At 37.4% G+C, this 111862-nt stretch overlaps 5 protein-coding genes across 5 annotated transcripts; 2 read left to right on the top strand and 3 right to left on the bottom strand.

The window, feature by feature from the left end:
* Positions 1-24045: 24045 nt before the first annotated feature.
* Positions 24046-40559, bottom strand: LOC132558863 (solute carrier family 23 member 2-like). The gene is made up of 12 exons (XM_060223481.1): positions 40460-40559; positions 34405-34610; positions 33740-33897; positions 33196-33272; positions 32104-32222; positions 29050-29231; positions 28335-28455; positions 27384-27540; positions 26121-26374; positions 25424-25697; positions 24883-24978; positions 24046-24269 (listed from the first exon to the last, which is right to left on the bottom strand). Exons 1-12 carry the CDS (start codon positions 40557-40559, stop codon positions 24046-24048), a joined length of 1968 nt encoding a protein of 655 aa, XP_060079464.1.
* A 2422-nt stretch (positions 40560-42981) lies between these two features.
* On the top strand, positions 42982-50125 carry LOC132558862 (equilibrative nucleobase transporter 1-like). Its single transcript, XM_060223479.1, has 10 exons — positions 42982-43301; positions 44354-44400; positions 44575-44654; positions 45231-45323; positions 46380-46548; positions 47099-47284; positions 47524-47625; positions 48191-48356; positions 49127-49247; positions 50021-50125. The coding sequence occupies exons 1-10, from the start codon at positions 42982-42984 to the stop codon at positions 50123-50125; spliced, it is 1389 nt and encodes a 462-aa protein (XP_060079462.1).
* A 23706-nt stretch (positions 50126-73831) lies between these two features.
* Positions 73832-86191, top strand: LOC132558861 (L-tyrosine decarboxylase-like). Its single transcript, XM_060223478.1, has 9 exons — positions 73832-74146; positions 74878-75338; positions 77066-77250; positions 78574-78713; positions 80720-80934; positions 83226-83361; positions 84912-85133; positions 85378-85626; positions 86045-86191. The coding sequence occupies exons 1-9, from the start codon at positions 73832-73834 to the stop codon at positions 86189-86191; spliced, it is 2070 nt and encodes a 689-aa protein (XP_060079461.1).
* A 765-nt stretch (positions 86192-86956) lies between these two features.
* LOC132558860 (medium-chain acyl-CoA ligase ACSF2, mitochondrial-like) lies at positions 86957-88660 on the bottom strand. Its single transcript, XM_060223477.1, has one exon. It carries the CDS (start codon positions 88658-88660, stop codon positions 86957-86959), a length of 1704 nt encoding a protein of 567 aa, XP_060079460.1.
* A 7184-nt stretch (positions 88661-95844) lies between these two features.
* LOC132558864 (equilibrative nucleobase transporter 1-like) lies at positions 95845-110330 on the bottom strand. Its single transcript, XM_060223482.1, has 10 exons — positions 110020-110330; positions 109767-109813; positions 101915-101994; positions 100119-100211; positions 99511-99679; positions 98963-99148; positions 98720-98821; positions 97894-98059; positions 97193-97313; positions 95845-95943 (listed from the first exon to the last, which is right to left on the bottom strand). Exons 1-10 carry the CDS (start codon positions 110328-110330, stop codon positions 95845-95847), a joined length of 1374 nt encoding a protein of 457 aa, XP_060079465.1.
* Positions 110331-111862: the final 1532 nt, after the last annotated feature.

Here is a 111862-nt window from a genome sequence, read left to right as displayed (position 1 = left end):
TAACACGAGGAACTGTTATGACATCAGATAGGAGTACGTCCTTGGTAACACGAGGGACTGTTATGACATCAGATAGTAGTATTATGTTGGTAACACGAGGGACTGTTATGACATCAGATAGGAGAAAGAGCTTGGTAACACGAGGGACTGTTATGACAGAAGAGAGGAGTATTATGTTGGTAACACGAGGGACTGTTATGACATCAGATAGGAGAAAGAGCTTGGTAACACGAGGGACTGTTATGACAGAAGAGAGGAGTACGTCCTTGGTAACACGAGGGACTGTTATGACAGAAGAGAGGAGTATTATGTTGGTAACACGAGGGACTGTTATGACATCAGATAGGAGAAAGAGCTTGGTAACACGAGGGACTGTTATGACATCAGATAGGAGTACGTCCTTGGTAACACGAGGAACTGTTATGACATCAGATAGGAGTATGAGCTTGGTAACAGGAGTACTTGGTAACACGAGCTTGGAGAGGAGTAACAAAAGGAACTGTTATGATATCAGATAGGAGTACGTCCTTGGTAACACGAGGGATTGTTATGACATCAGATAGGAGTATGTTCTTGGTAACACGAGCGACTGTTATGACATCAGATAGGAGAAAGAGCTTGGTAACACGAGGGACTGTTATGACATCAGATAGGAGTACGAGGTTGGTAACACGAGGACCTGTTATGACATCAGATAGGAGTACTAGCTTGGTAACACGAGGAACTGTTATGATATCAGATAGGAGTACGTCCTTGGTAACACGAGGGACTGTTATGACAGAAGAGAGGAGTACGTCCTTGGTAACACGAGGGACTGTTATGACAGAAGAGAGGAGTATTATGTTGGTAACACGAGGGACTGTTATGACATCAGAAAGGAGAAAGAGCTTGGTAACACGAGGGACTGTTATGACATCAGATAGGAGTACGTCCTTGGTAACACGAGGGACTGTTATGACATCAGATAGTAGTATTATGTTGGTAACACGAGGGACTGTTATGACATCAGATAGGAGAAAGAGCTTGGTAACACGAGGGACTGTTATGACAGAAGAGAGGAGTATTATGTTGGTAACACGAGGGACTGTTATGACATCAGATAGGAGAAAGAGCTTGGTAACACGAGGGACTGTTATGACAGAAGAGAGGAGTACGTCCTTGGTAACACGAGGGACTGTTATGACAGAAGAGAGGAGTATTATGTTGGTAACACGAGGGACTGTTATGACATCAGATAGGAGAAAGAGCTTGGTAACACGAGGGACTGTTATGACATCAGATAGGAGTACGTCCTTGGTAACACGAGGAACTGTTATGACATCAGATAGGAGTATGAGCTTGGTAACAGGAGTACGAGCTTGGTAACAAAAGGAACTGTTATGATATCAGATAGGAGTACGTCCTTGGTAACACGAGGGATTGTTATGACATCAGATAGGAGTATGTTCTTGGTAACACGAGCGACTGTTATGACATCAGATAGGAGAAAGAGCTTGGTAACACGAGGGACTGTTATGACATCAGATAGGAGTACGAGGTTGGTAACACGAGGAACTGTTATGACATCAGATAGGAGTACGAGCTTGGTAACACGAGGAACTGTTATGATATCAGATAGGAGTACGTCCTTGGTAACACGAGGGACTGTTATGACAGAAGAGAGGAGTACGTCCTTGGTAACACGAGGGACTGTTATGACAGAAGAGAGGAGTATTATGTTGGTAACACGAGGGACTGTTATGACATCAGAAAGGAGAAAGAGCTTGGTAACACGAGGGACTGTTATGACATCAGATAGGAGTACGTCCTTGGTAACACGAGGGACTGTTATGACATCAGATAGTAGTAGTGTTATGACATCAGCTTGGTAACACGAGGGACTGTTATGACAGAAGAGAGGAGTATTATGTTGGTAACACGAGGGACTGTTATGACATCAGATAGGAGAAAGAGCTTGGTAACACGAGGGACTGTTATGACAGAAGAGAGGAGTACGTCCTTGGTAACACGAGGGACTGTTATGACAGAAGAGAGGAGTATTATGTTGGTAACACGAGGGACTGTTATGACATCAGATAGGAGAAAGAGCTTGGTAACACGAGGGACTGTTATGACATCAGATAGGAGTACGTCCTTGGTAACACGAGGGACTGTTATGACATCAGATAGTAGTATTATGTTGGTAACACGAGGGACTGTTATGACATCAGATAGGAGAAAGAGCTTGGTAACACGAGGGACTGTTATGACAGAAGAGAGGAGTATTATGTTGGTAACACGAGGGACTGTTATGACATCAGATAGGAGAAAGAGCTTGGTAACACGAGGGACTGTTATGACAGAAGAGAGGAGTACGTCCTTGGTAACTGTTAACGTGGGACGAGCGACGGTTGGTGATCCGGGAAAAGAAAGCTGGAAGAACCGATCACAGTATAACAATGATGTTTATTTACAATGAAACAAATAAACTATATATTTAAAGATGTCACACTCGCTAACTCACACACTCATAAACCAAATAATGATAAGTGTCCCTGTAGCTTCTAGCTCACGAAACAGAACAGTGTTCCTGTCAAACTCAATAGAGTTCCATAGTCTGAATCACCGTGACTCAATCCAGAGTCACCGTCCTCAAGCAGTTCCACGCTTGTATCACCATAATAGGCAACGCACTTATGTCAATGACATGACAGCTGATTAAGTGCTGAATTCAAGTCGCCGACCCTGGCAGTGTAACTTCTAAGTATGCTCCCTCGCTGACCTTGACCCTGAATGAAAGTCGTTACTTCTGGTCGGTCCTGACGCTTGGGTCGCAATGTAAAGGAGAGGCCTGCCTGGTCCTGACTCAATAAATGTTCCAACCCGTCATGTGAAGCTATAATGATTAACACAAATAGTTATAATTTCCACTCACACTTCCATACTATACTAACAAAACACATGGTACAAAATACTTATTATTTACCATAATTATTCAACTTTAGAATGAACCATAATTAGAAAATACTGAAATACGTTCATATTAGCGTCGAAATAATGTGCGGCTCCAAATTACAAACAAAATAAAACAAAATTACGAAATACACCAACTGACACCTCAAGGCTTCCATACTTTTCCCACTCGTTCGCGTACGCACTACGCTCGGCACTAATAAATTGATCAGGGCTTCCATAGATTTTAAAATCGACCCGAAACATGACATAGACTATGCAGTTTCATGTACAACACTCCAATATGTTTATATCATGTGCATATTTAGGAAAACAAACATAATATATTCAATTATAGTACGAAAACAACAAAAATGAAAGTTATCAACATACAAACAATAAACAATGGTCACGGCTGACTGGAGCGCACAGATACTTAGATTGTTTGACCCGATATATGGACTGGTACAAAACAACAATACCAACTAATGTAGAAAAGAAAAAGAGATAAAGATTACTTACCACAGTGAGTCCCCTGTGCCTGTCTCACATGACGCTAAATGCCGATAAATCCATATCGGGTGCACGGTAACAATGACACAATACCTGTCATGAGAATCTCACCCCGTGCACACCTACCCGTGACGCAATTCCGCCTAGCGGTACCCTACCATTAAGGTGACTTACCCCAAGTGTATACAAAATATACATGCTTACGTGACACATCCCCCGGCAACCGAAGAAAGTGGTACACTTTCTCAACAATCACGGAGCATGTATTTCCTACAGTCTACTAAGGTAGTCCGCTCCGACGTTCTCGGAACCCTTGATTGCACGAATCTTCAGTCTGTACGGTTGAAGCAATAGAGCCCACCGCATAAGCCTTGCGTTCGCTGTCTTCGATCTATGCAGGTACGTCAGTGGTTGATGGTCTGTCTCAAGGATGAACTCCTGACCGTAAATATAAGGTTCAAATTTCTGGACAGCCCACACAATCGCCATGCACTCCTTTTCTATGATTGCGTAGTTCTTCTCTCTTGGAAGAAGTTTCCTACTGGCGTATGCAATTGGCATCTTCTCTCCATTCTCCTCCTGCAACAGCACAGCACCTAATCCGGTTTTCGAAGCGTCTGTTCTGAGAATAAACTCCTGTTGTAGATTTGGCAGTCTGAGAACTGGCTTGCCTGTCAACATCGTCTTGAGCGTAGAAAAGGCTCTGTCGTGTTCATCGTTCCATACCACTTTATTTGGGCTTCCCTTCTTGGTAAGATCTGTAAGAGGGACAGCGATTGCAGCAAAGTTCGGTAGGAATCTTCGGTAGAAACCAGCAAGCCCTAGAAAAGACCTCACCTGTTTCTTCGTTTCTGGTCTTCTTGCATTTTCTATCGCCTTTATCTTGGTATCATCGGGCTGCAGCTTTCCGCCTCCGACAGTGTGTCCAAGACATGATAAACTGGAAAATCCGATTGCGCATTTGGTTGGTCTAGCTGTAAGTACCGCCTCTCGAAGTCTCGCAAATAATTCTTTGAGCACAATCATGTGTTCCTCCCAGGTGTCTGTGTATATCAAGATGTCATCGATAAAGTTGTCGATATGTTCCATTCCATTTAACAGTTTCCGCATCAGCCGGCTGAATGTTGCTGGGGCGTTCACTAAACCGAACGGCATCAACTTGAATTGAAATAGGCCTTGTGGTATTGAAAAGGCAGTCATCGGTTTCGCTTCTGTCGATAAAGGCACCTGCCAATAGCCCTTGCTCAAATCAAGCTTGGAGAAGTACTTCGCTCCAGCTATTCTCGAGAAAATGTCATCCGTGTTCGGCATTGGCTCGGCATCGAAAATCGTGACACGATTCAGTCTCCTGAAGTCTATGCAAAACCGATTCGACCCATCTTTCTTTCTTACCATTACTACAGGGGCTGAATATGGTGACGAAGATGGCTCGACAACATCCATCTCGATCATCTTGTCCACCTCTCCTCTGATCACCTCTTTAGTTGTGTAAGGCAACGGATACGGCTTGACATGAACAGGAATATCCGTAGTCGTGTTGATCACATGCTGTGCAAGATTTGTCCTTCCGGGTAGATCCGTCACCACATCTTTAAAACTGTTCATGAGTTCCTTAACCTCGGTTGCCTGTGACTCCGTAAGGCCGGAAGAAATCTCCACGTCTTCTACGTGTTCTTTTCCCCTATCGCTTGGAAGTGACTCCAGTCTGCTAGGAAAATCCATTTCCTCATGTGAATCTTCCTCGTCAGAAACAACAGTTGACATTGCACAAGCAAGTAATCCTTCATCATCCTTTGTGTCGTTTCTCTCTGCCTCTACATATTTCTTTAACAGGTTGATGTGTAAGGTCTTGATTTTCCCGTCTCTGTTCACGCGGTAATCATACGGTCCTACTTTCTCAACCACTTCGTAGGGGCCTCGCCACTGCATAAGCAATTTGTTTGCTTTAGTTGGCAGAAGCACAAGGACTTTATCACCTGACCGCAACTCTCTTGACTTCGTCTTCCTGTTGAAGTTCCTCACCTGGGCAACTTTACCCCCCCCCTTCAAGTTGTCCATGGCAACCCGGCAAGTGTTTTCCAACCTCTCTCTTAGGTCCATCACATACTGGTAGGTTGTTTTGATGTCCTCGTCTGGGAACTCCTTGGTGAGCAATTCTTTCAGGATCATCATTGGACCTCGTACCTGTCTGCCATACAATAATTCGAAGGGTGAAAAACCCAAGCTTTCTTGTGGCACTTCCCGGTACGCAAATAGAAGGGCGTTGAGGTATCTATCCCAATCCTTAGGCTTCTCTACCGTCATCTTCCTCAACATCTGTTTCAATGTGCCGTTGAAACGCTCCACAAGACCGTTACATTGGGGATGGTATGGGGTCGTAGTCAGTTGACGAATAGACAATAACCTGCTCACCTCCTTCATCAGTCCAGAAGTAAACTGGGTTCCTTGATCTGTTAACATTTCCCTAGGGACCCCAACACGGCTAAAGATGTCCACTAGCGCCTCTGCAACTCGCTCGGTTTCAATCCCCTTCAGTGCCACTGCCTCTGGATATCTTGTTGAGTAGTCTACCACCGTTAAGATGAATCGATTTCCTCGGTCCGTCGCCGGTTCAAGAGGACCAACTAAATCTACCGCTATCCTCTTGAAAGGCGTATCGATTAGAGGCAAACTTCCCAGCGGCGACTTCGGTACTCTCCCTCTTGGAAAAACACGTTGGCATACATCACAAGAGCGGCAGAATCTGGTAATGTCTGCTTGGATCCCAGGCCAAAAGAATTCCGCCAGAATCCTGCTAGAGGTTCGTTTTGCTGCAAGGTGACCAGACATTATCGACTCGTGCGCAAGTTTCATGATCATCTGACGGTACTTCACTGGAACGATAAGCTGACGAAACACTTTTCCTGTAGCGATCCCTGGGCTCTGGAATTCCCTATATAGCAACCCCTTACGGTAAAAGAGCACCGACTTCCCTCCATCCTTACGTGCATACGTATCCTTATCCATCGCTAGCTTCCGGAACTTCTCTAATGTAGCATCTCTCTGCTGTTCCTCTTTCAAGTCTTGTACATCTCCGATATCGGTCATGAATTCAGCAACCCGTAATGGCTTATATGGCTTCGCTGTCTTTTTCGCTTCTGCCCTCGTCTGTACAGCATTGAGCGAGTCTAACTGCCACTGTTCTTCCGGTTTATCTACAGGAAGAGCATTCTTGACATTTCCAACTATCACGTCGTATAATGGGGACTCCAGTAAAAACGCTTCTGTATCGCCTCTAAAGTATGGTGTGTCAATCTGGACGTTGGCGATCTGGCACTTGAGGCGAGAACCATCAGCTAAGATATAAGTCTTAGTCTTCTTGGTAATCTTCTTGGGATCCACTAGACTCCGCCTCACTCCGACCTCATCACATCCTGAATCCCGAAGTACTGTGACCACCTTACTGCCTACCCGACCAAATACAACTGGCATAGAAGTAGATCCCGTCAACTTCGTGTTACAAGCCAGACTCATCTTCGGTGTGGAATTTTCGGCTTTAGAGCTTCCCACATCTTGCACAATGGATGCTGCGTTTCCCTCTTTCGTCTTGTCCCACTTCTTCTTGCAACACTCCGATGCAATATGACCGACCTTCTTGCAGTAAAAGCAGGTCCTGTCCTTTGACACGTCAGCTGTCGTGGAGGTAGACTTACCTGCAGTAGAATTGGACGTTGAATGTCCAGATGCGGCTGGCCTATGCCCCCCGGGTTTGGCTCCCTTGGAAGTCGTCAGGGTTGCTGCTTTCGTTCTTCTGGCTTCTGCATACTGATCTGCCAATGTAGACATTTCTCCAATTGATGTGGGAATCCGTTCTTTTAAGAACAACATCAAATCTTGGTTACAACCTTGAAGAAACTGGTCCCTCATAATTAGATCTTTCAAACCATTGTAAGTCTTGACAGTCTGGGTGAGTTCAATCCATCTCTCCAGATAGTTGTCTAGACGAATAGAAAACTGGGAAAATGTTTCTCCTCCCTCAGGCCTAGATGTACGGAAACTTCTCCTGAAACCTTCCTCTGTCATGTCAAATCTCTTTAGCAGAGCTTTCTTCAACTCGTCGAAGTTAAGAGCCTGCTGAACTGGTAGTCTAGAAAATACTGCTAGGGCATTTCCCGTCAATAGTGCACTCAAGTTGGCTCCCCATCCGTCCCGGTTCCAGTTCTGTACAGTAGCATATCTTTCGAACCGTTGGATGTATGCATCAATGTTGTCTTTTTCTTCATTGAATGCTGGCAACTTAGGACCTTTCTTCACCAATGCATCGCCCCTCTGGGTTGATTCCGCTTGCGAAATTTGGCCTGCATGTATCAGTTCCAGCTTACGCTTATGTTCTTCTTCAGCCCTCCGATCAGCCCTAGCCTCTCTCTTTTCCTCAATCTCAATAAGCTGTCTGCGTTCTTCCCTTTCTCTTTCGCGATCTTCCCTTTCCTTTGCTTGCTGCTCTTGAACAAATAACCGAAGTGCCTCACCTTCTAATCCAAAGTTCTTCCCAAATTCCATTAACTCGGCGAGGGAAGACATCCTGAAAACAAAACAATCTCACGTTGCTACAAACAAAAGCAAAATTACAAACAAAAACCGAATAATACAGCGGGGTAAAAGTACTCACCTTAGATCCGGCATGTTTGTTCAAACCTGTTGTCTTACCTGTTAAAATGCACACAGAGTATCTCAAACCACCCCAAGGAACAACCAGATCCTAGCCGGTATCCGTCAAGCAATCTAGCCTAACGTAATCAATTCAATCAGAAATCTATTCCCGAAAACTAACGTTGGCTATCCCACCGCTGCCACCAAATTGTTAACGTGGGACGAGCGACGGTTGGTGATCCGGGAAAAGAAAGCTGGAAGAACCGATCACAGTATAACAATGATGTTTATTTACAATGAAACAAATAAACTATATATTTAAAGATGTCACACTCGCTAACTCACACACTCATAAACCAAATAATGATAAGTGTCCCTGTAGCTTCTAGCTCACGAAACAGAACAGTGTTCCTGTCAAACTCAATAGAGTTCCATAGTCTGAATCACCGTGACTCAATCCAGAGTCACCGTCCTCAAGCAGTTCCACGCTTGTATCACCATTATAGGCAACGCACTTATGTCAATGACATGACAGCTGATTAAGTGCTGAATTCAAGTCGCCGACCCTGGCAGTGTAAGTAGTTATTGTTTCTATCCGCCTAATGGACATCCCCTATATATCCTTAATTATTGTTCCTATCCGTCTAATCGACATCCCCTAAATATCCTTAGTTATTGTTCCTAACCGCCTAATGGACATCACCTATATATCCTCAGTTATTGTCTCTATCCGTGTAATGGACATCCCCTAAATATCCTTAGTTATTGTTCCTATCCTCCTAATGGACATCCACTATATATCCTTAGTTATTGTTCCTATCCGCCTAATGGACATCCCCTATCTATCCTTAGTTATTGTTCCTATCTGCCTAATGGACATCCCCTAAATATCCTTAGTTATTGTTCCTATCCGCCTAATGGACATCCCCTATATATCCTTAGTTATTGTTCCTATCCGCCTAATGGACATCCCCTATATATCCTTACCAATTGTTCATATCCGCCTAATCGACATCCCCTATATATCCTTAGTTAAGGTTCCAATCCGCCTAATGGACATTGCCCATATATCCTTAGTTATTGTTCCTATCCGACTAATGGACATCCCCTATATATCCTTAGTTATTGTTGCTATCCGCCTAATGGACATCCCCTATATATCCTTAATTATTGTTCCTATCCGTCTAATCGACATCCCCTAAATATCCTTAGTTATTGTTCCTAACCGCCTAATGGACATCCCCTAAATATCCTTAGTTATTGTTCCTATCCGCTAATGGACATCTCCTATATATCCTTAGTTATTGTTCCTATCCGCCTAATGGACATCCCCTATATATCCTTAATTATTGTTCCTATCCGTCTAATAGACATCCCCTAAATATACTTAGTTATTGTTCCTATCCGCCTAATGGACATCCCCTATATATCCTTAGTTATTGTTCCTATCCGCCTAATGGACATCCCCTATATATCCTTAGTTATTGTTCCTATCCGCCTAATGGACATCCCCTATATATCCTTAGTTATTGTTCCTATCCGCCAAATGGACATCCCCTATATATCCTTAGTTATTGTTCCTATCCGCCTAATGGACATCCCCTATATATCCTTAGTTATTGTTCCTATCCGCCTAATGGACATCTCCTATATAAACTTAGTTATTGTTCCTATCTGCCTAATGCACATATCCCATATATCCTTAGTTATTGTTTCTAATCATCTAATGGACATCCACTATATATCCTTAGTTATTGTTCCTATCCGCCTAATGGACATCCCCTATATATCCTTAGCAATTGTTCCTATCCACCTAAAGGACATCCCCTATATATCCTTAGTTATTGTTCCTATACGTCTAATGGACATCCCCAAAATATCCTTAGTTATTGTTCCTATCCACCTAATGGACATCTCCTATATATCCTTAGTTATTGTTCCTAATCGTCTAATGGACATCCCCTAAATATCCTTAGTTATTGTTCCTATCCGCCTAATGGACATCCCCTATATATCCTTAGTTATTGTTCCTATCCGCCTAATGGACATCTCCTATATATCCTTAATTATTGTTCCTATCCGCCTAATGGACATCCCCTATATATCCTTAGTTATTGTTCCTATCCGCCTAATGGACATCCCCTATATATCCTTAGTTATTGTTCCTATCCGCCAAATGGACATCCCCTATATATCCTCAGTTATTGTTCCTATCCGCCTAATGGACATCCCCTATATATCCTCAGTTATTGTTCCTATCCACCTAATGGACATCCCCTAAATATCCTTAGTTATTGTTCCTATCCGCCTAATGGATATCCCCTAATATCCTTAGTTATTGTTCCTATCCGCCTAATGGACATCCCCTATATATCCTTAGTTATTGTTCCTATCCGCCAAATGGACATCCCCTATATATCCTCAGTTATTGTTCCTATCCGCCTAATGGACATCCCCTATCTATCCTTAGTTATTGTTCCTATCCGCCTAATGGACATCCCCTAAATATCCTTAGTTATTGTTCCTATCCGCCTAATGGACATCCCCTATATATCCTTAGTTATTGTTCCTATCCGTCTAATGGACATCCCTTATATATGCTCGGTTATTGTTCCTATTCGTCTATTGGACATCCCCTATATATCCTTAGTTATTGTTTCTATCTGCCTAATTGACATCTCCCATATATCCTCAGTTATTGTTCACATCCGCCTAATGGACATCTCCTATATATCCTTAGTTATTGTTCCTATCCGCCTAATGGACATCCCCTATATATCCTTAGTTATTGTTCCTATCTGCCTAATGGACATCCCCTATATATCCTTAGTTATTGTTCCTATCCGCCTAATGGACATCCCCTATATATCCTCAGTTATTGTTCCTATCCGCCTAATGGACATCCCCTATATATCCTTAGATATTGTTCCTATCGGTCTAATGAACATCCCCTAAATATCCTTAGTTATTGTTCCTATCCGCCAAATGGACATCCCCTATATATCCTTAGTTATTGTTCCTATAGGCCTAATGGACATCCCCTATAAATGATTAGCAAATGTTCCTATCCGTCTAATGGACATCCCCTATATATCCTTAGTTATTGTTCCTATCGGTCTAATGAACATCCCTTAATTATCTTTAGTTATTGTTCCTATCCGCCTGATGGACATCCCCTATATATCTTTAATTATTGTTCCTATCCGCCTAATGGACATCCCCTATTCCTATCCGCCTAATGGACATCCCCTAAATATACTTAGTTATTGTTCCTATCCGCCTTATGGACAATCCCTATATATCCTTTAGCAATTCTTCCTATCCGCCTAATGGACATCCCCAATATATCCTTAGTTATTGTTCCTATCCGTCTAATGGATATCCCCCCAATATCCTTAGTAATTGTTCCTATCCGCCTAATGGACATCCCCTATATCTCCTTAGCAATTGTTCCTATCTGCGTAATGGACATCCCCTATATATACTTAGTTATTGTTCCTATCCGTCTAATGGACATCCCCTTTATATCCTTAGTTATTGTTCCTATCCGCCTAATGGACATCCCCTATATATCCTTAGTTATTGTTCCTATCCGCCTAATGGACATCCCATAAATATCCGTAGTTATTGTTCCTCTCCGCCAAATGGACATCTCCTATATATCCTTAGTTATTGTTCCTATCCACCTAATGGACATCCCCTATATATCCTTTGTTATTGTTCCTCTCCGCCAAATGGACATCCCCCATATATCCTCAGTTATTGTTCCTATCCGCCTAATGGACATCCCCTATATATCCTTAGTTATTGTTCCTATCCGCCTAATGGACATCCCCTATATATCCTTAGCAATTGTTCCTATCCGCCTAATGGACATCCCCTATATATCCTTAGTTATTGTTCCTATACGTCTAATGGACATCCCCTATATATCCTTAGTTATTGTTCCTATCCGCCTAATGGACATCCCCTATATATCCTCAGTTATTGTTCCTATCCGCCTAATGGACATCCCCTATATAAACTTAGTTATTGTTCCTATCTGCCTAATGGACATATCCCATATATCCTTAGTTATTGTTTCTAATCGTCTAATGGACATCCCCTATATATCCTTAGTTATTGTTCCTGTCCGTCTATTTGACATATCCTATATATCCTTAGTTATTGTTCCTATCCACCTAATGGACATCTGCTAAATATCCTTAGTTATTGTTCCTATCCGCCTAATGGACATCTCCTATATACACTTAGTTTTTGTTCCTATCTTCCTAATAGACATATGCCATATATCCTTAGTTATTGTTTCTAATCGTCTAATGGACATCCCCTATATATCCTTAGTTATTGTTCCTATCCGACATCCCCTATATATCCTTAGTAATTGTTCCTATCCGCCTAATGGACATCCCCTATATATCCTCAGTTATTGTCTCTATCCGCCTAATGTACATCCCCTATATCTCCTTAGCAGTTGTTCCTATCTGCCTAATGGACATCCCCTATATATCCTTAGTTATTGTTCCTATCCGCCTAATGGACATCCCCTATATATCCTTAGTTATTGTTCCTATCCGCCTAATGGACATCCACTATCGCCTAATGGACATCCCCTATATATCCTTAGTTATTGTTCCTATCCGCCTAATGGACATCCCCTATTTATCTTCAGTTATTATCTCTATCCGCCTAATGGACATCCCCTATATATCCTTAATTATTGTTCCTATTTGCTTAATGGACATCCCCTATATATCCTTAGATATTGTTCCTATCCACCTAATGGACATCCCCTATCTATCCTTAGTTATTGTTCCTATCCACTTAATGGACATCCCCTATATATCCTTAGTTATTGTTCCTATCTTCCTAATGGACATATCCCATATATCCTTAGTTATTGTTCCTATCCACCTAATGGACATCCCCTATGTATCCTTAGTAATTGTTCCTATCCACCTAATGGACATCCCCTATATATCCTTAGTTATTGTTACTATCCGGCTAATGTACATCCCCTATATATCCTTAGTTTTCGTTCCTTCCGCTTAATGGACATCCCCTATCTATCCTTAGTTATTGTTGCTATCCGCCTAATGGACATCCTCTATATATCCTTAGTTATTGTTCCTATCCGCCTAATGGACATCTCCTATATATCCTTAGTTATTGTTCCTATCCACCTAATGGACATCCCCTATATATCCTCAGTTATTGTTACTATCCCCGTAATGGACATCCCTTATATATCCTCAGTTATTGTTCCTATCCGCCTAATGGACATCCCCTATATATCCTTAGTTATTGTTCCTATCCGTCTAATGGACATCCCCTATATATCCTTAGTTATTGTTCCTATCCGCCTAATGGACATCCCCTATATATCCTTAGTAATTGTTCCTATCCGCCTAATGGACATCCTCTATATATTCTTAGTTATTGTTCCTCTCCGCTAATGGACATCCCCTATATATCCTTAGTTATTGTTCCTATCCGGCTAATGGACAACCCCTATATATCCTTAGTTATTGTTCCTATCCGCCTAATGGACATCCCCTATATATCCTTAGTAATTGTTCCTATCCGCCTAATGGACATCCCCTATATATCCTTAGTTATTGTTCCTATCCGCCTAATGGACATCCCCTATATATTCTTAGTTATTGTTCCAATTAGCCTAATGGACATCTCCTATATATACTTAGTAATTATTCCTATCCGCCAAATGGACATCCCAGGTATAATCTTAGTTATTGTTCCTAACCGCCTAATCGACATCCCCTATATATCCTTAGTTATTGTTCCTATCCGCCTAATGGACATCCCCTAAATATTCTTAGTTATTGTTCCTATCCGCCTAATGGACATCCCCTATATATCCTCATTTATTGTTCCTATCCGTCTAATGGACATCCCCTAAATATCCTTAGTTATTGTTCCTATCCGCCTAATGGATATCCCCTCAATATCCTTAGTAGTTGTTCCTATCCGCCTAATGGACATCTCCTTTATAAACTTAGTTATTGTTCCTATCGTCTAATGAACATCCCTTAATTATCTTTAGTTATTGTTCCTATCCGCCTAATGGACATCCCCTATATTTTGTTAGTTATTGTTCCTATCCGCCAAATGGACATCCCCTACATATCCTTAGATATTGTTCCTATCCGCCTAATGTATTGTTAACAATTGTTCCTATCCGCCTAATGGACATCCCCAATATATCCTTAGTTATTGTTCCTATCCGTCTAATGGATATCCCCTCAATATCCTTAGTAATTGTTCCTATCCGCCTAATTTACAATCCCTATATATCCATAGCAATTGTTCCTATCCGGCTAATGGACATCCCCTATATATCCATAATTATTGTTCCTATCCGTCTAATGGATATACCCTATATATCCTTAGTTATTGTTCCTATCCGCCAAATGGACTTCCCCTATATACCCTTAGTTATTGTTCCTATCCGCCTAATGGACATCCCCTAAATATCCTTAGTTATTGTTCCTATCCGCCTAATGGACATCTCCTATATAAACTTAGTTATTGTTCCTATCTTCCTAATGGACATATCCCATATATCCTTAGTTATTGTTTCTAATCATCTAATGTACATCCACTATATATCCTTAATTATTGTTCCTATCGGTCTATTGGACATCTCCTATATATCCTTAGTAATTGTTCCTATACGCCTAATGGATATCCCCTATATATCCTCAGTTATTGTCTCTATCCGCCTAATCGATCCTTAATTATTCTTCCTATCCGTCTAATCGACATCCCCTAAATATTCTTAGTTATTGTTCCTATCCGCCTAATGGACATCCCCTATATATCTTTAATTATTGTTCCTATCCGTCTAATGGATATCCCCTCAATATCCTTAGTAGTTCTTCCTATCCGCCTAATGGACAAATCCCTATATATCCTTAGCAATTGTTCCTATCAGCCTAATGGACATCCCCTTTATATCCTTAGTTATTGTTCCTATCCTTCAAATGGACATCCCCCTCAATATCCTTAGTTATTGTTCCTATCCGCCTAATGGACATCCCCCATATATCCTCAGTTATTGTTCCTATCCGCCTAATGGACATCCCCTATCTATCCTTAGTTATTGTTCCTATCCGTCTATTGGACATCCCCTATATATCCTTAGTTATTGTTCCTGTCCTTCTATTTGACGAGCGACGGTTGGTGATCCGGGAAAAGAAAGCTGGAAGAACCGATCACAGTATAACAATGATGTTTATTTACAATGAAACAAATAAACTATATATTTAAAGATGTCACACTCGCTAACTCACACACTCATAAACCAAATAATGATAAGTGTCCCTGTAGCTTCTAGCTCACGAAACAGAACAGTGTTCCTGTCAAACCCAATAGAGTTCCATACTCTGAATCACCGTGACTCAATCCAGAGTCACCGTCCCCAAGCAGTTCCACGCTTGTATCACCATAATAGGCAACGCACTTATGTCAATGACATGACAGCTGATTAAGTGCTGAATTCAAGTCGCCGACCCTGGCAGTGTAACTTCTAAGTATGCTCCCTCGCTGACCTTGACCCTGAATGAAAGTCGTTACTTCTGGTCGGTCCTGACGCTTGGGTCGCAATGTAAAGGAGAGGCCTGCCTGGTCCTGACTCAATAAATGTTCCAACCCGTCATGTGAAGCTATAATGATTAACACAAATAGTTATAATTTCCACTCACACTTCCATACTATACTAACAAAACACATGGTACAAAATACTTATTATTTACCATAATTATTCAACTTTAGAATGAACCATAATTAGAAAATACTGAAATACGTTCATATTAGCGTCGAAATAATGTGCGGCTCCAAATTACAAACAAAATAAAACAAAATTACGAAATACACCAACTGACACCTCAAGGCTTCCATACTTTTTCCACTCGTTCGCGTACGCACTACGCTCGGCACTAATAAATTGATCAGGGCTTCCATAGATTTTAAAATCGACCCGAAACATGACATAGACTATGCAGTTTCATGTACAACACTCCAATATGTTTATATCATGTGCATATTTAGGAAAACAAACATAATATATTCAATTATAGTACGAAAACAACAAAAATGAAAGTTATCAACATACAAACAATAAACAATGGTCACGGCTGACTGGAGCGCACAGATACTTAGATTGTTTGACCCGATATATGGACTGGTACAAAACAACAATACCAACTAATATAGAAAAGAAAAAGAGATAAAGATTACTTACCACAGTGAGTCCCCTGTGCCTGTCTCACATGACGCTAAATGCCGATAAATCCATATCGGGTGCACGGTAACAATGACACAATACCTGTCATGAGAATCTCCCCCCGTGCACACCTACCCGTGACGCAATTCCGCCTAGCGGTACCCTACCATTAAGGTGACTTACCCCAAGTGTATACAAAATATACATGCTTACGTGACACATCCCCCGGCAACCGAAGAAAGTGGTACACTTTCTCAACAATCACGGAGCATGTATTTCCTACAGTCTACTAAGGTAGTCCGCTCCGACGTTCTCGGAACCCTTGATTGCACGAATCTTCAGTCTGTACGGTTGAAGCAATAGAGCCCACCGCATAAGCCTTGCGTTCGCTGTCTTCGATCTATGCAGGTACGTCAGTGGTTGATGGTCTGTCTCAAGGATGAACTCCTGACCGTAAATATAAGGTTCAAATTTCTGGACAGCCCACACAATCGCCATGCACTCCTTTTCTATGATTGCGTAGTTCTTCTCTCTTGGAAGAAGTTTCCTACTGGCGTATGCAATTGGCATCTTCTCTCCATTCTCCTCCTGCAACAGCACAGCACCTAATCCGGTTTCCGAAGCGTCTGTTCTGAGAATAAACTCCTGTTGTAGATTTGGCAGTCTGAGAACTGGCTTGCCTGTCAACATCGTCTTGAGCGTAGAAAAGGCTCTGTCGTGTTCATCGTTCCATACCACTTTATTTGGGCTTCCCTTCTTGGTAAGATCTGTAAGAGGGACAGCGATTGCAGCAAAGTTCGGTAGGAATCTTCGGTAGAAACCAGCAAGCCCTAGAAAAGACCTCACCTGTTTCTTCGTTTCTGGTCTTCTTGCATTTTCTATCGCCTTTATCTTGGTATCATCGGGCTGCAGCTTTCCGCCTCCGACAGTGTGTCCAAGACATGATAAACTGGAAAATCCGATTGCGCATTTGGTTGGTCTAGCTGTAAGTACCGCCTCTCGAAGTCTCGCAAATAATTCTTTGAGCACAACCATGTGTTCCTCCCAGGTGTCTGTGTATATCAAGATGTCATCGATAAAGTTGTCGATATGTTCCATTCCATTCAACAGTTTCCGCATCAGCCGGCTGAATGTTGCTGGGGCGTTCACTAAACCGAACGGCATCACCTTGAATTGAAATAGGCCTTGTGGTGTTGAAAAGGCAGTCATCGGTTTCGCTTCTGTCGATAAAGGCACCTGCCAATAGCCCTTGCTCAAATCAAGCTTGGAGAAGTACTTCGCTCCAGCTATTCTCGAGAAAATGTCATCCGTGTTCGGCATTGGCTCGGCATCGAAAATCGTGACACGATTCAGTCTCCTGAAGTCTATGCAAAACCGATTCGACCCATCTTTCTTTCTTACCATTACTACAGGGGCTGAATATGGTGACGAAGATGGCTCGACAACATCCATCTCGATCATCTTGTCCACCTCTCCTCTGATCACCTCTTTAGTTGTGTAAGGCAACGGATACGGCTTGACATGAACAGGAATATCCGTAGTCGTGTTGATCACATGCTGTGCAAGATTTGTCCTTCCGGGTAGATCCGTCACCACATCTTTAAAACTGTTCATGAGTTCCTTAACCTCGGTTGCCTGTGACTCCGTAAGGCCGGAAGAAATCTCCACGTCTTCTACGTGTTCTTTTCCCCTATCGCTTGGAAGTGACTCCAGTCTGCTAGGAAAATCCATTTCCTCATGTGAATCTTCCTCGTCAGAAACAACAGTTGACATTGCACAAGCAAGTAATCCTTCATCATCCTTTGTGTCGTTTCTCTCTGCCTCTACATATTTCTTTAACAGGTTGATGTGTAAGGTCTTGATTTTCCCGTCTCTGTTCACGCGGTAATCATACGGTCCTACTTTCTCAACCACTTCGTAGGGGCCTCGCCACTGCATAAGCAATTTGTTTGCTTTAGTTGGCAGAAGCACAAGGACTTTATCACCTGACCGCAACTCTCTTGACTTCGTCTTCCTGTTGAAGTTCCTCACCTGGGCAACTTTAGCCCCCTTCAAGTTGTCCATGGCAACCCGGCAAGTGTTTTCCAACCTCTCTCTTAGGTCCATCACATACTGGTAGGTTGTTTTGATGTCCTCGTCTGGGAACTCCTTGGTGAGCAATTCTTTCAGGATCATCATTGGACCTCGTACCTGTCTGCCATACAATAATTCGAAGGGTGAAAAACCCAAGCTTTCTTGTGGCACTTCCCGGTACGCAAATAGAAGGGCGTTGAGGTATCTATCCCAATCCTTAGGCTTCTCTACCGTCATCTTCCTCAACATCTGTTTCAATGTGCCGTTGAAACGCTCCACAAGACCGTTACATTGGGGATGGTATGGGGTCGTAGTCAGTTGACGAATAGACAATAACCTGCTCACCTCCTTCATCAGTCCAGAAGTAAACTGAGTTCCTTGATCTGTTAACATTTCCCTAGGGACCCCAACACGGCTAAAGATGTCCACTAGCGCCTCTGCAACTCGCTCGGTTTCAATCCCCTTCAGTGCCACTGCCTCTGGATATCTTGTTGCGTAGTCGACCACCGTTAAGATGAATCGATTTCCTCGGTCCGTCGCCGGTTCAAGAGGACCAACTAAATCTACCGCTATCCTCTTGAAAGGCGTATCGATTAGAGGCAAACTTCCCAGCGGCGACTTCGGTACTCTCCCTCTTGGAAAAACACGTTGGCATACATCACAAGAGCGGCAGAATCTGGTAATGTCTGCTTGGATCCCAGGCCAAAAGAATTCCGCCAGAATCCTGCTAGAGGTTCGTTTTGCTGCAAGGTGACCAGACATTATCGACTCGTGCGCAAGTTTCATGATCATCTGACGGTACTTCACTGGAACGATAAGCTGACGAAACACTTTTCCTGTAGCGATCCCTGGGCTCTGGAATTCCCTATATAGCAACCCCTTACGGTAAAAGAGCACCGACTTCCCTCCATCCTTACGTGCATACGTATCCTTATCCATCGCTAGCTTCCGGAACTTCTCTAATGTAGCATCTCTCTGCTGTTCCTCTTTCAAGTCTTGTACATCTCCGATATCGGTCATGAATTCAGCAACCCGTAATGGCTTATATGGCTTCGCTGTCTTTTTCGCTTCTGCCCTCGTCTGTACAGCATTGAGCGAGTCTAACTGCCACTGTTCTTCCGGTTTATCTACAGGAAGAGCATTCTTGACATTTCCAACTATCACGTCGTATAATGGGGACTCCAGTAAAAACGCTTCTGTATCGCCTCTAAAGTATGGTGTGTCAATCTGGACGTTGGCGATCTGGCACTTGAGGCGAGAACCATCAGCTAAGATATAAGTCTTAGTCTTCTTGGTAATCTTCTTAGGATCCACTAGACTCCGCCTCACTCCGACCTCATCACATCCTGAATCCCGAAGTACTGTGACCACCTTACTGCCTACCCGACCAAATACAACTGGCATAGAAGTAGATCCCGTCAACTTCGTGTTACAAGCCAGACTCATCTTCGGTGTGGAATTTTCGGCTTTAGAGCTTCCCACATCTTGCAAAATGGATGCTGCGTTTCCCTCTTTCGTCTTGTCCGACTTCTTCTTGCGACACTCCGATGCAATATGACCGACCTTCTTGCAGTAAAAGCAGGTCCTGTCCTTTGACACGTCAGCTGTCGTGGAGGTAGACTTACCTGCAGTAGAATTGGACGTTGAATGTCCAGATGCGGCTGGCCTATGCCCCCCGGGTTTGGCTCCCTTGGAAGTCGTCAGGGTTGCTGCTTTCGTTCTTCTGGCTTCTGCATACTGATCTGCCAATGTAGACATTTCTCCAATTGATGTGGGAATCCGTTCTTTTAAGAACAACATCAAATCCTGGTTACAACATTGAAGAAACTGGTCCCTCATAATTAGATCTTTCAAACCATTGTAAGTCTTGACAGTCTGGGTGAGTTCAATCCATCTCTCCAGATAGTTGTCTAGACGAATAGAAAACTGGGAAAATGTTTCTCCTCCCTCAGGCCTAGATGTACGGAAACTTCTCCTGAAACCTTCCTCTGTCATGTCAAATCTCTTTAGCAGAGCTTTCTTCAACTCGTCGAAGTTAAGAGCCTGCTGAACTGGTAGTCTAGAAAATACTGCTAGGGCATTTCCCGTCAATAGTGCACTCAAGTTGGCTCCCCATCCGTCCCGGTTCCAGTTCTGTACAGTAGCATATCTTTCGAACCGTTGGATGTATGCATCAATGTTGTCTTTTTCTTCATTGAATGCTGGCAACTTAGGACCTTTCTTCACCAATGCATCGCCCCTCTGGGTTGATTCCGCTTGCGAAATTTGGCCTGCATGTATCAGTTCCAGCTTACGCTTATGTTCTTCTTCAGCCCTCCGATCAGCCCTAGCCTCTCTCTTTTCCTCAATCTCAATAAGCTGTCTGCGTTCTTCCCTTTCTCTTTCGCGATCTTCCCTTTCCTTTGCTTGCTGCTCTTGAACAAATAACCGAAGTGCCTCACCTTCTAATCCAAAGTTCTTCCCAAATTCCATTAACTCGGCGAGGGAAGACATCCTGAAAACAAAACAATCTCACGTTGCTACAAACAAAAGCAAAATTACAAACAAAAACCGAATAATACAGCGGGGTAAAAGTACTCACCTTAGATCCGGCATGTTTGTTCAAACCTGTTGTCTTACCTGTTAAAATGCACACAGAGTATCTCAAACCACCCCAAGGAACAACCAGATCCTAGCCGGTATCCGTCAAGCAATCTAGCCTAACGTAATCAATTCAATCAGAAATCTATTCCCGAAAACTAACGTTGGCTATCCCACCGCTGCCACCAAATTGTTAACGTGGGACGAGCGACGGTTGGTGATCCGGGAAAAGAAAGCTGGAAGAACCGATCACAGTATAACAATGATGTTTATTTACAATGAAACAAATAAACTATATATTTAAAGATGTCACACTCGCTAACTCACACACTCATAAACCAAATAATGATAAGTGTCCCTGTAGCTTCTAGCTCACGAAACAGAACAGTGTTCCTGTCAAACCCAATAGAGTTCCATACTCTGAATCACCGTGACTCAATCCAGAGTCACCGTCCTCAAGCAGTTCCACGCTTGTATCACCATAATAGGCAACGCACTTATGTCAATGACATGACAGCTGATTAAGTGCTGAATTCAAGTCGCCGACCCTGGCAGTGTAACTTCTAAGTATGCTCCCTCGCTGACCTTGACCCTGAATGAAAGTCGTTACTTCTGGTCGGTCCTGACGCTTGGGTCGCAATGTAAAGGAGAGGCCTGCCTGGTCCTGACTCAATAAATGTTCCAACCCGTCATGTGAAGCTATAATGATTAACACAAATAGTTATAATTTCCACTCACACTTCCATACTATACTAACAAAACACATGGTACAAAATACTTATTATTTACCATAATTATTCAACTTTAGAATGAACCATAATTAGAAAATACTGAAATACGTTCATATTAGCGTCGAAATAATGTGCGGCTCCAAATTACAAACAAAATAAAACAAAATTACGAAATACACCAACTGACACCTCAAGGCTTCCATACTTTTTCCACTCGTTCGCGTACGCACTACGCTCGGCACTAATAAATTGATCAGGGCTTCCATAGATTTTAAAATCGACCCGAAACATGACATAGACTATGCAGTTTCATGTACAACACTCCAATATGTTTATATCATGTGCATATTTAGGAAAACAAACATAATATATTCAATTATAGTACGAAAACAACAAAAATGAAAGTTATCAACATACAAACAATAAACAATGGTCACGGCTGACTGGAGCGCACAGATACTTAGATTGTTTGACCCGATATATGGACTGGTACAAAACAACAATACCAACTAATATAGAAAAGAAAAAGAGATAAAGATTACTTACCACAGTGAGTCCCCTGTGCCTGTCTCACATGACGCTAAATGCCGATAAATCCATATCGGGTGCACGGTAACAATGACACAATACCTGTCATGAGAATCTCACCCCGTGCACACCTACCCGTGACGCAATTCCGCCTAGCGGTACCCTACCATTAAGGTGACTTACCCCAAGTGTATACAAAATATACATGCTTACGTGACATTAAGTCTAAAAAATGTAACTGAGAGAATGCTGCCGGTACACGAGTGCCAAGGATACACAGGTAGTATACTCGAAAGAATATAACTCTCTCGAATGACCCCTGCGCCAGCGACTTCTGGGATACAACTGTAAACTAAAAGCTACAAAAAGGTTTGAGGGCCGCAATGATCCTCTGTCTTATTCAGATAGAGGCCAAAGTCATGTATACTTGGAAATCCATGCGAGATTGCTTGAGAATAAAGCAGAAACCACATAGCCGCCCCTCAACAACCAGGATTTTTCTTTCTGTACTAACGGCACGCAACCCACAACAGACAGGTTTTAACACATGCAGTAGGACACAGTGGTATATTCTAATCCCTATCGGCAGGGAAAGGGTATGTTCTATTTCTTTGTGTGATATTTGAAGTTGGATAATTTGCCTGTTGATTTCGTTGTTGTACACCTTATTTTCATTTTAGAACGTGGCATTACTTACTTGAATTGAATAAGACTTGCATGGGAGTGGTCGTCGATGAAGCAGAAGACGCTTACCCTTCCGTATTACCTGGTCGTATTTTCCTTGTAATGTTTCATAAAGCTCCTTGTAAATATTTCATGTGATCATAGTTTGCCGAAGTTTTATTGAATTTGAGTTTGGATAATAATTATGTGTGCATGTTGGTAGTTTTTTTTTATATGACCACGTGCTTACTGATTTAACGCCGAAAGACAAGCTAAAATCAGTTTTCATGGAATTGACAAATTGAAAATATTTACGTTTTATTCAATTCTGTCGGTTTCAATAAGATACACAATAATTTGTTACAGTTTAATTACCGACTAATATACATGCAGACACTGCTTTAGGTGGCAAACACACTTTTTGGTTAGAGTACCAGGTTATCCGGGTTGTCTTTAAGTAGGGTGTATCTCTTAGTGGCGAAAATCAGCTACAATAAAAAAAATCATACTGAAATTGATGGTCCCTTACTGAATGTATAGTGTATATAAAGAAAAGGAACGTTAATACGAGAGTCACTGACATGTACAAGGAGAATGGGAATCGGATCATTATACCAAGGAGTTGGTCAGTGTGTTTGGTAATTCCGTTCTGTAGTATTGAGTTGGACATGTTTGCTGTTCGCCAGTATGTTTGGTGGTTTACTTGATGTTAACACTGTTTTCTATCACTCTCTACGAATGTACTATTTGAAATATATGGCCACTTTTTAAAGAAGTCAAAATCACTGCCATGAGATTCTGGTCCCGGGAGATTTTAGATCGTTACATCTGACAGAGATATCATGGGAAATACTTTCACATTTCTAAAATTTGTTGACATTATAAAATAACATTGCTGGGACATATACAGTACTCTATATATACTAATTAACACACATTTCTTCTATTTTTGTTTTGTTTTTTGTTTATTTTTTGTTGGAAGGGGGAAAGGGGGAGGAATTTCGTCACAGTAGGTTCATACAGCGGTAACATGACTTGTACCATGAAAAAGTATCGGGGTATCGCACCTGCGTTCTTGTTTATTTACATTCCTTTTTAGTCGACGTTTTATCCTTCATTATATTTACATGTGCTTTTACCATACATGCTTCACTAGAATGAGGTAGACTCCAACGGTGAGTTTAATATATCGCCATTTCGGTTACCCGCCTGCGTCGGTCTGTACACACAGATCGGTATGTACTTCATGAACTTCCATGTCATCCATTTTTTGGGTACGAGGGGGTTGTATACATCTATTCCCTCGCTATACTTCATTATGCTGTCACCCTTGCTAGATTCCTGCCATGCCGTAATGCCCCGCTCATCCAGTGTACCTTAATCATTAAAAAATATATATATAAATTGTGTAATAGGTCTTGTTTGGTTTTGTAATGCGATCTACACTGTTAATGAAAATTACAGGAGGGCTACATGCATTATACGCGGTGAAGACGTCTTTTAAGATATATTCGAAATTGTTGTACAAGTCTCCTTGGAACAGTGCATATTATATAGTGTTACCACATTTTAGTGTTCTGTCAAAGGCACTCTACAGGGCATCATAACCGGTCACATTATACAGACAATGAACAAAATCATTATATCAATAAGCAGTGTGCGGTAACTGCCGACCTTCCTCCGTCAAGGCTTAAAATGCAAAGTCTTGGTCACATGGGCCAGCGCTCTAATACAGGCCTAAAATCAGGCAATGGGAAGACATTAGGAAATAGATAGTGGCTTAGAAAGATTATATCCACGATTTAGTAAATCTAAGAACTAGTAATTTGTTGTCAAGTTTGCACAAGTAGGTAAGGTGGTAACTTTTAAATAATATTGCAGGCCTACCTAGTACGATATTTATTAGCTTTTATGTGACAATGTTGAGTGAGAGCCTACCAGGTACTACCAACTGTTTTAGCGCATGATCGCTGTAGTAGCATAACTTACCTGGAACTGTGTTGTCCAGAAGACAGGCAGTGACACCTCCGCACAAGTTTGGGTTGATAAGGAGGGTTTTCACAATATTGTCATAGTAGGAACTTCCTGCAAAGCAAACGAAATGGCAGACAAATGGGTTAACCAGTCATTCTGCATTATAGCTAGTGTTGAATAACAAACGGGAATATACAGTACGCGTTTTTATGTTTAAAGGCATAGCCGTCGATGCAGATTTTGTATACGCGGAGAGGCCATATCTAAATGGCCATAGACATCAATAGGACTTTACACAATCTAAAGCAAAAAAGAGTATAACGTTTCTCATTGGCAGACAGCATAACATTATAGCATATCCACACTTTTTCCTGTTTTTGTCTTCCTATGCTTCCGCAATAAGACGTTCAGGTGTGTGTCCTTGTAAGCGATTTGTTTTGTTTTTCTTGTTGTAGTTTGTGATATATGAATTCTACCTTAATTTCAAGACAGTGCTTCAAAGTAATATTATTCCCGATATCTATAGACACTAGGACGTGTAAACATTTGAACGTACCTGTGGAAAGGTCATCCGGATATGTCTCGATCCAATAAGGTACCATCAGACCCACAAGTATTCCTGTCCCGATGATCGCTAGATTCCGCGTCGAAGAGAGCGAAACCACTTGTAGATTAGAGAGGATAATGCCGTTTAACATTCCAAACATGATGATCATGGCACCACCAAGAACAGGCACCGGGATGCTTATAAAGACCGCTGAGACCTTCCCAACGAGGCCAAAGACCATGTATATAATTGACACCCACCAAAACACATCTCTGCTCGCTACCTGCAATATTAGAGGGTTCTCAATTGTTTTTTCGATGATATAATAAGCAAGAAAAAAATGTCCTCGTAACAGATAATATTATATGAAAACGGTGCCGATGAAAGATTGATATGTCGTACTCTGGAAACGAAAGTATAACAGCCAACCGATATTGCAATCTTATTGCTTCCAACTCAATGCTGAGCGTCAACAACGGCATAGTAAACACTATCGTAATGCAATTGCATGATGCCGTTTAATTATGCCTTGTTGTGTTGTATATTGTTCTTAATCTATATTGAAGAGTGCATTCCACTTGTGTGTCTTTAGTGCAATCATTTGATAGACTAAGTCTTGAGGTCATTTTCATTTTTTGCGAGCGTTCCGGTCAGATTAACATAATTACTATCTATCATGTAATACAGAATAAATTGAAAAGTATACCTTTGTGACGCCCAATGCCCCGATATTTCCGCCGGATGTGGTTGTCGCGTGCCCAGAACCAAACAGACCGGACAGTATGCTACCAAAACCCTCTACAGCAATTCCTCTGTTTACGGCATGCCGCGGAGGAGGTGGTACGTTACAAACTCTTGCACATGCGTAGTAATCTCCAATGGAGTCCAGTATTGAGGTTACCGTGGCGATGAGGAATGCAATGAAGATGCCAGCATTAAAAGATGGTGGCCCAAACTGATCTGAAATCATAGATACTTAATTATTCATCTGACTATGCTTCCTGATATTCTATGAATTCAAAACAAACAACATCAGAGTCACTTCTTTCAAAGGCGTGTCTTTCTGTAGCATGAAAGAGGATTGTATAGAATATATCAATTTATGGCACTTTTCAATGCAAACCTCATCCTACGACTGCCACTGAGACTAAATTGTTGAAATATAACAGACTGAAAAGAATCAAAGCTGGACGGTATCAACGAATTGTAACATGTCTTGTGACTCTACTTTCACGGCCTAATGATTCCGTATACAACATGAGTGGTTGTCATTATGTCTGAGCACAAACCATCAAATCGTGATTAGAAAAAATAATATCCTTGTATATATATAGTAAATGGCTTCAGCAAGCTTTGCATTTCATTGTTAATTTGGTTGACTTTTTTTCTATATGAGGCTGGATGTATCGAAGAGCTTATCAAAACAGATCACAAAAACCTTGCAAAGTCGTTTTATTGCACTTTCAGTAATATTATGATTTCCGGGTTTCAAGCAAGAAGTCGTCATCTGGCGGACAAACACAGGGTTTCAGAAAACGCAGGTTGATGGAAACTATGGGGAAGTTTATATGGTCGTCGTAGGGTTCTCATTAAGAAATTGTATATATATCCAAAGCTGGCTGTAGCTAATGCTGGTCAGTTTGTCTTTTGGTTCCACTGCTGTTTATCTTGATCTCCTTCGAAGCCGTGTTACTACATACTTTGATTGACCAAGATTTACATTGCGGATGTCGTCAATGAAACAGAAATATGTTTACTTTTCCGGTACACCTGGTTTTAATCTCTTTTTAATTTTTCTATAGTCTGAGTAAACTTTTCTTTTGTTCATAATTTGTCCTGGTTTTATTGAATTTGAGATGTTGACATGTTAGTACTTTAATGTTGTATACTTGACGATTTTCTTACGTGTAACTAATTGGAAGCAAGTGCATATAACGGAAGTTGGAATATACTTTCTAAAGATACAAACTTGGGTAAGGCATTTTGAACCAGGTAGCGTTCTCAATGATCCCTGCCCGAGCATCAACTCTTGCCATGTACTGATAATGATCTGGATTGTCTGTCAATGCTCCTGTCATCGTCATGATGGCTGAGACACACCAGCCGACACATATACCGATCAAAATCTGAAAGAAAATCGACCTTAAATATCACATTTTTTTTTTTTTTTTTTTTTTCAAATTTGGGCTTGCAGCTCAAAACTAATACGATCAATCTTAATTCAATACTGCATGTTGAATATACACTGTTAACCTGATAGATTGCCGAAACACACCACTCGCCACTCTCGGAGGAGTGAAATTAAACGATAGTAATACCAATTAATGTAAGAACAACGGCTACTTTGAACACTTGAATTAATGATGACTTTTATAATCATCGGTCAATTTTGATACGCTTGTGATTAAGTGCTTGATTTTGTATCGTGCGTGTGTGCAGGCGATGCATGCACGATGTAAGCATTAAGTTTTTGATGAATTGTGCGTTACCACAACTGTAATGTAAAATTACTAGAAAGCAAGTTGTCGATAAATGTGGCGCGTCATCCTATGTGTCTGGGCTATGAAACTGCAATGTGATGGTAAATCGTTGGGATACTGCTTTATTGATGGATACCATTTTCATATGGTCCAGACTGCTTTTTAAATTAAATCATCTATTTATTCATTTTAATTCAAATTCTTCCAATTGTGACACTGACGAATGTAATGACATAAAAGATAACAAAACGTTTTAAAAGAGATATGAACGTGTGTAACAAGAAAACCGGCATATTGAAACACAATGGGATTTTGTATAAAAAAAAGCGTGATTGTATACATCACGATGTGTTGTAAACGGTTGAAAAGTGAAAGCGCAAGTTAATACCAGCCGATAGACTCATGCTTTGTCGAACTGAAACTTCACAGAAAACTCTTACCGAGAAGACCTGATGGAACGGATACCAATACACATAGAAACCTCTTCTTCTGGACCAAGACAGACAAGGCATCTCCTTGTGCCCGAGGAAGAGTGATAAGATTATAGATGTTCCGGCCGTTCTACAAAAGAAAATAAGAATCACTAAATAGGAGCCGCCAGCAATGCGAAGTACCTAAATTATTAGAGGCAGCTGCAGCAAATCGATATATATCGGAGTAAATATGACAAATGCTGAGAGATATGCTTATTTCCATAAATTAGAGATGGAGTTGATAGCAATAATACACAACTTGTTTTCTTTCATTCTGGAGGTGGAACTTATGATATGTAGATTTACGATCCCCATATACATCTATATAAACTTTTCGTCGTTTATCTCATTCATAACAAATAACACCATGAACTATTTTTCATGGGAAACAATGTAACTGATTCCTCCGTTCATACTCTGCCGGACACCTGGTCTTATTTGATAGTAATTTTTCAGGAGTCGTCGTGTAAATCTCATAATTTTTATTGAATCTGAGTTTGGAACATGATTATGTGGACATGTTGGTATTTTCATGTTTTTTCCTATTTTTCCCTCGATTCACCAATCTTAAGTGTGAAGAGTGTTCTTGTTGACGTTTTCTTTTTCTATTCACCAATGACAACAATAAACAAAAAACTTAAACAGCTAGATACACACAACTAGACAATATTATTTTACTTACAGACTTGATATACCCCAGTGAACCTTTGAAAATTTTGCTGTCGCCTTGGATAGAAATATTCCGCTTAGCAATATAGTCGGTACTACGGTGATCGGGCCAACAAATCGTAGAAGGAAGCCTACTGCACCTGTCATACCGATCAGAAAGTGGATTACACCCACAAGGATCAGACAGCCCTGAAACTGTAATACATGTCATTTTTTGTTAATTTCTGAAGATTAAACATTAAATTACTCGCCAAATGGACATGAATATTTATGTGAATCTGGTTCTTTACAGAAATATCAACTGGGCGGATTTCTAATTGATAAAGTAGCTTTATTTAGTAATTAGGAACACTTTTCCATGTTTTAAAACAGAAAAACAGTGGACAAAACAACAATTACCTCCTACTTATCAATAACACTGCTGTTTGATTTATTTCAATCGCATGTCATATTGCTTAACAGCGAGACCGTACTCTGTGGTAGCGCAGACTGATGGAAATTTACTGATCAAAGTTTTTATGGAGTTTCTCATTTTTGTGAACACATTCGAGTCATTTAGTAACAACGGGGAGCTCTCTTGTGTTGCTTTTCCTCCTCTAATTTGTTATTCTCGGCTTTAGATCAGATAAGAGACAGTTAAACTCTGGATGTAGGATATGCGTTTAGCAGCTTGTTCAATTTGTGCTAACTCTGACTAGACAGGCAATTCCCTTTAGGATCACGAAGCAACACAACGAAATAACATGTACGCGGAAAACGTTTCTCTAAAGGAGATAATTACATTTAGATTTAAAACTTTTTAAAATAATGTTTATTCCGAGCAAAATTGATTGCAATTGCTTCTGTTGAGAACATAGATTCAACATTGATGAAAAGGCAAAACACGATGTTTAGAGTAAACAAACTCGAGGCAATTTTCTTCACCACGTTTGAAACGTCTGTATATACTGTTGTATGTAAAGGTGCGAGATGCGCTGCGACAAATTATTCAGAAGAGTTTTATTAATCGTTTTAAGATGTCGTAATTCCTTTCTTTTTGATGTTGATACCGTTTTTATTCATAAATACTTTTTATCTCGCTTGTTTCTCAGTCATATCCACAAGATATATATAATGTTTGTTTAAGGTTGGTAAATACTTTTGAAAAATTGTTCCTTTGTGTAGCAAGTTGCTACTTCGGATTTCGTTACTTTACATCCCACTAACACTTAAAAGAACATCAGAAATATCTAATGACCATCTTTAGAGGTTTCAAATTGAGGACAGTTTATAATAAAATGATTTATTACTAATTCGAAGAACAGAGGTTTTGGTTCACATCCGAAGCGGCGGTCCGTTACACTGACAGCAATGGTTGAATTAGGTCGTCATATGCTCGTATTTACTATCGGTAATCAATTGATTGCAACCGATCACTGGTTTAGGTGATGCACATTCACAACGCAAACGGACTCATATTAACGTTATGGCGATGACAGCAAGCTGTTAGCCAACCACGTGAGAGTTTGGCGCACAAAATTGAGCTAGTTAGCTATTTTGGGACGAGTTCTTTAGAAATGTTGTTAGTTGTCATCTGCATAAATGTAAATAGGTTATCAGTCTCGATGGGATATAAATAAATGTAATGGTAAAACTTAAGATTAAACGACACCTTACTAGTCTAGGCGAAATGGAATATCCGCTTAGTGAAGCGGTTGTGTACATGATGTTCACGAGGAAAGAACTCTTGCAAGTCTCCTTGTGTTATTGTAAAAAAATAAAACAAATTATACATCACACCGTTTCTACCATACTTACATGTACTGCCACAGACACCCAGCAGGATACCCAACCTAGTTTCATTACTCTTTCTAACTACAAACTACTCATCATGCCACCATCAACTTAAGCGTTAAAGGGGTTTAGACATGATTCCGGTTTTTGTTAAATTCAGTTATAAAACAACCATAGATAGCACTACCATCTAAATTAAGCCACTCAAGTATATCCCGATTCTTGTTTTCTAGGCAGTCGAAAGTGATCGTTGATCATAAGCGAGGAATTTAATTAGGTAAACCGGTCACGTGGTACATTGTGACTTCAAAGTATTACGTCTACTGTAAACAGTAGTATAGAAGGCAGTCAGTTATCATATGATCGCGCGATAACCCTATTTAACACTGCATATATATATACAAACTGTACATATATGTAGAAAATCCCTATTTAAGGATCGATATTATGGTAAATATATATACGTACATATTTGATCATATGATCGTGTTAAGAACAGCTGTCACTGATTTCTATTTTGGTCGTCAATTTCGGTGGTATAAAGAGTTATTTACGAACGTACAAATGGCATGCATTTCCATACATGTACACTTTGTCAAAAATCTTAATATAAACAAGAGAGTTATGTGGAAATTCAGAACTAATTGATATATTAATTTCAGCGACAATTCAGCAGTAAAAAGCATAAAAATTGAGCGATGAGATTCTTGTATATATTTTTCAATACGAATGCCAATATCAACTTTACTAGTTTGCACTATATTTTCATATATTATTACATAATTTACAAAGAGGACGACTGATTTATATGTATATATTCACGATGTGTGGTTGGTGTCAACAGGGGAAGCAAGCTCTACATGTTGTACATGTTAAATCAGTGGTCCCCGAACACGTTTGGTTTTACTTAACGTTTTTCGCATTCAAATATGAATATTCATCACACTAAGGTAAAAAGGACCGGATCAGTTGCAAGAGACCTGTCCTGTGAATGGATGATAATAATTATGACATTTCAGGCTGAAATAAGGCATCATGAAAAATCGTGGCAAAAACCCTTTAAGCATGGAGCAGTATGTACCATTAAAAAACTGTAGTCCGTCTCGACCATACTATAGAAACAAACTCTTTATTTACAACGGCAAACTCTTTCCTAAAGATCAAATACTGAACAGTGCCAATGTCGACAAATGCATTAAAAAGAACGTTATTACAACCGAATGGAAATGTGGAAATTCAAAAATAAATCGAGTTTTACGAGCATGCGAAAAACCATAGTGCAAATTGACCTCACCTCTTGCAACTTAGAATATGCAAGTTCCCTCCTCAGATCAATATTTCCCGACGTTTCAATACTTTGAAAAGAACTGTCGTTCGATAAGGTAAAGTTCGTCGTCGTATTTATCAGCGAGCCTAGAAAGGAAAACAGATAGTAATTACTAATACTTTCACCAGATACATCATATATGTATGAAATACCAATAATAAAAGGCATGTTTTTTCCTGGAATTCGATTTGTTTTATATTTGATAATAAGATTTGAAATTATTAAAATAATGTTAAATTTTGTTTTGAATATAGATGTACAGGAGAATTTGGTTGGTTAGGCTTTTATTGCTTAACGTCGACAAAAAACACAGAAGAGCCAAGTACAGCTTATTCGACCTTTCGAAAGTAATGCCAAAGCCTACATTCCATAGCAATGTTATTTGTTCATTAGAAGCTGCATACAATATATAATATGTATGGTTACCTCAAATTTTAAACAATCCACTACAGAGCTTATCTATCTATTTATTCTTTATAATATATTCTTCGTACAATGAATATTCTCTGAAATGATAAATAACAGCGATTTCTTTAATAGTTAGATAGTTCGCAAGAAATCGTGTAAATAGGTTTTCTATGTCAAAACCCAGATGGCCACTTGTGGGCCATTTTGTTTTTTCTTATTAATACCAACATCAAACAGGCCCAAGTAGGGACCAAGGAAAGCACACACATGGAATTTATGAACGATGCATCCCGTATTTGTCAAAGATTTTCACCTGTCGTCCATTTTGTATTTCTGATCAGTCCCAAAAATAGATGGACACAACTAGGGACCAAAATAAACTATATATCAATTTTGAAACAATTCTATACAGAAGCTCGAAAGATATAAGTATAACAAATTCACAAAGTCAAAACCATAGATGGCCCCCTTTTTGCCAGTTTTTTCTTTCTTTTTTCTGTTCAGTCTCCAAATAAACGAGCCTAAGAAAAGACCAAAGGGAACCTATGATGAATTGTAAGAGATATCCATTCAGTACTTAAATTTGGATCCACCAACCGGGATGATCACACATATTTTGGCAAATTTTAATCCACTTACCTGGAAGGTCACATACATTTTTGTTCAGCAAGCGAATAGCCATTAACGGTATGACATAGTCGGCACAAGAACCTTGGAACACGGGAAGTCTGGAGAACGGAAAAATAAGTGTTTATAAGCAAAGATGAAGAACTATGGAAATTTTAATAGTAAAAACGAAACTTCAAACAAAGCTATTTCAATTATTTTTATATTTTCAATCGACCATTAACACGAAGATGAAAATCAAGACCACGAAATAAAGAACTCAATAGAAATGTTATCTTGGCAATTTTAACAAGTCACCACACAAAGAGAACGGAAAAGAGAACTGGCATTCATCACAAAAATGAGACAAAAATGTACACGTGTGGTTACTAATAAGTAGGTGGAAAAAAGGAATGAAAATGGAGAGGGTTTTGGCAGTGATTTAAAATTTCACTGTAAACTACTAAATGTACATAACAATACTGGTTTAACGGTCATTCGGTATTCAAGAAAGATACAAAAATATTTATCTGTGAGTTTACCATATTTTGTATTTGTTTTACGTCATTACTGTTAATGCATTCCTCACCTGAAGCCAAGTACTACCATCAGAAGAGTTGTGAGGCCACTCATAAACATGGCGGTGCTCAGAAGGTCGGTTTTGATGTCCGGAAAATCCTCAGCACATGCAGCGTCCGCAACGAAGGATGATATAGCCAGAGATGCCGACAACACTATGAGAACTTGCTTTAATTGAAAACAAATTTGAAATAAAGTTAATAGAGGACAGGAGACTAGTTCTTTTCTCTCCACTCGTTCGTCTTTGATATGAACGTACGAGGTACCATCAGAAAAAAAGCCTTACGGCTTAAAGCAACAAAATATAATGAACATGTATTAGTTTCAGGGTTGCTGGGTCAAGTTTGAGGTCACTTGCAGTTTTCAGAAAATCGTCGGCATTCTTGCGGCTTCATTCCTTACCGAATTTTTGTCAAGCCTCACACACTTACAACCAACTACAATATCTGGGACAAGCTGTTGTTGGGAAAAGGTCAAGGTAATTGTTACTTTTTTAGGAAAAGCATTATCAGCGGTTTCATTACTTTATAACGTTTCATCAAACTTCATACACCTGTTAAATGTATAAGCTTGCTGTGGCCTGTAGAAGAAATGTTGCTTTATCAATAATAGATATGCATGTTGAAAAGAATTGATTTAATCGATTGTGAAATTAAAGAATTGGAAGATATTTACCTGGAAGGCACAGAAGATTGCCATCTTAACCGGTGTTCGATCTGATACATTGTAGAGAAGTTGTTTAGGTGTATTTTCATACTCAAATGTGATTTTGTCCGATGGAAAGCCATTTTCGATCGTTTTTTCATCCTCTCTGTCAGCCTTCTTAAGGTCAGTACGAGATTCATCCATATTGAATTCGTCCATAGCAGTGAATTGAAATCCTGCAAAATTGAAAACAAATCCTTGAAGGACAACCACAAGATTGACGGAGATATAAATCGATGACAGTCACACTCGTGAACCAGTTTGAAAAACTCATGAAAGAGAAACATGTCTTAAAAACAATTTTCTTTATACGTTCAATTTTAATATTCGATATGCACATGCATGAATAAATGGGCCTTTTTAAAGTTAACTCATTAACACACATATATCGATACGACAGGCTTCTTCCAGGAAACATTTGAAAAGAAACAGAAAAAGGAAACTATATAGATTTAAAGGTTATTTACACGTACGTTTAGTTTACATCAGATATTCTATTGTGATACAAGCACAGGATATAAAATTATGATATCCAAACAGTTATGACAAAGAAGAAGTTCTCCTTTGTGCATGACGATTTGTTTAGCAGTTTGCAAAACATAGACAAATCATTAATCATCTTAGTGCTTACTTATATCAATTGGATAATAATTGACAAATACCATTGCACATTTGCATGCAATTTCAATTAAATTCTTTTTAATTACGTACTTGTGTTAGTCCATGGCACTAACAGCTAGCTCCGCCTTACAGAGTTCGCGATTATTCAATCAAAACTTTCCTATTTTGAACACTGACATGCAATTGTGAGTTTGTTATGAGTAGAGTATGAGAAAAGGTAGGAGTACAGAGGAAAAGACATACACATACTTCAGAGACTATGCGGATGGGACTGAGTTAGGAACATATCGACTGTAATACAAATTATGAAGATGACATATACCGAACAAAGGGACGACAGTTACATCAGGGGAGATAATTCACTGTAATCAAACCATTGTTTCTGGTTACTTGTACAAAGCTTATAAACCTTGCTAGGATCGTGGTTACAGCGTTCCGTGTATCGCCATATTATTTCTGTTGGATTTATGCCCATAACATGGCATTTAAAATTCTAGACGAAGCTAACCACTTTTCAATACCACAAGCATAAGCATACATGTATAATGATTTAATATATGTGAATATAGAATACCCGATCATGTACGCCTGTACATAAAACAATCATCTAGCACAAACAGATGATTTCAACGTGATGTTTCAATGAATAAACTTCATCAGACAAATGACTACTGCCACCATGGCAGAAAATAGAGCAACGAGATGATAAACGATTACAAAAGAAACTAGCACAAGAGATGGTAATATGTATTGTCAATTCCACTACGCTTTGACAGTTCGTGATATATGTGCTAAAGGCTATGGTCCCCTACTCCCTGGCCACCTTAACCTTATCTTAGCTTGAAAGGGTTGTTTTTCTCTGTCGGAATTTCCCTACTCAATCGTTTGGTTTCTATTTCTTAACTTCCTATCAACAGCTTTAGTCATTTAACGACGGCATCTCAATGTACAAGAGATAATGAAAGTGTTTTTGAGAGGGTGCAATATGTTTGTGTAAGCGTTCTGTATCAGCCAATGATATGATTTTCAAACTGACATAGAGGCCGTCGAAACGTCACACTTAAATTTTCTGTTGGTTGTGTTATACGGACTTCTATGCTACTGTTATTACAAACCTGGGATAAATGTTCCGAAATAGTCCTTACATAGTTGTGCACAATGCATCATAGAGGTAATGTAAAGATATTAATTAATTAGCTAATTTAAATCAAATTAAATTATTTTTTTCAGAAATACTAGACAATATGAAGGATAACCTGAAGGAATCAGTTATAAAAAGTAATCTATATAGTAATACATGCCCTTTACTAAAGCAACCGTCTCTTCTTCACCGTTGATGCCGTTTCCCTTGGTATCCTATAAGTAAATGATATATAAGTATTTATTTATATCACGTGATTACATCAATACATGACTTGAATTAGTATAAAGCAATTATGAGTATATTGTTAATACATCATTACATGACATGATTTTTTTCTGTGCTGGTGAATGAACGAAGTTTACATAATGACTTTTAATGTCATCAGTACTTGTGTATGCATAAATATCTTCTGCATATAATTGACAGAAGGGTCGCTTATAAGTGACTACCCTGTCAACTGCCAAAATATTCTTAGTTTAACCCCAGTCCTTTCAAGGATGGCAAACCTTTAACTTCCAAATACACTTTTATAATCAAGAGGTTGCTTTAATGATCAAAAGCGGTTTAGACTGTTGCCATTTATTTATTTCGTCTGGTTTATAATCTTAACGTCTAAGCAATGAAAATAAAAAGGGTGCCTTCCAGTGTATGATAGACGACTGCATGCGTTGAATGCGTTTTTGTTCATTTTTTTTTTCAAAAGCTGAAAAAGAAAGTGAAGCTGATAGATAAATAAAACATGTACACATAAGCATCATCACACCTGCAAATAAAGATGTCTTGAAAATTATTATTATAATTATTATTATTACAGCCCGTCAAAACATAAAAGTTCACTCGGGCCATCAACCGGTGAACCATACAGCGATCCAAAAAAGAAAACACATCAAACAAAATAAAAGTAAAAGACAAATGTTAAAACTCTTAAATTTATTGTAACAACAGATTAAAATGGTAAGTCATAGTCTATAATATAGACCAACATCCTTCAGATAACCTATAATTTTATTACTCTCAACAGTTTCAAAAAGGGTCTTTAGATATTAAAAATAAAAATAAAAGAATTCTCGAGTAGACAGAAGGTCAATGCAGTCCAATGAAAATGATTAACTGTGAATGGCTCATCACATGCTATGCACCGAGGGTTATCTTCGCCTTTCAACATATAGAAATGCGTAAGCTAGGTATGGCCCATCCGAAGAGGGGATAGGCCAACTTCGTCTCGGTGGTTGTCTCTGTAGCATAGAGACCATTCTCCGATGATATATTTTACGGAGTGCAATTGATTGTAAGTATATTCCAATCCTTCTGCCACTGAGCTGTTAAGAATTGTTTGATAAATGGTTATAAATCAGTAAAATGAAGTTTAAAACCAACAGGTGGCAGCGATAAAGCGTCCTTTGTGGCACGATCTGCTTTTGTCATTGCCTGGTATTACCATTTTCCAAGGAACCCGGCAAAACTGAATACGAAAGTTAAAGGCACGTTCATAATATAGTATTGATGTATTACGAATGAAAATATTTTCAATATATCAATTTCAAAAGAGTTTGTAGTACAGATAGAGTCTGGATAGATAACAGTTCTCATTACTTTGAAACAGCTTTTTATTAAACAAAGACAGATGTCGTTTTATTAAGAAAGTTGTTCAACCTTATTAAACTTCTGATATAGGCTTAAACACTGTAAAACACAAGTTAATTCATTGCAAAATAAAAATAAAATGACTTCCTCTTTAAAAATGCTCATCAATATACGCTGTCTATTCCGTCTTATTCTAATTTATGAATTGACACGTTGTGACACGTTGTTTAGAGTGACCGTGCATTTAATTTTTCTCATCTATAATATACTTGTATGTATATCATACATTTTGAACTTGTAACAGGTGGATTTGTTAACAGAAATATGACAAATTAAAATTACTCGATAAGACATCGTTAACAAAATACAACTCGATGTGCGACATAATATTGTTTGATTTGAATGAACTGCGATAGGTATTGTCTGCATGCAGTTGACGTTCAAATCTATTTTAAAGAAAATGAAAGAAAAATTTATTACAAATCAGTCAATAAAACAGCGATCAAAAAAGGAAAATACAAACGAAAAGGTAAAAGACAATTGCTTTAACCTTTAATGAATTGTTATTAATATAAAATAATAATTAAAATGATTCGATCTATTATCCTTGTTCGTTTAAATGACAAGATAATCAAAAACTAAATCTAAAGTACAAAATTGAGATGATTATTTCAACGACCGTAATCATTATCACAAGAGTCTATCAAAGCATCACAATTTTGCTTCACTGTAATTTGACAAATTGTGGCATTGACCTCGCCTTGTATATGTACATGTCTTGATATGTTTCTTTCATTTACATAAGGTGAACGGCCATTCTCAAGTGAGCCTGCTGAACTGACTGTTCAAACTAAGTTGAGTTTTGCCATTAAATCAGTATCGCAAAGCTCGCGACGCCGAAACTCATTTTATTCACCTTTAGCTCAGCTGAATGATGCCGATGCTGTCGTCCACGTGACCGTCAGTGTATGAATCTGTCGAGCGAGTAAAAAGAGCAGGTATGGAAAGAAGCTAACAATGCAATCAAAAGCCAATCTAAACGGCATATTAAACAGAGGTCACGCTTTCGACATTTTCACATTATGTAACTTTTATGAAATCCTTGACAAAATTCAGGCAGTTTACGTAAAACGTTCCTGTGAATATTCATTGTCAGCTTTTGGCCTAAAACGTTCTTTTTTGCTGCCTTTGAGTAGTGCTTACCATTGTATAGAAAAAAAAGATATTCAAATGAATTGATTATTTTATATATATATATCTAATCTAATGCACTAAATATATTTGTTTACTATACAATAATATTTATGATGAAATATGTTTCTGTACCAAACCAATATACAGTATATACATGTTGTATATGTTATGTTTCCAATTATATTGACCATGGTCATTTAGCTTCATCAATTAAGATATATATGTGTTTCCTATACCTGTGGAGAGAAGGTTCTGTGATGCCTGACAGATGCCTGTCAATAACGTCTTAAGTGTTTGAAGTCAAAAGGAAAATTACATGTTCAGCAATTTTTTAGTTTTCATTTTTTTTATTTCAAGCTAAAGCCTCACTTGAAGTTTAAATTGATTCGTTGATTTATTTATTTTACGGATGGTTCTACCCATTATAGCTCTGATATATTCAGGACTAATTAGATGGAGTTTTCCTTCAATGGCTCTACAAGCATGTCAGATAAGTATATACTACATACAGCACATACTATACTTTAATTTACAGTGTAAATAATATATAATTGTGAGTGAAAAAATAAGTGTTAGAAGTTATCTTGTTTTAGTCTTCAAAAGAAATCGGAATTAGTAAGTTCTAAAACAGTGTATTGTTTGTTTTTGATATATAACCATTGAAATGAATTTTGAAAGGTCATCCGGAAAACCACGACCGCTAAACGTATTTCTATGTTTACTTGATACATGAATTCGAGTTATTATTACAGTCTTAACGGTCCGTCAACACATAAAGGTCATTAGGTCATACACCGGTAAATCACAGCGATCCAAAATGGGGAAGAAAAAACCCCAGCAAACTAAAAGGGAAAGGACATATGCTAAAAATCTTAAATGGTCATATCAGCACAAAAGATTAAAGTCATATTCTATAACATATTATAAATGTCAACAGTTTCAAAAGGTCTTTAGATTCTTAACGTCTTCGGATGGGCCATGCATACCTCATGCATTCATATATGTTGAAAGGCGAAGATAATCCTTGGTGCATAGGATGTGATGAGCCATAAACCGTTAAACATTTTAGTGGACTGCATGAAATTCTGTCTACTTGAGACTCTAAAGACCGTTTTTGAAACTTTTGAGATTTATAAAATTCTAGGTTATCTTAAAGATGTTGGTCTATATTACAGACTATGGCTTACCATTTTAATCTTTTGTTGTAATATAACAATTTAAGATTTTAAGCATTTGTCTTTTACCTTTTAGTTTGTTAAATGTTTTTTTCTTCTTTTTGGATCGCTGTATGTTTCTCCGGTTGATGGCCCTAATGACCTTTTCTTGTGTTGGCGGGCCGTTAAGACTGTAATAATAATAATAATATTGAAGGTCACTTTTTTATTGCAGTATTCTTTTAATTTTTTTTTCTATATCTGCTGGTTTCGTTTTATCTTCGTTATATCCTTTAATTTCTTGCTCTTTGCCTATCACCTCACTTACTCTCGAGAAAATTTTCTGCTAGGATACCTGTAAGTTGTAAGCTGGGAGGTGGTTTTAGACGCTCCATGGTCTGAAATTGACTGACACCATGTAACGACATTTTTTAAGGCAAGATGGATATTATCAACGAACACACTTTATTTACCATAATGCATCAATTTTGCAAGAATACAGGTAAAGGTAATAACTGTGTCAGCCTGATACGATATGTCTTTGTAACACTGCAACGAAGTACACGTGTACCAACGAGCAGGATCGGTGGTATCCACAATAGAATATTGAAGTATTTGTGTGGATTTACCAATCGAAGAAACACATTTACTTAGATTGAAACAACTAAACCCAGGTGGTAAGTTTTCTTGATATTAACATTAAATTCTGTAACGAGAAGTTGCTAATGACGAAACATACGTTTTTGCACTATTTCACCTTCATTTCTATTCAGGATCATTTTCGTTTTCATGGCCGATTTTTGCTCAAAATAAGATAATTCGATATTCTAGGGCCTATTCCAGTTATCGCGATTTTTGTACAAGAGGTCGTCAAGTGACAAACTCGAAACATTTACATGTCAGTGTTTTGGAGTAAACGACAAGTGAAACTGAATCATACAAATGTTTATCCTATCAGGAAAAGAACATGTACTTAAAGTATCTATCCATTAATCTCCAACATATGTGATTAAGTGGAACATCAAATATTTTATACATGTAATTATCTTCGAAAACGCTGTCTTCATCAGACATAGCTAAAGCATGTTCTGAAGCGACCCTGCACCCCTGGAACGTGTCATTGCAAAATTGAAGGTTGCATATGGGTCACTTTGTGGATATGACTCTAGTTTGATTCACCGATGTATATCAATGGACTCTTCCACATAACTTTATTTTGTTATAACTTGAAGTTTGATGTCGCTCCTGCAGACCACTCTAGCCCAATTAAATTACTTCGATGGTGCCTTTGACCTGGGGAGTATCGAGGAGGAAGCCTAAGTGATATGCGATACTTCAAAATCGAAACATGAAATTGACCCTCGCTGGAATCAAGTTTGAACAGCTCTTGTTAGTGGCCCTTACGCTAAATGACACGATTTATTCTAAGCAGATACATTTTTCCTCTATAACTTTTCGCCTTTCTGGAAACTATAGGTAACTTGCATGTTACTATATGTTTGTGTGTTTGTTTTTATGATAAGTTATTATAATACTGTTGGAGAGGAATCGTCAAAGATGTGTGTCTATTGTAGAATTAAAAGTAAAGCTACAATTTCTGTTTGGTACCTGGCAAGCTAACCTTCAACCGTCATTTTATTAAGACTCGACCCTTTCACAACAAACCACATTACTTTCTTGAAACGTTTTTAGCTGAAATGAGAAAGAAGGTATATTTCATATATATGTGTGTGTGTGTGTGTGTGTGTGTGTGTGTGTGTGTGTGTGTGTGTGTGTGTGTGTGTGTGTGTGTGTGAGTGCGCGCGCGCGCGTTCGTTTTTGTTGAAAAATCATGAAAAATCATCATGATAAATAACCACATGAGTCTGAACGGTCATATGGTTGTAAAGACATATGCAAGAGGCCAAATAGGACTAAACAAAATTCCCCAACTACTCTACAGCTTAAGAAGAAGCAGTTGATTGTTCATACATTTCTGTAAGCATGATATCATATTCTTGATATACACACATGCTACTACTTTAAGATATAAATTCATTTTGACCCAAGATAATGTGAATCAAAGTCAGTTATTTGAATTAATTCGGAACCCCTTTATCCACCTATGTAAAAGAACTAATATCAACAACCTTAACCATTTTATTATTGAGAAGTCGTTTGAAGATTTTAACACGTTTGACCCATTTGAACTTTAAAAACGGAAAGGTCAACCAAATGAACAGAAGTGGTAATAAGTTTTACAAATTTGGTAATCCGTCATCTCTGCATGCTACAGGCCAAATATAAGCAACCGGGGCCTTTTGGTTATTGAGTAGAAGTCGTTTGATCATTTTAATACATTTGACCTTAAAATGGGTCAAGGTCATTGAATTTAACAAAGTTAGCAGTCCTTTATCCTGTTATACTACAATCCCAATATCATCAACCTGGACCTTGCAGAGAATATTGCAGAATGAACTGGCAAGTTTTGATTTTTTTACAGCCCTACATGAGAACCGGATATATTTTGGCTTGACGCTGGTTTCCCGTTTCCCGTCACTGTGCCTCCTCTTTGTTTTAATGTTATAAACACTTCATTTCTGTATTGCACAAAATGCGTATATTGAAGGCTTGGATTGGACTCTTTTTTCTGGAATATTTTAGAAATAAATATGGTTATTGATCTGTTTTGATTCATCAACAGCTGTGATTGGAGTGGAATACTATTACTGAAAGAGGTGAAAGCTTACGAGATCTCTCTTTATCTAAGCTGCACATACAGCGAAAGCATATACGCTTGGTGACTTCATTTACAGGCATTCACTTAATTGATGTTAAGAACACAGGAAACAATATTCTGTGCCAGAGACCATGGCTTTTAAACTGAATAACGCCAAGCTTGTAGCTTTGCTTTTTACAAGCCTTTTAGAAATATTTTTTTTCGGAGGAATGCAGTTTGGTTGGGTCGCCCTTGTCTTCATTCTTAAACTAGAAGGCGTGTTCAAAAACTTGTGTATTTCGGAATCTCCCAGTAATACAACATTGGTAACTTCTGAGGACAGCTGTGTTCCCCAGGATGAACAATTTAATCTAATATTCAGCATTGGAATAGCGGTATCCACCATAGGAACAATTGTTCACGGTCAACTATACATGTCGTTCGAGATTAAACGGATACGTACTATCTCCATGTATGTATACGTATATGTTTTAGTTTACATAACGTAACGTTCTGTTATAAAATCATTTCGAAGTGAGATTAGATTTAATTTATCATCAATTTACAGAATTTTCCAGCAAATGTAGTACCACAATATCTTGGGATAATTGAGTTCGTCGTATTGCTTAATTTTGGCATTAGTGATAAGTTTGGGTTTAGTTATATCGTTTATCGTCCATTCAACAGCTTTGCCAATTCATGGACGGCCTCCCGATGTGTACAAGGCGATTGTATGTGATTTTGGAAATTTAGTTCCTAGTAGGCTGTCGAAAGCCCTAAACTGGACACTCCATTCGTTCATGTTACACTGTCAGAGGCAAACCGGTCATTACTCTATTTTTATATGAAGGAAAAATCAACCGGATGTCCGTGCCCACAAGTGTAGACCATAGACAGTCTCTGAAAATGTAGTATTACTCAAGTAAACCCAAAGTTATTTACATGTCACAGGTGTATTGTTATCAAAATATTTTTTTAAAAATGCCAAATCCGGAAAGGTCTCGTAGATTGTGCAATAGGCGCACAATAGCACTCGTGTGTAACTCAGACACCCGAGGACTCCCGAACAAAACGACCTATAACTAATACTTTAAGTCATTCGTAAAGGGGCAAAGGCTAAAATAAAGACCACAAGTGAGACGATGTAAACGGAGACATTAGAATGAATATAGAGAAAATGTAAAATATCCCAAGTTCTGTCTCCACTTATCGTCATGCAATGGTGAAACCAGATACAATTATTACCCCTTAACTGCAAGGCCACAGTTATCTGAACATATCTCTTTAGGTCATTATCATCGATATCTCCGCCAGGAAATTTGGTGTCAAAGTGTACACCATATCAAACCGTTCCCGGGTGTCAACGCCATGCATTAAAAGGAAATAAGGTCGCCATGTTTTGGCTAGCGTCATAGTCAAAGATGATGATTCAGGAATGTAGCGGTGGTTATATTAAGAAAATTATACAATCAAAGCATGCCTTATGCTACCATCAATTTAAAGTACTTTTTTATTCATATACAGGCCACTTGGTGTCGCTGGAATTTTACTCTTAGCTTTCACATCACCAGGTAATACAGACATTTTCTCTATAGATACTCAGACAAACTTTGTGGTTCTAAACATAGATCGAGACTCTATGCTGTTAAAATACTGAACAAAGAAATGGAGGTATTTTTATTAATTGTTTAATCGTAAGAGGACAGAGAAATGAATGTTTAAAATCTTTTATTGGTCACTGATAGAAATTCCTTGGCTTCTACTACCTGGAATAACAGCTGTGAGCGTGGCTGGTACGTCTTTACTGGTGTCCAATTTCAAACAGGTAAGTGAAACTCTATATGTATGTGATTTTATCTTGCGTTGAAATATTTCTAATGTTGATATAAGATACATGTAATGTCTGTTTTAATCACATTTGCTGATTTTATCGAATATTGAATTTTAATTACTTACTGTACGACAGGTATTTTTGTGCGTATAATTCTCGCTATATTCCAAACAAATTCGGAACGCGAACATAGCAAAACGCGAAATTAAATAATTTTCTATGTTCTTAACCCGTATATAACACAACGTTATACCTGTAAATATGACACCAACGACAATTTAATTCATCACAGACAAATTCGTTGTTTCCTGTTGCCATGTAAATGGATGTTTGTTGTCCCCGACCTACGTATTACTCTTTTACATCGTATATATTGCATTTGACTGAAAACACTTCAGTGTTCTCCTGTTACCGATCAAAGATTAGTGAATAATTGTTATAGCAAAATCATACTGTATCATGCAAAATCGAGTAATTAAGGTTGTAGTTATGTTACCCACGTGTATTACACTAAGCATATGACCACAACTGTGATAGAATTAATATGAGTTTGTTTCACTTTGAAAACAGGTGCCGTTTTTACTCTCTAGGGGTTCTTCTATATATATTGGATTATTGAACGGGTGTTACGATTCCTCCGTACTGACGTTCATGCTGGTAAAGGTAAAACATAAGCTCATGTATACAAAACAAAAAGTTATTTAATTAATTACTTCAATTACTGATTTCCTTATAATATGAGCACCAAGTTAAAGCTACACATTTGAGCGAAAAAAGAAAATATCTGTCGGATATAATGAACTTTAGGTTTAGAATATGCGATATAACTGTCACGTTTTCGTTTATTTGAACCAGTCAATAACACGAGTATAGACATTATTGTGTGCTCCCTACCGATGGAGTCGTGCGAGTAGGGTAATTGGACTACGGATTTCAATGCAATTTGGTATGTTGATTTATGTTAAGAAGCATATCATGTTTAAGATTTAGTTCCTTACCGCATTTATAGCCTACCATCATTAAATGATAGAATATTCAAATTGTCGTTTGCCATCCATCATTAGCTATTTTTGTTATCGCTTTTCTTCAACGAACTGGAGTGGGTTCCCCCTTGATTCGACTGTTCGATTTTAGAAGTGATCAGAAACAAATAAATGTTCTGCAGACGGCCATCTTGGAATTTTACGATGCAGTTTGTTATAGCTATTTCTTAAGAACAAGATGGATCTCTCAGATATTTAAGGTGTTGGTTCCCCTTTGTCCCTGGCTGTGCCCGTTTGATTTTGGGACTGATCAGATAAACGAAATGGCCGAAAGGCGGCCATCTTGGATTTCAAAAAAGAAAGGTTTGTTATTGCTGTTTTTACGAATGATTGGATAGGTCTTTCTCAAACATTCAAATGCAGTTTCCATTTGGTTCCTATTTTTGAACTGATCATAACAATGGATGGGCGCCAAGATCCGCCTGTGATCTGTTTGATGCCAGTTAAGACGCTTTGTACAAATCCACTGAAATAAAGCAAAATAACATCATAGGACATGGATAACCACTCTGAATCAGGTTATATGAAAAATATGTTTCAGTAGCGGAATTGCTTTATATGGCAGAACTTCAAATTTTCAGAATTGAATTTCTAGTTTTTTTTAAATTCCGTTGCTTCTGAATGAAATGTGCGTCTGAAAAGTTACCAGTTCTGTAGTCTCTATCGTTTTTTGCAGAAACTCTATGAAGACGGAACTGATCAAAAGTTATCATTTGTTGGTGTCGCCATTTCCTTTATCGTCATTTCCGGTGTGTGCACAATACTACATCCGTCACCAAATGACAAGAACGGAACTAATGAAAACAGTCCTTTAAACAGAGATTATGCTATTTCGAAGAAAGAAGGTAATTTTGTTTGTAATATATGATTATGTAGTCTAAACTACATGGAGTTTCCTCCAATGGAAAGTAGCTGCAATCATTGATAAACTGAAGTAATTTTAAGACTACACTATAACTAAGATATGGCATTTATATCGGCATTAGACAAATAAAAACATTTGATCTTTACAATGATATGAAACCTAAAATTCAATTGGAGTCATCTTTGATGGCACTGTCATGGAGTAGCAAATTTGCTGAAAATCAGATTTCAAATGTGCCTTTTCGCCATCATGTCACTTGATTATTATTTCGAACTAATACGTGAGGACCATCGTGTCTTCGTAGGAATCCAGCGCAAATATTTCGTAACAGAAGTGTTGTATATGCAATGTGTAAACAGTAGTCTATTGAACCCTAACAAAAGAAAAATGTCATGCGTTACTGACAGTATTTCCATAATTTTTCCCTTTCCCTGGTCCGTGTTTATTACTGTTGTCAAATCATTCTCATGTACATTTTTATCAAAGTTGTACTTTATTATCAATTGATATCAAATTAATTGAATGTATAGTTGAAGAAGCCAGAAGGCAGTCAACATCCGATTTGGCGTCAGATAGCTGGTCTATAGTGGACATCATAAGTCACCCTCTGTTCATATCTCACGTTCTGTGGGTAACGGCAGTGTTGTTGAAGTACTACTACTTCATAGGATCGGCAAATGAAGCAATGAAACAACTCCTTCATACAGAAAATATGGGTATGTATCAACCAGAATGAATGTGTGATATCATGTAATGTAAATGATCTTCAAATTAGAAAGGATAAACTCGTGAAAAATAACTCTGCATGTGTATTACACAGAAATGTAATTATTCTTTTAATTTTATGTTTTACAAGACTTTATTCCCTATAAATGGTCTGGACAACCGCGAAGTAAAACAGTAAAAACTTATATATATATATATAGTATATTTAAAACTATCTTGGCTTTTGCAGTGAGTTATTTTTCTGATGTGATGACCATTACAATGGTCGGCAGTTTGGTGCCATCTTTCATCGCCGGCTGTACTATCAATATTATGGATAAAATGTTTACGGGTAAGACTTCTTTACACGTATTCAGCCGATGTCAATATGAATGATTATTAATAGAATAATGTATATTCTATAACTAGAGAAATAGTTAATGACCGGTATCTGTTTCAATCCTATTCTGTAACATACCGATGGAACGCGGAGCGTCAATAACTATGGTGAAACAGACCTGCTTGGATAAAACTAGAAGAAACCGTTTGATGACGTAACTGGTCAAATAGCATATCTATTACAATGCTAATTTAGTGATATATTATTATTAATTATAATAGAACTTTGAAAAATGACATGAAATAAGCTTCGTGTTCTAAAAAGTGCACAATGCTTGTTATTAATATCATCATCCTTGTAAATATGCATTACAGCACCCAGGAACCTAATATAAAGATGATACCATGTACTTTTTTCACAGTCAAAGTTGTTGCAAAGATCTCACCCTAACTAAAATTAGCTCTGTCCAAAAATTAATAACAATTACACAGAATTGGCGCATTACAAAATAAAGGAAAGATGTGGAGGGACAAAATTTGAGCTTTATCATTCTGTTTTCTCTTAATTGCTCGTCTAGGAAATATGAGGATGGTAGTTCCACTAGCATTGACATCTGGTTTCGTCATCATACTGTCCGCCCTGGCATTCATACCGACAGCGACAGTCCTGTATGTTGATTTCGTAGTTGTGACTTTTCTCCGGGCATTCGTGTACACTACAAATATGGAATTCATTAGAAGCGCGTAAGTTGTGATCCAGTTATCTGTTATTTTGTCTGTATAGGCAAGTTATTTTGAAGAATGCAACCGTTGATATGAAACCTACAGGAGTAGATACGATAGGAAATGTTCCATGAGGACTCCTGTTAAAAAATATAGCAGATACAACAATTAAAAGCGACACACGAAGAAAGGGTGCAACGATAAGCGAGTAGGTGACTTTCCAACACCTTTTACCTCCGAGGTTTATAACTTAATCATTACCTAGAACGATTTATTTTCCTCATTATGCTGAGATTATTTTGTCCTTGCAAAAGAATGAGGTGACTTTATTCTAATTGCTCAATTATAATTTGTATGACATCGGGGCTCCAGTATGTATATTGAGGTAGACGCCAGTTATACAAGGAGGCCCTGCTCCGTGTCAATAAACCAAGCAAATTAATTCACATGAAGAGAAAACATAATTGATCAGCACCTTTTCAAAACTGTCTAAACTTTTTTTCTTTTCATGCTTTATTCTCTGTTCATATTCCTATTCATATTCATCGTTAGTTGCAAAGCCAAACGATGTTTCCAGAGTTACTGAGGAAAACATCCTGTTCCGATGACAACCAAATACCAAGAAATGTAATCAAAACTCCAATTAAAACCATAGTAGAAAATATGGAGCAGAACCAAATGAAAAATAATCCCCTAAAAACTGGACAGTTACGGTACGACATGACGTGATGCTAACCATGATAAGGCACCTGTTCAGCTTGTGACCCCTTTAAGATACTTTTATTTTACAGGTTCTCTGTCAAGTATTTAAGTCTGATATACGGACTTATTACATCCGTTTGTGGCATTTTCACTATGACACAATATGGTCTGTTCGCATGGAGGGCGTCATCTGATACAGCCATCACCCAAGTGAGTACTACTTTGCAAAGAGCGAGATCAACATAGAATCAAAAGCATTGTATTTCTAATTAAAATGTTTTACCTGAAAATAATAAATTCAAAAAGGTGAATGGTACATTATTGAAATAGCGATGACTTCTTGCTCAATGGATAATTTTTTGGTACTAAAACAGTGCCTTACGAATAATTCATTTTCATGTAGAATCATGCCAGTGTAACGTATTTATTTCACCACAGAGAGTTTAGACTGTAAACGGGTAGGCTTATGTCATGGCAAGGTTTCCGCACGTCAACGTTTTCTATGGTAGGAATATTGTGATTTTCGCCCAATTTTTGTGTAAAGTATCCTTGGATGAAGGGGATAAATGTTTTAACTGTGGGTTTCAGATCAACATAGAGAATAAAGATCGATTTCTGTAAAATCCTTCTGTTTGGATCGAAGTTTTGTCGGAAGCATTCTACGGCGAAGGGGAACAAATTTGGTATTAATGATGGTCTTGGCCCCATGAAGCCGGAAGGGCAGGATCAAACGGAATAAACAGCAAATCCTTTAAGTCTCACTTTTGTAGAAATAATTCAATTTTTGCCCTTTTTTTATTTTGTTTGGTGAGTGCATCTGACACTTACTGAGGCAGAGGGCGGGCCCAATATGGGAAATAGATATAAATCTTTAAAATACTTTTTCTTAGTTTTGATGAAGTAATTTTAGTTGATAGAGAGTAATTTCAGTGAACTCGTCCGGATGAGCGCTATAGGCGCCAAGGGTTTTTTATTCATTGTAGGTGAATGTGTTCCTGTTGTGTCTTTCCACTGCCTCACTGTGTCATCCAATCCTCGTGGTCTACCGTCACAAACGGCAAAAAAACAAAATAGATATCACATTTTAACATGATATCTGAAGTTCTTACAATTTTCGGAAAACCAAAATTTATGTGAAGTTTTATCTAAAAAAGTAAATAAAACATTTCCAATTTAATAGGGATGCACAGAACTCGCAACTGTTTTCAATTTGACGGTCTTTATTACGATATACGACATGTATAATGATGCGGGAAGGAACATCGCGATTGAGCGATGACGAGCTACAGATATTTTCTGGCAACCTTTCATTCATCTTATCAACTGTCTTCAACTTTAGAAACGTTCGTGATATTGAATATACTATACATAAATCTAAATAAGCCTAATCACAGTACAATTTATAGTCGGATTGAAGAAGTTTTAACTAAATGCTGTCCAGCTCGAGCTAGTGTATTCGAATTAGAAAACACACTTCAAATCTATATTTGAATCCTATATTGTATCTCGTGCTTAGTATATGACTGAATAATTATTATACAAATACATCGAAATCGACATGGAACTCTCTTCAGTTTAATCCATGGTCCTATATGCTAGCAAAAGAGGTGACATCTGAAATTAAGCGTTTGATATAAGGTGGTGATCAACACAAAACTCACCTTTATGAACAGGAAGATTATCAAGATTTACTATGTTAAGTCATAGAGGGACTGTCCCCGGCCAGGTGTATTTACATAATCAAACAATGTATTATTTCTGGTTGTTCTCGTTCAAAACTAAATGTTATTGGTAAGCAAATATAGTTTAATTGTAGCTAACAACGTTACACGTAATTTATTATTTATTTGTATTATCATTTAATTCAATTTAGATACATGTGTGGTAAAAGCTTTGGCAGATCGGGTGAGGAAAACCAGATATCTAAAAACTATGATTGGGGAATAAAAACTTGAGAAACTATGTTGTAAGCTTAATCTTATTCAAACTTAATCAAATGTGTACACTTCCATTGCGTTTACACTTGACATCAAAAGTGACATAACACACTGCCATACGTCTCTGACATTGATATCATGGCTATGGCTTCAGAATAATTTTGATAAAGGTGAAAATCGATTAAATGTAGCCAAGCGGAAACCACGGACACAGATTGGAAATTTGCTTCGAATATGAGAGTTATATAAAGGCATAGTTACAAATGTATACACTTGTTATCATCAAGCTAATGTGGATGGCACTATGTTGTATACATTTTAAGAGGTGGGTTGCTTATTTCGACCTCTGACCCCGGGGTTGAAATAGGCGTTAGGTCAGAATGTCATACCAATACGTTATTATGTATGTCATTCTATGAAATACATAAGGAAGGGGAGGTAACTGTAATTCTACTTTCACTTTCACTTTTGTTTCTAACTCTCCTAAATAGGAGGCGGAATTTAAAAAAGTTGAATAAAATAATAAAAATGGAAGACGTGCTTTGTTCTTCTGAAGCTTTCCAGATCGGTACTCTATGATCCTGGAACATGGTGGAGAATTCTAATCGTGTTGTGGTACATTGACGGTTTGTACAATGTTTTCGCTGAATGATGATTACAGTTTTATGAAAGACTGGGATATTTCTGACAGATCTTCTACTCCCCGTGGTCAATCGCGCACCAATAACCCAACCAATATGGCCGCCCCAAACGGCGGGAACTTTTCATTTTTCACCCCCAGACCCTTACAAACTTTTCATGGCTATGCTCATGAGGATCCGTGTAAATTTTTGCAAGAATTCACTTCCTATGTTGTATTGCAAGGACTAGAAGGAAGGGATGCCCAAATTATTGCAGGTTTTTACCTACATTTAGGGGGTCCAGCACTCACGTGGTTTAGCCAGCTTTCTACCACAACGTTAGTGGCTTGGCGCAGAGTGAAACAAGCATTTGAGCAACAATTTATGTCAACAGATCCAAGTCAGAACCCACAGTTGATAGCTGATAATGAACTGTTTAACACTGTCATTTTGAAAGTGGGACAGCCAATAGAAGACTTTCATTCTGTATTAGTCCAGTAAGGGCGGAGATTAGGAAAGGCAGAAATTGATATCATGAACAGGTTCATCGATGGTCTTCCAGATCAGCTAAAACTCTATGTGCGTACAGGCAGACCCACATCTTTACACGAGGCTTTGTCACAAGCGAAAATGGGGGAAGCTTACAAGTTGAGGTATTCTCCATCTCCCTTTTCTCCAACTGCAGTTCAATCAGTGCCAGCACAGGTCCCACATGTGGTACCAGCACCACAACCTCATCAGCAACCAGCACTGGTCCAGTCAGTACCAGTACAGGTCCAGCATGTGGTACAAGCACCACAACCTCATCAGCAACCAGCACTTGTCCAGTCAGTACCAGTACAGGCCCCACATGTGGTACCAGCACCCCCTATGGTCCAGGCTGCCACGATTCAACAAGACAATGGTAATGCTGCAGCTTGTCAATCTTTGGCACGACGGATGGAGGTGATTGAGTCAAAACTGTCCAATCTTGTGTTAAATTCACAGACCCAGCAGCAAAATTGCCAAGGTACAAGTTCTACACGGCGGACATGTTACAAGTGTAAGGGACAGGGCCATACTAAAGCTTACTGTAAATGGAATGGCAAAAGATCCAGCACTCCTGAGATACAGTGTCAAATATGTGAACAATTTGGACATACGGCCACAGTGTGTTTGGGAAACTAGCCAGTCCCAGGCGGTTACAGGAGCCATCGTCTGGGGAGAGACTCAAATGTAATAACTTTTAGCGCCAAGTGTTAACGGACCAAGACAATGAAAATTTTTCTTCGGACACTGATATTGATTGTGATCAAGACAATTTTTCTCATTTTTTGTTTATGCCTATTCATATTGGTGTCATGAAAGTGTCAGCATTGTTAGATTCTGGTAGTTCAATTAATTTGATCTCTAAATATTTGTTTGACAAAATACCAAATCATTGTAAAGGAGCAATAAGTAGCTCAGGTCAAGAAAGTATGAGACTGGCCAATAATCAGGTTGTTAGTGTTGAAGGTCAGTCAAAGATCAAGGTCAAAATGCATAACAAAGGTACATGTACAATTACAGTGTATATTATTGACCAGGTATCACACCCACTTATTTTGGGTACAGGTTATTTGAAGTCAAACAGTATTGTTCTAGATTTTTCTGACAGATGTGTGAAATCTTCAAAGTTTAATGTGAAATGTAAACAAACAACAGAAATATTGCCCAATAGTGAGGCTATTATTTGGGGAAAGGTACCTGATGGACTTGCATTTGGTACTCAGGGTGTGTGTACTATTGGTGCTCATGTGTCTAGAGCAGGTCTGTTGGTAGCTAAAGCTGTAGTTACTGTTACCTTAAACCATATGGTTCCTGTGAAAATACTTAACCCAACAGACTCTACTGTTACTGTGTTTAGGGGTAACAATTTAGCAAAATTAACACTACTTGATAGTAATGATGGTGTTTTAGTGTGTAGTAGTCCAAATCAAGTATCAGATGATAACAAAATGTGTGCTAATGTACAGACATCTAAGGTTACTCAGGACCATACTGGTATGTCTGAGGGTACATGTAAGCAAAACAGTGACAACACAAACTATGAGGAAGAATTTCATGAATTTATTGAGAATTTTGACATGTGTAATGACAATTTGAACAATGCACAGAAAGAAAAGTTAATAAGATGTCTGTATGAAAGTAAAGACTTGTTTGTTACCAAAGATAATCCAGCCTTAGGCTTTACTACTCTTGTTCAACATAACATTCGCTTAAAGCCGGATGCGAAAACCTTTCATCAGAGGGCGTATTGCTTGTCGCCAGAGAAGCGCGAGGTGTTACGACATCAGTTGGAGGAACTAGTCAAGCAGGGTATTATTTCCCCTGTGAGTGATGGTGAGGATTTACCCATAACAAGTCCTGTCGTACTTGTATCTAAGACAAATCAACGAGCAAAGGGGAATAACTCCTCCATGACTAAGGAAGAGGCACTTCGGTCATATCGTTTCTGCTGTGACTTCAGATTTCTCAACTCTCAGATGGAAGAATTCCGTTACACCATTCCAGACTTGGAGGAATTAACTGAATCATTCACTGCACGTATACCAAACTTTTTAACGTCAATTGATTTATCTTCTGGCTTTTTCCAGATGAGTATTTCTCCAGAGTCGACAAAGTACACTGCTTTTAATACGTGTTTCGGAACATACAAATTTCTTAGGCTTCCTATGGGATTGCGGACATCTCCAAATTCGTTTCAATGTTTGATGGATAAAGTCTTGCATGGACTCACATTTCAAGCAGCTTTATGCTACTTGGACGATGTTTTAATTTGTTCAGAGACTTTCGAACAACATTTATCTGACTTAGCTGAGGTATTTGACAGATTCCGTGCAGCAGGACTAAAGCTAGGTCCTCGGAAATGTAAATTTGCCCAGTCAGAGATTGTGTTTTTAGGCCATTTGATAACTCGGTCAGGTATATCACCACCACCCAAACAAGTTGCTGCTATTAAGGAGTACCCCCGCCCACCAATGTCAAATCATTGCGACGGTTCTTGGGAATGATCGGATGGTTTCGGAAATATATCGCTAACTTCAGTCCGATAGCCTCTCCTCTACATCGGCTACTCAGGAAGGATGTGGCATTTGTATGGTCATTCGAACACCAATCCGCTTTTGAGGAGTTGAAGAACAGCTTGCTCAATTCTCCAGTACTCGCTTTTCCTCGTTTTGATAAACAGTTCAGATTAGCAGTGGACACATCAAGCCATGGTATTGGGTACATGTTGTACCAATATCACAGTGATACCGACACAGAATCCAAGATTCCGCATGTAGTACGGTTTGGATCTAAAGCCCTCTCTAAGTGGCAACATTCCTATGGTCCGACAAAACTAGAACTATTAGGTATGACAACAGCCATCCTGGATTGTGCTTCATACTTACGAGGAAACAAGTTTATTGTCGAATGTGATCATCAAGCACTCCGTCCGCTGTTTCAGCAGAAACTCAAAGGAGCCATTTATGAACGTTGGTTGACAATTCTACAACAGTTCAATTTCGACATTGAATACAAACCTGCAGCACAGATGGTAGTTGCGGACGCATTATCTCGTTGTATGCCACATACAAATAAGGTCGATTTCCAAAGCCCAGATGAGGAAGATCCACATTTTCCCTATGTACCGGAATCTACAGGACATATAAGGCTACCAAATGGACGACACATTGAAGAGTTGCTAGGCAACAGAGACAGTGACAGAGCTAATGATACTGAAAATGACAATTCTTGTGGTAATACAAACAGTGGTACAGTGAACATGGACAAAAATGTTGTGAATTCTGTTGCCATACCGTTACCCATAGTACCCATGAACACTGACATTGATTTGGGGTATGACGGAGATACTGATGAGTATACAGTCCAAGGTAAAAGGTCAGGTGTCAAACGTCACCGTCATGTTAAGCGTCAACGATCTATTGACAGTAAGGAGGTCAAGCTAGATGACGGTCATAAAGCTGATCTTAGTCAAGTCAAGGAACCAAAATCTCGGAAAAAGCAACCCAGATTTATGGGGAGTGCGTGGGAACGCAGACTCCAAAGTGTTACTGAATCTGAACGCGAGTGTATGATATCTGGATGTCATTCCGACACTGATTGTGTTAAGACGACCCCTACTATCTCTACACTTCCTACTTGTTACTCTACGGTAGACGACAACTCAGACAAGGCTAGCACAGTTACTGAAAACCCAGTTACTCAAACATCTAAGGACTCTTTGGAAAACACAAATGTTTCTGATGTTACAACAGACATTGACCAAAGGGTAGATGTATCACAGAGTTATATCAGTACAGAGGTTGACACAGATGTGAAGTCGTGGTTTGATAAAACTACAGAGATAGACACTACAAGTACTTTGAAAAGTGATTCAGGGGACATAACTCTAGAACCTACTGATTCGGATAATCAGGAGCGTTTACAAAAGAGGCTAGATTCGGTTTCTCGGATTAACTTGACAGACCAACAAATCAGGGAGTTTCAGAAACTAGATTCAGGTTTAAAGCCACTTATTGAATATTTACAACATGGAAATCTACCAAATTCTCAAAAATTGTCTCGTCAAATTCTGTTGGAGTCCAGTGACTATCTTCTAGTGAACAATATTTTGTTTCATTCTCGAGTGCCTAAGTCAAAGCGAGCTCAACATCTAAACCCATATCAACTTGTGGTACCTGAAGTGTTACAAACGACAATCCTTGATTTGTACCACAATTCACCGCTTGCTTGTCATGGTGGTATCCAGGATACATTGGATAAAGTCAAAGAACATTATTTCTTTAAACGTATGCACACTGTCATACCAAACTATGTACGGTCATGTAATGAATGTCAGCGTAGGAAAATGACACAACGGCACACAAAGAATGGTATGACAGCGTTCCCTTCCCCTCATGCACCATTTCAAGTGTGGGAAGCAGATTTATTTGGACCTTTACCAGTAAGTTACAGAAGCAATTCATACGTTTTACAGCAGTAGATATGTACAGTAAAATGTTGGTGGCTACACCAATCGCAGGAAAGGATGCGTTATCAGTGGCTACATCAATATACAACATGTTCACACAGTATGGTGTGTGTGACACTCTCATCACTGACAATGGTTCAGAGTTTACAGCACAAGTTACAAAGATAGTATGTAAATTGTTGGGACTCAAGCAGGAATTTACTCCACCTTATGCACATCACTGCTTAGGGGCTTGTGAGAGAACTCATGCTTCATTAGCTGTACGTGTGACGACAGTACTGGAAAAAGATACTCGATCTTGTGATGAACACGTGGCAGGTCGGTTTTTGCTATAAACTCTGCAGTTAACGCCAGTACAGGATACTCACCTTTTGAAATTGTGTTTGGAACACGTCCTCGTTTCCCATTGGCACCTTGTCATACTCAGCTAGGAGGTGTTCCTGATGATCTTCAAACTTACCTGAAACACTTCATGGAACGGTTGGAAACCATACGTACAAACATGTTGGAAACGGTTGAGAAATCTAAGGCAACCATGATTTATAGAATGAACAAAGGTGTGAAACAATTACAACTTCAGCCAGGTGACTATGTTTATCGTTTACATGACCCCACAGGTCCAGGGCAGAAACTGCAGGACAAATATGATGGTCCCTTTGTTGTTAAGGAAATCTGTTCCGAACATACCGTGAAACTGCGACATCCGAATTCTCAAACAAAACTGGATTCTCTTGTTCATATCGAACGACTTAAAATGGCATATGTGCGAGAACCCCATCCATCTCCTTACTTTCTGGGTAAGGTAGGTACCAATGAGCAAAGCCGTACTCGTGTACATGTTTCAACGCAGACCTTAGAACTTGTGAACAGCCAAGAGTCTCAAGGTTCATCGGTTGGTTCAAGATCAGAGGAACTTTCCTCGGAGGACACTAATTTGGACGTTCCTTTGGGAAGACAACAGCAACTTTCTCGTAAACGTCGACAACTGCCTGCTTTGCCTCAGCAAGTTGAATCTGAAGCTGCAGATTTGCCTTCACTAACCAGACCTCGTCGTAATGCGCCGAAACCAAAGCGATATTGCAGTGATGATAATGTGAACACTTTCTCTTCTGAGGTCGCAATGGACACAAATGATGTGTATTATAAAGTTAAGAAAGTGATAGGGCAGAGAAAGCACAATGGTGTTATTGAATATCTGGTACATTTTGTAGGAGAATCTACTCAAAATGCCATGTGGGTACCATTTTCTGACTTGAACGCAAATGTTAGAAAGGCTGTACAGAAAAATCCGCCACCCACTCTGCACTGAACTGGTATATTAATAATGTACATTTATAGAGACAGTTCAAATTTGATACATGTTAATGTGATGACAAAAATGTGTTTTCGTTTAATCAGTTGTTTCTTGAACTTTCTGAGTTGCATGTAGTTTTTGCATTTCAAACTCAAAGTGTTTGGTTTTTTAATTAGGGATATCCTAAAATGTTTGAAAATGTTGTATAACAATGGTAACACTGATATTTGGTGTTTGATATAATTGACATTTTCTATTCACCATATTGTATTTGAGTGAATTTCACATAATCAAAGCATATAGTTTTCAATGATTTATGAACTGTTGTTTTCCACAGCATACAGTAACAATGTTCATTTATTTACACCATGAGAATAGTATCCAATTTTTAAAAAATTTTTTCATTTTTGGGAGTTCAATACATGTTATGAAGTTACTGAGTTTTATGATAATCAACTCACAAGATAATTGTATTTTGGATGGATTTCATAATGGTGAACACTGAACAATGACCAATTCTAGTAATGATCATAATTCTGCAGTTTTTCCAGTGACTCATCTACAAATTTCATTTTGTTCAATACAATATATGATGTAATAAGATAATGTAATGTGACTTAATTCCTATATGCATGGTCATAAGTTGATAATACTTTGATATTGTTGCATATGCAATTTTTTTTTTTTAATATCTTGATTTTGAATATGTCAATCTTACTTTCTGATGTTTCTTTTGAATGCAATAATGGAAATTGTGGTATTATGCTGTTCAGCAAATTTGGACTATATATTTGGTCAAATGTACATGTATTAAGAAATATTCATTAAATGAATCAATTACAATGTGCTTGAATATAAGTCTTCAGATTTATGTACTGCAAGAGTAGATAAAGGATACTAAGTACTTGAGAAATCTTAGTTAATGTTCATCACAATTTTGTCCAAATTGTTTGCATATAATTTTTGTCCTTGTATATTTTCAGACACCAAAAGTAGTTCAGTTATGAAAATATTGCTTATTATCACAGAAGCTCTGAGACTATATTGTGTTAATTCAAATGATAGTGAATTATCTTCCTTGTTTCTAAGTGAGCTTGCTAGTATTTGCTAATATATGTCAATGCTTTTGCCATATTTTCTCTTACAATTCATGTTATCTCCATACCCATCGAAAATTTGGTTGCAAAATTTTGTTTTGTGGGGGGATATTATGTATGTCATTCTATGAAATACATAAGGAAGGTAACTGTAATTCTACTTTCACTTTCACTTTTGTTTCTAACTCTCCTAAATAGGAGGCGGAATTAAAAAAAGTTGAATAAAATAATAAAAATGGAAGACGTGCTTTGTTCTTCTGAAGCTTTCCAGATCGGTACTCTATGATCCTGGAACAACGTTCAACACTCAATCATTATATATTTGAATTGCAATTTACAGTTACACACATTTCACTACGAAAAGGTGTGAAAAAACTGCTGACACCTATGGTGTTCTTATGGTTAAGTTAAATGACATAATATCGGAGATAGCGTTGTCCAGAGACCAGATATACACCTGTTCCAATATATTCTATAGTAAGTCATGAAGACAACAATTATAGCGTATGGTTATACCTTTCTGTTTAATTGTAGGTTTGCACTGAGCTTCAGGAAAACGCGACAAATATAACTTTATGCAAAATTGTACTTTTAGCAAACGAGTTCAACATTTTAGTCACTAAGAAATATAAAACTTTGTAAGCAGACTCATAATTTCACAGGTTTGGATTTGCATACCATAAAGTTCAGAAAATAAATCTCTGTCTTTTTCCGATATTGGCAATGATAATCAGTATTGGATGTCCTATCAATTACTAATGTCAATATTTCAATTGATTTCTTCATTTTTTTTTTTTTTTTTCAATAAGATGTTAACCACCCATAAGCATATTCATCTGTCACAACATACCGGTGGCAATACTGGTATTATCACAAATAACGGAAGAATAAATCATTTTGCGATCCATTTATTTAGACTCGCAAAACACTCAAACGAAACATTCAAATGAAACATCTCGTTTAATATTGATTACTTAAAGAACAATCCGCTTTTTTTTAATTTGACCTATTCCGGAATGGAACTCGAGATTCGTGCTGCATATGATGGAAGACATATATTGATGTATTAACCTGTTTTATAACAATTGGCTTTCTACCTTAAAGGCTATGTTGCAGGTAAATGACCGTACTTTCATTCCTTTCGACAATGTTTAAGAAAATACTCTCACCTATTTATTAACAGTAGAAGCATGTAAAGCAAAAGATATGTTCCCTTCGATCTACATCCATTTTCCTAGCGTTAAGGCTGATATGTCTGCGTTTTTGTTTGTAAGCCTGTCCTTACCTGCGGATCGCCGCATAATTTGATGTACTCGGACAATAAGTCTATCTACATAATTTGATAGGCCTTTTAATACAGATAATATGCAAGATGTTCATTGGTCCGTGTACCTGTGCTGGCAAAAGAATCATAAACTGCCGCCACGATGCATTGCCCTTTATTAACAGTTCTGACCAATCATAGGTGTATGTGTAATGATTTTCGTCACGTCTTGCGGCATCGATTTTGTATCATTGATATGACGAGTAAATGTCAACATATTTGAATTACCAGTCCGTGCTTAAAACCTGATTTTGATATGCCTTAGTCCGTGCTTAAACATTTTTTTAAACTACAAGAATAGAGAGGGGATGGGGTTAGGGGTGGGGTTGACGTAAGGTGGCTACCAGGGTTTTTTAATGCACACTATTTTAATCTCAGTGCCTGTTGAATATAGAAATCATCCTCTCTTACCTATATATGTATATCACAACGAATGAATTGACATCATACATCAATATAACATTCCAAAAATGTGGCGATCGGTACATGTAAATATACTGACACGCAAAAAAAATGCAACCTATATGAAATGTCAACATTTTAAAAATATGGATAAACTGTTGCTAGTCTTTTTGACTAAAACGATACCACGCACATTTCCGATCGATTCACGGTTGACTGAACTCGGTCACACTACCTGTTGTCGTACGCGCGAGACACGACCATTTACCCCGATTTGCACGTGCACGCGTACACGTGGCAGCACTTCGTGAGTATCAAACCTGTTTGTTATACTTCAGGTATTTGGTAAGAATTATCCACTATCGATTAACTTTTTTGTTGTGCAAACAAGATGCCTCGGCTAACCAATGATGAACGTAACAGAGCAGTGCAGATACTATTGGGTGGAAACACCCAAAATGCTGTGGCAAGGGTACTGAATGTCCATAAAAGCACTATTAGTCGACTATACGCCCGCCTTAGAACTACTGGTACAATTGCTGACCTCTCTAGAACTGGCTGACCGAAGGTTACGACACCACGCCAGGACCGTTTCATGAGGTTGCAGCATCTGCGCAACCGCTTCCGAACTGCACAGAAAACCGCAAACGAGACACCAGGGACATATCATCCGAGAATAAGCCGTGATACCGTGCCGAGGCGTTTCCGATCATACGGTATAAAACCTCAACGCGTTGCAGTGGGAATGCCACTTAACCGTCGACGACGTGACGTCAGACTTCAGTGGTTGCGACAACACCGCTCTGATGGACGTCGACGTGTTTTCAGACGTCGTGGTGAACGATACACCGACAACTGCATGTTGGAACGTGACAGATTTGGTGGTGGTAGCGTAATGGTATGGGGCGGTATTTGCGGTGGTCGCAAAACCCCTTTAGTAGTCATTGAAGGCAATTTGACCGCTCAGCGGTACATAGACACTGTCCTGCAACCTGTCGATGTCCCTTTTGTTCGCCAGGATAACGTCATTTTTCAACATGACACTGCCAGATGTCACGTAGCGCGACTTGCAATGAATTTTCTACGCCAAAACAATGTGCAAACACTACCTTGGCCCCCTTACACTCCCGATTCGAACGCGCCCAAATACACCAGAGACTATACCCGCTTTGCGTCAAGCACTTCTAGAAGAGTGGCAGAACATTCCTGTGGCACAAATAAACCGCTTAGTAAATTCTATGCATCGCAGGATTCGAGCTGCAACAAATGCAAATGCCGGGCATACTCGTTATTGAATTTGGAAATTTTCAGTGGCTACCCCACCTTGAGCCTTGACGTTTATTACAGAATGGATGAAGGCAAAATGAGAAATCGACAGTGTTATTCCAAAGAATACATTAAAATCTTGTATCAGGTGTTAAATTTAAACGACAAATTTCAATGAAGTAAGAAAATTCTTGCATAAAATCACATGTTGCGTTTCTTTTGCGTGTCAGTATATAATTTTAATTTTAATTTGCATGATTGTAAAGTAAGAACTAATAGTTTATTTATATACACGAGATCCCAGAGGAGTCTTGGCGCCCATCATTGTTTGATCTTTATATGCTCTTTAAAAGTTGGATCTTTTCCCTTCTTTTCTCTTCTCTGTTTTTGCTCTTATTTATTAGAAATTTGAACATTCCTTTGCAGAAATAGCGATGATAATCGTTTAAGCCAAATTCAAAATGATCACCTTGAAGTCCTTTTGGTTCCTCTGATCAGTCTCAAAAGCAAACGTGCACAAGGAGAGACCAAAGGGAAAATACGTATAGAATTTAAGACATTTCCATTCATTTCAAGGCAATAACAAACTTTCAAACTCAAAATCCAAGAAGGCCGCCTTACGGCCATTGTGATTTTATTTATCAGGCACACAACTAGGGAACAAAAAGAACATATATACGAAATTGGAGAAAGATCTATACAGCAGTTATCAAGAAATAGCTATAACAATCTTGTAAAGTCAAAATCCAAGATGGCAGCCTTTCGGAAAATTCGTTTTTCTAATCAGTCCAAAAGTCACATTGGCACAACTAGAGACCAGGGGGACTTACATATGAGATTTGAGAGAAATCCATCTCTTACCTTTCAAGAAAAAGCGATAACGAACATTGTTTAAAAATCTAAGATGACTGCCTGTCGGCAATTTTGTTTTTCTGATCAGTATCAATTTCAAACAGACACAACTAGGAACCAAGGAAACCCTACATATGCAATTTGAGAAAGATCCGTGCATACCTCTCAATAAATAGCGATAACAAAAATTGCTTGCGGATGAACGGACAGACCACGGACGCAGAGCGATTTGAATAGCCCAACATCTGATGATGGTGGGATAAAAACTGAAATAAGAATAGTAGAAATTTCGTTAATCATATTCAAAATGCAGTTAATTATACATGTAGATGAACATACATCTTGTCAGTGGAAGCGATTACAATTATAAGATGAAATGTATTGACCAAATGTGTAAAACGTAAACATTTCTTATCCCATTAAAAATTATAAACATGTGCATCTGCACACATATATAAATACATGTACAAAACCATTTTGTTGACATCATATTTTACTTTGAAAATATACAATGCAATACCTCAAATTGGCTACTTTCTGTATTCAAATACATAATAATATCAGTAAATAATAATCAAAATATTTCTAATTCTGTTCACGTAACCCCAAAATCTGAATGAAAAACTACAATCTTCCTTTATTTTCAAAGACTGCACAAATACTGGAAAGATTATGTTAAAGTCCTTAATACGTTTGGTAAAGATCGTATATTATAATACTATAGTCTAAATGCACGTACATTTACTCCAAGACAAAAAACACACTTTTAAACTATTAATTTCGATAGTTTTTATACATTGAAAATGGATTTTTATGTCTTTACGTCTCATTTGAATAGCCTAGTATTAAAGTAAAAACACAATTAAACATCAATGTATAGAGCAGCTTGATCTGCAATATCAGATGTACATTGTACTGTATAGAAACACGAACCTACTGTAAAGGTAGACGCCAGTAGTATAGACAAAGGATGCACAATTCACGATGAAAAACATACCTATGGAAAGAAATGAAGTATGTAACATCAGACACACAAATATATGTATTCAGGCCTTTTTGAAAGTTCTGCATTGTGTTTGGACATTCTCCTGAACTAGATAACTAATGTGACTAGACTATCTGGCGTTGTACGAAATGTTACTCCACAAAGAAAAAAACATTGTTGTAAAATTTAAGCTAAATCATGACATACATTTTCACATGTCTTGGCTAATTACATGAATTCTCAGGGTATGGTGATGGACAGCGACATTTTATCAAAGAAGTGCAAACTTCAAATCGGCAAAGACAATCATACATGCGTAACCTTGTCTTATTATTTGGTATTAATGACAAGGCCAGTTAGAATTTACGATTAGAATCTACACTTCATTTAAGCTTTTTAGGCTTCTGAATTATATTTTTATACTATTTCTTTTAACGAAAACCAAGAGATTATAGTTTTGAAACTTAGTAGGAAACCACGCACTAAGGTGACGATAGAAATGATAATAGGTTGGTGATTGGAGGCGTGGCTTACTGGGAGTAACTAAATCCGCATATTTGTTTGAAGGAATTGTGCAAATAAATCCTCCAATGAGCAACTAGGACTCTTTTTTTACCTAGTTAATGTCCCTATCAAAAACTGAGATTTGGTAAATGATTTTGGCCTCTGGAGGATTAAATTGATGATTTATTATATATGGAATAAATCTGCATTAATTTGACTTCCTGAAAATGTAAAGTTTTAACACATTTGAGTTGATCTGGGGCGGATGTAGACCGGAGTAAAATGTCGGTTTCTTTCTTAAATGGACAGTATAATTCACTTATAAACATCTGGTCGTTGACATCCGAAGACGATGAGTCCTAGATTCCATTCAATCTACTAAAGCCATTTGTAGCCTTTATCAGGTAAGTTTCTATGAATCTAGACTATTTTTCTTTTGTTGAACTTTAAACATTTAATATTATATCTTTAATTCTAAGGAATAAGATATATTGATTGATTTGGTTGCGCGTGTCCTTTCAACTGCCGCCTTTAACTATCTATACAGTATATCTATAACTCAAGTCCTATAATACTTTATAGAATGTTCATGAAATGTCATGTAGTCCCTTTAAGTCAAACCTATTTTAAGGCCTAATCCAAACAAAACAAAATGTTAAAGAATTTGTATTTATCGCGCTCCACTATAGACAAATACATAGCAGATCAATAGATTATAATCAAGACACGTCATTTGTGTGGTGTTTGTTGCATCGCCGCATAAAGCTGAGTCACGCACACTCAGTGCAGCTATCTGTGATGAACATTGTGTAAAGGCAGTTGACTGTGAAATTTCCCAGTGTAGTATGATATAGTGAAGTCATGGTAAAGGGATCTGTGGTTGTTTCTTTCCTAAATCTTTTTTATCAGTCTTTTTTAACTATATTCCTGTATACATTAAAAAACCAAGGTCATGGAATTTAGGGTTGGACAGGGGGCTTCACTTTACCATGGCCATAGCAAATTGAAGCATTTAACTATTTCTTACTAATTTCATCTTTACGCGGATGTGTCTAGAGTTGCGTTCGGAACGGGCACTTTTAGGGAAGATTGCTTTTTTCAGTTCTGAAGAAAATACTTTTAAATGCTTAAATCAGTCACAAACAGTTACACCTTTCGTTCATCCTTCTCGAAATTGTTGTTAAAATATAAAACAATTCTACATTTATATACGGATGGTTCAAAGATAATGATAAGGTTGCTGCGGCCATGGTTACACAAGATGAAACCTATGGATGCCGGCTACCGAACCACGCTTCAATATTCTCGGCAGAAGCGCGAGCTATCTTCCTCGACCTTCAATATATTCAAAGAAACAATTAATGAGGTTTGTTATCCATTCAGACTCTCTTTCTGTTCTACAAACTCTTAGCAATAGAAATATCGAAAATAGTTTCATTCGTACTACCTTAATGCTATATCATGAACTTGCTTTGAACTTTCGAATTGGTTTTTGCTGGGTTCCTGGTCACATGGGAATACCAGGCAATGAAAAAAGCAGATTTTGCCGCAAAGGAAGCGTTACAGCTACCACCTGTTGTTTTTAAACTTTATTTTATCGATTTTAAACCATTTATTAAACAAATTTTAAAAGCTCAGTGGAAGGAGGACTGAAATACCTATACCAATAACAAATTGCACTCCGTTAATCCTGTTATCGGTGAATGGTCTCCATGATATAGAGACAACCACCGAGACGAAGTTGTCCTTGCACGCCTTCGGATGGGTCATACATACCTTACACGTTCAAATATGTTCAAAGGTGAATATAATCCTTGATGCATAGGATGTTAAAACATTTTTTTATTGGACTGGAGTGACCTTCTGTCTACTCAAGAACGTTTTTATCGTAACATTACATGTCTAAAATCCCTTTTTGAAACTGTTCAGATTTGTAAAATTCTACATTACTTGAAACACGTTGGTCTATATAAGAGACTATGAAGTACCATTTTAATCTTTTGTGTTAACATACCCATTTAAGATTTTTAACATTTGTCTTTTACCTTTTGGTTTGTTTAATGATATTTCCTTTTGGATCGCCGTGTGTTTTACCATTTGATGGCCCTAATGGCCTTTTATGTGTTTACGTGCCGTTAAGCATGTTGCGATAACAATTAAACATAAATACATATAGCAGCTTGATCTGCACCATAAAGGTAGACAGTAGTAGTGTGGACAAACGATGCACATTTTACACTGAAAATTATCTATGAAAAAAATGAATACTGATCTCCTTGTAATTATCCAATAGGATAATAATAACAACAACCATTAACTGTATTTTCACAGCGACAGACGGTACCGCATGATTTATTGCCACATCGTTTAATGTTTAATAGAAACATGTATTGTTCTTCATAAGCACGCGCAACATGCTTACATTTGAAAACAACTTCAATTATTAAATACTGGTTTGCATTGAATAGCAAACGAAATTATAAAAATTCATTTCAATTGATTAATATTATTAAAATTTATCAAAAACTTAATAAGCTTACGGGAAAAAATCCTTACACCTACGAAAAACAAGAAATTGCGTGTATACAGCGCTACACGAGTCGCCTGAATAACGGAACCGGGTATCAGGACATGTGTATTAGCACGACTCGCACGTGCTAATACCCAACACGCTACCTATTGGAAAAACATACCACGGAGAAATTAATTTCATCCTTATTCCCCAGTCAAACGGATGAAATTATATTTCTCCTTTTAATTATCCAATAGGATAATAATAACAACAGCAATTAACTTACCGCATGAAGAATAAAGAACTGGGAATTTCTGCTACCAAAAGCACTAGATACGCCCCCAAACAAATTATAGAATCCATATAGAAAAGTCATAAGTTCAGATGCCTAGAAACATTCAACCGTGCATGAAAATTGTCTTCAATATACCCGTCCTTCGCCGTTTCCGATCTCCAGCGCCCACGGCGTTCAAACAACCTGTCCGGTATACCAGCGTTGGCAGCAGCTGAAGCTCCTCCCGCACGAAGGCTGTGTAAACCAAACTTCTTGATATCCGGAACCACTGAGGAAAACGCCTCAATGAAATGCTCTCTGAACCGCGAATACAACATAGGCTTATTAGTCTTCCTGAGCACTTAACTACCAGTTTCCAACTTAGTAAGGTTCCTAAACACAAACTCTCCAGAATCATCTGATATACCAGCCAGCTTCACATACAGCTCAAAATTATATACCGGACACAAACGCGATCCTGTCCTACTAACGATTTTCCAAGAACCGTCCCTATATACATCTGTCTTTGAATGTTCAATGAAAAGTTCCATATGCAATGTGCGTATCTGTATATCAGACCTCCTCAATGCAAGTACCTCTGTGCTCCTCTTAGAACCTGCGTGAGCAAACAAACACATCGTAATGATTCTCTGGTTATACAAAACATTTTTATCAAACACCTTATCATATACCGCATTAAGCTTTGATATAGTTATTGCCTGGTTTTTCTGCACAGGCTTAGCTAACAACCTTTTTGCCCCTTCAAAAAATTCCGTACTAATGTAGACACAGTAGGTGATACTCTCCCAACAATATCATGAGCCCACTTAACACCATACATAACGTCCGTTAAAGAACCAATTGTTTCATTGTTCTTCACCAAAAATGATAAATATATACACAGATGAAAAGGTTTCACAGGGAAGATACTTTCTTCCTCAAAACTGTTCTGCTTAACCCACTTTCTCCAACGTAACTATCCATAACAGTACTTCCTAACCGTACTCTCAGCTTCACAATGCTGAATTAGCTCGGGTACACCCAAAGCGTAATCATTAAGGTGATCCGGAACCATAGAACATTCCTCTCTCAACACGGACGTCAATAATCGTGAAAAAGGAAACAAAAACAACAAATTAAAACATACACAAATTCCAGTGGAAAGTAAGTTACCTTTATAAACCCAAATCACATATACTAGACAATTAAATTCATTGATAACATTCACAAAACCACCACAAAACCCAGCAACACACTGCTGTAACTGACAACACACTGTCAGGGTTTCTGCTAAACAAAAGGTATACACCAGCAACACATTGCTGTAACTGACAACACACTGTCAGGCTTCCTGCTCGACAACAGGTATACACCAGCAACACACTGCTGTAACTGACAACACACTGTCAGGGTTTCTGCTAAACAAAAGGTATACACCAGCAACACACACACAACACACTGTCAGGCTTCCTGCTCGACAACAGGTATACACCAGCAACACACTGCTGTAACTGACAACACACTGTCAGGGTTCCTGCTAAACAAAAGGTATACACCAGCAACACACTGCTGTAACTGACAACACACTGTCAGGGTTCCTGCTAAACAAAAGGTATACACCAGCCACACACTGCTGTAACGGACAACACACTGTAAAATCACTGCTAAACAACAGGATCACGCCAACAGCACACTACTGTAACCATTAGCAATCGGTACCATCAACAAAAACTATTGTAATCTGTAATTCTAGGCAATACACATTCTCAACAAAAACTAGACATCCTAATAATGTTAAAACTAACAAGTTATAGATTGGTATTCAGATCAGCGAAAATCCAAACACAACGCTAACATCGGAAATTTCAAGTCTACATTTCCAAACATGCCTTTCCCCCGAACGTGACGGGGTGTAAAAACACTTCTCAGTATTCAGGAACACATATATTCCTGAACACCACTCATGAAATGTACACCATCTGGACATATGTGGGGCCATAATCTAGCTGATTTCCAGTACGGAAGAACCAGAGTACCATGGGCCCTACACACTCCCATGTACTTGATTACTCTAGTTACCAATCAACCGAGAATGCATCTATATCTTCCGATCCCGGATTCCAATACCTAGAATAGAATGGCCGAACTTTCGCATTTTACCACGATGCGGACCAGTCCACCTCATATGGATCCAACTTACTGTTCAGCTGTTGAAAAACAGGGACACTCACACCCCAGTCGTCAAAGTCAACAAGTTTACTGATAAAATCAGCCGTTTTATTTTCCTTCCTTCGGTACCCACTCCATTTCTAATGAAAGATTGTATTGTACCATTAAACGATAAATATCCAGCGCTATATCTTGTAAATCAGACTCCATGCTCCCCTTTTCTAGTATTTTCACAAGAGCCTGATTATAAGAGAACCATTTTACCCTGGAACCCCGTTGCGCGTGTACTAATGACAACATGACCCTATATACTGCTTTCAATTCCCTGAACGTCGAACTTTGACCTGCCTCATAAGGAGACCACGTTCCATGTGACATGCCCAGCGGTGAATCGACACAATAGCCACCGTAACCCGTGCTACTGGCATCTGAATAAACTATTCTATTACACTGAGGGGTGTAGCAAAGTTATCTGACATTAATACAGTCTAAATGATTCAACCAACACCGCATTTGACTCAGACATTCGTCGTTCAACGTAATTATATCATTCCAAGACTACGCCTGTAACATACATATCGAAATACACCTGGTCATAAGCTGTGTGATACTACCGAGCACGATACCCATAGAGATTATTTGCCCTACAAATCTGGACACAGCCTTCACATGGTCTGTCCTTCATTTGTCAACACACTTCAGGATATCCAAAACACAAGCACGTGCTTTTTCTATACGACGATCTTGTATCCTTAGAACTACATCAACTCCCAAAAAACCCATGCACAGCACAGGATCCCACATAGATTTATCTACCTTCGAAACAAATCCAGACTGTATCAAATCACTTTTGACCTTTGAACTTTGGTCTACTAATTTTGACTTACAAATATTGTGCACTCTAATATCACTTTAGCCCTGTTCATACTCAAAATAATCATCCGTGAATAAAATGTCACCTCTACATGTAATATCTCCACTTGACTCTTCGATGTCACTAAAAATAAGATCATACTTATCTTTTAACACCTTTCCTTCTTTAGAATCGACCTTGTCAAGGGTTTCCGGTCTTAGGGGTTTTGGGGAACTCTCTTCGGAAATGCCCGGATTCACCACAGGCAAAGCATGCTCGTGCTCTAGTGCCGTACTGGCCACGAAAAAGCTGCTTCCCAGGATCACTAATAGGACGAGTATTACACTCCTGGCTTGCCGTACCCGCCGCGAAACTAGGCCTTCCATAGCTGTACCTCCTTTAAGTTCTCCAATATGTCACCAAGAGTAGTTTCTCCCGAATTGCCCGTAGTGGCACCAATAGTTTCATCGCCGTCAATCTCCATTCAACAAAATATACCAGAATTATGCCGGAGCTAAATTCGCCAGAATGACGGACCCGGGTACCAGGACACGTGTATTAGCACGACCAGCACGTGTTAATACCCAACACGCCACCTATTGGGAAAACATACCACGGTGAAATTAATTTAATCCTTATTCCCCAGTCAAACGCATGAAATTATATCAACATCAGACACACATATACATCTATTCAGGCCTTTCTTTTTAAAGAATGAGAAATCGATGACAGTCCGAGATTTCATTCAGTCTACTAAAATAAGCCATTTGTAGCCTTTATCAGGTAAGTTTCTATGAATCTAGACTGTTGGAACTTTTGTTGAACTTCAAATATTAAGTATGATATCTCTATTGCTAAGTTATAAGATCTATTGATAGATTTAGTTGCACGAGTTCTTTCAACTGCCGCCTCTAACTATCTATACAGTTCATCTATAGCTCCTGAAAAGTCCTGAAATAATTTATGGAATGTTCATGACATTTCATGTTGACCCTTAAAGTCAAACCTATTTTTAGGCCTTATCCCAACAAAACAAAATGTCAAAGAATTTGTATTTATCGCCCTACACTATAGACGAATACATAGCAGATCGACAGATTATATTCAAGATACGTCAGGTGTGTGGTGTTGTTTCATTGCCGAATAAAGCTGAGTCACGCACACTCAGCACAGCTATCTGTGATGAACATTGTGTAAAGGCAGTTGACTGTGAAATGTCCCGGTGTAATATGATATAGTGAAGCCATGGTAAAGGAATCTGGGGATGTGTCTTCGCGTAAATCTTTTTCATCAATCGATTTTAGATATGTTCCTCTATACATAAAAAACGAAGGTTATGGAATTTAGGGTGGGGCAGGGGGCTTCACTTTATCATGGCCATAGCAAATTGAAGCATTGAACTATTTCTTATTTTCATTTGATGTGGAAGTGTCTGGAGTCGCGTTCGGAACAGACACCTTTAGGGAAGATAGTTTTTTTCAGTTCTGAAGAAAATACGTTTAAAATACGGCCACAACCGAGTTTTAATTTTATTTTTCATTCTGAATTCAGTTTGATTGCTGGAGTTGTGTTCTGTTGAAGAAAGTTAGTAAAGTGCTTCTACACATTTGAAAATAGTTAATTTCATGTTGAAAAAAATATTGAACTTTCAATATGGCATAAAAACTTCAAGACGATCTTAAGTTGTGTTTTTTTATGTAGAATCTAATATATACATAGATCAGTACAAGTTCTAACTTAATTTCTAGTTATGTGACCTTTAATTTAGTTGACCCAATGACATGCTAAATATGTATTTTCAGATTTTGCACAATAATGCAAATTTGTTGATATTTTACGTCCAAATCGAACGAATTATATATCAATTCATGTATATTTCTGAAACCCAGTAATTTAAAAAAAAAAAAAAAAAAGACGAGCAAATGGGTAGAAACATTACATATCTATTCATGTATATGTATTTGCACCGCCTTTTGAAACACTACCTTAGGTGGGATGGGTTTACAAATATTTCCATTCTTTAATGGTGAGAACTTCACCCCATACATATTTGACTCAACATTGGAAAATGGTTTGTTGAAAATTTCTGGAAATAGTAAACCAAGTCAGGGGGATTAAAACCCTATATCGTGCAAATTTGCTTATATTTGCAACACCATACTACAGTTTTGGTAACGCACAACACACCAAACCCTTCGTGCGCACACACACGCGATACATTGTTATAAACACAACTGTGGGATAGGATCGCACATTTTCCGCGGTTTGTTAAAAATGATTGGCTAATATTACTGATTGAAAATTAAACAGGAAATTCGTGCAGTTATTACTAAATAGCGATAACACAGGACCTGTATTAATTATATATAGCTTCACACCTCCGAAAATGAGAAATGAGAAAACTATACAGATAATACAATAATAAAGAAAGTAAAATTTACTTTCTGATGATATTTTAGATGAATCTTTGCTGTGAGATAATAAGACGTCCATTTAATGTTAACATATATATTGCATATATATTGTAGCCGTACATAACACGCTGGTCACGCGTGGCACTTTGTAAACAAAACACTTAAAAATTACGATCGTTTCTAGCCTTTCAGTGTGTATATGATATATCTGAAAGTACCCATCCTATATATTAATGGCTTAATTAGGAAATATACTATATACATAGATGAAAACCTTTATCCCACACTTATTTATAAGTGATTTCCAAATGCATATCAACCACGATAGAATCGCAAATTTGTGCGATAGAACCACACAACGTGCGTAGCTTATTTCATCCAATGTTCCGATCATGCATACATCGTTCAGACATCGCACGGTCTGTAACGTTGTGCAATCCTACAACTGTAAAACAGTTCAGACGGTTAAAGGTTACCTCATACCAAATATCAGCGTTTTAGTACACATATTTCCATATGTAATTATACACTTTGATACAAGATTTTTATTACTTACAGCTAAACTGACAATCCATCAGGCCAATAAATATCTGAACATTTCATCTGTTGAGGTGAGATTAAAAACTAAAATCAAGTAACGGACTGTCGAAGCGGTTTTTTTTTTTGGGGGGGGGGGGGGGGGTTTAACACAGAAAAGGTTAGAAGATTATCAGGAATTTTACGGCTATTATGATGCTATCATTGAGAAGTTTTCTTTCCCTTTACGATATGAAGTCAGACGCGCTTAATGGACGCAAGTATGCTTGGTAGTTCCGTTTTAGTTTATTTTGTTCTCATTTTGGAACGTAGTGTTAGTCATCTAAAGTAATTTAGATCCTTGTGGATATTTTTCATAAATCTCCATAGCTGTTATTAGGACGGTTGGTAATCTAACGCGACACAAATCTTCGGCTAAATACTTAGTTCAGCAGCACTAAATATAGTCTGCATCTATATTGCAGAGTGCTCAGGAGGATTACACAAACATATCGCACAAACAATACATGTATTTACTTCACATATATAGGGTGAACGCCTTTATATGGCCACGGCTGTTGTTACAACGATGTTCATTGGACGTTTCCATTGAAAACCCAAAACAAAACCAAGTCTATAACATTCAGTATAGTATGTAATGTCAGGTGAAACAGCATTGTTTGATATGAAATAAGAACGTTTGCTTTTAGACTTTTTGAAACATCTTAATTTGTTTTCTACAGAGCTGATGTGTTCCTGTTCTCGTATTTAAGGACAAAATGGAGCCTGCAACCAATGGTGTATCTGATAGGAAGACAGTTGCTGATGCGTGCAAGACACAGTGGGAAAAACTTGGCTCCTGGTTCATCGGACCTTCTTCTGAAAACATTGACGAGTTCTCTGAATTAGCCATTGAGACATTTAGACAAAATGTCGGAATACAAAGCAAATCGCCAGCCGATCGCACATTTATTACCTCAAAGATGAAATCGTCAGTAAATTTCAGAACAGAAATGGCCAAGCTGAAAAAAGAACTTGAATTTCTAAACGATGAACTACGAGAATCGATCCCCTTCTCAAGTGTTAGATATCAGGTAAGATAACCAACCATTACATAATATAACGCAAGAAACATGTCACAGTATTAACGATTTAATATGGTAGACGGAAAGATCGGTCACTAGAAAATAAATGAATGTATATAAACACTACGAAAAGTTTCCGATCCAAGAACTGTGTAAAGAATGGATTTGGGATACATCCTATCTCCAACAGTAACATGTCGATAGAAGGCATGATAACAAAGTAGAATGTAATTGTCATCAATTATAACAAAATTCCAGAACAGATATCTTCGAAATATATCACTATTTATTGTCTTTAGTCATCGCAACAGCCACGTGACAATAGCTTACATTAACCAAGACGCAAAAAGGTCCATTAGTCCAGTGACAACTATGACCTTGTGACTGTAACATATGCCAAAGAAATTATCTTGATAATATGAACTACTTTTGAAATGTACAAAATGTCATAACGCAATCAATTAGGTCACATTATCTTGAAAAAGCGAAATCCAGATGAATACTCTGATAATATTTTATCCACAAATATTGCACAAAAGACACAAGTGAATAACACACTTACAGTGAATTAAATTGCATCTTGCAGCTGTTTCGTCGTTCTAGGTTCGTCAGTAATGCTAAGAGTTTAAATTTAAAACTGAGTCGGAGGCTGAAGAAAATCCAACGTGATCGAAAGGTCAAAATTTAGATAATGTATCGATTAACACCACTACATTCCTTTAATGTTTATATGTTCGCAGGGTCACGTTATCCCTGACCCAACAATGTCAGCCAAGTTAGGTTTCCTGTCTGCCTGGATGACAAACGCCAACAATGCGTCCAGCGAGGTAGGTCCAGTAACGACGCGACTAGAAATAGAGGTTGGGAAACAACTGTGTGATTTGCTTGGCTTTGCGGGGACACATAATCCACGAGGTTACATCACAAATGGAGGAACATCCGCCAATATAGAGGCATTATGGTCGTCCAGAAATGTCAAGTTTCTCCCTTTGGCAGTGAGAAAAGCCATACAAGATGAACCGATGTTATATGATGCTGAAAACCTGAGCGTATACATACCCCGACTTGACAGAAAGCAGAAAATAACATATGCTTCAGATTGGGACCTGCTGAATCTTAATCTAGACGATATCGTAGCTCTACCTGGAGAACTCCAGCGACTTATCAGAAAGCCAGATGATTCCAAAGACGCTATAAGCAGGTAAATGATTATAAACTATTTACGCAAAAGTCAAACATTGGTATGCAAGCAGTCGCCCTTAACCTTCCCGTCCAAATGTTCTGTATTAGTATGAAATATAACACTGAGTAAATGAAATCCTACCTCATGCATTTTTACTGAAAAATGGAAAGTTATCCAGATACAAGGTTTTTAAACTTTTTTTTTTTTTGTATTTACTACAAGAAAAATGGAATCCTTCATTTGGAACCGAACTTAAATAATTATTCAAGCATATCGATAAACAATATCGTGTATAAATATTACTGAATGGTAGTGAGCATTTGGAAATAGTAAAACTGGCTGCATTTTACTAAGATAAAAGGTAAAATTCAAAATGGCGTTCACTCTTAAATGTAAGTAGTAGAAAAACTGAAGACATCAAATTAATCGCATTGACATCTTCTGTCGATGACTGCAATTGTTTCCAAATGGATGGAAAAAGAAGTAACGATCTGTGACATTTGGCCCAGCAGGAAGGATTCTTATTTGTCTTCTTTTTGTAACAGCAGCAACAAAATAACGTTAGCTCTCTAGAATACTTACGAAGTATGTAGTTGCAGGAAATCTTAATCGATAAGGTTTTTAATTGGCCATTTTAGTTTACCTGCAACGCTATGGCGGACATATTGGATTTTCGATTTACTTTTTGAAAGGTAACACCTTTAAAACACTTCCTATCATATACTTGTTAGAATGTGATCATATCTTTTACCGATAGAAAGATAAGGAGGTCACAATAAGCCGGAGGAAGAATAACAGCTAGAAATTGTTGACCAGAAATTTGACGGGCTTTTAACCTATATTGACCCTCTTAACTAAAGGTTAAGCATTTCACAAACATGATAGCCAACCATTCAAACAATTCATATCTAAATATCTTTATTCTAGACTATATAACTTCAGATTATTTAATTGCGTTACCCACAAAAGGACTTTCTAAATGTGACCCCTTCCGAAAACCGACTCTTGACATTTGACACAATATCCTCCTAATGTTATCAATAAGAATGAAATTTCATATGCAAATGATGAAATGCAAATGCCCTGTACCTCTTGGTTACTGAAAAGAACATGTTGTTATTATTATTAGTCTGGAAGGCCCGTCAACACATTTAGGGTCATTAAGGCTACTAAGAGATTTTTTTACAAAATTCATCACTGTGACCTTAAAAGTGGGTCAAGGTCAAGTATACTAGAGCTGATAACTGACGTCTGAGATGTCTTTCGCATGAGATATCAAGAAACTAGACCTTGTAGGACTTGAAAAGAAGTTTTTTTTCAAAGTTTGCTACCATACCAGCACTTTTTGAATGTTAACTCCCATCGATAACCAAAACTATACTGGGTGAAATGCTGCAACTTCACTTTTAGCTGTCGATAGCAATGGGTCGTAGTACGCAACTGATCAGATATCATCATCTTGGTATTAATGAAATTGACTTTGAATGTAGGAAAAGGTCACTCATATTATATAACTCAACATGTAATGTCTCGGACATCTCACAGGTAAAATATTTAGATTACAGACCATGTGTAACTTGCAAAGTGTATTACCTAAAATAACACTCAGAAAATAGGAAGTAAACTAAATTTATTTTCATTCTTATTACTGTCGATAACAATTCGTCTCAGCATACAACTAACCAAATATCGTCACCCTGTGCCTCTCGGGTGTGGATTTGAATTATTGGTTTTCATATTTAAAGGTACAGTATCGCTCACAACGGGCTTGTCAATTTCTATGAGATGCATGACCTGAAGACCGCACCTATGATAATTGCATCTCCATCCAATCATTTTTCTTGGGGTAAGGCCGCCACTCTATTGGGAATCGGTGGATGCAATCTGATGAGTGTCGCTCCTGATCGACGGGCAAGGATGGATATTGTAGGTAGGTCCTTTCAATCATTAAGTTCAATCATAATGACATAAATAGAAATGTTGACGTTGGTATTAGATTCAATATATTGATTCCAACAGATACTTATAATATATAAAATATTAACATGCCAACTTCTCTAAAGTGAGAAATAGAGGTTATTTGCACCTAATATTTGACTTTAAAAACATATTTACAAACTGATAAAACATGAAGTTAAAAAATTAACTTGTATTGCTTACATGTTTGTCTTTGGCTGACATCGCTTAAACTATGTCTGGTACGGTCTTGTTGATTTCGTCTTGTGTACATCAGTTAAAGAGAAAGAATTGTGCTAATATTGTGACGGTCAATAACGTTAATGTTGTATAAAAGAACAACAAGTGAATAACAACTTTTCATACAAATTGATAATTAGATACAGTGGTACAAAATGCCATGTTCCCAAATGAGAACAAAGTATACAGCTGCGGAACAACAGGAAAACTAACATCAAATACGCTTCACAAAGAAATGAAATATTTTTTAATATGATCACTGTGGTGACCATAAACCATCTCCATAATTTCCATCCACCTGAATCTTTTGAGCCCTGGTACTACGAGTTTGTCATTCAGTTGACGAAAATCGTAATAATGAGAACATGCTCTTGAATATCGAATCAATTGTGACATGTAAATACCATAGAGTGAAAAATGCAGGGATATAGCAATCGAGAAATGGAGAATTCACAATAGTGAAACTGAAATAATTTCGTTTATCATACAACTTATTGGGAAGTTGTCAATGTTGGTTTCGTTGTAGGAAAAGAGTCTTTTGTATCTTTGATTTCCAATTAGTTCTTATTAAATATAGGCGATGGACGTAATCAATAATGTTTTTGATTTTATCATTATAATTATAACAACAACATAAAAGGTCATTAGGGCCATCAACCAGTGAAAGACACAACGATCCAAAAGGAAACAATATTAAAAAAATAAACGGGAAAAGACAAATGTCATAATCATAAAACGATGATCACTTACCACTGGTCCCAGTCCTAACCCTAGTCACACCTTGTACAGCATAAACTTAAATAGATATCCTTAATCACAAATTAATTTGTCCTTATGACTTCATATATATAGCTATATACGTTCATTTCTGGAAAAAAACAACCCAGTTAACAACCAAATATTTTGACATCCACTAATCGAGGCAGTAAAGTTGAACTATATCTTACATTTTATTTTTGCAAACTCAATGTTTACATTGTTACCCTGTGATAAACAGTTTATGAACAGTAAAAGATTAAATATTTTTCTATGCTATGTTGATGTGTTTTATTGCTAGCACTTCGGAAACTCCTCGATAAATGCCTGGCTGACAGGATACCTCTGGTTGCCGTGATATGTGTTATTGGTACGACCGAACACGGAGCAGTCGATCCCATTGCAGATGTTCTGAAATTGAGAGCTGAATACAAGACAAAAGTAAGTAAAATGAGTATTATTCTTTGAATGATGTGATTATTATGTAAACAATTCATCATATATACCATTTTTTTTATTTTTATCCCTTCCTCATCACTTCCAATCAGTATCAAAACACTTTAAGACGGGAGCCGTTGATTGAAATACGTTTGCGTACTTATGCAATATAGCACATACAGCCATTTAACTCTGTGATATTCTTTGAGAAAGAAGATTTTACTTGTTTTCTTCATCGATTATGATACATTATTAATTTCCTGTATATACCATGATGCGTTGACTAATATAATGTCATTTCATACCAATAACGCCTCCTTATTTTGATGTCTGTTCAAAAAACTATACTTTGTAGCCTATTAGGCTATTCAAATCGCCCTACATCTGTGGTCCGTCCGTCCGGAAGCAATTTTTGCTTTTTCTTGAGACCTAATGGATGGAATATTCGCAAATTTCATATGTATTTTTCCCTTGGAACCTAGTTGTGCCCGTGTGATTTTGGGACTGATTAAAAAAACAAAATGGCCGATAGGCGGCCGTCTTGTATTTCGCCAAGTAAGGATTGTTATTGCTATATCTTGATAAGTATTCCTTGAATCTTTCTCTGATTTCATATGTAAGTTTTCGTTTGGCTCTTGTTTTACCCCTTAGATTTGTGGTCTGATCAGAAAAACGAAATGATTGACAGGTGGCAATTTCAGGGTTTTTTCACTGGAAATTGCTATCACTATTTCTAAGAAATTAATGCATATATCTTTCTCAAATCTTAAGTGTGGGGTTCCCTAGTTGCTCCTGTTTAATTTTGGGTTGGATCACAAAAAACAAAATGGCCGCCAGGCTGGCATATTGGAGTTTGACTTAAAAAGTTGGTTATCTTTTTCTTGAGAACTACAGCATAGAATTTACTCAGATTTCGTAGTTATGTTTCTATGGATTCCTTGTTGTGCTTGAGAGATCAGTACTGTTCTCATTTGAAAAACGTGACATTACTTACTTTGATTGACGAAGGTTTACCTGGAGGGTGTCGTCGATGAAGCTTTTCCGGAATACCTGGTCTTTTTTCTTCCTGTACTTTTTCTGTAGTCTCCGTGTAAATCTTTTTTTTTTTTTTTTTTTTTTTTTTGTTCATATTTTGCCTTTTTTATGGAATTGGAGCTTGAATTGCTGCCATGTTCGTATTTTCTTTTTTTGTCAGATCAATCAAAAGTAATCTGCAACCCTTAGCTGGAATAATGTAAATTGCTTTAATTATGGGACTGGTGCAGATCCCCGTATAGACATTGACTTTTCTTTCGATCATTTTGGATTTTCCTCTGTCGTATCTTAGGCTTCAAAATTAATGCCCTTAGCATCACTAACGAGTCTTAGAAGGACTGCAGTTTGATTCATTGTGTGGCTCTATTGTGTCTAACTTGACATTTGTATTAAAATGAGCTTTTCACGTGTGTCTTTTGTAAATTCGTTATGATCTTGCTCTTTTCCGAATACCTGTGCAAAGTTCAAACAATCTGACAACACAAGGGCTATTGCAGTAATGTTTTTCAATATGCAACAAAATATCAATTGAATTGAATATTACTTGGATTGGGTGAAAATATATCGTATATAAATGAATGTTATTATTATTATGACATTATTAACGACCCGTCAACATAAATTAATGTTGTATTGCGAATGCCTTTCCGAATCAATAACCCCGTAAGGTAAAACTTTGTGTAAAATTCTGCTCTTTCCTAATGCCTGCAACGAAATGTAACCCGGAGGACAAGATAATAAACATGTTTTCATGACTTAAAGTGCCAAATGCTCATCTACGACACATCAGTTGTTGCATATATAAAACATGGTAAATGGTTAGTGAGACTTCAACCAAAAAAGGGAAATGTTGAATTTTGCATTATTTCAGTGTCATTTATAAAGGATGAATCCACAAACCAGTCGGAAGACCTTCAAGGTAAATGTTGATGTTTTCAATGTTTTATTCTTGTTTTTCACTATTGATATTTCAGGGCCTGAATTTTTGCCTACTGGCAGATGGTGCATGGGGTGGATACTTCACGACAATACTTCGAAGAAAACATATAAATGACGAATTGCTGCCAAAATTTCCTATGAGCAATTACGTGCGCAAACAACTTAACAACTTGAAGTATGCTGATACTGTGACTATCGACCCACACAAGTCAGGGTATTGCCCTTTTCCGGCAGGTGGTCTTTGCTACAGGTAGGTTAAACTTGAAAAAATAATTACATTAATACCTTACAGCATAACAATGTTCGATCAAAACTTAGCATAAAAAATGATAAAATCATACCATTAAAATTCTTTTTGCTGCCTAATTTATGGGCACTTAAACAAAGGTCCATTATATTTATTATGTCCTCGATCTCAACGTTGAAACATACACTCTGTATAAGCAAAAGAATTTAAAATCAACTTCTAGTAACTATCTTTAGAATTTTATGACGGAAATCAGAAGGACACAATCATTAAGATGCAACACTGTTTTCACTAACTAAACTGTAAATAACTATTGCTAATTGCTAATTTTTCAAAATTTGGATACTTTCGATTGAAGCATTCATGGACGAACCTGTTATGCAACATTGATTTTCCTTCACCAAAAATGCTTCAGATCAAATTGTGACATAATCTGATCCTTCGTTTGCGAAGGATCAGATTTTCTTTTACAGAATTTACTTTATTTCCCCTCTAATGCCCCGCTCCAATTGGGGCTTCCTGGTGGCCAAAGCGTTACGTTTTAATTGAAGTGTATAAATATGTTGTGGTTAGGGTGTTATATGACATGGAAATGAAAAAAATAACGAACTTGGTTAATTATTATAAAGCCGGATGCAGTAGTATGATTCAGTAGAAGCAACACAACAAACTGTTATTGTATTGTTTTATTTATACAATATATGTGTTATATTTCGGGACATATACTAACAAATCGACATGTGTTTGTTTTGACTCTCGTGTGGCCTACCTACCCGTCTTACAACATATTGTCCATCATATTGAACACAGATTTCTTTCATATCCCGAGTGATTTACACACCAATTCTCCATATATGTCTATCACATAAGAATGATTAAGCATGTGAAAACACTCGACACATCTCCCTGCAGTTGTAGGATGTAGCACTTCACGTCGACATTACAGACCCGAGGTTGAGAATTAGGGAGAATACCACAGTGGCCATAGATATTTCCATTGTGTTCACACAAAAAGTTATTATTGTTAAAAGGCTGAACCCAAAACACGTATGAAGTTTTTTTCTGGACGTAGAAATCATGCTCAATCCATGATGACTCCTATTGAGGATCGACAGACACTTAGTCTCCCAGGATATATCCTTCGCACCACTCATTGTGAAACCAAAGACGAGTCCCCAGTTACGTCGTCAACTTTAAGACGAACTTTTTTTTTCACAATGTCACATCTCAGTCTACATCATACATTTATGGTATTCCGTCTATTTCGGCACAGGGGCGACGACGAAAGCTGATCACGTCCCCTTTATTTCAGTCTTATGAATATGCATATTTTGAATGCGATACGGGGCCATTTGACGCGTCACGTCTAAGTGTTAATTTGGCGATAATGATACTCTGATACCCTCATATGACGTCGCTATCGAGATGAGGCCGATATTCATATACAAACGTTTATAATCGTAGTTATACCTACATTCGTATACAGTTTCTGTTTCTTTTCTTATTCATTTTTGAAAGGTAAGCGTTAACCGGACACGGCCCTATTCAGTTACGTGAAGCCCTAGTAGATTATTCATAGCATATATCTAGACTTCATTGTTACTTTAAATTAAATCTTTTTGCGGTGTGCAATTCGGTGATAGAATATCTCATAAAATGCAAAATATGATTATTATATACAATATTCCACAAACGAATCCGAATATATATTTATTAACAAAACACCTCGGATTTAAATTGATGACTAAATTCTAAATGAAATAACTTTTTATTCTTCAATATATGTGTAAAGTATAAACTTCAGTGATGCATTACAAGATCAAATCAAACAGATGTTTTATTTTAAACCATTTATTAAACAAATTTTATAACCTCAGTGGCAGGAGGATTGGAATACCTATACCAATAACAAATTGCACTCCGTTAAACCTGTTATCATTGAATGGTCTCAATGCTATAGAGACAACCAACGAGACGAAGTTGTCCTTGCCCGTCTTCGGATCGGTCATACATACATTACACATTCATATATGTTGAAAGGCGAAGATAATTATTGGTGCAAAGGATGTGATGAGCCATTCACCATAAAACATCGTATAATTCAGATAGCATACATGTGTTAACGCATATACGTTACTTATTGATAGATATAAAAGTGCAGTAGTGACAATACAGGAAATTGGCAATACATTGCGATAGGAGATTCAAATTACAGTCCAAGGCTATATTTAAACTGAAATTTGCGAGATAAAAATTACTGTATAATTAATATTTACATCGTTCAATTTTGTCAGAAATGGACAGATGAAGTCTTCGCTTGCTTTTGATACTGATGTAGTCTTCACTGAAGACATAACAGCTAGTAACTGTTATGGACTAGAGACATCAAAACCAGGAGCAGCATCTGCTGGAGTGTACCTAACGCACAAGGTACATCGTGATATTTACTCATATATCCCACTACTATGACAGTGCACTCTGAACAATTCACCTATTCATATTCATACCTCGCCAAGGTGATTCGATAAGTTACAATAGTAACTCGATCATGCTCGTTCATCTGCAGTAACAGGGAAAGAACATGCCTCCGGTGGATGATATGTGCTTTCAATTTTGTCCTTGCGGGGAAAGTAGCCTTTGTTTAATGCCTTTCAATTCTCGTCTTTTCTTGCATCTAAATATCTCTCCTCCGTTCGCCTTAAATGTTATCATTTATTTACCGCAATGCTGTGGGTTAAGCCAGAAAAACATGTAATAAGACGTAATTTATAATTTATCGTGATTCGTTCGTTGTCGTTCTCCATCCATAAACCTTTTATATTTCTATTGCTGAAATGATGTTATTTTCTTGATGTTTTTTCTTTCTCATGTTAAGACAAGCAAGAAGTTTTTATGTTTTATTCCCTTCAATGGCGGCGTACAGTTTCAAGTAAAGGTCGTCTGCCGAGGGCTGTGATGGCTCCAAGAGTGTTTATGTTCAGTAACTGTCTACTCGACAAGCCTCGTGTTTGACATCCCAATAGTCTTCCCCCTCCGATTGAGATTCCCCTAGGTCACCCCAAAAGGGTATGAAAGATTTTATTAGTCCCTCCCCTTAACAATCGCTTTATTTCAAATGATATTAATCTGCCTAACAATCATTTATGTGGCCATATTCCAGAGCCACTGGAAACGATAAGTTGAAAAAAATGAAAATACGAACACGTGAGCATAATCACAATCCAAACACAATTTCAATAAAGTTAGGACAAAGTATGAACAAAAGAAAGATTTACACTCGTGAAAAATTGCAACGAGAATAAAATAAGGTGTTCCGGAATAGTAAGCGTCTTATGCTTGATCGACGACACCCGCCATGTAAACCTTGGTCAATCCAAGTAAGTAATGTCACGTTCTTAAATGAGAAGATAAACAACTATACCAATAGACAAACTAACAAACATCAAAAACTTTGAGCACAAAGAAATTGGATATTTTTAAATCACTATGACGACTAAAACTTTCCTATAATTTCTATCAACACGCATCATTTGAGCCCCTGTGTTACGAGTTTATCCATCCGTTTACGGCTTCTTGTACGTAAATCGTGATCGTGGGAACAGGTTCTTGAAAAGCAACAGTGACTACAGAGTATTAACGAGTGTAAAATCTTAGGCTCAAGGTTCTAAATGATGTTTATCTTTATATCAAAATATCACAAATATGGTCCACTTAATAATATTGAGCTGTATATAGAACAGGTTTGAGAAATCTTTCATTATTTCATCTTTTCCTGCCATTTCAAGATGTTAAAGACTCTTTTCTGTGTCGATGGGCCGTTAAAAATGTTATAAAATTAAGTGTTGAGTACATTTCCCGTATGTAATGTACGATGTATTTATTTCAGTCAGTTTCAAAATTTGGTCCTCATTTTATAATTGAGTTGTACATCATTGTGCAATATTATATAAATATACTTGATTGGCCTTTTTATTGCGCAGGTGATTGGGCTGAACAGTTCTGGTTACGGACGAATCCTTGGACAGGCATTGCTCGGTGCAAAATTATTCTACTGTGCATGGCTAACAGCTGCCAATCAAGATGATGGCTTTGTATGCATTCCCTTGATCCCAATACCTAAAGGATTTGACTTTGACGAAGAATCGGCAAAACAGTTTATACGTGACAGGGTCATTTGCAAATCGTACGAAGATCTTTTATCGGTACGGGATATAAGCTATATCGTATTCATCGATTACACTTACCATAACTTATGTATTCACTCTAAATACATTTCATTTAGATAGTTTATACATATTCATCTTTTATCAAGTATTGCTTGCACTCCCTTATTGATTCACAAAGACATATGTCTCTCCCAAGGTTTATCTTCTTTTCAAATTTTTTTTATCGAGGATGATTATGTTGACATGTTGGTATTTACATGATGTTATTCCTTTGCCATAGGATAGCGAGGTGGGTAATTTTCTGTCCGAAATTGGTCCCGATGTTGCCATCAACGCTTTTGCCGTTAATATCAAGGGAAACACATCTGCCGAGATTTGCAATCGCCTCAACGTAGCCATCTACCATAGACTGTCCCATAGAGAACCAAACCGAAAGAGCGTTTGTGATGTGCCACTCTTCTTAACAAAATCAAGTCTTTCTCTAACTGATTATGTTAAGATATCAGAGATATTTAAGATACGTCTTGGGGTAAGTATAACGGCGAGGAATACAATACTTGAAGTTACAAAGCTGGTATTTTGGTACGACGTTTCGGAAAATTCACCTAATCAGTGTTCCGATGTTATTTTGTAATCAATTACTTGTGTATATTCTAAACCGTACCGCTATTCAAATGAGTTCAAACCTTTGATTACCGTATTGAAAATGAACAAGAAGATAAGTGCACAGATTATTTCAAGAACGTCCTTTTATCGGAAACTCGAGGATATTTTTTTTAAAAAAAAACCTTACGACTAGAAATTAACAGTTTCAAAAAAACAATACTTATCTTTATGTGTGTGCAGTTTATTTGAATATGATTCTCTTACGTAGATATTCATGAAGAATGTATTGGATGTTTAAAAATGAAATTTATTACAACATACATTACTTTTTGTATTCCAAGATATCGCCAGAATCAAAAGGCTCACTAACTATCCTGAGGAATACAGTGACGAATTCCTGGACAGCAGCTGACCAGACAATACCGATACTTGTCCAGCAATTCCGACATGTGGTCGTGCAGTGTATAACAGAGATAATGAAATGTTGACATTGGATCCTTTATGATGTTCTTTATCGAGATTTCTAACAAGGATGATTGATATAGTCAACAGAGCTAGCAACAATATTACAATATTCACGTGTAGAATATTCTGTACTAACAATCCAGAAGTAAATAAATAATTACTTTCTTATTAATTTTGTATCAGTTCAATCCGTACATATTTCAGCAGTGTTCTTTTTGTTATTACCGGGCCTAAAAAATGTCCATCGTTGAAAAAAATAAATGCATTCAACATGAATAACTTGTACTCAGTTTGTACTCAAAATTAAATTATATACAGTGAAAATAAGGTGTTTATACATATCTGCCATCAATTTGGATGTTTTGTTGGTAGATCTAATTAAATATAGTGTTCTAATGTATTTCTCGAGTAGATATAATTTTTCCCGAGTGAGTTAGTTTCATATATTATTTTATTTTCTATTGGTGGTAGTGTCCTAATATTATTGTTAACATGATTATAAATATTTATCATAATTAATATTTCCTTTATGTCATTTGTAAGTGTAATAAAGATATATGTTTATTAAAAATACTGCACATCTATTCTTATTATCCTATATCTTTCCGCATAGACTATTATTGGGTGTCATCTATACATTAGACAAATGTTGAAAGCGCAGCATCTCCTCATATTGTTCAACCTGACTAATATCGTTGATATTTTTCCAAATTTTTGTTTTGTTTTGTTTTTTTTTATCTTTTACTCTTCTACAGCAAAATGAAAATATTCTTCATCACTTACTTTGGTTAGTTATTTCTTTCATCTTCTCGGGTCAAGTTTAATCTGAAAACAGCGTCAAGTCGTATCGCTTTTTTGTCAGGTTTACCGTTTCCTAACTTCGGGAAAGCTTCAAACTGTAGGAAGTATGATGGCATTTCCCCAAGGCCATCAACGGTGTTCTCGGTGAACAGGTTTTCCTTGCAATACTGCTGAACATCAGCTAGAGTCAAAGGTCCGGATGGAACAAAACAAACACATATCTCTTCATACAGCCTTTTATCAGGAACAGGGACAATACAAACTTCCTTGATTTGTTTGAAACCTTTCAGTAAGAACTCCAGCATACCAGGATATATCTTTCGAGTGCCTCTGGATATTGCATCAACTTCTCTTCCAAGTAGAATCATGCGTCCATCCGATGATATTTTACCGATGTCGCTTGTTCTAAACCACCTTCCATCAGTGAAAGCCTCCTTTGTGAGTTCCAGATTACCAACATATTCTTTCATTAATTGTGTTGAGCGGATCTGGATCTGTCCAGTCACTCCTCTTTTAACGGGAATCTCTTCAGGATCCACTACTCTGACTTCCACTCCTGGATAGGGATGGCCAACATCTCCTGCATCAAGCGGCTTTGTACGATCCAATAACACTTTCATAGCGATTCCCGTAGCCTCAGTACTACCGTACACGATCATCATTCTATGACAGAACTGTCCCATGATACCAGTATGAAAGTCGTTTATCATTTGTCCCCCGGTTGCTACTTGCTGAAGCTTGTATCCATCAACTGTAGCAGTTTTTGGTAACCCAAGTAAATCTTGTATAGCAAAGGGTAACAGGAGAGCATGCGTACATTTTTCTTCTTTCAAAATTCCCCAAAGAAAGTCTGTATTTTGGCTGTTCATTGTTATATATGCATTCATAAGGACTCTGGTTTCACCTCGCAAGATAGTAAAAACAGGTGATCCTCCACTCCAGGCAAACGGTCTGTCATTGTATACTATGACACCATAGTCCACTTGCAGGTCAGTTATGAAAAAGGGTGTACTGGTAAGGCTGAAGTGAGAATGAAGAGCCATTTTTGGTTTACCCGTACTGCCGGACGTCATGAAGATTAATGCGTTATCTTCCGGGAAAATGTATGGAAGATCTACTTGATCCAGTTTCTTTAATTGTATGGTTTCGAAAGTGTCCGTATTTTGAAAATCTTTGATGTCCATTTTGCGCATAAAAATTAATTTTAGTCTATCCGCCTCTTTTACACTGTCCGTTTGGACATTGCAATGTTGAAGAATGGCCTTTATAGGCAGGAAAAGATTGTTATCACTGCCGCAATCCAACAACATACACTTAACATTGGTTAAACATAGTTTGTCTTTCAGATCTACCACTGTTTTTGTACTGATGGTGATATTCAAGACAACAGCTCCCGCTGTCATTATCCCCAACATTCCAATAATCATTTCTAGTGTGTTCGGACCTACCAAGGCTACAACATCTCCTTTTTTCACTCCTCGAGTTACTAGGTACCTTGCGAGATGTTCAGCCTGTTGGTAAAGACTGGCATTAGTCAAACTAGATCTTGTCCCACCTGCATCCCGAAGGATAAAAATCTCCTGCTTCGGACGAAGAAGGGCATTTTCTTTCGCTGCCCTTGTAACTGTTGTGTATTTGTAAGGCTCGACAGGAAGTGTGTGAAGGTAGCCTAACTGAGACTCATTATCCATGACACTTTCTGAAAAAGACACGAATTGCATAAATTTCAATACATATAACATTTAATGCTACATTCTGTTTCAGTGAATGAAAAACAATCTGCAGCAGTTAAAACACTAACGTCATTACCATTCAAACAGAAATTTTCAGCTGTTCAATGCGATTAAATTTAAAAAATTGTTTTCATTGACCAATGACATGTGTTATGTTGCGAATGAATACAGATTCATATCACCAGTAGATGTAAGAATTTGATTTACATATTTACCTGCATGTTATTAATCGAAAATGAAATATACTCAATATTAAAACTATTGAAAAAATATAAAATATTACAAAAAAAAAACTTACAAAACAAGATAATCTTCATCATTACCAATGAAAAGAAGGGAGACAAAAATATGTCGAAGTATCTTTGATGCGGTATTCAATCACCGATTTATCAGTCTATCCCTGTAACAATCTGCATCAATTTCTGCATCAATAGTTCACATGGAAACAGAATGTAGAATTATATAGATGTACAACAAGGAAGCAGTTTCAAGTTATGGAACCAAATTAGTGATTTACAACTGTTCTCATTATGTAACCTTTTGTGAAATAAAAAGCATACCGACATTTTGAAAACGTACAAAATGCATTGCTTCATATTCATTACTGCCGTCATTACATGATATACATTTAAAACAAGTAATTTATCGCGACTACCTTTAGGTAATGCTTCGCAATATGAATACTGTAAAGTCGGTCATTCTCGCGGGCCAAATATTTTGCTATCTTCATCTTAAACGTGCAAAAGTGAACAACGAATGAAACTTAAACGTAAGAGAACATCCCATTTTGGCTAATATTATTTCTGATTTAAAATTTCAAGTACGTGATCTTGAATTAAAAGTACAATTCATAGAAAACGATAATAATTAATGCTTATATACGCAATTATTTTCTGTGCCATATAACCAATCATTTATATTATTACGTTATACTGCAATTGAAATTTCCGTAATACCCTTAGATGATAAAACAAGTGACGATTTGCGTATGTCTGCAGTCAGTCATTTAAAGTTTATTTATATCGCGGATAATTGTCTAATTACATCACGGATCAAACGTTTGTATTCATGTTATTTCCTTACGAAAAGTGCGACTCTCCCCTAATATGTCAGATAATTGACCCCTAAATACTATTCTGATATCCATCATAAATGTAATTAAGTAATGCATGTATAATCCTATATTTAACAATATATAGCAATGCCTTACAACCATGATATTAGAATTGGCATTTGTGTCTGGCCCCATCACCAGGGACTTAGTTTCCTTGTTACATCATTGAAGTTGTTGAGATCCCCACCCCATAACAATATATAGCAATGCTGGGGATCAAGAGATAAACACATTTAAAATGTAAGAACTTGCCCTTTGTTGTGGCCTCACCATTCTGGACATAATATTTAGATGAAATCTTTGAAACAGCAGAAATCCCCATCCCATAAATAAGGGGGACATTTTCAAGTAAAATAACACACAGTATATGATAATTATATGTCCCCTGATATTCTACATAATAACACCCATAAATGCAACTCTCCCCTTATATTTCAGATAATTGTCCCCCTAAATATTATTCTGATACCCATTATAAATGCACCCCCCATATATATAAGATAATTACTATTATCCCTATTTACTATACTTTATGACTTCTTTCATCATTGCTATTAACTACTGTATGTATGATTCTATATGAAATAAACTTTCTCTCAGAGTCAAAGGATAAAATAGTTCTGGTTGTTCTATATATCAATCCCCTGAAGAGCTGCCAAACAGCAAAATTCATTGATATTCTAGATCAGTCTTCTAACATTCCCAACCCCCACCCTATTCCCCTGCCAGCATATCTATTACGTGTATATCATTGTAACCTGTAAAGTTTAAGATAATATCTTCTTTTTACCTACAAGCTGTTATAGCCTGCTAATTTTAAAAAGACAGGAAAGCCCTGCCCAACCTGGGTACTGCCTACAAGTGTTATGTAACACCTCACCAGGTGTAATCAGTTAAGTGGACACATGTACAGGTACCCCTGATATATTGACATATTGATTATACAGACTGACCAACAACTGAAGTATGAACAGTAAATTTGTAAAACAGATGAAGTTATAGTATTGATATCAAGGGGAATATAAATATAATAGGGGGGATACTTTTCTAATGGGCAAAAAAGAATTTCCGAATACTTTTGTGATTGGTGGAAAAAGTATCCGGGTACTTTTATGATGGCGGATACAAATATGATATGACACCGGTATCAAAAATATCAAAATAAACATGATCGTACAGGAAATGTCGATTTTAAGGATTGTAAATTCATCTAAGTTTGTGTTACACGAAGCAAGGAGTGTTGATATATGGGATATCGTATAATAGTTTGATCAGTAATCGATCAAACTTTCTAGTGTTCAATTTACGTAAACACGTGTACATTTGAAGAGACTGACTGGACAATTAATAAGTGCACCAATTATGCTTGTATAAGTAAAGGAAACATCATCATTGTAAGTAATGATTTAGTATATTTACCTGATGAACACTTCTCCTTGTATATCAAAGTAGCATGTTATCAGAATAAATCCACTGTTGACCACCGTAACTTTCTGTACCCTAAATACACACTCGTGCAAGGTAAACTGCCTTATCAGCATTCCGCCAATTGTTATCTGAAACTGTGTATCTGTGTGAACGTCGCACAGGACTATAATAGAAGATGTAACAGGACACTGGCAGTTTGCATAGATATCAAATTACGCTGTGTTGCCTAACAATGAGAGCAAACCGGAGGTGATAAACTAGGCCACGGTCACGGTCACAAACAGGCGTACACAAGTATAACTAGTGTTGGGAACACGTGACTAAGGACGAATAAAATAACATAAAAATTGATTGAGTTAAAAAGCGTTGCTTCGCCATTATACTGTTTGTGTTATCGTTTTCAATAATTTCACGTCTGCACGAGTATCTATGAGTTAGATGCACCTGTATTTTGCAAGCACTTTGAGAATATTTTACAAAACATATATTATATAGCGAAAACAGATTTTCCTCAAACAAATGTCACTTAAATGTTGATATTCAGATAATATATATTGTTATATGGAGAATTTCAAAACAATCAGAAAGGTAAAACAAAATAATATTGTAATAGTAAGATGACGCTGTATTTTTAAGACACTCAGACAGGATATGGTAACATACCGTTTTAACATTATTGGGAACAATACTCATATTATTTTGCCTTAGCCCGCATTTCCTGGTAATTATACAAAAGCAGAAGATACAAGTGAAAAGCAATATTTAATAAAACTTAGATAAGATATAATAGAGCAAACTATTTAATCTACATTATATTGCTGTTTTATCCTAGGTCTCCTCTGTGTCATCTCCTACAACATTATCACCGGTTTTCGGCGTGAAGGATTTTAACTTTGGGATCCACTCACCACTTCATCATCTGTTTCCTCGCCACAAGATGTCTTATCTTCATACACCTCCAATGAACATACAAAAGGTTTATTAACAGAAAAGGTTGGTTTCTCCCCTTTTCTTACTATATTTCACGGTCCATTGCACACAGCCTCTTCCAAGGTGGTGGAATCATATTTACCAATGACAGGAGATTACGTTTACAGTGAATGGACTGTCGAAGCTAGTGATTTATCACTTACACCTTTAACATTGTGAGAGTGTTTGTTTTATGCTCACCGTGTCAGATAAATACTTTCTATACAAAACTAGTTCATATAAGCATTGACCTGCTTTCAATTGGCATTCATAAGCCAATACCATCGTCAACGTCCATGTTGGCCTAGAAAACGATCCAAGGTAAGAATCGATGGCATTTTATATTTACATCCAGTAAATCATTTGCTTTTATCAAATTTTATTACTAGTATGTATTACGTTTTCATTTTTAACAAATGTAGAAGAAAATAAAGATGAAGGAAAATCAAAGACTTCAATGAGCAAGCGGAGACCCCTACTGTTTGTTGATGCAAGATAGAAACTTGATATTCCTATGCTGTTGGCAGTTATGAGATGAGTGCAAGTTGTTGGTAAACATACCATGACGGATTCTTCGGTTTTGTTTAATAACGCTCAGAAGAACTAGAAAAACGACTACATGATTTGTGTTGGAAACATTCACAACAGTTTTCCTAATTTCGAAATGGTCTTGCAGAGACACCTGGCTGGTTTGTCCAATAAATAAGTCTTGAATATACAAGTAGATGTTATTTCTACATCTTTAATGTGAATTCCTTCATATTTCATTCACAGGGATTGACGGATACAAATTTCCATGAAAAGTATCAATTTGGGGAAGGAATCACTTTAGATGGCGTCACGTTAGCCGTTAACAGGACGTTAAACAATATAAAACAAAGTAACAAAATGAGACATACACGAGTACATTGCAGTCTTCGAAAAACAAAACTGAAACACAAAATTTCACCTTCCGAAATTTATTTGTTCTTAATTCTAAAATGACCATAGCCGTTGACAGAAAGTTAAGCAATATACAAAAACATATATATTGTTTAGTTCCTCGGGCAATGGGAATGCTGAAAAAAAGGAGTCAACTCATTTGTAATGATTTTGCCAAAAACCTATATAAAACGAAGCTTCGAGTCTAGAAAATGATACAAACGGGTTCGAGTTATTTTGGGTACAATATTTGTCTAAGGCTTGTGAAATGTTTCAGTCAGGAGACACCAGGTCAGCATTCCTAAGAAAGCTATGAATAATTCGGAACAAGACTTCGACTGACGTAAGTACAGTTTGTCACGAACGCAAGAGGGCGGTATAATATTTCTGTTAAGAAATGGGTCACTGAGTATATGTGTGAATGAGTATGGAGGGTGTGTAACCGGGGAGGTGAGAACGACGACCATTTTTATGAGCGTACTATGACGTGGAATGGAGCCCAGAACACTGACTAGGGTAAGCATTGTTTCTCTCATTCGTAATTTGTTATTTTAGTTGGATGTTTTATGCAATATATTTAACTTTACACTATTACTGTATTTATTGTAGAAGTGTTACTTAACTAACTTATTGACATGTATATGAAATTTAGTGACTGTAAATCTGTTTGTTACACTTAGCAACGTAGTTTTCGTTCATGTAAAATATGTATAGAAGCCCTGAGCTGCAGTCGTATTTACCTGTATTACTGTGAGTGCACGCAGGTGTAAATTGTACGGAAGCCTATAGACAGCATATGTATTCACGTTGATTCCTTGTTATTTTATATCGAATTTGGTCACGCATCATAACATTTAATGTATTTGTCAGGTGATATGCGCAGTAGGGTTTATTATGGGGGAATAGTGTATTAATTAAACTACAGTATGGAAATGTGAGTGTTTGTTATAATTGCGTTTATTTACATTTGCTTCTATAGCTGCACATGATGTGCAGATCATATGAGCAGTATCTAGAGCCAGCAAAAAGGTGACTTACAAACATCGGGGTCAAGGTCACCTGATGTAAGGATTGTCATGCTCTCAGGCAGGCTACGTGGGGAACCCAGTATAACACCAGATTTTTGGTTTGATGGCGAGCTTTATTGGACCTTGGTTGTTAGCCGCATCATCAGGGGAGTTTCGCCTCTCTTACCTTTTACACTGCCAGCAAGGTGTGTGCTAACAGAGAGAAATTATTCCATATCAATGAGAGACGCAACGTGAAGTATTACAACAACAACCCCTTATATCTGTGAAGAGCCTGTAGGAAATAATATTACTAGTAGAGATAAGTGACTGAATGATAGAGAGCGTGAGAACGAATGTGAACTTGTCAGTATTTAGTTGTACTTAATGTAAAAAAATGTATATATATATATAATTATTCTGCTTTTCCTGTGTCCTTTCCTTGAATGCTTAACCGAGACTCGTCCCGCGTTACACAGTGGTCTCCGCCAGACAGCCCAGCATTCACGAGGGACAATTTATTAGGCTGACCAACCTTAAAAGGACCTATTTGGCAGGAGTCATGCAGATCATAAAGCTAGCGAGAACCTGTGGACAGCACTTAAATAACAAAGCTAGAGAGTTGACCTGCACAATAACTATGGACAACAAAATTATAATCACAGTCAAACCTTCGGACTTCTATTGTGTTACAAATGGTAGTTCTGTGTATAAGGTAAATAACTGAGCTGGATTAGACATCTATTTGTATCCGCAATGTTAGGGAAAACAAATGTGTAGTACATGGGGTCGAGAATTAACGGGTCAAAAACGTGGATGAACATAAGGTGAAAGTACTGTTGCTCATGACAAGAAAGATTTTTGCATAAAGGTAAAAAACAAAGCAGAGGTTTAAATAAATATTTCCCGTTTCCTAGGTTTCCTCATTATCGTTTTCTTTAAATAGATATATAACGCTAAACACAAATCATTTGTACAACCTGAAGATGTTATGTAATGAATGCTACCTAAATGGTGCGAGGGTTCTTTATATTTATTACACAAACTTTGTACGCATGCTCTCTTTCTTGTGTTTTATTACGACCCATGGTTCTCCTCTTGACAACATCCTTCCTATTATGACCCTGACTTTAGAGAGGACACTAACCCTATAAAACATAACAAAGACAAACGCACCTACAAATTAAGTCTGAACTGTTAGAATGTGAAGTATCACAACCAATAGAAAATTTAAGTGTGACTTTTCAATAACAGCATTGTCACCTTCATTAGACAATTAGCTAGCGTGAAACATTTTAACACTGGCGTACCGAGTGTACGGGACGGTACGGAATCGACCCACTTTAACGGTCATACGATAATCCTTGTGCACCAAGGAAGGACATAGTGAGATCTTCTGATTGTGCTATTCTGTTAACATTATACAAACCAGAAAAGAATGTTCCAAATAAAGTCTACAAGGCTGAATCCAAAACATTTCATGGACGTATTGGAAATAAAACAATACATATCACTGCTTTGCCGCAGAGAAGACAATAGTAAAAAAAATCAGACCAAAAGAAAGGATAATTTATTTATAGTCTGGTTGAACCTTGTAACATATAGAAATCAAAAACAAGAAATAAAACAATGTATTACATAATATGTAACATGTAAATAACAACAAGATGTAATATAAGTGATATAAATATAACCTTTTCCATTTACAGGTTGTAACTTTGATTCTGGCGTCTGTAACTATGAAAGACGATGATTGGATGTAACAGGGAGACTGTTGACAGGCATAACAGGAACAAGTTCACCTGGTGGATAAAAATATCAAATTAAACGCATTTATGGGTGTTATTATATTTATTAACAAATCAATCTGTATGGTACTACTCCCTATTCCAATTATCATAATTTTTGTGAAAGAAGTGGTCACCTGCATGACAAACTCGAAACACAAATTTAGTCCCTGAGTTTTGGCCGTCATCTCCATGTCATGTTTGCTGTTTGCATTCATCCACGTATACTTGGCATTGTTTTTGAATGTTCACGAAAATTAACAAATTTATTGAACTGTGTTCTCGAAGGACGAAAAAACTGTTTGATGCATTTTTGACAGTTGTTTGGCCCTACTATGGCCGACTCTAAATTTGTATGAAATTGTGATACTCGTGTGTATGTATTTTGTACAATCTTAAATTATCATGATTTTATAGAACCTTTTAGCAATTTACATTCAAATATAACCAACCATATGTATGTAAGGTGTACAACTCAACGGGAAAATCAACATGTCAATCGAAACTCAAAAACACGCCAAAATGTCACAAACATATCTCCACCAAAAAGATAAGTGGATGAGTATTAAAATATGTTCGTTATTTTAATTTTTTCGAAGTATTAACATTGTTTCTTTTTTCCCTTACATTTAAAATATTTACGATAAACGCTTTAGATCAAATCATTAATACGCAATAAGTGAGGTAAATAACTTCCATTAACTAAAGAAAAAATAAATTGTTTTCTTATTGAAGTCATGGTAACGTCCCAATAGAATTAAGAACTAAAACTATGCTGAAACAATCGAAAAGTGTCTATCGTTAACTTAGTCGTTTGTATTCATGGCGTCGAATATTTCAAATTAATGCTAATAACCATCATTCTCAACAAAGCAGCCTATCTTATAAAAAGCATAATCAAATTATCGCTCCATTATTCGCCATATAGGTATGAGAAATGAGATAGGAAGTTTAATCACACTGACATGTAGATGCTCTTGCATTTGGCTAATGACTTGCTGTACAAATAGGATTATGCAAGCAATTTTGCGCACCTTCTTTCATTTCACGATTCGGTAAGCGGTGATTTTATTGACTTACGCAAAGGGTCACAACATGACCGCTTATGGGATGTTGTCAGATCCTGTGTGAAAACTGAGCGAGAATTTGGATCTACATTCTTATCAGATTTCAACGTCGAGATTGAAACGTTTCTTTTTAGAATTGGCTTTAGATAACATATTGCAGAAAACGATATCTAAAAACAAAACACAACAGTACTTACATGCATCATGGCATCACCGTATTTCTCCGTCCATGCAAAAAGACCAAATTGTGTTATGGTCAGAATTCCAGATATAGCTATTACAAATCCGAATATCATGCCGCTGTATTTCAAAGGGAATCTGAAAAATTACACTTTCATAAATAAATTTGGAAAATAATGTCATTGCAATTTTGTCTCGCTGTCAATAATTATCGTCATTGTGACAAGAACTAAAAGTAACACTCTTCGCTATATTTGTCGGCCATTATGACAGTGAAAACATTTATCTCTAATTCTAGGAAAGCGACAACTTATACTGAACGGGAAACAGAAATAGGTGGCGATTCAATTTCAACATAATATCTTTTTCTCTTACCTTATCCAAAACTTGAAAGTCAAATATAACATTTCTATGAGACACGAAATGATAGGTATAACAAGTAATATACATTATTTCATAGATAACCACCACATCATTCAATAAAGAAAATTCAATTCCGGTTGTTGTTAAATGTTAAAAATACTTTCACCTCCGATAAACTTTAGTACGTCAAATATCGCTATAGTAAAGTACCACTATGTTTATCTTCTGCCATTTAGATATATATGTATTGTGTATTGATGATGTGAATCTGTCAACGTTAATCGACATGTATCGATCCTTATAGCCTTAATGTTTCACATTTACGATATAACATTTATTACTTTAAAACACTTACGTGATTCTGATGAACTCCATATTGGTAGTGTATATGAAAGACCGGAGAAATGTCAATATGATGAAATCAACGTAGAGGATATCGGCTGTTGGTACAAAAGCCAGTGCTGACAAAAGTATAGCCAAAGATGATGTCACGGCAAGTGGTATCACCATCCTCATATTACCTTTAGACGTCATAAAAACCGAGCAAGTAAATAAATATCTACTTTAAAAAGAAACAATACTTCTGATCAAAGATATTGCACACATAATGTTATACTCTATCTTCCATCCACCGCCACACATGAACAATGCTGCAGTCATGGAAACGTTCAGAATTTTGAAAGAACGTCTTCATGATTATGTGAGTTATTTCCAATTAAGTTGAACGGCGGTGCAATACCTGTTTCTGAACCATGCTGAAGAGTACGTCATGAAAATTATGTCCAAATTAAAAACGAAATATACGGAGGACCCTATCATATAAATGGTTGACATTTTCGTTGAGTTCGGTCATGACAATCAATAATACCCACCTGAATTAGAAATCAAAGACCCGACTGATTATTATATATCAACCGCTTATCTCGATCTTTTCCTACGACGAATCTAGCGAAGACAGTTCTCCACCATGCTTTATCATACACATGATTGCTATTTCCCTATCATAATTTTTTTTTCTGAACAGATTCTCCCTGTACCCCTAACCTATGATGTTTACATATCGCAGTTGCTTTGATATACAGGGACCTATTCCAATTATCACGATTTTCGTGCAAAACGTCACCAAAAAACGGACAGAGTTTCAATCGATGAAGGTTAATGAAAATTATGAAATAACTTACCTGTAAAAAGTTTCTCCATTGCGTGTATTGTATAACCGGCGATGAATGATGAAACCAAACTGCCAATCAATGTGAATGTCATGACATCGGAGAAGTAGCTCACTAGTATGGAAAAAACGGCAGAAACGTTAATATGAGTTGATTATGTTGCTCAGTTTTGACCCAGAACTACCAGAAATGATATCAATTCTGTCATTTGTACTTTTATCATTGGATTTTATGGAATGTGTGTAAAAAACCTACCTCGACTTTCATCATGAAGAAGTTGTTCCAGCAGTTTATTCACAGATCCCAAAAAGTAAACGTATTTCAACAGAACGAACGTGATCCAAACAACATGTGAAATGAAAAGCTTATGGCGAAGAATGTCTCTAATTGCCTTCATATCGGATGTACGTTCTGGTACCGTCTGTACAGCATCCTCGGAAACTGAAATAAGATTTAACAATATATGACAATGCACCTGATATTGACAACAGCATTTACCAATATAACCAACAATAACTTTAAGCTGTAGATACTTAGATACTCGAATGCCAGGAAACGGAAGAGGGATTCAGCAATATTGTATACACTGTTAAACAGGGAGTAAAATTACATCATACACCTTTATCGTCAATCTCGGTCATTTTAGTGATACAAAAGGCAAAAAATGTGGAAATTCGGACGAGGGGTTCGGAAAATCAAATCGACATTTACAAATGTTAGATGTAGGAGGGTAAGTTCATTTTTATCCATTGGCAAGAACATACATCATAGATAAGAAACCTAAAAATATAAACCAGGGTTACCTTTGTCCATTTCAACATTCCCGTCGTTTGTTTGAGAACTCTTTGCATCAGTTCCCCCTTTTAGATCTCGTGTCGGATGTAATAGTGTACACACACCGGAAATGATGATTATCAAAATGGCAACACCAATAAAAGAAAACTTTTTATCGACTCCAACTTCATACAGTTTCTGAAATATAAAGAACGTTTTTACATTGAAAATTATTTCAGAAAAAAAAATATATTAAACGGAATTCTAGACTTTCTGAATGATGTTATTTTGCACCATAATATATTTATTTTAAACACTTTCTATCAATGTTTTGATATCTGCCTTTTACAGATTTAGTTTTGTATATTTTGCTCATTTATTACCTTAGTGCCACTTTCTGTGTCAGTGGGCTGTTATTAAAATAAATAACAAGAATGAAAAAGCACGTGTTTATTATATCTTTGAAGGTGATTTCTTCTCACATCTCTTCCATATCCTAAATGATAGTTCGTTGTACCGAATGAAACAGACCACTCTTTGCATCCTTCCGGTTTTAAGTACCATATACAGGAAAAACAACAGATTGAGACAATATCCCTAGGATACTCACAACTCACGCCTTCAGTAATGTACATACCTTTACAAACATGAACGTAAGAACTGACGAGTCATAACAGCCGTTCAATAGCCCAATGTAAATAGATGAGCCTCTTGGTAGTAAGAATGGTATCTGTTGTAAAAGAGGTTACAATTTCATCAATTATATCACATATGTCAATAGATTTTAACCTGATTCCCTGTACAGGAAGTAAAACTCCAGGACAATATTGATATTAAATTCAAACATTTCAATAATAATCCATTTTGATTCGAATAGTTTCACGGTTCAAATTATTATATCATTTTGCATTTTATTTCACATTTCCCTATACTAATCAGTCAAGTACTTGATCGTCTCAGTATAACTACCCATGCTGTTATTTGGTCATACGGCTGCTAAATATTAGTTAAATAATAAATCATATCTTGTAAAAATGGAAATATACGCAAGGGAAACGCAATGTGAAATAATTTGCAATATCTTGCAAACGTGATCAAAAACAATGAATATCGGTCAAGCAACGCTCTAGGTTACAGCGCACGTGGTTCTGTATCGAATGTTGCATTATTGTATTGCGTGACGATGTCTTGCGGGGAAAGCAAAAAAAGGGAAAATTTCGTGCACAGCAGTGAAGTGACATTAAGTTTCACTGCTCGTCATACCATTAGGTAGTCTTCATTGAGACACTTCATTTTATCGGTATTTTGTTTAATTTCTGGTAGCATTAAACAAAGGCACGGCTAACGGAAGTCACAGGAGTCAGGCAATTGCCATGATTATGCAATGCCAAAGGCAAATACGGGTTGCTAGACATTTCGGTGTCCATATTTGCACTATAGAACGTCTTGTTAGACGTCTAAAGGAAATTTGGCGGGTTGCTGACAGACCTAGGTCTGGGCGTCCGCGCGTGACGTCACAACGTCAGGACAGGTTTATTCATTTGCGCAATCGGCACCTTACTGCCACCGAATCTGCCCTCCATACCATTGGTACTCATAACCGTCCTATCCATGCAAAAACTGTAAGGAAACGGTTGCGGGAAGTTGGTCTGCGGGCACGTTATCGCTTTATAGGTCTGCGTCGTATGGCTTGGGTGTGGCCCATAATATTCCGATTAAGGCCGTGGGGGCGGGTCTTGTTTAGTGATGAGTCCTGGTTCACCGTGTTTTACGGACGGTCGACGTTGTTTATACCGACGTCGTGGAGAACGTTTTGCCGACTGCAGCGTAGCAGGGACGGATGAGTTTGGGAGTGGATTGGTTATGACCTCTAGATAAAGAGATGAGATCCTCCAACCCCATGTTGTCCCAACATTGCAGCAAAACAAGCTCACATTCCAGCAAGATAATGCTCGGTCCCATGTAGCGAGGATATTTCGCGACTCTCTCACTAACAACAATATCCACCGATGGGACTGGCCGCCATAGAGCCCGATCTATCCCCTGTTGGGCTATGGATAGACAGGTTCGACAACGCCAGCACCAGATACAGATCGTGGATTTTGCAGTTTGTTCTGTATTGATTAATCTTCATTCTTACTTTCCGACATTGAATATCATACTCGACGTCATGCCTAGAATCATCTTCAAAGTTTAGTTTGCGTTTCTTTATCCCGTGAGTATATATCTAAGGGAAATGTCGGGTAGCTATAAATCATTATTACAGATCAGCTGTCATTATTCGTTTACATGGGTCAAGTAAATGTTGCTACTTTCTATTTCTGGTACAATTGGTGTTTCTGAGTTTTCGTCATATTCCTGGGGTACCTTGCTGACACGGAAGTTAAATTCGTCCGATTAATACGACAGTAGAAATAAAAGGAAGAGTATTACCTGTATAAAGTTAGATACCAATAAGGCCACACCAGTTACGCCCACAAATACAATTCCGGGTAGCACTAACCAAGGGTTATCTGTTGAAATAGAGTGTGTTGTGGTAAGAAAATAATCCGCTGTCCAATTAGCAATATCAACATTAATTAAATGATTTTGCCTTTAGAACAATTCTGGTAATAATGTTTTAAAATATTAAGTTAAGTTATTATCATTATTAGTATTATGACATTCTAAACGGCCCGTCAACACATAAAATGTCATTAGGGCAATCAACAGGTTAAAAAACACAGCGATCCAAAATGAAATAACATTAAACAAACTAAAAGGTTAAAGACAAATGCTAAAAATCTTTAATGGGTATATTATCACAAAAGAACAAGATGTTACGTCATAATCTATCATATAGATCAACATCTTTCAGGTTTTTTGAAATGCTTTTTACACTGGTAATGTTACGATTAAAAAATCTCGAGTAGACAGAAGGTCAATGCAGTCCAATAAAAAAATGTTCAACGGTGAATGGCTCATCACATCCTATGTATCTTCGCCTTTCAACATATATGAATGTGTACGGTATGTACGGTCAATCCGAAGATGGGCAATGACAACGTCGTCTCGGTGGTTGTCACTATAGCATAGAGACCAAACACCGATAATAGGTTTTACGAAGTGCAATTCATTATTGGTATATGTATTCCATTCCTCCTGCCACTGAACTGTTAAAATTTGTTTTAATAAATGGTTTTAAATCTCTAAAATGAAGTTTAAAAACAACAGGTGGTAGTGATAAAGCTTCCTTTGCGGCACGATCTGCTTTTTCATTACCTGGTATTCCCATTTGCCCAGGAACCCAGCAAAAAGCAATACGAAATTTAATGGCAAGTTCATGATATAGCATTAATGTATTACGAATGAAAATATTTTCGATATTTCTATTGATAAGACTTTGTAGTACAGAAAGAGAGTCTGAATAGATAACAGCACTCATCACTTTGTTTGAATATATTCAAGGGCGAGGTAGATAGCTCGCGCTTCTGCTGAGAAAATTGAGGCGTTGTTCGGTAGCCGGCATCCATAGGCTTTATCTTGTGAAACCATGGCCGCGGCAACCTTATCATTATCGTTTGAACGATCATCATATAAATGTAGTTTTTTTTGTCTTAACTGCAATTTCGAGAAGAAGGAACGATAGGTGCAACTGTCAGTGTCTAATTTTAACCATTTCATGAAGTGAAAAGTCAACTTCAGGTGAATTCAAGAGCCAGGAAGGAATTTCTATCGTTCCAAATGACTGAATGTGATCAATATCAATATTTGTGTTTTATAAAAGTGCAGAAATTCAAATACCGACGATCTAGCAGATCCATACACAAAGGAACCGTAGTCAAATTTTGACTATGAGACTAATGAGAGCTCTATAAGTCTTAGCAAAATTTTCTATCAGCTCCCAACCAGTATGGGACACCACCTGCCTTAAGGCATTTGGCCTGTGGAAGTACCGATAATTTCCTGTCGAATATAACACCTATGAATTTGGTTTGCTCAACGACCGGAATGGGTGCACCACAGAGAGATAGATTTAGATCGTCGTGTTGCTTCCGCATTTGACAAAAATGCATACAAACTGTTTTTGACTGTGAAAATTTAAATCCATTTTCATCTGCCCGTAGTCGATTCAGACATTGTTGTAGTTGTCTTTCGATGGTATTCATATGCTTAGATCGATAGCATATAATGAAGGCACTGACATAAAAAGCGCCCACCATTGAAGGGGCGAATGTTTTGACAATACTGTTAATTTTAAGTCCATTAAGTGTATCCGAAAAAATGTTGTCTTGTGGTACTCCCATTTCCTGCTGATGAACATCTGAAGGGTCGTTTCATGCCGGACTTGAAATACTCTGATAGAAGATTTGAAATTAAAATTAGTTGTTTACCTTTAATACCTATATCGTGCAGATCTTTCATTATACCGTATTTCCACTATGTGTCGTAAGCCTTTTCCAAATCGAAGAAAACAACAACCAAGTGTTCCTTCTTTAAGAAAGCCTCACGCACAAAGGTTTCATGTCTAACTCAGTGATCGTTGGTACCTCGCTTAGATCTAAAATCGTTTTGTAGGGCTGATATTATGCGATTGGATTCCAGATACCAAATTAATCTTGAATCTATCATCCGGTCTAGAATTTTACAAACGCAACTCGTGAGTAACAGTGGGCGGTAACTGGAGGGATATGTCGTGTCTTTATCCTGTTTGAGGATAGGAATCACAGTTGCAATTTTCCATACCTTTGGGACATTACCTGGTCTAGTAATATAAAAAAATATCAAGAAGTTGTCTAATGGCGACTCTGGTAGATGTTTTAGGAACTGATAGTGAATATTATTAGGTCCTGTTGCAGAGTCATGTGATTTTTTTCAACCAGTCTCGAAGTTCTAACATTGAGAAATGTTGATTGTAAGTTTTCTTTTTTTCGGAAGAAAATTTCAATTTAGTTTTTTCTCGCGCGGTCTGAAATTGTTGGATTATTTGCAGACGAATGTTTGGGAACAGCAGGTACTAAAGCATTTGCAATATCAAAATTCGATGTGGCAAATTTTCCATTAATTGTCAGATGTCCCATGGTTTTAAATCCAAACATTAGTTTATGTTTCCGTGACATACAACATATTAGATATCCATTTATGAATCAAACATAGTAGTTATAGATATGCTAGTAAAGTAGCGTAGCTAATTGTCCCTTTTCCTGGTGAAAGTCATTGATAATCTAAGTAACAACAAGCTATTGCTTAACCCTTATCCCTACCCGTGGCCTCCTGAGACGTCGTAAAAACGTGTTCCCGTATCCTTCATGATGACGCAGAAAACGTGTCTTCTTTCCTTCGTGATAACTATAGACGTCGTGAGACACGTGTTGCTATTAGTATGCGACATGTGTAATAAATCAATAAAAGTTATCAAAATTATGAATATTGCTTTGATTTAATTTGTTACAAACAAGGCAATTGGCTAATTATAGTCATTTTTTCTAAATATCGATGGGGTTTTCCCATGTTGTGTACACTGACAACACAATGTCGGACTCGGATGCTGCTTCTGCTTTCGACTTGGATAGTGATGACGGAGAGCCAGAGTTTGAGGGTTTGGGGCCAGAAGATGTGACGACTCGAAAGGTTCCGACATTGATTGGTCTAGTGAAGATGATGATCCCTTAGCAGGTCATCACCGAGATGATAATGAAGAACACGTACCTGTACCGACTGAAGGATGGGGCTAGACTCGCAGGTCTGTACTCACCACACCATTTCGAGAATCAACAGGACCCACCAATTTTCTCCTAGAGAAGATAGAAATCGATTGTTTCCATTGGCTGGTTTTCTACGATGAATTTGCGGCAGGTGGCTTTCCAGACAAATATCTATGCCTCCCAAAAGATCGTCATTTAGCTCGACTCTCCATGGAATGTGACGTCACCGGAAGAAATGAAGGCTTTCGTCGGCATCAATATCTATATCCTGGATATCAATCCTCGATCTTCCAAATTACAAGCTTTACTGGAGTGAGATTTGGCTGTTCTTAACGTCTCTTTCAAAAGCCAAGATAGACTAAGTAAAATCCAGAGAGAAAGAGAGAGAGAGAGAGAGAGAGATCGAGATCGAGATCGAGAGAGAGAGAGAGAGAGAGAGAGAGAGAGAGAGAGAGAGCATTATCTATGAAATATTATTAAGAAAAATAAAGAAACTAGTTTAATGATATGATATTTTCTATGTTCACGTCATTTCTGACAATTCGGACATATAATTCTTGTAAACAATATGTTCATGTGTGATAGTTGTTTTATAATTGGTCAAAGAAAATTTCTTGTACACCAACAAGGATGTCACTGTCCATCTCATGAAGAAAGAAGGCAGCAAGCTAACCTTTTTGGTTCCTTATGCTGTGTAATGTTATGGTTTACGACGGATGTGGATCTTTCGATCAGCTCAAGATACAGTATTATTGTCGCGGGAAATCTAAAAAGTGGTGGAAATACATTTTTCGAGCTCCTATTTATCGACGTAAGAGTGACTAAACCATAAACTCTGAACTCGGACTGGCAGGAAAAAGACCGAAACGCAGGTAAAAAGTAGATACAAATTGGTCAATGACATAAAAATAATCAGGGACAGTCGAAAACAATTAAAAAGAAGAAAAACGATGGTGCCAATCTTCAGAATGAAAAATATGACCAATGAAATTATGAAATGATATTGCAGTATGTTAAAACAAAGATATTTTTCCATATCAACACTTTATTTTGAGGGATTATCCGATTTTACGTAGAGATTCAACAGACGCAAACTAAAGGGGAATCCAATGCTTAGTAAATACTTGTAATATATGGACATTCAAATAAGCTATACACATATTTTATTCTTCTATGAATCGGGTTACAATTCAATTAGGTGAATCCATTAATGATTATAAAAATGAAACCGTTTCCTATTACTGCATGTAAGGTACAGACAAGAGTTGGAACAACAGTTGAATGGTGAGCATAGGATGACCAAGAAGAGAACAGTTCTCATCACTCTTGACCCAACAGGACAACACAATTGGCCACAAGCTCAAACTAAAGAGCAACATCGGCATAGCACGCATGCGTCGGGGAATTAATCTGACTGCTTTTAGTGCATTGTAAAGCTGTGTGTAATATGTTTCCAAGATTACCACCAAATTTTACTTCAGCAATCGTAAAGCATGTTGCTATGTTATGTACAGGTGAACGTATCTTTTGTGAAGAGATTTCAAAGAGTGCATCTAATCCCTTTTTCCGAGAGAAATAGATAGTGTTTCACATATTTTTTCTTCAGTTTAAATTCAGCAAACTCAACCAGCTGAACAACACAGGTCCTATGGGCCTCTTGTTATAAAGTTAATTTTATTTTTTTTCTTATTTTTGTTCATTGCTTGATTGTACTGTATGCAATTTCAAATTTGTAATCAAATGTGTGGTTTGTTTCCTAAAGCATCTGGTTTTCTAATAATTCACTGTGAATCATTTATATAAATGGGATTCAAATTTCGAGGATTTATTTTTGCCAAGAATGACAGTTTTATGGACATTTAATGGATATGTATTTCTTGAGAAATCGACTGCCAAGTGTCAAATTGATTACTTCCTGGACATGACCCACAAACTTTCGACCGTATGTCTTTTCATGCCTGAGTGGGTTTGTTTTATACAAGATCACGCATTATATCATTGCATTATTCAAAGGGCCCTAAGAGGCACTTTTTGGTTTATTATCTGGTAAACAAGCTGATAGACAAGCTATTTAAAAAAAACAATCATAATACCGCTATTACTGAATTTCGTGATTTGTAAACGAATTCGCATTTACATCGTAGATTTAACCTTAGATTCGCTGAAGGCATTTAGTGATCAGGACAGTTTATAATCTAATATGTTAGTTGGACAAGTGCCAAAGTGTGACAACGACAGCTGATTAGGCATTCGTCAGTACATCAGATTAAATCAGAGAAGTTGCTTATTTAAAGAAGAGGTAAATATTCTGAAACGTTCTAGTCTCGATTTCTTTTTTTAAATACCGTAATGTGATATAGATAAATGTATAATACATGTAGGTTATATGATGATTTTGAATTAATTTTATCACTTCGGAGAATAATCTGTTATTTTTCCAGAAAGTTATGTTTCTATTAAATGGCTTCATCACTACGGCAATTTAAAAATCATGTTTTTATTCTGACCAGGTACAATCCTAGAGGTATGTCCCTGAATAATTAAAGATTAGTTTTCTGTGTAGATCGTCTTATTACTTATTAAATGAGGCAAGATCAACTTAACCTCAGATACACACAGATATTTAACAAGTGAATCTTTTATTGGTATCTTATGAAGACATAATACTTTATACATAACGTACGTTATAATCCACTGTATATTTTTGGTCAGTGTCTATACGGATAAAAAGAAAAAATATCACTTCAGAATTCATAATCATTTACAGACAAAGATAATGTAGTCTAACAAAAGCGTCTCTCATGACACGAAGAGCATATCCGGATTTTCTTACAGGCACCTCGCGTTTTTTAGTTGTGCCATGCGCAGAGCGGTGTAAATAAAATGGCGGAGACGGTAACAGTCGTGGCTCGTCGATACAAAATCGAACCACTGAAAATTTACTTCGATATATTTCTACACGAAAGTGATAGTTTTGGAATTTTGAGTTTATTACGTAATAACAGATTGTTTGGTTATTTTTTAAAATGCCCAGAAGCACTGGAGAAATACCCGTCGCACGGCCGTATGGTTTGTGAAAGGAACATTTAGTATTTTTTGCCCATTTCGGAAGGGCCTTGCTTTGTACAATAAACCAGTTTTGTATAAACAGTTAGACGTGATAAGTTTACATAATCAGTTTTAATCCTGCATATTTCATTCCCAAGTTTTTAGAGATATTTTTGAGGTAAAAGATATCAATTTGGGCAGCGTCACGTTAGTTTCAAACCACGGAGAGTGATGAGAGGTGTGCCTCGGGCAACAAAATTTATCTACATGCGGGCAAAAATTTGTTTGTTTACAAAATGATAGAAAAACGAAAGAAAACAGAACTAATAAAATCAAACTTTTGTTTCTGACTGTATGAGACTAAATTATTCATTGCCAAGGCAAAACGAGACCTCAATTTAATATACAATATGTATATCATCATGATCGTTTCCGTACACTCAGACTGGTCACATGTGGCATCTCTAAACAAAGCATTTTAAATTACAAGTGTTTGTAACTATTCAGTCTGATACATCTACAAGTACGCAACCTATGTACTAGTGGCTTAGTTTGGAAATATACTGAGTTGTACTCTTACATATTTAGGAAATAAATGAAGCATGTCCCACGTATATCTCACATTTTGTTATAAGTCAATTCTTAACTTATACAAATCAAGACAGAATCACACATCTGTACTTTAGAACAACACAACGTGCGCACAAGTGTGCGATAGCTTATTTGGTCAAGTTTTCCTATCGTGCAGACATCTTGCGTACATCGTGCGTACATTAGACATCATGTGACGTTGTGCGATCCCACAACTGTATGAACACCGTAGATTAGGAAAGCAAGCTTGCAATCATTAAGATACAGATAATTCATCACATTCATCATACCCTTTTAATGGTAAATTTATTGATTTACTTTTTGGCGCGTGTGCCACAGTATGATTACTGTACATTCTATCTGATACCAGTATACGCTTTCTTGCTGGTACTTATACAGTTAATATCGGCGAGAAGATCTGTCAGGCCAAATTGTTAATTGAACGTTTTTACTCATTTACAGCATTCTGTCGTGTGTAGCAATTACGAAATAATAGTGATTTCATCGTGATATACTAAGAGTTTCATTCCACATGGGATCTGACAATTAAATTAGTAGTGCATTAAGTCTGAAAGGCTCCTACTAATCATGACGCTCTTTGCTGTAAATGTGTAATTATATTTGTTTATTCATTATGTGTAACTGCCATGTGAATTTGACTCATCTGTTTTTATGAGTGGAATGGTAACGAAAATGTACTCAGTGATAGAAATTTAAGTGAAAAAGTGATAATATATCACTTTTCCATAGAAATATTTTTTAACATCGCTAATTGTTTCCCTGGCCACTTGTCATGTATATATATATTGTTATTTCTGTGTTTATATTTCAATGACATTCAATTCTTTTCTGTCTGGGATGCACTTTTCGATAAAATTTAGTAGAATTCACCTTGAATAATCAAATAGTCAAGAATCCAGCAGACCCCTCGAAACCGAGAGAAAAATATAAATTTTAATTACCTGGTGATGAGAACGCGAGGAATAAAATCCCGGCTACAGCCAAAGTTCTGAATACGATGAGAAATACATGTAACAATTAGAAATGGTAGAATATGTCTTACAAAGTTTGACAAGCCTATCGCTCATAGGAAATTGGCAATGTCGTCTGTTAAAATTGAGTATAATTTATGTGCAAAACACACAATTCAATTTTCGCAGAGAATAGATTCGAGAAAAGTCGGTCACCTCTGCTTTCAAATGTATATATACTTACATATACAGCAAACGAGTCCATTTAATACCAAATGACAGGAAGAGTTTTCCGTTGACAATCGTTCCCAACGTAAAGATAGCAACTCCGCAACTGAAAACTAAATTAAACTGTTCATCCTGAAGGAAGCAGTCCTCGCTTTTTGACGTCAATTCAGTTGAGTTGCCTTCAGATTCCGGAACACAGAAAGTGTTGAACAAACCCTCTTGTTTTAGGATAAACACAAGAGCATGCCATCCAAATTGCATTCCTCCGAAAAGAAATATTTCCAACAGACTCACACAGACTAACGCTGCACGTCGTGTTCCATACATAGTTAAGATGCGCTCTAATACTTTCCGTGTCCGTGTGTTAAATGTAATTCTCATAAGGGTCGAAATAGCTGCTGCGGAATATCAGTTTTCATCTATTACTGCACCCTACATATTTTCATGGATCAATACGTTCACCTTGTCTTCTCCATTTCCTTGTGGTTACCACTCTTTTAAACGCTTAATCGACCTACCACAGGCCATAGAGATGGACGAATGTTAGACGTAGTAAGTGAACAAGAAAAACAATGAATAAATATCATAGTGAATTATTTCTTGTGTAAACGATGAGGTTCTTAAATGACACATCTTTTCGTAATCTACTAAACATTAAGTCTTATTGGAATATATGCCCTCTTATCCTTTCGGTAGTAGCGCAATGCTTTCATAATTAATTTGATGATGACGCGATGCATATTTAACAGAATTTAGGTGAAAAACAAGCAAATTCATGGAATTTATATCTCCCGCTTTCCAAACATATTGACCAATGAAATCAAAGGATACCTCATTAGTATGCATAATTATTAACAGATGTCACTGATAGTCAAACTCAATCTTAATGACCTCAAGCTGCATCTGTTGACCAAGTGTCACCCAAATTGGATATTTGGGGAAGTTAGAACACGGAAACGAAAGTGTGACAGGCAGACGGACGGACAAACCCAAATTAATATCCCCCGTTTCGGTGAAAGCGGGAGATAATGATAAGTTACCGATGTGTGATAAGGATAGAGGGAGCTCAATCCTCGATAAAGTAGTCCTGATTTAAAAGTACTATACTTGGCATCCGTAAATCATTACAACCATTGTTAACCACTTGGTATAAACTCTTACGGTATTTTGATTGGCTGACACGGTAAAATATAAACCATAATACTTCGCATTCGTCGATGTCATGCTGAAAGCGGGGGTTAATCCACGTTTGAATTCATTGCTGTTTCTGTTTCGAGGACCGATTAATGTTGGCAAATTTACCACAAACATCAACCCTGCCGTCGTCGTTTCCAGCGACAGTTACTTTGAATTAGTGACGTATGAACTGTGAGGTAACGGACAATATGGCGGGTAGGTCGCACAAAAATTACTTGGAGATTTGGATATCCATATTTAGCAGCGCCTTCTCACTACATTTCATATCCTTACGCCTGATAGGATACGTGGGTACATACGAGGTCGATACAATGCGTAATAGCTTTTTTCATTGTGGTGTCTGGTAAAGGTCGTGTTTTGTGTAACTTTTGAAAAGTTTATAACCATCAATCACAATCAAACTATACATAGTTAGCACACTTCTCTGCACGAAGGGCGAAAGCTTTGTACCTCCTGTCCCCTTCGTCTCGTTGCAAGAGGCAACTAAACGCTGGGTTTTACATTACATCCCCGCCCCCTTCGTATTTGTTTTCCAAATATTTTCCCTGACACTGTCTTACTTGTGCCATTAGTTGAGCGTCCGCCCTATGAGGTAGTTATGGATTCTGTACCGTTGCCGAAACACACCAGTCTTCTATATTTGTAGTTATTACTTCCTGCTT

This window comes from Ylistrum balloti, unplaced genomic scaffold (assembly GCF_031769215.1).
Source record: "Ylistrum balloti isolate Yb309-2 unplaced genomic scaffold, AGI_CSIRO_Ybal_v1 Utg370830, whole genome shotgun sequence".
Classification (NCBI taxonomy): Eukaryota; Metazoa; Mollusca; class Bivalvia; order Pectinida; family Pectinidae; genus Ylistrum; species Ylistrum balloti.
Note: the sequence above shows the minus strand (reverse complement) of the source record. Positions and strands in the feature narration are given on the sequence as shown.

What these genes read in the sequence shown, in the direction of transcription:
- LOC132558860 (XM_060223477.1), bottom strand. Translation starts at nt 88,660, where the DNA reads ATGGATAATGAGTCTCAGTTAGGCTACCTTCACACACTTCCTGTCGAG.
- LOC132558862 (XM_060223479.1), top strand. Translation starts at nt 42,982, where the DNA reads ATGGCTTTTAAACTGAATAACGCCAAGCTTGTAGCTTTGCTTTTTACA. An exon ending in TGGTGTCCAATTTCAAACAG is followed by an intron (nt 44,655 to 45,230) that starts GTAAGTGAAACT and finishes CTTTGAAAACAG; the next exon opens with GTGCCGTTTTTACTCTCTAG. An exon ending in ATGGAATTCATTAGAAGCGC is followed by an intron (nt 48,357 to 49,126) that starts GTAAGTTGTGAT and finishes TTTATTTTACAG; the next exon opens with GTTCTCTGTCAAGTATTTAA.
- LOC132558864 (XM_060223482.1), bottom strand. Translation starts at nt 110,330, where the DNA reads ATGTATGGAACACGACGTGCAGCGTTAGTCTGTGTGAGTCTGTTGGAA. An exon ending in GAATGTTGAAATGGACAAAG is followed by an intron (nt 99,149 to 99,510) that starts GTAACCCTGGTT and finishes ATCTTATTTCAG; the next exon opens with TTTCCGAGGATGCTGTACAG. An exon ending in AATGGAGAAACTTTTTACAG is followed by an intron (nt 98,060 to 98,719) that starts GTAAGTTATTTC and finishes TGACGTCTAAAG; the next exon opens with GTAATATGAGGATGGTGATA.
- LOC132558863 (XM_060223481.1), bottom strand. Translation starts at nt 40,559, where the DNA reads ATGTCGTTACATGGTGTCAGTCAATTTCAGACCATGGAGCGTCTAAAA. An exon ending in CACTGGGGTATATCAAGTCT is followed by an intron (nt 28,456 to 29,049) that starts GTAAGTAAAATA and finishes TTTCTTTTGTAG; the next exon opens with AACGGCCGGAACATCTATAA. An exon ending in GTTCAAAATGCCTTACCCAA is followed by an intron (nt 26,375 to 27,383) that starts GTTTGTATCTTT and finishes CTATGATTTCAG; the next exon opens with ATCAGTTTGGGCCACCATCT.
- LOC132558861 (XM_060223478.1), top strand. Translation starts at nt 73,832, where the DNA reads ATGGAGCCTGCAACCAATGGTGTATCTGATAGGAAGACAGTTGCTGAT. An exon ending in GAGCTGAATACAAGACAAAA is followed by an intron (nt 78,714 to 80,719) that starts GTAAGTAAAATG and finishes TTGATATTTCAG; the next exon opens with GGCCTGAATTTTTGCCTACT. An exon ending in CGTACGAAGATCTTTTATCG is followed by an intron (nt 85,134 to 85,377) that starts GTACGGGATATA and finishes CCTTTGCCATAG; the next exon opens with GATAGCGAGGTGGGTAATTT.